This window comes from Delphinus delphis, chromosome 3 (genome assembly GCF_949987515.2).
Source record: "Delphinus delphis chromosome 3, mDelDel1.2, whole genome shotgun sequence".
Taxonomy (NCBI): domain Eukaryota; kingdom Metazoa; phylum Chordata; class Mammalia; order Artiodactyla; family Delphinidae; genus Delphinus; species Delphinus delphis.
In genome coordinates this window covers 118,725,445-118,869,623 of record NC_082685.1, presented here as the reverse complement: position 1 = coordinate 118,869,623, position 144,179 = coordinate 118,725,445, and the positions used below count along the sequence as shown (strand labels likewise).

The 144,179-nt window shown below is 41.9% G+C and overlaps 1 protein-coding gene across 4 annotated transcripts; it reads left to right on the top strand.

The window, feature by feature from the left end:
• The first annotated feature begins 32,267 nt into the window (after positions 1–32,267).
• Positions 32,268–118,288, top strand: PIK3R1 (phosphoinositide-3-kinase regulatory subunit 1). 4 transcript variants are annotated; one of them, XM_060009387.1, is made up of 16 exons: positions 32,268–32,456; positions 43,453–44,172; positions 90,293–90,385; positions 90,823–90,897; positions 96,980–97,111; positions 97,892–98,093; positions 98,298–98,377; positions 109,851–109,953; positions 110,505–110,603; positions 110,722–110,902; positions 111,153–111,278; positions 111,996–112,138; positions 112,346–112,522; positions 112,621–112,689; positions 113,385–113,555; positions 114,669–118,288. In XM_060009387.1, the coding sequence occupies exons 2-16, from the start codon at positions 43,839–43,841 to the stop codon at positions 114,856–114,858; spliced, it is 2,175 nt and encodes a 724-aa protein (XP_059865370.1). In that variant the 5' UTR covers positions 32,268–32,456; positions 43,453–43,838; the 3' UTR covers positions 114,859–118,288. The 4 variants fall into 4 exon arrangements, with proteins under 4 accessions (XP_059865370.1, XP_059865372.1, XP_059865374.1 ...); XM_060009389.2 differs by lacking the exon at positions 32,268–32,456 and adding an exon at positions 32,567–33,403; XM_060009391.1 differs by lacking the exons at positions 32,268–32,456; positions 43,453–44,172; positions 90,293–90,385; ... (2 more) ...; positions 97,892–98,093; positions 98,298–98,377 and adding an exon at positions 106,024–106,368.
• The last annotated feature ends 25,891 nt before the right edge of the window (positions 118,289–144,179 follow it).

Sequence of the window (144,179 nt, the reverse complement as noted above, 5' to 3'; positions counted from 1 at the left end):
TCACCTGCAGATCAGGATATAGAGGCAACCCCCTTGCTGGGGAAGGGTCTGTGTATCCATGAGTCCCAAATCCCTGAGGAGGACACACAGAACCTTAGAAGGGGCCCATGAAAGCACGCAGCCATGAAGCTTAAAGTTCATTAGTTTTACTGAGAATCTAACTCTGTAGCTCTGTGGTATACAGTGGGCGTTCATGTAACTGAAAATAACACTGAATTCCCTGGCCAAAGTGACCCCTAACTTAATATACTTAAAATTGTAGGGTCCACAGGCAGGTTCACAGCTGTATCCTTATCATTTAGAACAGTACCTAGCACATAGTTGGAGCTCAGTAAATATTTGCAAAATGAATGAGAAGTCTTTTTTTCTGAATATTTTTCCGTTTACAGAGAGGACCAAAATTAGTTACAAATGCCTTTTATTTTCCTGGGTTAAAACAGGCCAGCCAACTGGAAGCCACTGGGTATTGCTCACTTTTAATGTCTTCATCCACCCTTGAGATACTCTTTCTTACATCACCCAAGCTCCTCCCACCAAATGGGTGGCAGGGGGGAACTTTAATGCATAGTTTAAGCAACATGTCATTTTCTTCTCATTTTGAGTACGTGCTCTGTTGCTGCCCAGATAGTCAAATGTCAAGCCTTTTCGACTGGGATTCTTCCAGTTATGCTATAATGCCCTGAACTTTTTCAGAGTGAAAAAGCTGTTTACTCTTTTAAAAAAAAAAAAATTTAGTTAAAATATCGAGAGATTTTTTAAAAATATGAACATGTTTTCGTCTTGTTTCTTGAGGATTCTGGGGTGCTCCTTTTGACCTGTGGGGAGAAAATAACAGAGTCATCATGTTTAACGTGGGGATTTTTGTGACCTTCTCATTTCTGAAGCCTGCAAGTCACAATGTAGCCATATCATTATCCAGATAGTGAGTAGTGACAAAAAGAACGCATGAAGCTCGTAGAAGACATAGAGCCTCATGGTGACGAGTGACCTCATGTATTCTACCTCTTTATTAGTGAAGAAACTGCTGCTCAGAAATGTTAAATGAATTGCCCAAAGTTATAGTCATGACTGGCATTAATCAGAAGTTCTATAATGGCAGCATAATAAAGCTATTCCTCAATATAAGTTTTGGAACTTTTCTTATCTTTTATATTCATTTCCCTGTAAGCTCTTATCTCTAATACCATAACCCCAGTTAACTGTCTCTGCATCAGTAATGTTTGAAAACTCCATGTTTTATAAGGCGCACTGGGAAACCAAGTGCATCAGAGATGCTGCCTTGGAGGAAATTGACATTGGCATGGTGCCGAGCACCTAGTGGGAATTTGAAAAAAACTTACTGAAATAAGTTGAATACACTGAATTCTTGTTTCTAATTGCCTATACGATACTGTGAAAATGTATTCAGCAAACACCTGTTAGACCACTACTCTAAGTCATGCACTTTGCTCATGGGCCTGTGTTGATAATTAAGACATGAACCCTGCCTTCCAGGAGATCACTGTTCAGTGAAGAGAGTTGCATCATGTATTAGTTTCTATGGCTATGTAAGAAATTACAAATTTAGCAGCTTAAAACAACACCCATTTATTAGCTCACAGTTCTATAGGTCAGAAATCTGGGTAGAGCACAAGTGGGTTCCCTGCTCAGGGTCTCACAGGGCTAAAATCAAGGTGTCAGGTAGGCTACATTCTCATCTGGAGCTGGGATCCTACTCCAGGCTCATGTGCTTGTGACAGAAGTCAGTTTCTTGAGGTTGTAGGATTGAAGTTCTTTGCTGGCTATCAGCCAGGGGCTGTCCTCAGATCCTAGAGGCTGCCTGCATTCCTTGCCCTGTGGCCCCCTCCATTTCCAAGCAATACTGGATTATCTCCCTGGTATCAAATCCCTCTCACATTTTAAGTCTCTTTTGAACAGCCTCATCTCTTTTCAAAGCTGACCTGATCAGGTAGATCAGTCCCACAAAGGGTAATCTTACTATCTTAAGGTCAACCGATTTGGCACATCGATAAAATCCCTTTTGCCATATAGTGTTACATAATCATGGGAGTAACACCTCACATTCACAGGTCCTCCTCACATGCAATGGGAGGGAATTATACAGGGAGCTCATTGGGGGATCATCTTAGAATTCTGCCTACTGAACATAACAAAAGGTTACAATCCACCAAGGTGAATGATATGTTGAAACTAGCTACAAAGAGCTATGAGAACCCAGAGGAGTGAACAAATAGCTCTGCCTAGTGAAATGGATAGAGTTAAGGTAAGAGAAAAGGTAAAGTTTAAGCTGATCATGGAGAATGAATAGGAGTGCAACAGATAGATAAAGGGCAGTCTCGTGTGTGTGTGTATGTGTGTGTGTGTGTGTGTTTTATTTCTTCCTTGAGTTCACAGAGCATGCCACCTCTGGGGACTCCCTCCCCTCACCCTCAACATACCAAGTCTGCTCATGGATTCATAAATAAGGTTTAAGAAATATTTTGATTGATAGACTATCAAATTTATGAGCATTGTATAATCTGGAACCTCTCACCTACCTTTTTCTTACCCATCAGAGATTTTAAAAATATAAAATTTAAAGTTATTTATTAAACAGTTGGGGAAATCGGAATGCTGATGTGATATTAAATGATATTAAAGAATTATTTTTAAGTGTCATAATGGTATCATGGATTTTTAAAAAGAATCTTTATATCAGAAATACATATGGACACATTTATAAATAAAATGATACAATGTCTTAAAAAAATAAAAATAGTAGTAAACTTTTATTTTGCAAAAGGTTTTAAGATTTTTGGAGATAGGCATGTGTGCATACACACACAGGCACACACAGAGGAATATACACCTGATTCTTGGTGACTGACTTCTATTAACTTCTCCCATATTTTTCTCTTTTGCTTATCCTACCGTTTTATACTAGGAATGTTCAGGCACTTATTAATTAAAGAGATTTGGGGTTTAAGCAACAGAATCTGACTCTACTTAATTCAAGGGAATTAAAAGGGGAAATTACTAGAAGAAGACTGGTTGTCCAATTGCAGTAGCTAGTCTCTAAAGATGGCCCACAATGAACCACACTTCCCAGAGTTTGTGACCTTACATAGGTCCACACTGAATCTGGGCTGGTGCTGTCACTCTTTTTGTTGTTGTTGTTTGTTTGTATTGTTTTGTCTAGTTTTATTAAGATATAATTGACATTTAATATTGTATAAGTTTAAGGTATAAAAAATAATGATGTATGTGTAGATTGTAAAATGATTACTACAATAAGAGTAGTTAAACGCCATCACCTTATGTAGTTACAATTTTTCCTTGTGATGAAAACTTTTAAGATCTACTCTTTTAACAACTTTCAAATACACAATACAATATTATTAAATATACTCACCATGCTATACATTACACCCCCAGAACTTATTTATCCTATAACTGGAAGTTTGTACATTTTGACCACTTTCAACTAAAGTCCCTGAACCCCCAACCCTGCCTCTGGCAACCAGCAATCTGTTCTCTGTTTCTATGAGTTTGGTTTTTGTTAGAATCCACATATAAGTGAGATCATACAGTATTTATCTTTCTCTGTCAAACTTGTTTCACTTAGCATAATGCCCTCGAGTTTCATCCATGGCGTCAAAAATGGCAGGTTGTCCTTTTTATGGCTGAATAGTATTCCATTGTGTATACATACCACAATTTCTATTTTTCCTTTTTAAAAAAATTGAGATATAATTGACATTTAACATTATATTGGTTTAGGGTGTACAATATAAAGATTTGATGTATGTATGTTATTGTAATATGATCACGAAAATAACTCTAGTTAACATCCATCAATACACACAGTTACAAACTATTTTCTTATGATGAAAACTTTTAAGATTTGCTCTCATAGCAACTTTCAAATATGCAATACAGTGCTATTAACTATAGTCACCATACATTACATCCCCAGGATTTATTTCTTTTATGATTGGAAGCTTGTATCTTTTGACCACCTTTATCCATTCTGCCTGCCCCAGTCACCCATCTCTGGCAACCACCAATCTATTCTCTGTATCTATGATTTTGGGGTTTTTTTGCTTGTTTTTAGATTCCACACATAAGTGGGTCAAACATATGGCATTTGTTTCTCTCTGTCTGACTTATTTCACTTAGCATAATGCCCTCAGTGTCTACCCATGTTGTCACAAATGAGAGGATTTCCTTTTTTATAGCTGAAATACATACCATATATATATATATATATATATATATATATATATATATATATCCTGTTTTCGTTATCCATTCATTCTTCAATGGACACAAATTGTTTCTACATCTTGGCTATTGTAAATAATGCTTCAATGAACATGGGGATGCATATACTTTTTGAGTTAGTATTTTCATTTTCTTTGGCTATAATTATTCCCAGAAGTGAAATTGCGGTATTAAATGGTAGTTTTATTTTTAATTTTTTGAGAACCCTCCATAATGTTTTCCATAGTAGCTACACCAAGTTACATTCCCACCAACAGTGCACATGTGTTCCCTTTGCTCCACATTCTTACCAACTCTTGTTATTTCTTGTCTTTTGTATAATAGCCACTCTAATAGGTGTGAGATGTTATCTCATTGTGGTTTTGATTTACGTTTCCCTGATGATTAGTGATGTTGAGCATCTTTTCATGTACCTGTTGGCCATCTGTATGTCTTCTTTAGAGAAATGTCTATTTAGATTCTCTGCCCTTTTTTTTTTAAATCAGATTGCTTGTTTTTGTTTTTTCTCTATTGAGTTGTGTGCATTTCTTATATATTTTGGATATTAACCTCTTATCAGATATATGATTTGCAACTATTTTTTCCCATTCTGTTTTCATTTTGTTGGTGGTTTCCTTTGCTGTGCAGAAGCTGTTTAGTTTGGTGTAGTCATATTTGTTTACTTTTGCTTTTATTGCCTTTGCTTTTAGTGTCAAATCCAAAAAAAAAAAAAAAAAACATTGCCAAGACCAATGTCATGGAACCTATGTTTTCTTCTAGGAATTTTATGATTTCAGGTCTTATGTTCAAATCTTAAATCCATTTTGAGTTGTTTTTTTTTTTTTTGGCAGTACGTGGGCCTCTCACTGTGTGGCCTCTCCCGTTGTGGAGCACAGGCTCTGGACGCACAGGCCCAGTGGCCATGGCTCATGGGCCCAGCCGCTCCACAGCATGTGGGATCTTCCCAGACTGGGGCACGAACCCGTGTCCCCTGCATCGGCAGGCGGACTCTCAACCACTGCGCCACCAGGGAGGCCCTTGAGTTGAATTTTAAATATGGTGTTGAATGGCTGTCAACACCATATTGACATCTACCATGTGGGTGTCATCCACCATGTGGACCATGGTGGTCCACTTTTATTCTTTTGCATGTGGCTGTCCAGTTTTCCCAACACCATTTGTTGAAGAGACTGTCCTTTCCCAATTATGTATTCTTGGTTCCTTCATTGTAAATTAATAGACTATATATGTGGGGGTTTATTTCTGGGCTCTCCAGTCTGTTCCATTCATCTATGTGTCTGTTTTTATGTCAGTACTATACTGTTTTGACTACTGTAGCTTTTAAACATAGTTTGAAATCAGGAAGTGTGATGCCTCCAGCTTTGTTCTTTTTTCTCAAGATTGCTTTGGCTATTCAGGGTCTTGTCTGGTTCTATACAAATTTTAGGATTGTTTATTCTAGTTCTGTGAAAATGCCGTGTGAATTTGAATAAGGATTGTACTGACTCTGTAGATCGCTTAGGGTAGTATGGACATTTTAAAAATATTAATTCTTCCAACCCATGAGCATGGAAGATCTTTTCATTTATTTGTGCCTTCTTCGATTTCTTTCATCAGTGTCTTAAAGGTTTCAATGTACAGGTCTTTTACCTCCTTGGTTAAATTTATACCTAAGTATTTTATTCTTTTTGATGCAATTGTAAATGGGATTGTTTTCTTAATTTCTCTTTCTCATAGTTCGTTATTAGTATATAGAAATGCAACTGATTTTGTATATTGATTTTGTATCTTGGAACTTAATTGAATTTGTTTATTAGTTCCAACAGTTTTTTGGTGGAGTCTTTAGGGCTTTCAATATATGGTAGGATGTCATCTGCAAATAGTGACAGTTTTACTTCTTTGTGCTTTAGGCTTAGTTTGTTTTTTCTTTTTCTATTTCCTGAGGTGTAAAGTTAGGTTGTTTATTTGAGAACTTTCTTGTTTCTTAGTGTGTTTACCATTATGAACTTTCCTCTTAGACTGTTCTTTCTACAATCCATAAGTTTTGGTATGTTGTATTTCCATCTTCATTTGTTTCAAGATATTTTCTGATTTTTCTTTTGATTTCTTTGCTGACCCATTGGTCATTTAGAAGCATGTTGTTTATCTCCACATATTTGTGAATTTTCCAGTTTTCTTCTTTGAATTGATATCTAGTTTCATATCATTGTGGTTAGAAAAGATGTGTGATATGATTTCAAACTCATTAAATTTATTAAGATTTGTTTTGTGGCCTAACATATGACCTATCCTGGAGTATGTTTTGTGTGAGCTTGAGAAGAATGTATATTCTATTGTTTTGGATTGAATGTTCTATATATGTCTGTTAAGTCCATCTGATCTAATGTTATTTAAGGCCAGTGTTTCCTTATAGAATTTCTGTCTGGATGCTGTATCCATTGACCAAAGTGGGCTATTAAAGTCCTCTAGTATTACTGTATTGTTATGTATTTCTCCCTTTAGGTCTTTCCATATTTGCTTTAAATATTTTGGTGCTCCTAGTTGGGTGCACAAATATTTACAAATATTATATACTCTTGTTGGATTGACCCCTTTTATAATGACTTCTGTATCTCTTATTATAGTTTTTGTTTTAAAGCCTATTTTGTCTGATACAAGTATAGCTACCCTACTTTTCTTTTGGTTCCCATTTGTGTGAAGTATCTTTTTCATTCCTTTACTTTCAGTCTGTGTGTATTCTTACAGATGAAGTGCATCTCTTTTAGGCAGCATATAGATGGGTCGTGTTTTTTATTTAATCCATTCAGCAACTCTGTGTCTTTTGATTGAAGAATTTGGTCCTTTTACATTTAAAGTAATTACTGATAGGTATGGACTTACTGCCATTTTGTTCATTGTTTTCTGGCAGTTTTGTAATGCCTTTGTTCCTTCTTTTTCTCTTGTTCTCTTCCTTTGTGATTCAATGATTTTCTGTAGACTCTTTTTTCTGTGACTGTTTTCAATTAACAGAATGCAACAGACAGGATATTGTAATAGTTTGGGCCCGAAACCTTAAGAAGGTATTTTTATATGGGGAGCCCTGACCACCATGCACTCAGTACTATCACTCAGCTGTTGGAGTAAACCTCACCTGAAGCTTACATCCTATTGAACCAGATGGACTTAACAGACATATACAGATAGTAAATTTCTTTTATTACTTAAACCTTTATAAGTTGTGTTTTCTGTTAGTTATGTCTGAAATGATCTTTGTATCAGGGCCATTACCAAACAAGAGAGAATTTCTATGAGCTAGGCAAATACCTCAAGAGGTATCTACAAAAAGGAATGTGACTCCCTTTCACTTAGATCAAGAGCTATCTCATAAGCATAGAAATTTGGGACAATAGAGGAGGATATGAGGTCACATGGTATCTCTATTTCCATCACAACTCTGGCTTCTGCGTGTCACCTGTTAGGAAGGGAGAATGATAGAAAAAGTAATTAAAACTAAAACTTACTGAGCCCCTACTATGTGCCAGACACTTGCCTTGGTTCTTTACATATCTTACTGAATCTTCACAAAAACCTTTTGAGTAGCTACTCTTAACACTGCAGATGTAGAAGGGGCAGCTCAGAGAAGGTAACTAACTTGGCAAACATCGTGCTCACATCGCTAAGTATCAGGCAGGTCTTCCATCTGGCTCCAAAGCTCTTTCTCTTCCCCTCTCCTTTGATCAATCCCAGAGTCACCCTTTCATATCAGTTCTGTTATCACCACCATTATGCATAATTATCAGTGAGGATAAGGAAAGGAAGGCATAAAAGCAACTCTGGGCACATAAAGCCCTGAGGGTGGGATTGGGGGCATAAGACTTGCCCTCAGCTTCACTCCGTTGGTTGTACAGGCTGTCAAGTCTCATGGCCATATGCGTTCAGTGCAGAATCACTGAATGTTGGAGCAGTAAGAGAAACTTGTGTCATCTACTCTGATCTTTTCCTTTTACAGTTGATGAAGCTGAATCCAGGGAGATGAAATGACCCGCCCTAAAGTCACACAGCTAGAGACAGTGCTTGAACTAGAAACGGAGTGTGCTTTTAGCTCCACCTCTCTGGTCCATAGCATAGTGTTATTTCAGATTTCCAATATTGGAGCCATACTGCCTGGATTCAGTGCTTGGCCCTGCCACTTACTGAGTGGGTTGGGCAAGTTATTCCCTCACCTGTTAAATGGGGCAAAATAACAGCACCTCTCTCTTGGATATAAATAACATAAAACAGTGTCAAGAACATAGTGAGTGCTCTGTGTTTCTTATCATTGACCAGCTCACAGCACACGGTCTCAGTGGCACTGATTCTTTTTGCATCCTGGCCTCATCTTGAGCACCTCTCAGGAGCCTTGTTATACTCTGGTTACCTTCACTGTGAACTGACTTACAGTCTTTCAGTCATCTGCCTATATCTGCTTTAGAAAAGAACTTTTGATCACTGCATTATGAGGCAAGGGGGACAGTAGGACAAGACCCGTAATTTTGGTCTTAATCCATCTAACCTTTAGTTTTCCCTTTTCCTGAATGTTGGTGGAAATAGAAAGAGGAAGGCTCGGTGTTCTCCTCTTCCCACCCTCTCACTTTTGAAATCTGCCACAAGGAAAGGATCTGATAAGCTTATTCTTTAGTAACATGCTGATAAGGCTTAACCAGTAACCTCTGCTTTTAGGGACATTTTGCAGTTTTACAACAGGTTAAAGCCTAAACCAAAGGATCTCTAATGTTAGGGTTTTGGTATCAGTCAGGAGTGGGACAGGTTTACACTTTGGTTTTGTGTTGCCGGTATGGGATTGGGGAGAAACAAAGGGGGGAAACCCATGTCTTTCCCATAAATCTGGGTTCCACCCTCCAGACTGGGAGTGAGCTAACCAGGTGGGCAGATGGGGAAGAAGTATTGCATTTTTTCTAGGACTTTCTGAGGTAGCCCAGCTAGGGTAGAAAATCAGAATTGCCTTCAGGGGAACCAAAGAGTGGTGGTGGAGGGTGGCTTCACCAAGAAACAGGGCCTTTACTGAGAACAAAAAGCATGCATCATATCTAAGAAGCCAGAATAGGACAGAGTGACCCACAAATAACCTCAGAAATGAGTCTGAGCCCAGAGGTCACACCCTTTTTTAATCTGAGTTGGCTCTGTGTCTTGGGGCAGGAACAGATTCAAGACCCCAAGACACAGACACTCATTGCTGCCCACTCTTGCTGCTCTCAGGGTTGGTACACTGTCCAAAGAGTTGTGGATGAAGGAAGCCATTGACCAATGTGACCAAGAGTTACTTGGTCTCTGGAAAAGCACCAGAATTCCAGCCAGGTCAATCTATCAGCCCATGTGGCGTTCCCTTCTGCACTTCCTTCTCACAAAGTTCTCTGGAGATGAGAGGAGGAAGTGGATCCATAGAAACTGGAAGTCCAGGTGGACCTGTTCATCTACTAGAAGAGAAGAACTAGGTCAGGTACCTAGTGATGGGCATGGGAGTGGGCGGGGTGGGGGGCTGGGGGGGTGGGGTGGGGAACAGCAGAAGTGCATGCTTTCCTGATTAGGGGTCCCAGGGGTTATTACAAGGCCTTATGCAGCAAGCACTAACTACAGACTTAGCAGATAACATGTTTTCACATATGTTTGCCATTGGTTTTTCAAATGCATATGGAAGCTATAGTGTGGTAATGTGATTAATATCATCCCTAATTTATAATTATTTACTTTGCAATGAATAGATAGTAAAATACAACTACTCTCCTATGGGGGCCCATGAAATTATTTTGACTTTCAAAAGAGATTCTTGTTCTTGAAAAGATTGGAAACACTGGGTTACATCATTGCCTTTTCATTGCCACTGCCGTGTGCTTCAATCATAGGTTTATGAATATGATACCTTTGCCCACCACCTTTACCACCAGAGAGTGTGTATTTGGTGTCCTCTTCTGAATACTGTATAAAGTGAATCAAACCAATATGTCTGTTAAAAACTTCCTTTAAAATATCACTCAGTGTCTTTTCATCGAGGATTGTCATTTCTGTTCTTTTTTAGGGTGAATTTGCTTAATCCATCCTGCCTACAAGCTCCTTATATAGATTTGGGGGCAGATTCTTCTAGAGAAAATTGAACTCTGCTTTCTGAATCTTCCTGCTCACACACACACACACACACACACACACACAAATGTAGGCAAATGTGACCTACAGGCAAGATATACCAAAGTAATCTGGGGCCTTGATAACATGTTAAAAAGCTTGCTACTAAGATTACTAGTCAAATGACAGTTCAAGGTGAAAGGCATCCCCGCTAACTTTGTTCAGTTTCCTTTCTACTAAAGTAAGTTGACTTTCAGACAATTTTTAGTTATATTTCTAACATAAAGTTTAACTGTTTCAAAGTTGTTTAATTTACAAAAATATACTGTAAAACATTTAAACAAGACAGAAGTATACAAAGAAAGAGTGTTCTCATTAGTCCAGACAGAGGTGATTAAAATTTGAAATGCTTAGGAAGATAATGATTGTGCTTACATCTGAGGTTATTTTATGGTTGTTTATATTTTCTTTTCTTTTATATATACTGTTGACATCCAAACAAATGCTTGTGTATATAACATTGAAGAAGTGATGTTTCCTCCATCTCAAACTTCTATCCTCCTTCATCACCTTTGTCCTCCTCAGCAGCATCAAAGAATCAGCTGCCCTTTGTGTTTTGTTGGGAAATCCATGTTTAGAGTAGCTATCTGTTCCTACGTGCAGCGAGCAGACTTTGTTTCCTTGAGTTGAAACATCACCCTGAGACCCGGTAAAATGTGCTTCACCTCACTAACTCCTCTGTGAAAGATGGGGGCGGGGGGCTGTGGCGCTTAGGACATTGATCCTGAAAACACTCTGCCATATTTATGTTATTCAAAATAAAAACAACATTGGTCCCTAAAATAAATGTCAGGACACCCAACAAATTTCTGAATATCCCATGATGACTAGCTTCCTTGCTTTCAGGAAATATTAAATCTGAAATTCTTTCAAGATGTGTATGTACTTCTGCTTCCTCTGGCTATCTGATAACTCAATCACAAAAGAGCTAGTGCACTTTATTATACTCTCTGAGCTCTGAAAGTCTATGATTTGATAGTTAAAATTTGGAGAGTGGGAGCAGAGGTGAAGAGATTAATTAACATAAATGGTAACAAATCAGGCTAAACAAGAAGAAATCACTTTGAGCAATGGGGGAAAATGAATAAGACTGTTTTAAAAGTCAACGAGCACCCCACTTAGGTGTGGGCTGTGCATAGTGACTTTGAAGGAACACACTATGGAAGGGGGGAAAAGAGGTAACTTTCCAGTGAGGAAATCTGACAAGCACTACCTCAGCCAGGTGATCAAGGTCAGCATCAACAGTCATAGGTCATGTTGTTAGTATATACCCTTGATATGGTGTGATGAAAATGGTACCTTACATCTGAGCTCCTCTACCCCAAAACCCATTAAATTAGTCTAATCATAAGAAAAACATCAGACCTATCCCCAAAGAGGGGCATTCTCTTACCTCTTATTGGTACACCTCAAAACTGGCAAGGTCATCAAAACCAACAAAAGCCTGAGAAACTCTCACAGCCAAGAGGCGCTTTAGGAGACATGACAACTAAATGTGATATGGTGTCCTGGATGGATCCTGACATTGGAAGAGGACGTTAGGTAAAAACCAAGGAAATCTGAATAAACTATGGACTTCAGTTAATAATGTTTCGATATTAGCTCATTGATTATAACAAAGGTGCATTAATTATTAGATGTTAATAATAGTGAAAACTGGGTGCAGAGTATAGGGGAACTCTCTCTGTACTATCTTCTCAATTTCTTCTGCAAATCTTAAATTGTTCTAAAAACTGGTATCTATTTTTTTATTAAAAAATTCAGGAGCAATTATTTAAAATAAGGCCAATGACATTACATTTTTTCTTTACTGGCTCACCAAGCCCATAGTGGGGTGGGGGGAGGAGGGGAGGGTCTTATTCTTTCAGTATTGAGAAGGGATCCTTCTGCCATTCTGCCTAATGATTTCTACCTCATCTGAATTTTCCTGAAATTCTCTGTGATGAAAAGAGTATATAAATTATTGACTTACCCTGTATTCCCATGGCCAACTTGCCTTTCCTAGGTCACAGCCACCTGGCACCTTGAATTTAAAATTTACAAGGCAGAAGCTATATATTTCCCCCAGAAAGAGTAAAAGTTACTTTATAGTCATACCAAGTTTGGATTCCTGGCCGTACCATTTATAAGCTGTGTAAGAATATTGAACAAATCACTTAACCTTTCTGAAACTCAGTTTTCTCCTTTGTTAAAAAAAAAAACCAGCAAGACCTTGCAGGATTATGGCGAGCAAAACAACATGCAGTACTTAATTCAGTACCCAGCACATAGAAGTTCTCAGTAAACGACAGTTAATAATAAACAGGGTCATCAGTCCACATCAAGAGGCGAGCATCGCCTTTGGTTGTACGGAACTATAACGCAGAGGTTTTCCCTTCCAATCCTCCTTCACACCCCAGCAGGTCGCTCTGCATTGAGCATCTAGAAGGCTCTCTGGCAGCAGCTGCAAGTGGTTTGTTATCTAAGTGAGTCTTGGTCACTTAGCAAAGTCAGGGCCTTTGTTATTGTTTTCATCACCGCTACCGAGCAGAGAAAGACCAAGCCACAGGGTACATCTCTGCCTGCCAAGGTCCTGTGTTCCCGAAACAAAAACGCAATAAAAATGGCAGCTAGTGGCAGACACTGAGCCCAGACTTGGGAGCCGGTGAGGAGGGGCCCCTCCTTCTCCTCTTCCTCAGCACCTGTCAGTGAGACAGGGTGGCCCAGCCCCGGCGGCAGCTCCAGCCCCTCGGCTCCCAGCAACGCCGCCCAGCTCACTCAGCGACTAGAAAGCACCCATTGAGGGCTTGCAGCTGCCGGTGCCGGTTGCCCAAATACTACATAAAGCCTCAACTTCAGCTCCGGCGAAGAAGTCACTACTGTGTTCTTCCTGAGCCCCAGTCACGGCTATCAAACATTCAAAGCAAACTGGCGATGGTTAAACACGGCATGTGTTTACACCCCGAATCTTGAATCACAATGGGACGGCTTGAGCTGCCAAGGCCCGGCGAGGCCCGGCTTTATCCTGGACACTGGAGTCTGCTCTCTGACCCACCCGACAGCAGTAGAGTTGAGTAAATACCAGATCGCTTTGCTTTTCATAGATGTTTGCTCTCAAGGACTTCAATGGGATTCGTCTCCAGGCGGGGTTGAAGGGCACATACTTGCGGAATCAAGATGCTGTCTCACGTGAGTGGGCGTTCAGAAGCTTTGAGGCTTTGGAAACCATCCCCAAAGAGAAGACCCAAGCTATATAAAATAAAATATATCCAAACAAATGAAAGGATAACTGGGATCCTTTGAAAGACTGCTTTGAAAAAAAAGTGGGGAGGGGAAATGAGAGGAAAGAAGGATGGCAGTGTGGTTAATGGGGTGAGCTGCAGGATGGAAGTTTAGGACCTCATAACACTGTTCTCTGCTCTCGAGAAGTTAGACATTTTATTCATTAAAAAAATGCTACGATAAAAAAAACCCTTTGCCTCTCTCCTTTATCCAGGCTACAATACAAAACATAGATTTTCTTTTAAATGTCCCAGTTTATTCTGTGTTTTTAACTTTTTCAGGTTTTTTTTTTCTTTAAATAACATGTCAGGATTTTGTTTTTTTCTGGCTATAAAAAAGTACATTATCATTGTGGTAAATTGAGAAATGCAGAAAAGAAGTATAAAGAAGAAAATATAAGCCCCATATCTTTGAATTAGAACTTGTTAGTATTTCCTTTCAATCTTTATACACGCAGAGAGAGAGAGAAAGAGAGAAAGAGAAAAAGGTAATTAACACACTTTAATGGAATCCAATTCTATTTAGCTTTATACTGTGCCTTTTTTTTTTAATGACCGTTCTCCATACCATTAGTTATTTTTAAAAGAATGACTCGTAATTACTTTGGAATGTTTTCACCCTATGTTTCTCAATGCCAGAAAATGTTCAAAACAGAGTTTTATTTATACCATGCCATACTTTAAAAAAATAGAACAGGATTTTTATAGCTAGAGGTTATAAGGAAATTTATTTTGCACTAGATATATACCACTTTCTCCAGAATAATTTAAGAATAGCAGCTGGATTCAGCATAGTATTTGGCAAGTACAAATATAATAGTAAGATGAAGTTTTCTCACCTTCAGATGTGCTCCAAAAGGGAAATGAGAAAAAGGAATGGAAATAGAGCACAAGAGCGGGTTGTGGATGTGAGAAGTGAAGCCAGAAATGGGAGACGGTGACTCAGCTCACACACACACACACACACACACACACACACACACACACGCACACGACTTCTGCAGACCGTGCACCAGCTGATGAGACGTCTGTCTCTTATGAACTTTGGAATCAAAACTCAAAAGGATCCAGTGAAAATAACAAAGATTAAGAGAAAAAGACATATTACTTATTAGAAATGCAGAGTAAATGAAGTGATGGCAGGCAGATCCAGGGACTGGCTTTCCAGCATTGTCTGAGCACCTGCTACACATAGAGCCATACATTGGATACGAATATGAAAGAATAAGCCACAGTCTTTGGCCCCATGGAGCTCCCACCCTAATGGGGAAGACAGGATATAAGCAAGTCATTTCAGCTCCACGTGAGAATTGCATGGACGGAAAATTAAGGCAGCCCAGGGGGAGCCCAGGAGCAGACGGATGAGGATGCACGTGCGATCAGAAGGTCTCAGAGAAGATGCAACCTTGGAGCCAAGCTGAGAAGAATGAGACCTTACAAACCTAGGAGGAAAGGAAAAATCATAGGGGAACAGTCGAGTTAGCAAAGAAAAAAACTCTATTTTAAAATGTCTTTTTGTCACAGGCTTGGGACCCAGTGTTATTTGATAAAGACTTGCCCTTTTTTTCTGTAACATATGTACAGAATAAATAAATGATAAATATTCTGAAGTATTCCTGAAAAGTTTTGCACAGGACAAGCTTTTAAGCATATTCCAAATAAACAAAGGGACAGCCATTTAAAGAAACCCTACTAAATTTGTTTATCTAGATAACCCCTTATTCGTCTGGGTTTTTTTTAATATGGGGTCTTACATACCACCTGCAGTTAGTACAATCGTGAAGATAGATGTCTCCCCACTTGTTTCATTCATTAGTTCCAAACCCAAAAGGACCTTGAATGAATTTTATGTTTATTTTCTGACGCCCCTTCTCCCACATATACATACCCATTTTCTTACTTAACTTATATAGTGCATATTAAAATTCAGATGACAAGAGGCAGGTAACAGCACAGGCAAACGTGGCCAGGGTGAATGCAAGTTTTAAAGATGAACCTCTTCTGAAAAAACAAATTGAGTTGATTTTGAAAACTACCGCATTTGCAAAGCTGATGTGGTATTTTTAATTCTCAGGCTTTTTTTTTTTTTTTTTCAGTCAGTTTGCCACCTCCCCCAACCTACGCAGTGACAGTTAAGGTAGGTCAGGACTAGAATTACAATGTGGCAAGTAGAGAAACCAAAATGAAGAGGCCAGGTTAGCTGTTAGCTGCTCTCCCAGGTAGGCCTTTAGATTGTCACCCGTTAGATAGAGGTATTTTCTGCAGTGACGGGAGGATGCATCCTCAGATAAGCTCTAGGTCCGCTGAGTTATGACGCAGTCATTTTTAGGAGATGGATCATGCCCTGTACGTTAATCATAGCCCTCAAATCTTGATGGTACTGAAAATAGCTATGAGTTTCTGGTGGGATGGTCAGTTGCCCCACGAACTAGCTGAAGCGAGAGGAGATAGGAGTCTGTTCCTGTCTGCGTGTGTTTTTCCTCTGACCCCCAGGCCAGAGTGTGTTTCACTGCAGTTAGAGTAAATAAAGACTCAGGAGGTGACTTTTTTTTTTCCCACACACACAAAAAATTATTTCTCCTGAAGAAGAGCCCTGATAATATAAAAGAGAACAACTGTGGTTGTTATTTAAGGTATCATCTGTCTCATTTTTCTTAAATTGAATTTTTGTTGTTCACAATATAATGTTCCATGGATACGTTTCTAGTTTGAGGAAACAAACTACTTTTCAAGGCTATACTTTAAAAAAATAAGGCATTGTAGAACATTGCATGATTGTTTTATGTGGGTTTTAGGTCACTTGTACCACGCTTATCTTTCTCTCCTTGAGTATGCACTATATACTTATTGGAAAAATTCTTAGAATATAAATGTTTCTATGTTAACTGATTCTGGAGGAATTAAGAATAATTTTGGTGATGATGTTGTTGTGGTTGTTATTGCTGCATTAACACATTACCCTAAAACCAGTAGCTTAAAACCACCATTTTATTTTGGTCACAGTTTTGTGAGTTGGGAATTCAGAAAGAGCTCAGCCTAGGCACGTCTTGCTGTGGATTTTTCATTCTGTTGCAGTCAGGTGTTGGCTGGGGCTCCTACCATCAAAGGCTCCACTGTGCTCTCTCCTGAGTCCGTGGTTGCAGCATCCCCCTGGGAGCTCAGCATGGTTAGTTAACAGAGCACCTACACCAGCATGGCAATCCTGGGGTACTCAGACCTCCTAGATGGTGCACAACTTTCCCCACAGCCAGCGTCCCAAGAGAATCAGGCAGTAGCCTTTGCCAACCTAACCTCCGACATCACACAGCATCACTGTCACAAGACTCAGCTGGTTACAAGAGAGACACTAAGCTTGGGCCCCTCCTGTTGGGAGGAATATCAAAGACACCTTCTTAAACCGCCAGATGTGTGTTTCTGTGTTTTTCTTTAAAAATAACAACTTAGAGTGTATTATCTTAAACTAGCAACCTGTATCCTCCTGAAGACCCCACAAGTCTGTGAGTTCATTTTGTACTTCTGGATCCTAGCTCAGGCACTGTGTTGTAGTGAAGGCTCCAAAGTACATGTCAAACTAAACATAAGGCTGACAAGCTAAAGACCCTCCAATCCAAACCAAGGACTTCATGGCTGCCGAATTTTTACCTTTGGTAAGCTGCAAGGCTTATCATGCTGATAAAACCACTCTATATGGAGATAACAGAAAAGCTGGGGGGTTTAAAGGTAAAGGAGTCTCAGAGATCCTGTGGTCCCATCCTCCTCCCTCCCACCCCTCCTAACCCCACCCCAGTTTTTTCCAGCTGAAGCCCAGAGAAGTTAAGTGACGTAACTGAGAGAGATTGAGTCTCTAGCCATAAATTCTAGTCATTGCTTCTTTTCCATTGTAATACTTTTTGTCAGTCACTGTTGGGGGTTATGACTTTATCAGACTGTAGGGTCCCTGAGGTTTAGATCTTTTTTGCATATGAAGGTGAATGAGACTGAGACTCTGCGCACCTGTTGACCTCAGCCTGAGTCCCTTTCCTTCTGAACCTTTCTATCCATTCCATCGGGCAGATAAAGAAAAGTCCCAGAAAGATTTCACCGGGAGGCCCCAGGACTCCAAGTGGCTCTCTTCAGACGTAGGCCAGAAAACCTAACTTCCTGACACTTTCCTCCTGTCTTGCAATAAAATCTTGTAGTTTCTATATCTGGGGAAGTGCTGAGTCTGGAAGGCTTCCTACAATTTACAAAAAGCTGTGAGGTAACTGAGATGTCCCCGAGACTGCCTAAAGCCTGTCACAGGGACTGGCTGTATTTCTAGGTAGTGACCACACAGCGTACTGTGATCGTGTGCGACACCATCCTAGCTGTTTGGGGTCTTTGGAGGTAAAAAGTCAAGCCACTTATTTTGCATCACAAAGATGCAGTTTTGTCAGGAAGAACAGTATTTTTAGAATGACCACCCAGTTAATTCACACAAGTAAGGAAATCACATCTTCTCCTTTGAAGCGTCTACAGCTCCCCTTAGCAGGAGAAGGCTCCTGCCTTAGCCTCTGTCAGGGCCATGTTCGAGGCTTGTTCAATTTAATAAATTCCATAGTTATAGGGAAAGGCAAGCAATACAACTGGTGTCTCAGACTTGTTCCTAAACTAATTTCATGGGTCAGTCAATATTCCTTTAATTCATTACATTGATCTTTGTGAAAGAGACTGACTCATAGCAAGCACTCAGTACATGTTAACTCCCCTTTTCCACCCCCTCAGGACTGAACAGTGACTGACTCATGTTCACAGTGTTTCTCTAAAATCTTCTGAATCTTTGTTAGCAATGAAATGTCAATAATATTTGGCCTTCTGACCTTACTAAGGCAGAAAAATCTTCTGAGTTCCTTGTATTCGGGTTCCCCAGAGAACCAATAGAAAAAAAAAAAAAAAAAATATATATATATATATATATATATATATATATGTACATAGGGAAAGAATTGGTGATTATGGAGGCTGACAAGTCCCAAGATCTGCAGTCAACAAGCTGGAGACCCAGGAAAGCCGATGGTTTAGTTCCAATCTGAATCCAAAAGCCTAAGAGCAGGAGAACCAATAGGGTAGCTCCAGTCTAAAGGCCAGCGAGCTTTCGACTCAGGAAGAGCTAATGTTTTAGTCTGAGTCCCAAGGGAGGAGAAAAAGTCCCAGCTCAAGGAGGAAATACCCTCTCATCTGTGGGTGGGTCAGCCTTTTTATTCTATTCAGGTCCTCAGATGATTGTATGAGGTTCACCCACATTAAGGAGGGCAATCTGCTTTACTCAGTCTACCTACACACATGTTAATCTCATCTAGAAACACCCTCACTGACACATCCAAAATAATGTTTGACCAAATGTCTGGGTACCCCATGGCCCAGTCCAGTTGACACATGAAATGAACCATTACATTCCTCTTCCAAGGAGTGCTGGCCAAACTGAACTTAGAGATGAAATTTGTATGGTTGTAACACAAATGACTTTCCAGTTAAAATGGATGTGTTGCCAAGGATGTGTATTGTATCCAATTCTCTGTGCCGTCAGGTGTTACTGTGTGCTCAGAACATTTCATTCTAGGGCATGTGAATAAATGGGATGCCCCCCATCCCTGTCCCTGCGAACATATTTACAGGGATGATGCAAGGCCAGATGGAGGAGGATGTCCTATGCAAAGGGTCGCCTCTATCACTATCCCAGGAAGGGATGCCGATGCAAGCTCTCCATCTTCCCTTCAGAAGGTGAGAGACTTGCCTTTACAGGTGTTACAGGACATGGAGATTATAGCACACTTCACGGACATTTGTGGACAGAAATGACATTTTAGTGCACGTAGTTGGAAGGCAAATCATCTGCACAATTATGAGTGATCTAAGATTCAGACGTTGTAAATGTGCTTCACTTTGGTCTTATTCAGAAACCAGAAGGCTTTTCTCATTGGATAGCAGAAAGTTTGCACTGTAGCATCTGGGGGTGTGGGTTGCAGTGGTTCAGAGCATGCAACTACCGGGACACCTACTGCAGATCCACCAACACAGAAGCAAAAATGGGGAACCTTGCAGAGTTTTAGAGTAGGAATAAAATTATAAAAACAATAGCTGAAGAAGGCTTGTGTTAGCTAGAATTTGTGCTCGTGTTAGCTAGAATCTGTTGTCTTTGTAATGAATCTCTACAGAGATTATATCTATATAATGTTATATACCCGTTGTGAGGGACACACTCTCATCCTTCCCATGGTACAGTCTGAAAACAGAAACGTAGAGAACATAAGTAACTTGTCCTAAGGTCCCATAGCAAGTAAGTAGCAGAGCTCCCTGTAGGGGTTTGAAAAGAAAGAGTCTGGCTCCAAGTCTAATCACCAAACTAGATGTCCTGTGGTTGGATGGGTCCTCTCCTTGTAAGTCAAACAAACCCACAGTCTGCCCTAGTGACCCCACATGGTTGCTGCCTTGTCCTGCCAAGCCCACAGGGATTATTGGGCACACGTTCTCCTTTTTTGCTTTCAGGCCATGCCACTTAAGCCACAGGCAGAAGTTTATGGGGATGAAATGGAAGACCAGACCCGGTGGGGTCAGAGACCTTTCCTCCAGACCCTTCACCTGTCCTGAGTCTTTTACACCCCACTCCCTCCATCTGCCATCAACCACATGCCCCTTAAAGTTTTGTACTGCCCATTCCACTCAAGACTTGGGTTTCCCTCTGAAGTTTTTGTTAGTTTTGTAACAAAAATCTTGGTGCTGAATTTTAACTTCTGTAGCAGTAGGGCTGCCCTCAGGAAATATCACCCTCTCCTCTCTTGGTCCTCATAACAAAGAAGGAGGGAGTTCTATTCCACAGGTAGACTGGGGACTGGAGATGCAGTGGTGAGCAAAGCAAACATGGCCCCTGCTCACAGAGTTTATAGCCTAATGGGGAACACAAACATGATTCAAACAATTACACATAAAGGTAAAGCCTACTGTGACGAGTGCCGTCAAGGAAGGGTTCAGAGTTCGATGGGCCCAGAATGGGAAGTTGACCTACTTGGGGAGGTCAAGCAAGTCTTCCCTAAGAAGGTGATACAAAGTGCAGATCTGGAGAAAAAGGAGAGTGTGTCACAGGTAGAAGCTGCTCAGAGGCCCTAGACCCAGGCAGGAAGGAGTGTGGGGACTTTGAGGAACCAAGAAAAGACCAGCATGGCCGGAGAACTGAGGATGGGGATGTGGCAGGTGATGAGGGCAGAGAAGGAAACAGAGACAAGAGCATGGCCGGCCCATGTGAAGGATTTTGGCTTATATACCTTGACCAGCTCTGGCTTTTCATTAGACTCACCTGGGGAGCATTTTAGAAATGCTGATTCGGATCCCACTCCAGAACAATTAAATCCGGATTTCTGGAAGTGAGATCCAGGCATAAGTTTGTTCGTTTGTTTGTATGTTGGTTTGTTGTAAAGCTTCCAGGTGATTTTACTGTGAAGCCAGGAAGGAGAATCATTGCCTAACAGCAATGAGGAAATCATAAAATGTTTAAAAGAGGATATGTGTATTGTGCGTGTTTGGGGGGAGATGGATGTCATCATCAAATTCACATTTCAAAAAGCATCCTTTGTCTAGAACTGTGGAGTTAGGGATGCTAGGAGTTAAGAGGTTTCAGAAAGGAGACCAATTAAGTGACAACTAAATGATGCAACTTTGGATTAGGGTAGGAGCAATGGAAATGAAATGGATAAAGATGAGAGATTTCTACTTGGTTAAACCACTGGGACTGGTGGAATGGTGAAATGATGGACTTGGTACAGGAGAAAAGAGAGAGGGTGATTACCTGGGTTTGGCTTATACAACAGACTGGATAATCGGCTATTTGTTGAGACAAAGTTAGAGTGAGGGTGGGGCTTCAATTTTAGCCTGTGGAGTATGCTTTCCTTCATCGCATGCTTTATTTCTCTTTTCTCCACGTCAGCAATATGTCACTCACTAGTCCTTCCTCTTTATTATTCATTAAAACAAACAGCAGAAACAACAACAACAAAACTGTTGAGCGCTAACAAAGTTCAAGTCATTGGTCTGATTAATCTGCTTTCAAGTGTAACTCGAAGAAGCTTACTAATGAGTAAATAAGCTTTCCTAGTAAATACACATATTTTCCTAGCAAAATTCGATTTCATCTTCTTAAAAATTTTTAATGCTGTGTATTTCTTGAGATGTTTAGTGCCTGCCAAGTGACAGAAGCCCCACTCCAATAAGCTTAAGCAGAAAGAACATCTCATTATAAGGATATAAAGGTATCTCATGGATACAAAGGTGAATGTGCAGGAAAAGCTGAAATCAGGAACTCAGGACTTCATGGTAGCTCTCCTCAGTTCCTCTCTCTGCACATCTGCTTTGTTCTTCTTTCTCTCTCCTCATGACCTTTCTTGTCAATATAAAAGGAAACATGGCACTGACAGCTTCTGAAGTTTAAGTGTTAGAGCTCAGACTAACTCTTTCAACAGAAAAATACAAAATCCTGAGGAAGGAACTCATTGGCTCAGCTGAGCCACATGTCCTCCTTTGGACCAATCATCCATGGCCAGAAAGTAAGACTTGAGGAAAAAGGGATGGTCATCCCACATTGATTCATATACCCCACTGAACTGTGGCCGAAATGGATGCTTCTGTGATAACCCTTGGGAATTGCGTTGGGACCGGGTTGCAAATCCTGGAGAAGCAGGGACTAGGCAAATAGTGCAAGTTTACCAATACATCCCAATGAGTAAATTAACATGTGTGAGCCATCAGCTCTAACTGAAAACAGTCCCAAGAAGGTTGATAATTTTACAAAAGATTTCCTCTCTCTGGCCTGGTGTTACTATGGCATCTGAAGTTTCCAGAATTTCTAGAATTTCATATTAGATAGTGATGTACGCCAATAAATTTGCATTTGTATATGATTTGGACTATGAAGTTTTGAACGGATTCAACAAAGCAACACACTAGTCGTGAAATTATGCTGATTTTAAATGTCATTTGCATTTCTGTAGATAGAAAATTATATAACGATTTCTAGCTCTTTTGATTCTCATTAGTATTTGATTAACACTGACTCCCCAAAGCCCTAAAAGAAGGAGCAGGGGTTGTGATTTCAATTGCTTTTGGGAAAATATGTACTTTGTTCCCTTGGAAATGAAGGAGAACATGTTAAGTGACAAGTCATGAAGAAGCTGGTTTTGACAGTATTCTTTTGAAGCTCTAAGATAAAATGAGGGCTTTGCAAATGACTGGTGATGAAAATGAACAGAAATAGAGATCTCAGCTGAGCTTTCTTATGGGTGGGCCTTGAAAAATACTAGGAAATAATCAGGTCGATATTTCCATTCTGACTTCTCAGGGTGGGGCCCCCTTTGCAGACTCTATACCTCACGTATTCATGACCTTTGGAATTTCCCTCATGCCATTTACAATCCAGTTAGGACTAAATGAATACATGGTTAATAATGTTTATAAAATCATCTATTTTTGAGTGTCCGGTAGACAGTCTACACTAGTTTAGAGAGAAGTCAAGGGCTGGGAGCCCAGGCAGGCTTGAGTGGCCCTGCCCTGGCTGGCCCTCAACAGAATTGTGAAGAAGTAGCTTCCTGTGTACACCTTTATCGGCACAGACTGGGTTTTCTCCCTGTTGGCCTCTCTGTACTTACCTTTAACTTCCTTCTGCATCTGCTGGATGGTCCCTCTGATTTGTTCCAGTCTTGTTCTCAACTCATCTTCAACTAATTCCTGCTAAGGCGCTAACTGAAAATTGAGGGGCAGGACAGTGGGTTGGGGATTTATGTTCTGGACCTGCATCTGCTGTTATCAGTGTCATCTAGGGATCATTTTTCTCATGTCCCCAGACCTCAGTTCCCTCTCCTTGAAGACAAACGAGAAAGAATTTGATAGATGCTAAACTATCTCCCAGATATTAAATTGTTAGTGTACATAACCACAGCCTTCAGGTGTGTTTGTACTTCTAAAAGGTGAGAGAGGGACGATCTCGCTCCTTCCCCAGTATAGTTCAGAGCAAGGGTCAGCAAACTCTTTCTGTAAAGAGCCAGTAAGTATTTTAGGCTCTGTGGGCCATGCTGTCCCTGTTGCAACTACTAACTCTGCCAAGCGAGTGTGAAAGCCACACAGATAATGGGAGTTATTTATGAAAATAGGTAATGGGCTGGAGTTGGCCTCTAAGATAGAGTTTGTAAGCCCCTGGTTTAGGAGATGCTGTCTGGGACCAGGTTGCTTCAGTTCAAAGCTCAGCTCTACCAGCTACCTAGCCTTTTGGTGCCAGTTTCCTTATCTGTAAAGTGGGAGGAATGGCACTATGGAGACTAAATGAATTCATATATGTGCAGCACTTGGACCAGTGCTTGATTATGTAATTAGTGTGGTTAACTATCATTCTTCTCCCTCTTTTCAACTTCATGTTGTGTTTCTGCACGCTTTTTTTCTGTTCACGAGTACGGCACAACAACTTTTTCTGCAGGGAGATGGTACTAAGGCAAGAGGCACTCGCCTGCCGGGTGAGGACCTGTCCCCGTAGAGAAACTTCTGTCTTCTGAACTTTCTACTGGTGAACAGTCATCAGTCTCTCCAAAGCTTCTTTTACTAGAGCAAAAGCATAGGAACTTGGCCTGCCTCAAACTAATGGCTCTTGTGCTCCTTTGTCGGATGCTACTTTGACTCTAAAACAAATGGTCTTGTAGCCTCCTGCGGGGTAGCTCTTGGTAAGCCAAGAAGTTTCTGAACCCCCTTCCAAGAAAGGATGAATAAGGAAAAGCTTGGCAAAGCCACCTCTGTCAAAGTACTGAGCCTCATGATGGGTAGAATACTAGGTTTTTAGTATCACACAGGGATTGGTGAGGGAACGTTCCCCACGTGAGGGGACTATCAGGGCATGCTTTTAATGCGGTCCCACATGGCTTGCAGAAAGGAGGTGGTGTTGGTGGTGGTAGGGCGGGGTTGTGTGCCGACATTCATGGCCAGGTAAATGGTTTGGGAAACAGGTACATATTCTTTTTTCCCCTCGAATTCAGTGACTGAGGAAATAGCAGGAATTGCCATCTCTTTGCCATGGAACTGGGTGTTAAGAGTCTTTTATAGCATTTCAGGTGTAAAGAGGTTTTGTCCTTAGAGCGCATCATCAGCCTGCATGGTTCCTCCCGTTTTTCATGCGGCACAGTGCCTAAGTTACGTACAAGATTATTAATCTTTTACAAGGCCGTTGTTGACAGACCCATAATCATGTATACACGTCATGAATCTTGTCTTCCATAAGTCAGCAGTACCTGTTATATTTGGCAAGGGCTCACCGGGCACTAGCTAAACCAGAATCGTACTGTGATGCCACGGGCTAGCCCAGTGAGGCCTACGGCCAGAGTTAGGAGACATAGGTTCTTTTCATGATTCTGTCACTAACTGGCTGTGTGACTTAGAGCATCACCTAACTCTGTGTCATAGAGACAGTTATCTAACTTCTCTGAGACTCCGTTTCCTTCTCTGAAAAAGAGAGAGTTAAGCTAGATGAGGCAGGCCCTTGCCAACTCTGTGATTTAGGGTTACCCAAGTGGGGAGAGGAGGTGGTCTCACAGGTCTGAAGTTCTCTGTTGATCAGCCTAGATCCTTTTGGGCCCTTTCGCAGTTTCTCCTGGATTGGCAGTGATGCTAGATTAGCTGATAATTGCAATAGTTAGACGGAAAGTTGCCTAGAAGTGGCTGATCACGGATTCAGGGTAAGGAGCGCATCAACCGGAAGGGAGGTGTCACTGAACAATGAGGCAGCACATGCTGCAGTCCTAGAGTCGGAAAGCCCCAGCAGAGATGTTATTCCACTGCTCTCAGTCTATGAAACCCGGGTCAAATCACATAGTCTTCCCGAGTCTGTTGCTTCATCTGTAAAATGGAAATCAGGATGCAGGCTCTGCCTATGACCCAGGGATGATGCATCAGATAAAAGAATTCATGTTCAAGTCCTCTTGAAGCATTAAAATCTGATACAAAAGCCATCATCATAAGCACGGCTCCCTTCTCACAACAGAAAACCTAAGATGTATTTTTCAGACATATTCATGGTTAAAGAAACTCATGCCCTACAAAATATCGTAAGTGAGGAGTAGTCATTCCTTCACAATGCATTTTGTTCATAACTGAAGAAAGGAAATCCTTGTTAACATTGTGATACAGTCACCCAACAAAAGATTCTAAGAATCTTAGAAAATTGGTACTGTCAGAAGATAACCTTACCTGATCTAAAGCGTTTTCTTTGCATACACAGCTTGGCAAGCCCCAGAGAAAAGGCAGTGTGGTAGGGGCTAGTCTGGAGAGGTTGATGGTAATGGGTTTCCTTTATTCTGCGAGGCTGTCTGAATACTCGGGGCTCAGTTCTGTCAGAAACACTGACAGTTCTGGATCCCCTCCAGTGGAGGGAACAAAGGCTGGGGTTTCTTTTGAAAAATTCTTTCTGAGCAGTGAGATTGTCCAACACAGTTTCCTTGATAAAGGGCTCATTATCTATCGGTGTGACTTTGCCCTTAATTTTTATGTTGGCAGTGCCAACATGAGCATATTTAAGCCAATCCTTTTACCCAGACAGCTGTAACAGCACCCTAACAATTTGTGCCAGTGCTCAAAGCTGGGGTGTAGAATATAATCAACTACGGGCGAAATTTCCAATTAGTTGAATCACCAAGAAATATAATTTATCAGCTTGCTTTTCATCATATTTACACTTTTTGTCATTTTTTAAATGCGAGCCCATTTTAAATTTAAAAAAAAGTAGTAGAATGTTTCAGAATTGCTTCCTTAGCTTAACGGATACATGCTTATGGATCTAAGTGGGTTGATTTTGTTGGAGAAAGGTGGCTCCAGAACTCTGGGAAAAGGTGACCCTCTGAAAGAGAAATCCACATTAACAATGAACATGTGATAAACCAGTCTGAGAGGGAGAGTCTGTCAATGGTGATGGAGAAAATCTTGTATCACCCAAGTCTAAATGAGGTGATTAAATTTTAGCCTCTAAAACTGGAAGGACTGGAATATGATGTTAGCTCAGGAAGCTGAGAGCTAACTAAGCGTATACTATAAGCTTTGTAAAAGATTTTTAATCAAAATGAGGAAGCTTCACGGAGCCTACACAAAGGGGAGTCAGAGAGTAAGAGTGAAATAGAGCCAGGCGCAACGTTTGTGATGTGGGACTTGTAAACACTGTGCTCACTAGGGAGGGGCACATTCCAGCGGGTGCCTGGGACACTTCAGTAAGGTTTTCCAAAGCCAGGATGAAACATCCCTCAAGCCTCCCCACCACCATGTACTCTGGATGTTTCTGAGGTTAGAACTCCATGTGTCAGAACTCCATTCCTTTTTAAGGCCAAATAATATTCCATTGCATGTCGGTACCACATTTTGTTCATCCATTCATCTGTTCATGAATACTTGTGTAGTTTCCTCCTTTTGGCTATTGTGAACAATGCTGTTCTGAACATTGCATACAAGTATCTATTTGAATTCCTTCTTATTGCGGTTTTAATTTGCATTTCCCTAATAACTAAAGTTGTTGAGCTTCTTCTATACATGAGCTTATTTGCCATCCGTTTATTTTCTTGGGTAAAGTGTTCAAATCTTTTGTCTATTTTTAAAAACTGTTTTTGCTTTTTAAGAAAATATTGTGTTGCGAGGGTTCCTGACGTATTCTAAATACAAGTCCTTTGTTGGATATATATTTTGCAAATATTCTCTCTAAGATGTGGCTTTTTATTTTCATAACAGTGGCTTTTAAGGAGCAAACATTTCTGATTTTGATGAAATTCAATTTACTGGTTTTCTTCCTTTTATAGTTCATGTTTTTGTGTCCTAATATCTAAGAAATCTTTTCTAAACCTATATTCTCTTTTAGAAGTTTTATAGTTTCAGCTTTTAAATGTAGGTCTATGATCCATTTCCAGGCAAATTTTTTATATGGTAGGATACCAGGATCAAGGTTCATTTTTCCTTGCACATAGCTTTCCAGTTGCTCCCAGCCTGGTGATGTTTTAGCAGCACTCGTAGACTGGCAGCATTTGTGACCCTGTTGCTCCGTCCTCAAGTCTGGCTCTGACTTAGGCCCTCAGAGGTTCTATCTGAACAACACTTGCATTCTATTCCTTTAACAGTTGCACATATAAGAATTTCATGTTGAGTTTCCTTTAAACCTCCAGACCATTCTCCTTTACTGAGTGCCCACTGTGTACCAGGAAGTCTATTATTTGCCGGAGTTATACAAAAATAAAGGTGGCCCTGGCATTCAGGAAAATAACTGCACAAAATTTTGTTTGTGTGTCTCATAGTTTATCAACTGAGATTACTGTGTTGTAATTTTTTTTTTAATCCAGCTTCTTATTACAGGGGATTTTGAGAGCAGATACAGAGTAGAATTAACTGAAACTATCACTAAGTTGGTTCATTTACTTCCATTGCTTGCTGGTTGATTTATTTAGTTTTATTCCCAAAGTATAGAGGACTGAAGAGCTGAAAGAGACAAGAATGCCCAGACCACAGATTATGACCAGGGAACTCTGAGTACAGGTGATTATGATCTTACGTGTTCTCTGGGGGTACAGTCAGGAAGTTGCCTCTCCTTCTAATACCTCAACGTGGTTAACAGCAGGTACAAGCTCAGAAATAACAGAATGAGAATTCTAAAACTGTTGGCCTTCTGAATTCTCCCTCTGCTAGGAAGCACTATTCCAGCCAATAATTTTTTTTCATGCTTCTCTTAATATGTGTTTAACCTGGTTAGCTCACAAAGAGGGGAACATTTTCAGCTAAGTAATACAAAGATTGATTTTTCTCCCATTTCAGTTATCAGGGCAGGAGATAGGGAAAATAAAAATACTGGACAAAATTCCAGAGTGTTTTGCCCCAGGGCTGCTAGCACTGGTATCTCACCCATTACCAGTTCTCAGCCATTGAAGGCCTGCAATGTTTGGTGTTGTAGAGAACAGAAGACTCAAAATACATGATCCTTGAGAGCAACAGTTTGACCTTCCAACAAGCCCGTTCTCTTCTTGGGTGTGCTTCCTTTTTTTTTTTTTTTTTTGGCCCACTTAATTTTATGATGTACAGCGTCCTAAAACTATAAACTACTGGTTGTCATAACGCTTATGTGGCCTAACCCAGGTTTCAAAAATTGTTGAGTGAATTGCCATCATTTAATAATTGGGAAACTGCCCAGTAAAAATCTGGATTTCCAGCTTCTCTCTGAGAATTGGGAGGCCTGGCAAATCTGGGCTCACATTCCTGCGTGGCCACAGTCAGCTAAACTCTAGTACCAGCTGCTCCCTTTAAGACCAGCCATTTGGGCTCCAGTCTCTCCCCGGCTGGCTTTCCTGATGGTAGCTTTCCTACCTGGATTCTTCAAGATGGTGGTTCTTGAACCTGGCTTCAAACTGTCAGGAATCACGTGAGGAACTTTAAAAGCTACTGATGCCTGTGTTGCAACCCCCAAAGATTTTGATATAATCCATCTGTTGTGTAATCCAGGCACTGGGATTTTTATAAGCTCCCCAGGCAATTCCAAAATTGAGGGCCCCTGTGTAAGAGCATCTCGAAGTTTAGCTTGCATATGAATCACCTGGGGACCTTATTAAACTGCAGATTGTGATTCAGCATGCATGTCTGGGATTCTGCATATCTAGCAAGCTCCTAGATGGTGTCAGTGCTGCTGGTCTATGAGAAGTAAGGCTCGAAGGCATTTGTCTTTGTGGTTTTGTTTTGTTTTGTTTGCGGTACGCGGGCCTCTCACTGTTGTGGCCTCTCCCGTTGCGGAGCACAGGCTCCGGACACGCAGTCTCAGCTGCGATGGCACACGGGCCCAGCCGCTCCGAGGCATGCGGGATCTTCCCGGACCGGGGCACGAACCGGTGTCCCCTGCATCGGCAGGCGGACTCTCAACCACTGCGCCACCCGGAAAGCCCTTTGTTTTATTTTGATTTTGAACCCTAAACTACAGACTTGGGTTTCAAGTCTAATGGAAGCTTATTCTAGCACTCACATTATTGAAGTAGCTGGAGTGATGGTGGCAAATGAGAATGTACTACTGGTCCTCTTTGGGAGGGTACATCTCAGCTTGCTGTGGCCACTGAAAACCTTTTGGTGTTAGGGGTCCTTAACTCCCATAGGTCTGCCTTCCAAACCACCTTTGCTGTCACCAATGATGCATGACAGCCCTCTCTCCCTCTGGCAAACTGTACCTCCTTTGACATTTTGAGCTCTTTGATGGTGGGACCGCTCTCATCCACCAGTTCCGCCGTTACTGATTGCATGGTAGTGTTTGTGCGTTTATTTGAGCATTTTATTGCAGTGGTTTCAGTTTGTGTTCCCAGATGCCTTAGGCCTGGAGCAATGGTTCTCAAACCCTAGCGTGCCACTTGGAAGGTGTATTAAAACAGACCCATAGGCTCCGTCCCCAGTATGTCTGATTCACTGAGGAGAGAATTTGCATTTCCAGCAAATTCCCAAGAGGTAATGCCATAGCTGGTCCAAAGACTTAGAGGCGCCCTTGGTCTCACCACATGGCTTCTCATAACAGTTACATTTTTGGAGTCCAGATAAGATTTGATTAAAGGAAAAGGTTATTTTTAAAAATTTTGAATACTGCTGTTTTGGTGACTTTTGCTTTAATTATTTCATAGAAATTAATAGAAAATAAAAATAGATAAAAATTTGAATATTAGTGATATGGCGGGGAGGTATCAATTTAATAAAGATGAAACAAAGACTAAACTTATTCAATTATGGAAAGAGAGCCATACTGTCCTATCATGGAACACTCTTTGGACTTACACTATGTGTTCAAATATGACAGAAACACATTAAAGAAAAAAACAACATATACTGGAAATAAGTTGTTGAAGTCTATCTAGAAAAGGAAGCTTGATTAAGGATTTCATGCTATTTTTAGGTTTGGGGGGAATAGAACCCCATTATAGCAGTATATAAATGTCTTTCCAGGAATTCATCGTGTATAAAAGGAGACAGCTGGTGAGGTTTCTTCAGACGCAAGCCTAAAGGAAATACAGCAAACGTCACAGCAGTTACATCTCAGCTTATTGGACCGGATCAAAGTAACTCTCTCACAGGGTGAGACACCTCATTTCATTTATAAAGCTCAGGCAAACAATATATGAGGTCCTTCATTTCACAGGATGGGTGGGAACCATGTAGCTTAGTAAACTTCATATTTACTTTTAGATGAAGTGGATTCTTAAACAAGACAAGTATCTGTCTGCTTTTGTATCTCCACTTCAAGAAATATGCTGTAATAACAAAAATGCAAGGGCCTGAAGACCCTAAAGTAGAACTAACTTGTCCGTTAGAATGTGAGTCACCTTTAAGAATGATTATATTTCCTTAGGACAGTCAATAAATTTCAGGATATTCTTTACTTCCAACGCCCAGAGGAATAAAGCACCAAATTCAAAGTTTGACAAAAGTCTAAGTGCTTGGTTTAAAAAAAAAAAAAAAGTAATATTCTTGCAAGGAAATTGGGAAAAGGGCTCTAGGGCAAGTAGGCTGGGCGGGTGCAGGTCTCAAAATCACAGAAGAGGAATCTGGGAAGAGCTTTTTAAAAAGCGGACTCAACATGTTTTCACGGGCGAAAGAGGAACAGAGGGTGCTGGCATCCCATCCTACTGTCAGAGGAAGGTTCGAATCAACGTCAGATTTTTCTTGAGCAACTAAAATAATGACGACTAGCTGAAGAGTGTGCATTTGAAAATTAACAAATTTAAGGAACCGTACAAGTCACATGAGTTTCCTCCACCGACCCCATGAGCAACCAAGGGGCCACGGTCTGCCTGAGCGACCTACATTTGCTCTGTCATCTCAGGACTGCGAGGGATCAGCCAGCGTGCGCCCTCCTCATAAAACTCTGCCCTGCTGGCGGGCCGGGCCGGCTCCCGGTGGCGGCAGTGCCAGCCAGGCTCCTGGAGTTCTAGGCAGGCTGCGGGCGCTCGTCCCTCCGCTTCACCCTTTCACCCCTCCTTCACCCCCAGGCGCTACGCGGGGTGGCGAGGATTTTCCGCCCACTCCCGCGGCCGCGCTGGCGAGGCCATGAATTGCAGGGCCTCCCGGCTTTGGCGAGCCTGGAATCCGAGTCCTCCCCGTCCCGGCCACTCCGCTGGGGCGCTGGGGGCTCGAAAGAGGCTGGGGTTTGTTTCAAGACACTGCGTTTAGAGACGCAGCTTCTAAGTCTGAATTTGTCCTCGATCTTCCCCAGACACGCCGCCTCTGGTCTCGAAGACGCCCGGCAGCCGGCTCGGCCGCAGGCAGGCAGTAGCCTGGCCGGCCCGGAGGGCGCAAAGCCAGAGCGCTCGGCCCGGCAGCCCAGGGCATCCCCGCGGCTGGGGGCGGAAGGCGAGCCCGGCAGCAGGAAAGGTTCGCAGGGCCGGAGCTCCACCCGGCTGGCCGCCGGGCTCGGGGGCCCGCAAAGTGAACGGCGGCGGCGGAGGGCGCGGGGCCAGCGGAGAGGGGCGGAGACGCGGGCGCCGGTTGGCGCGGGCTCGGGGGCGGGGCGGGAGGGGCGGGGCCGGAGGCGGGGCCGGCCGCCGGGCGCTGGAGCTGCCGGCGCACGGAAAGGAGTCGCGAGCAGCTGGAGCGGAGTTGGAGGAAGCGGCGGCCGCGGCCGGGGCGGCGGGGAGCGGGTCGGGAGACGGCGAGCTTGGGTCGGGAACGGCTGGCGGGTCGGAGCCTGGTCAGGGGCGCATCGGAGCCGTGCGCGCAAGAGGCTGCCGCTGCAGCCTGGGCCCCGCAGAGGAAGGAAGCCGGCCGGCGGGGGAGGTAGGCGGCCGCAGCGAGTCCGGGTGTGTGCTCGGGAGGGGGAGGCGGTGCGTGCGCGCGCGGCTACCGCCGCTCTCTTCCTGTCACCAGCAGCCGCTTCTACTTCTGCAGAGCCGAGCCGGGGGAAGCGAGCCGGCCGCCGTCCTCCCTGCCGCCGGCATCTCCCGCCCGCCGTGCAACCGCGGGCCCTACTCGCGGCCAGCGTCCTGCGTGCTCCCGGCCACCTCGCGGCTCCCGTTTCCCTAGTCCTCTTCCGAGCGGGTTGTGCGTGCCGCCGGGCGCATTCGTCCCTGGAGTTGCAGGCGAAGTCGGGCTTCCGCCACCCCTCCGTCACCTCACGCTTCTGTGGGTCCCCACTGTCGCCTTGCTGCAGTTTTCCGGCGCCTTTCAGCAGAGGAGAGCGCCCTGACCGCTGCCTTTGCGTTAGCGGGAAGGAGCTATGCCTTCCCCCGCGCCCTCCGGCTGCACCCGCGTTGCTGCCCGGGCCCTTCCCCGGGGCGAGCGGGGCGGCGGGGGTCCCCGGAGCTAGCCCCCAGCCCCCGCCCTCCGAAGTTCGCCTCCCTCCTCTTCCGGGGTGGGGGAAGTGCGCCTCGGGGCGGCCGGTCGCTGGGACCCTAACTCGGCGTGTGGTGCCGACCGGGCCTGGGCAGGTTGTTGGAGGCAGACTTAATGGGGTCTTGGAACAGCCCGGAAATCCAGGTTTTTTGTAACGCGGGGCGAGGCTGGAGGGACCGGCCCAGCAATATGGAGCCGGCTAGAGAGAGCGAGAGAGCGTGCAAACCCGAGCTGAAAGATCGTGGGGAATTGTCTGGAATCCACAGTTCTCACACTCACTTCCCAAGGACAGAAACTGCCCCGCAGATCACAAGACAAAGAGAACAGGAAAGCTCAGGCCAACCGCTCCAGTGCAGAAATGTACTTTGGTAACCAGAATTCGATCATGAAATGTAAGGGTGTGAGCGGAATGGCTGTTACATGTTGAATGCAGAATGTGTGTGGACTGGATTTGGGGAAATTCTTCTGCTTCTCTGGGCGCAATTAAGATCAGAAAGGTCTCACTTACACCGTTAATCCCTGGTTGGAGCTGCAGCACTGTTGGTATCTGAGTATGAGTTACTCTGTTTGGGGGTTTTGTGACTTTAGAAGTGATAGGGGTTTGGGGGGCTTTTTTTTTTTTTTTTTTTCAGTTCTTTTCCTCTTTGTCAGTGCGAAGTACGAATGGATAAAGCAGTTCCGGGTTTTGAATGCAGCATAAGATTGTCATTTCAGTGTGATGGGGCTGGAGTTTTAGTTGTTAGGCGGGACATTCACAAAGTAAGTGACCCAGGGGTTGTGTGGAATGGTTTTTGTTTGTTTGTTTTTTAATATTTCATTATCTTGTCTTGCGTTTGGCAGCTTTAAAGATGGTTAGGTATTAGCTAGAAAAGGTCAGAGTAGGAAGACAAGTTTATTTCTGAGACAGGCTATCAGTAATGGGGCAGATCATCAGGAATTTGATGACTTCTGCACAGAAGGCCACAAACATCTTTTATCGTTGGAAGAGAAAAAAAGCACCCTCATAGCCATAATTTTTTGATAGATTACACTGCCTTGAAATAAACAGCTTTCAAAAAGCATAGATGATAGTCTTCTTAGAAACAAAAGTTCTTAAACTTTGGGAATGTTTTGGTCATGACAAAGAAAATACCCTGAGTGATTTTGGGGGGGATCCCTCTTCAGTTTGGGAAGGTGTGTTTGGTTCAGAATCAGGCTTAAACTGGAAAGGCTGGTGGAGGAGGCTCCCTGCCTTGCAGAAGTGTTGGGTTATGTCACTGCTGGCCTCTTGAGCTTTTATATGACAATTGCAACTAGAGAGTTGTACTTTTTCCATAGAAGCGTATAGATTGTTGTGGTTGGAAGAAAGTTTTATATATCTGATACTGGCTTTCAAAGTGTGATGTGCATTTGCTTTATAACTTTCATCTTGATTTGGGACCTGTTCTTGTCAGTTGCATAGCAGATAATTTGCATTGTACACACTACTATCTGCTGTTTTATCTGTTTCTGTAAAATGACGGTATCACTGTGTCTTTTCACCTCTGTGATGCTGATAGCCAGTGTGAAAAAGCATTTCACGTCTCATTGATTAATTATATTGTCTTTCCATAGCTGTTTCTTTAAATTTCACTTCATTAAGAACAGTAAATCCCCGCAACATTAAGTTGGTTTTGGGAAACAGAAGTGGTACAATAAGTCATAGGTGATACGTATCTTGGTTACTGACAGTGATGATGGTAGTACGCATTTATTTGCTGGAAATGTTAAGTGCGTCTAAGCTGGTTTTTGAAGGGTTTTGGTATCTTCAGTGCAAGCCTGCTCCACTTACTCAAATTTTGTGTTATGAAGAGTGTTGCCCATATATTTAATTAAAATTTTCCATGAATGCCCCATAATTCTTAGGCTAATATGTTCGTCAGAATCTCCTTTTTTTTTCTTAGGTAGTTCAAGGGAGTATTCTAAAAAGGCATCCACTCTGAAAGGTTGTCCACACACTCATTAAAACAGAAACAATTCTAGTTCAGCTCTCATTGTGTTTGCATTTTGTCATATGCAAAATGAGTTTTAGTGAATAAAGAGATGGTCAGTGAGCACATTGAAAATAAAATGATTTCATGGTCAGGTAGAATATAGAAAGCTGAGATCATGTTTGCATTTGGTGTTTTGCTTTTAATTCTCCCACAACTGGGGTATACACAATGCAGAAGAAAAAGGGAAGTGCCTTTTTCAGTATATTATACATTTAGGTGGGCTCCCCACAGCTCTTCTGTCTTTTGGAGGATACAGGGATTTGCCAGTGAAGGCAAGAGAATGGAGCATCTTACTGAAGCCCTCAGAAAACAAGAAGTTACTTATCAATGGAAGGAAGAGATTATCACTTCGTTTTTACCTTAGAAGGCATAATATCAATTATATAACAGCTTTTAATAAAAAACTTATGTTGTAATTGATTTTAAAAATATTCATCCTATTTATTGTTTTTTTCCCCCCCGTCTCCTCCACCTACACCCTAATGTGATTACCTGCCATGGTTCTGCCAACCCTCTTATTGGAATTACTTGCTTAAGAGAGTGGCAATTAAAGGCCATTTCATGTACGTTATGCCAAAGCAGCTGAAAATAGACTATGTAATTACTCCTAAACTTGTCTGTTTGGGTGATATTAGGGGTTTTGTCTGTTTATTTATTTGAAAGGATAGAATGAGTGTAGTGTACCTTTTGCTTTAAAAAAAAAAAATCTACTATAAAAACATCTTTGGAGATTGTATCCTCCCAACATTGTTTTCCTTAAAATGAATCCAATAGGTACCCCCAGGCACCTGTAATCAAAATAGTTTTCATGTTAAGGATCACCCAGAGAGTACTGCGAGTGCCGCGATCACAGGAGTCTAGCAAAAGTGAGGAGACTCCAGCAGTGGGTGGAGAGAGTGAAGAAAGCAAGGTGCCTGGGCCGGGCTGGACTGCCTTGCCCCTCTCCTTTTTGGCTGGACCCCCAGTGGTCTAGCCCCGGCGCTCAGCCCCAGGATCCAGGGCTGTAACAGGAGGACGCTGCTGCCTTCAGTCCCTGGAGAACCGCACGAGTGCTGTCACCTTTCCTCTTTGAGGGCAGCTAGGGAGCAGCCACCAAACCCTGCTGGAGAGGAGTGTTGTCCCCTAACTCCACCCCCTGCCTCATACCACCCTCTCACACAGCCCTGGCCCCTCCCAGGTCTCCTTTGCCCTGACCTCTATAGAGCCACCCTCTGCCTCAGGACTAGATGGGCAAAGTCCACAAGCAGCCCTTATCTGTCTATCTATTTACTCTGAAAAGAAGTTAAAGAAACAGTGGAGAGGTTGATTTTGGCTAGCTTGAGGATTCTTTCAGTAGACTCTGCAGCGTTTAGAGGCAGGGCCAAAGAAAATTCTTGGCAAATGTTCCGGTTTTAAAATGAATTGTATAAGTGGTAGGAAGTGGCAATCAATATTAATAGTAATGACAGTAGTAACAATACTAGTACTATAGCTGTGGTTTACTAGCCATGTGACTTAAAGCAAATTATTTTACTTCTCTGTGCTTACTTTCCCATCTGTAAAATGGAGATGGTAATCATACCCACGGTGGTTGTAATTAAATGAATTGACATATGCAAAACCGGAAGAAGCGTGCCTGGCCCCTAAGAAGCACTGTGTTGGTGTTAAGCAAGCTCTAATTATCAAGCATGGAGTGCAGTCTTTGTATAAATAATTTCCTTTACTCTTCATAATAAATAGGGGCACGGAGAGGTTTAAGTAACTTGCCCAAGTTTAAAAATTTAGGCACCAATGGGGACAAGCATCTTTGAGGGTGAAACCCGGTGCTTGTACTCGCCTTCTTGCTCAGGATTTTACACAGTAGCATTGTATTTTCACAAGAGGGGGGACCCTAGATTGTCTGCTGTAGTCCTCCCATTCCATGGCCATCTCCTCAGGGCTTCTTCCCCGGGATGACGCAGAGAGCTAGAGTGGTCCATCGCATGGCCTTTTCTGGGTGATGGGATATGTTTCTCAGGCTCTGGAAGCCACAGCCTCCCTGTGGTGACCACTGAGCCTGAGAACTGCCTCCAGCTGGACCTGTGTCTCTGTCGCTCGGCAGTGCTCCGCTATCCCATCACTTTGCTTTCTGCAGAGCCCTGTGTCCTTGTTGTTTGACCGGGGCTTGTCCTGTCCCCCCACCCCCATACCCCCAACCCCCAGAGGGCTGGCGGGCAGGAGTTGTGCCCTAGGTGCCTTGCTTCCCCCCACAGTGCAGACCCAGCCCTGAGCGCGGCAGCCTGGGACACATTCTGGTTGGTTTGAAAAATGAATGGAGATACTTGAGGACTGTGGCTTGGGGCTTCCTCCGAGCCCATCATTTTATTTTGTTTTAATTGAGGTAAAATTTACATGCCATAAAATGTTGCCCTGAGCCCATCATTTTAGCTTGAAATTCATTTTGTTAGTAGGAAATTTTAACTGTTCAGTTTGATTTTCATGATTTCCAGGACACTCTTTGAAAGGTAAAAAGAGTTTTAAATAATGAATTGTGCCTTTTGTTTTTTAAAAAGGCTGTGTGGATTTAGTTAGGGAGCTTGCCCTACTCAGAGCTACCACACTGAAGATGGAGAGGTGAATGATAGGTCTGGGGCCCCAGGAACCTCTCTGTAGTTTTGCAGCTGGATTGAAAGTCCATTCTGTGCTGGGACCCAGGGCCGAAGTGCTGATTTCAGGGCAGGATAGAATCACACGATCAGGCTATATTCTTGATTTATTTAAAGTGATTTGAAAATATCCTTTATTCCTGCCTCCCCACCAAGTTTGCTAAATCCCCGTCCTTTGTGAAAGGGGAATGAGTAAGTCAACAAAGTCAGAGGACTTTTCAAAGAATTTTGTTTGGTTCTTTGCCCAAATGCCTGCGGGTTAGAGGGTTTAAATTGAAAATTTACTTTCAAGCAGTTGTACATTAAAAAGTCATGGATTGCTCCTTGTCGGGCATCAGAAACAACTTTATTCTGAGGAACAGAATGGGAATTGGTTGGTGTTTTAGCAGAGAGAGAAAAATCTGTCTTCCGAGTAATGGTATTGCAGGCAGTCTGTAAAAGGCTTGAAAAACAGGAGCAACATTTTTCCCGTGAAGGACCTTTTGAACTGCTGCATATGATGTTCTGTATGAGTAAGTTAATTTGTTATTTGTTCCTAGGACTCCTTTATACCTTTTGTTACAGTAACTTAGGTTATGCACTGTCTTGGAGCACGTGTCATAAAACTGCCTTGGTTATTTGAAAACATTAGATGATCCACATATAAAAATCTTAACTGGGGAAATAATTCTGTTGAAGCTGGCTGGAAACATTTCAATGAACAGGTGTATGTAGCCAAAGAGGTTGGAGGGGTAAGCTTGTGGATCTGGGCACCATATAGTTTCAGCTCCACACTGATCACAGGACAGTGATCTAGGCACTACCAGTGCCCCAGTCTGCTGAGTCTTCTGCTCTGTGGGTGAGAGAGAAATTTGAGGGTGAGAGAAAAGAGAACTTGCCAGTCCTCTAAATGTGATAGCCCTGGTGACTGTGGACGATGCGTCACATACCCCCCCAAGGAGGAGCTGAGCTGTTAGAAATTGTGCAGTGAGGGGCCTGGGGTAGCAGCGGGGGGCATAGATGCCAAGAAGCATGTAGGTGACAGAAGCTGAAGCTTGTAGAGCAGAAATGGGCAGGATTCCAGAAGAGGGCAGCCTTCCAGAAGTGATGTGCCCAGTATTCTTTGATTCACTAGTTCATGGACTTCTTTGGCAAGGATGCATCTTAATGAAGTCTCTTTGGAAGAAAATCTGTGTGGTCCAAGTTGCTGAGTCTCAGACTGAGGGCACTCCTGCTGAGTTATAATGCTTCTTTTTGTGCAGGTGTTTTTGTGAAAGAGTCACAAACACTATCGGTAAGGCCACCGTCACAGAGAGCAACAAGCAGACCTTCAAGATAAACCTGAGAGGTCAGAGCGTGCAAGCGAGGAATCCGCACCATTGACCCCATGTATATATCTGGGCCGTCCTGGGGCATCCGAGCAAGCTAGCTGAGTTTGGGCAGTAGGTTTTTGTTGTTGTTTTTTTTGCGGTACGCGGGCCTCTCACTGCTGTGGCCTCTCCCATTGCGGAGCACAGGCTCCGGACGCGCAGGCTCAGCGGCCGTGGCTCACGGGCCCAGCCGCTCTGCGGCATGTGGGATCCTCCTGGACCGGGGCACGAACCCGCGTCCCCTGCAACGGCAGGCAGACTCCCAACCACTACGCCACCAGGGAAGCCCTGGGCAGTAGGTTTTAAGGTGTTAAAAGTGGTGGCTCTGGAGCCAGCCTGCCTGGATTTGAACTCTAGTTACACCTCGCCCTTGGTGAGTGTTATCATGGCCAAGATATCACAGCCAAGACACTAAACTCTCCGCACCTCGGTTTCCTCCTGTATAAAGTGAGAATGTTGATAGTACCCATCTCATGGTTACCTTGAGTATTGAACATGTTAATACACCTATAGCTCCCACTGAATATTCGATGGTGATGATTGAATGGGTTAATACACCTATAGCTTCCAGTATTTAGTGACGACGACAGTGGCAGCCATTAAAATGGGCATGGCCGTCAGGAGAAAGTGTACACTGTGTAGCAGGGGAGGGCCGCCCCCCTCTAGCCAAGGCCTCTCTGCACCTCCCCATGGCATGCGCTCCACTCACCACCCCATGGCTAGTCAGTGCTCCCTCTTTTTTTTTTTTTTTTTTTTTGCGGTACACGGGCCTCTCACTGCTGTGGCCTCTCCCGTTGCGGAGCACAGCCTCCGGACGCGCAGGCTCAGCGGCCATGGCTCACGGGCCCAGCCGCTCCACGGCATGTGGGATCCTCCCGGACCGGGGCACGAACCCGTGTCCCCTGCATCGGCAGGTGGACTCTCAACCACTGCGCCACCAGGGAAGCCCAGCGCTCCCTCTTAATTGGCACTGCATCATGGATGACCTTGGACTGTTTGGATTGGTCTTCCTGGCCTTGACGGTGGAGTCCCTGAAGATGAGTGGTGTGTGCTGCCTATGGTCCAAGAGTCATAGAAGATCTGGGCTTCTCTTGGTCAGTTGAGGGCCCAGAGTTCTGCATAGGATTCTTCTGCACAGAAAGTAAGGCGGTTCTTACAAACGGTGGGGGAGGGGGACTTTGTAGAGACAGGTAGATCTCTGGCATCTATGGCGGGAATTGTTACTCTAAAGTCTGGTCTTACTGAAGTCTTTGGGTTCCTCAGGGTTCTTTATCTCCTTGCAGGGATTTAGCCTCAGGCCAATGTAAACACAGTTTTTAGGTTTGTAAAACCTTGAGCAGACCTGGATCTTTTCTTACTGCAGTGTCCCCTGGTGAGGGACATGCATAGCTACCTGCATAGGTGCGCCGTGAGCAGGGCTTGGCGATTGCTGAGAGCCGTGTAGCGGGGAGAGGAGGAATTGAGGTAGACAGAGTAGGAGGGAGAGAGGGGAATTATTATACTCCCCATTCTGTTAAGAATCTCACCAAACTGGCCTCCTGGGCTGTTGAAATAGAGGAAGACATAGGCAGCAGCTGGCGGAAAGATCTACCCAGCCTACTAGTTGAGGATTTTTTTTTTTTTTTTTTCAAAAAAACATACATTGCCAGGAAAAGCTAACAAAAATTTCAAGGCAGATTTGGAGGAATTAAATTATTCTCAGGCATATTGCCTGGTTTCCAGGCATTTAGGGATATGTAAATTTTCATGTTCTGTGTCTCATTTGTAACAGAGTACATTAGTACTAAAAATGGGATTTGCTAGTTCTACATTTTCTTGTGAATTTATGCAGCGAATATTTAATTTGATTCTGGATCTAGCAAAAGGAGAGGCTGTCTTCAAACATAACATAGTTTATTTTTCTCATATGCTCTGCTGGCTGCTTTAATTTTTTTTCTCTGCCAACTGAAATACGAAGTAGAATACTACTGCAAATTAATATTCTTGCTACACAAAGATCTCCAGTGTTTGTTTTTCCTTCTTTTAATATGTAACTCTCCTAAGAGCGTTATTGTATTACAGCTAAGAGGCTTTAGCCATGTAAAGTTGAATACTTTACACTTCTGAATGCCAGCATAACAATTAATCTGTGATTAGATTTGCTTCTTAAGATGCCTACACCGCAGAGTGCCTATAATAATAAACTTCTAAAGGGCTCCATTCTTGAAAACTTATAAAAGCTCTCTTTGACACAGCGTACCGAAATTGTGAGGCTATTGTTTTTATTGCTTTATTGTTCAGCCAGCTTAACTGAAAGCTGGCTGAGTTTGCTTTTCCTCTTTCTAACAAAGATAACGTGGAGAAATGAACGGAGCACGTAGTGTGTCCGTGTGCACATTGTTCTCTACTGTTCTAGCAGCTATCCAAGCTGCCTTACTGCCTCTCTAACTTAAAGAGCCTCTGACTCTCTAAGCCCTCTGCCTCTACTAGTTTAAGAAAAAAAAAAACTTGCATTTCCGTTTCCCCCTCCACTGAGCTTATCTTCATAGTGTGATCTGCAGCCATCTCTACTTTCTTTTTATTCCTTAACTCCTTAAACTCTGGTTACTCTTCTCAATACTATTAGACTAGAGTGGGCTTTCTCAAGTCCGTGATGATTCCACTATGGACAAAAGCCCCAGATGACCTAGCCCTGCCTGTTTCCCACTTCCAGAGGCCCCTGCAGGATTTAGTCTTAGAGATCACCTTTTCCTACCTGAACCCTCTTACCCCTTGTTTCCAGGACATTGCATTGTCTTCAGACCTTGACTTTCCCTCCTCAATGGCATTCATTGAACCTTGATGTTGGGTCCTTGGATCTTTTTTTTTTTTTTTTACTTTTAATATTTTCCCTCTGAGTTCCTTCATTCCATTGAGCTTGGCCTTGCCTTATATGCGGCTGATTACCAAGCCTCAGGTGTGTTTCCTCTCCTGAATCACAGACCAGGTTTTCCACGATCCACGCTTGCATTTGGGTGCCCAGCATCACCGTTAGCCCATCAGGCCTCCTGGCTTCCCTTTGCCTGATATTGGTAGCTCCATTCTTCTTGTGAACTCAGGATCAGGCACCTTTTGCTTCTTTCTTTTTCTTCTTCTTTTTTAAAAAAATATATATCATTTTCATTGCTTTTTAAGAAAGGAATCAACGTAAAATTAAAACAGTAATCAATGTTGGGATAAAAGAGAAAGTGCGAGAGAGAGAAGTTTTTCCTTTTTATTTTGTTTTTCCTTTTTATTTTGTGCTTGTATTTTCTGTACAATTTATACTTTCTATTTTACTTTTTTGCTAGGAAGGTACCAACAAAATGACCTATGCTCTGCTATTATGTACTAAGTTTTGTGTCTTTATTTCTTTGGCTTAAAAATACTAATATGTTGCTAAACAGACATACAGGTCAGTGTATCTCTCTGATAATCTCATGTCATGCAGAAATGAACTCTAAAATAGCTGGCAGAGTGGATCCTCTTTAAGGTCCAGCAGTCAGCTAGTACCTTGAACCTTGGCTCAGCCCTCCAGCCTGGGAAGAGCCCCTTCCTCTTGGCTTCTCTGCCATCCTGTTTCTCATATGCTGCAGTCTGTCCGTTTCCCCAACCAGGATCCAGTACCCAGTACCGTGTGCTTCTCTCTTTCTTGATCCATTTTTCAGCATTGCCACGTACCACACATGCTTCTTTCTCCCTTACTTCAGTCCTCCCCTTTCCGTACCTTCTGCTGCCACTTTGGTTCATGCCTTCATGGCCACTTGCCCAGATGGCTGCAAAACACCTTTCATGGCTCTCCTCTTCTGTCCCTACGCCAGTCCCTTCCACGCACCAGGATTAGACTGAGGTTCTTCAAGTGCCGCTCTGGTCTTGTTGTTCCCCTCTCTCCAAGCCTTTTTCCAGCTCCCCAGTGTAGATTGCATCACTCATAAACTCGACACGGGTGTGTGTGATGTTTGTTATACAACCCCTGCTTATCTTTCTAACCCGGACGTGATGTTCCCTCTTCGGCTTCACACATACCGGTCTGCCTGTTCTAGCTCTTCCCAGAATATGACAAGTGCTTCATCACGTCTGTACCTAAGATCATGCCACACGTTCTCTTCTGTCTTCAGATGCCTGCAGTGAGATGTGGTCTCTCCCTTGTTTGAACTCCCTAGCATTCAGTCTCTGCTCTCTTATGACATTTACCTAGTGTTATAGATCCTTGTGTCCTGTCTTATCTCTGAGATGTTGCCACATTCCAGCATCCCTCCCACGCTGCCGAGTGTTCTTAGAAGGCTGGGACTGCCTGCCTCACTAATCTTTGTTGTGTATACCATGTCAAGCAAAAGCATACTGGCCTGTGTACGTCTGCCAGGTTGATTAAGTACTTGTTGAATGGAAGTCGAAATTCAGATTCACACAGATGGCCAAGTGTGCCGTTGATTCATAAGTCTTGTTTTCCCTTTGCTAGGTGCAGCTCGCATGTGGTGTGCGCCACAGTCAAATCAGATGACAGATGGACAGTGTGACAAGAGTGTCAGAAAGGATCGGGCCTCGAAGGGAGAGTCAGCCCTGAGTCAATGTGTTGACGAGTTGCTGAAAAGGAAGCCGGTGGGAAGACTGCGGCCACAGAGGAAGTGAGCCCTGACTTCAGTCACACCCTTGATGGAGGACAGATGGACGGCCGGATGGCCAATCACCTCTCCTCTTAAACCTTTGGAGAGTTATCCTTTATCCCCTGCTGGACGTGTATTAGGAATCTTAACACACTCTCTGAATTCACTTTCCATAGAAACGTCAGGTTAGACTGCAGTGTGCAGCCAGCCTCAGCTGTCGCATGGTCGCAGGTCGGCAGCCATGAGCGCCGAGGGGTACCAGTACAGGGCGCTGTACGACTATAAAAAGGAGCGGGAAGAAGACATTGACTTGCACTTGGGGGACGTACTGACTGTGAATAAAGGGTCCTTAGTAGCTCTTGGATTCAGTGATGGACAAGAAGCCAGGCCTGAAGAAATCGGCTGGTTAAATGGCTATAACGAGACCACTGGGGAGAGGGGGGACTTTCCGGGAACTTACGTAGAATACATTGGAAGGAAAAAGATCTCACCGCCCACACCAAAGCCCCGGCCACCTCGACCCCTTCCTGTTGCACCAGGTTCTTCAAAAACTGAAGCAGACAGTGAGCAGCAAGGTCAGTATTGATGAGTGATTGCTTCATGACTGCTTTTTTTTTTTTTTTTTTTTTTTAAAGGAAAAGTCTCACGTTGGTTGAGCTGGGCTGAAACGGTCTGGGCAGAAGTTGTTTTGGCAACTTTACCTGAATTTATGTATGGTGCATAAAAGTTTGGTCAATCATTACATGGCTAGAAATTTGTGTTTGTGGGGTGGAGGGTTGTTATAAAACTAGGGTGGTGATATCTGAGGACCTTTTTCAGTTAGTGTCTCAAAACACTATTATTAGAGTTGCCATGGAATTAAACACCTTTTGCATTCTTATTCTTGTAACTGGTATTATATACCTAAATAATCATTTTGGGAAAGTAGAGGGTAAGTCTAATGTACGTATATTTAACATTAATTTGATCTGCATGGAAAATGGAGAGAGTAATAAAATGACCACAGAACTCAACAGAGAAGAAACCATTGCTTTTGTAACCTGGTGTCTACCTCTTGGTTTCCTCTCCAGGAATGCTTGCTGAAGCTGAAACTCTATCCTGTAGTTAGTGTAGGCGCACAGGGAGTCCTCTTCCTGCCTGGGTAGTGTCATCCGTAGCATTAATGCCAATAGTGTGCTTGGCCTTCATGAGAAAAAAAAAAAAAAATCACTGAATATTTTTCTCAAGTGGAACACACCTTGATCCAAAGCCCACTCATTGTTCATTGGAGATGGTCCCCACTTCAGCTCTGAGCACAGCTGTTCCTTAAGGTATTTCTTCTGTTCAGTTTCACACAGAGACGAGCCTTTTACTCCGCTTTGCTGTTAACAGCCTTGTCAAATCATTCATTTCTTCACTGGTAAATCTCAAGCATTGTTCCCCCTGTCTAATCTTTTTCCCAGAGAATGAGAAAGGCGTGGAAAGATGTGTTTCAGATGGGTGGACTCAACTGCGGTGGTTATGTGTCAAGTAAAACTGACTGTGGGCATCACGGTGTATTTCTGGAAGAGATCCTGTTCCTATTGTGTCTTCTTTAATGTTGGCTTATTTTAGCACAAATGAATGAGGTACCGGGAGTGAAGAAGCAGAATGCAAGGGTAAATGGAATTGGGAATATTTCATAAATGTCGAAGAACTCACTAAGGACACTTGAAGGGAAGAGCTTTCCTCTTCCCATCCCAACCCAAAAGGGATACTTGTTTTATAAACATTATACTGTACTTTAGAAATAATATTCAAATGATACGTTTTACTTGACAGTTCAAAAGCAAAAGTTAGGTTTTTTTCTAGATGAATCAAAAAAACTTGACTCTGAAAGTTTTTTGTATATATGTAATATATATACGATTTTGTCATTTTATATATATATATATATATATAATTATATATAATTTTGTCAACCATTGTGTTTCTTGCATAGTTTCACTTAGCTGAGGGGAGGTATATACATAATTGTTTTTTCCTACCAAACTACATATTTTTAATTTGACTTTTGATTTTTTTACGTTACGTTTACACTTCCTAATATGTAGTCTAATTCAAAAGGAAAAATGATATAATTTCTCCTGGCATACAAAAGATTACAGACTTATAAAAATATCTGAGTCAGGTCAGAAAAGATCATTTAAAAGGGGTACCTTGTCAAGATTAGGGACCAAAAGATTTTGTAAAAATAGCTTCTAAACAAAAATTGCATTTGATATTTTCATTTGGATATAGTATACGGAAAAGCAAGTCTTTCCTTAAAAATGATTTTCTCTTTGTAGGATCTAAACTATTTTATAACGCTTTCGTTCTCACGTAATGTGGTAACAACTGAGATTTTTAACAGCTTTTTCTTTTTTTTTTTTTTTTAATACATAGAAAGAGTAACATGAAATATTTTAGCGGAGTTTAAGAAAGAGACCCACGGTAATGGGCATTAAAGTATTAGAGCAGGCCTGAATATAAATGAGAAATTAGGAGCAATTGAAAGGTTGAAAAGACAGTATGGGGAGTTGGGTGGGGAGTTGAGGTACTAAATATTAGATTTTCTACAAATGTTACTCTTGCATTCTCATTTAAGTATGATTCCTATGAAATGAGGATTCCACAGCTCCTGCTAGTTGCATGTCAAATTGATATGGAAAGTAGTTGTAAGGACAGACTTATTTGTTGGAACCTGTGGGGCTTTAATTTCTTTTGCCTGAGGGTGTGTTTATTTGAAAAGTGTTTGCAGGGACAAATTATATGAAGGTGAGAAAGGATAGTACTTTTCTCTTCTTACTGTAATTGAATTCTTTCGCCTTTTTTTTCCTTTTTACTCCCTCACCTTACTTAGCCTGTTTTTCATGTTTGACTGTATTTTATTGAGAAGGTGACATGCAGGTCTCTTTTGCGGAGGGAGTGTTATGGGGACAGTGGGCACGCCCCCGAGATGAGCGTGGGATAAACCTACCTTTATGCCCCTCTCACCAGCTTCCCTCTTTGTATTTAAAAGAACGTTGTCTTTAAATTCTGCCCACAAGTAGCATCTGTGTGAGGAGTTCCCCCTGATGACAGAACCCACTTTTTGCTTTTCTTGCATGTTCCTGGAAAGAAGGCTGTGATGTCTCACGTTTTGGGGAAAAGAGAGTCAAAAACCCATTTGAAGATCTGATCCCCAGCTCCTGTCAGGAGAATGTACCTTCCACCCATCCAGTTTGCATACAGTTTTCTTATGAAGCCCTGGCCTAGTTTGGATTGAATTTGTATATTGGATAATCTTGTATTTCTTGGAGTTTAAATCATTCAGTAAATAGAACTGAGCCCCTATCTTGTGCTAGAAAGCAGGGATGAGAGATGAAGTCGGACCCGAGAGAGACGGCGTGCCCTCTGATGCCCTTTCCGGTTCTTCTCCCACCTCCTCGGGCCTCTGCTTGGACAGCTCTTCCTCAGCCGTCCTCTTAGCTGACCCACTCTCCACTCTTTGCGTAAAGCTTTCTTCTCAAGGAGGCTGGCTCTGCTCATCTCGTTTCACATACAATCTGCCCTTCTGCTTTTGCAAAGCATTTATCATCTAACCTACTCTAGAATTTACTTACCACATTGTTCGTTTATTATCTGTTCACTCTGGTAGATTGTTAAGCCCTGTGAGGGCAGGGGTCTTGGATGTCTCTCCATTATCCCAGTTACCTAGAACAGCATCGTAGGTGATTAGCAAGTGGACAGATGCTTGCTGTGGAAGCGCATCATCCAGCTGTTTCACATCCCACGTGACTCTGGAAGTGAGCCACGTGCTTGGTATGTCTCGTGCAGGCACACGGCTGAAACAGCCCATTCTGTTTTTAAACATCACGGTTTATTATTAGTCACATCATTCACATCTGAGGAATCTTGACCTGGCCTTGACCATTGCATGCTGTGTCTCCAAAGCTGTTATTTTTTACCCCATTTCCTAGGACGGGTAGTTCTGCGGGTGGGAAAGCATGTTGAGCTGAGAGTGTACTCTGTCAGCCACTTAAGCAAAGTTAATAGAGCACATGTCAAGATCAGCAAGTGTCCTCGGGCACAGATTTTATGCTGTCCCTCCCCCTCTTTTATCTCCTCTTTGCATGGAAGCTAAAATCACAGATATCAGCATCACATTTCATTTTCCCACAGCCCAGTAAAGCCCTGTTTTACCTTCTTTGGAGAGAACCTCTTCCCCGTCTGGTGCAGGTGAACGGTGTGATGGGGGTGCACAATGGGTGGTACATGCTCCTTAGGGGAGCTCTTGAAAGACCATCTTCCTGCTCTTTCTGCATTCAGCGGTGCTTCCATATTTCCCCTGACACAAGGAAATGAGTTGATGGAAGTGGGGATTTAGGAATAAGAGAATCAAACTGTATTCCTTTCATAAGTAAGCTGTCCAGTGGGACTATTTCTTGAGACAGTATTTTGAGAGCCTTTGATTAAAGTCACACTAATCCAGAATATTTAGACTAGTGAGATTCCATGACCACATCAGTTTGTATAGGATGTTGAAATCTGCTAGCTTGAGAGATCACTTAGGAATCTGAGTTCATCCCCACTTCCATCCCCCATCTGCACACCCCTCCCCCAGCTCCCACTCTGGACTCTGACAGTGGGTCCCAGCTGGTCCTACATATAAAACATAAAGCACACATTTGGTGTGGGCTGTTTTAAACTTTGATCAAAATTCCTTCTAAACAGAAGAAGAGAAAAGCCTGCAGCTTGTGTTTGCTTTCATGGTCTCCCCAGCCACGTGATTTTTCCATTTTTCACACTCAGCATTTGAGTGTCCCTCCACGGTTGTCGCCCCCTGTCTAGAAAGCAAGGCTGTAATACATCACATAGATTGACTACACTGTACAGAGGTCGCAGAGGATGGTGACCCGATCCCAAATTATACACCTTTGCTGAGCCCCCTGGTCGGAACGTACTGCTGTTACTCACAGAAATAGTCCCTGTGAAAGTAGTTTGCTTTGCTTCACGAATTCCTGCCTTTATGAATTCTGTTTTAGTTCAGAAGCTGCCTTGTCATAACTTTCCTCACCTTTTCTCCTGCTTAAGTGAGACTTTGCTGTGAAGCGGGAGGACTGTGGTTAACCGCCCCCAGTGATGGGGTGAGACCTCTGGCTTTGGTGCTGACTCCCTGTTTTTCATTGGATCACTGTGTTTTGGGAAGCAAGCAGGCCTGGTTGCAGGATATTTGAAGATCAGGGCCTTGGAGTCCTGTCTTTAATTTCTGACCCACCAGAAAAATTAATCAGAACAGTAGAGATTTTTACCCAGATGTAAACATATACCTGTTTTTTGTTTGTTTGTTTGGGGATTTGTTTGTTTGTTTGTTTTTCTTTTTGGCCACACAGCAAGGCTTTCAGGGTCTTAGTTCCCCGACCAGGGATTGAACCCGGGCCCCGGCAGTGAAAGAGCTGAGTCCTAACCACTGGACCGCCAGGAAATTCCCGACATGTAAGTGTTTGCCCTTCGTGTTTTAGTAGGAAGTGACATCTGAAAGATGTCATCAATATAATTGATTAAAGAGCAGGCCTGAAAAAAACAAATGTGGTGATCATTTTTGATAAAATCAGATGAGCCTAACCAGTTCTCTTATGACAGACTGTATCACTCAGGCATTTAGTTACATATGATAACAGTTCTCCCTCTCAGGAGCACCAGCGTTTCTATTCTTCTTACTAAATTCTTGATTTTTAAGACGTTTTCCCTGTTAATTTTAAATTTAATTCTTTTGTTTCCCCAGAAATGTGAAGGAGAAAGTAACCCTAATAAACAATTTCCATATCCACAGTTATTTGAAAAGGAAATTGAGAAGAAGAGAAAGTGTTCTCGCCTTTGCTGCTTTTTAGCAGAAAGGTTCTGCCCCGAGCTGGCCCAGCCATGTTAGAAATTAACAGGGCTCCCAGAGGTGGGATGGGCAGGAAGGTCCCCTTGTCTCCCAGAGAGGAGAGGACTCCTCCCTCCCTCCTCCTCTCTGTCATTAGACAGGAAGGATTTGATTCTCGCTTTCCTGGAGCTGCGGTGACAGCTAAGTTCAGGGTTACAGATAAGACATTATTTGAGGAAAAGCTTTTCTGCCAGGCTACCATGGCATGTGTCATTTAGAATCACAGCTGTAGTATGCAAATTATATATATTTTTTTACTTAAGTGAGATATATGTTCAGAGGCTTTCATCAAGGCTGCTGGCTCTAGAGATTTCACTCTGTGTTCTTCTTTCCAAAATGGGTAAAGGGTCCAATGTCCATGTCTGTATAACCAAATAAAGCCCTCACACTTCTGATTCGAGCAGGAGCTGTGTAAGTGGAGTGATCCTATTTTGTTTACTAGCCACCAAGGTAATGTTGATGTTCTAATACAGTTTTCTTTGTCATGAAAGTAGAATTCTGTATGTTAAAAGTGTTTCTATTTTTAAATTTTTAGCTTAGTTGTCAATAGATCCTTTGGTAACTTTGAAGTCGGTCTTCCCTTGTTTGTAGGTGAATGCATCTTTGTCTAAAACAGGCAAAATTCTGATTAACAAACACTTCTCCACTAAGTCAGAGTTTGAGAAAATAAATGTTCAAAATTCTGAAATCCAACAACAAATGGCACCTTATATGCTAAGTAGCTTCCAAAAAGGGGAGAATCTGGTACCTCTGGCAAATAAGAATACCAAGTATTAGATGCCATTTACATATCCATGTTTTTCTCAGTAAAAGAAAGCAGATGTTAGCAGTACAGCTGGCTGTTGCATATTTGTGTCTTTGTTGCTAACAAATTTCCATGAGGAAGGACGTAAAATTGGTTTGAAGGCTAAAATAGGAGAAAATAACTTGGTATTTTAACTAGAAATGAGAAGGATAATTGCATGATGGATTATATCTTAATTTTTGAGGTCTTGATTGAGTTTATAGCATTCAGTATCAAAACAGTGTTTTCAGTTTCAATAAAATAATCTAAATAGAGAAGGTCAAAGCGAATTAGAAATTGACTGTATTTTAATTACTTGGGTACAGTTTCCCTAAAATATCAAGTTTAATGAAATGTTGTCAGAATACTTTATAAACGCATCATTCCTACTTACTAGTTGATGTAAAAGACCGTGATATTTTGCTTCGGCTACAATAATTCCATACACTGTACATTTAAAAAATGTTCTGATGAAATATAACTTTGCAATTAAAAACAAAACAAACAAGCAGCAGATCTTTCTGTTTAATTTTGCATGGAGAACTTTGTCCTAGTGGCTTTATGCCACCTAAAGTATGGCTGTCATTTTCAGGAATACCTTCTCTGTTCTGTTTCTTGCTTGGGGGTGTTTGTATTCATCTATTTATCTCTTCTCAGTTGGTAGCTTGTTTTGTGCAATGCTTATAGATTCTCCTGTCCTATCACAATTTGATGCGTATTGACGTTCCCACTGTGAGTTTATACACTGTATTGTAGAAGACTATTTGTAATTTGATGATCAAATCTGATATCCAAGATGGTAAAGATGTAGCCATAAGTGAAATATAAATCCCTGTGGTATATTATTTGAATCAGAAATTCCACTCTGCTTTGCTTTCTGTAAATTCCATAACCCTTCTAATCCCAGTGTTCTCTACTTTTAAAACAAGAAGTAGACGCTATGTCTTCTGAATTCTGGCTGTATTTTTATTTTAACCTCTTACTGACACTTGATCAGTAAAAGTTTCTCCATTCCTACTCATAAGAATTGTTGGAGAAACAAAACGCAGGTGTAAGTTCTCACTAGTACTGTTTCCCCAGTAGTGCAGCCCAGAAGCTAGAAGGGAAAATAATGAAGGAACTCAGAGAAATAAGCAAAGATGGTTGGGCAGATGCGCTCACATGACCTCACTGTAAGATCTGATTGGAGGTTGGTCCTTGGGATGATATAGGATTGTTGCTAATGAAAGCACCAAATTGGTACCAAGTTTTTGCAAATCTACATACTGTATGATTTTAAGATCTGTTTCACCAAGTGTGAGAATTTATGCTCTAACTCTGTTGGTGGGCACTCAGCAGTTGCTGACATCAAAATTGATTTGAGATTCTTCCCGTTTTACACATTGTAGTTTATCAGCGAATTCAAAGACATTGATGGAATGCCTCCCTTGGACTGTGTCTGTGTGGCATAGCTACACTTGTTGACATGATATGTGCTCAGAGTTCCTAGGGATTTTTCTAGTGGGTTTTTCGTTAAATTTTCCAAGGCAGATAGAAGGTGATGTTTTTAACATTTGCCTATTCAGGTTATAAAGATTTGTTTATTCAGACCTCTTCAAATTTATGTGATAGCAGTGTTAAAATATGTACGCAAGAGAGAACACATTAGCATAGGCATTATGTGAGTCTTCATTGTAAAGCCAGAGGGACTGTTGGGTGGTCAGTGTTATATTCCAAATTTTACCATAAGGAGCAAAACTGCCATAGTGCCTTCATACTGCACGAGGTACCACCGTCACAGCGAGAGACAGTCAGCGTTGGTTCCAACTTGCTACTGGGTTTTGGAAAATGCAATTTTCAAAATGACTTGAGGTTGTTCATAAGATAATCTATTGTGAATCCGCATTAAACACTGCTGGCTTTATTTTTTATCCTGTTTAAAAATTTTCTAATGTTTAAGAATGTTGCTCCTTTATCAGTAAATAGTTCACTTGAAATATCTTTCTATTCCTGTTCTTAACTATAGAAACGTAGTTGAATATTTATATCATTATTAATTTATAATTTCCGAGTATTTTACAACATTGCTTACTTAGGTCTTACCATGTTTTTTCAGGGAGCAAAAAGTAAATTTTCCATTTTCAAAGGAGACAGGTGCAAAGAAATTTGAGCAAGATGTGACTTTATTGCTAAATAATCGTGATTATCGACAAAGTACCAAGGAACGAGATGTAATGAATTTGGTTAGAACATATCAAAGTATATATTAGAGTCATTGTCCCATGTTTCCCCATGGGTCTATTTAAATATTGAAAATGGCTTTTTCCAAATAGTCCCTAAAAATTTGCTGACTTACTATTTGCCAAGCATTCTGCTCAGCATTTTAAAGACATTTTTCATTTGATCCCTACAGCCACCCTGCAAATATGGCGTTAGAACCACTTTCCAGATTAAGGAACTAAAGCTCAAATGATTGTGTAAATATTTAAAAAGGAGGGGGCTCCCTAGGAGGAGCATTCAGAGGGTTCAGGAACACTCCAGAAGGCAGTCGTGTGGGTCTTGTTCAGCAGTCCTTTGTGAAGTTATCAGTAACTGAAGGAACCGGCTCTTTTCTGCTTTTTGGGTGGTCTGTAATTATGTCTGTTTTATCTGTTAAGTTTCATTGGCTGTTACATGCGTACCATCACACAAATTATCTTGTTTTACCTACAACTTATAGCATTTTCTTACGTCTGCTAAATATATGAAAGAGTTGAGTTACAAAGAGACTGATAAGGCCATGAACCTGAGACAAAGTTTGGGGTTGTATGTGTGTATGTGCAGTTTTTCTCAAATACACCTTGATCAGATACTCAAAAGTTGTGTACCGTTGATAAGTGATTCTCCTTCCATTTCTGTTATTTTTGAAGAAGTTAAATGTCTGCTTCACATGTTTCCCTGAGCTTCACATTTTCTTACTTCTGATTCATAATTAAATCATTTTGGTTAAAATTGAGCAGGTTATTACTTGCTCCTTAAAAGCCAAAAGCGGAGGATATCCAGCATAAAAATTATGTGTTTTGGCATGTGGACAGCAGCTGCTTAAAGTCCCTAAGTATAAGAAATCTGAAGTGGACTCACATGAATCTGAAGTCTTGTACCTGAGTTCTGTCAAAATTAGCAGTAAACGCCATTTTTAAAGTTTGGCTAAATGACTAAATTCCTTTGAATGTCAAACTTTATTTCTCAGGAAAGTTAGTCACTGCCAAGTTTATAACATAAACATCATGTTTCTGTTACCTGAATTCCAAGGACAAGAGGGTAGATGAGGGCAAGTGAAAGGCACAGGTGAATTTAATCCTAGGTGTTTAACTTAAAAGGACACTGTGACATTGCACAGAGAGAGTCTCTCCAAGGACACGAGCGCCCGTAAAAATTCTTGGATGCTTTTATTGTTTTATTTTTTCCCCCCCAGTTAAAAAAGAAACTTATTTAAAAGTTTCCTGATTTAAAAAGGTCTTTGCCTGGTAGCTCTGACACACTTCTCACTAGAGTCTCTAAGAAGGTAGAGAAACGTCCTTATATTCTAAACAGTTATAAAAACTAGAACTAGCAGGAGAAGTGTCTACTGTAAACCAAATGGAACTGGGTTTAAAAACACAGGCAGAATAAGTTTTGACCACCTAAAAATAGGTAGGCAGAGACATGTCCTCCCCAACTCTGCCTGTAATTCAGAAAGAGCCTAGCAGCTGTCCCCAGAATGCTCTTCCTTTCCTCTTTCTAATCTCCCCAACAGTGCCTTTTTATTCAGTGGAAGGTCATAACTCAGAAAATAACCAGGCAGAGCTGGGAGGGTGGGGTAGGGGCATTGTTAATACTGTTACCTCTTGAGAATCTTACTCCACAAAAGTAAAGTGTTGGAGGTGGGGTAGAGTTAGACCCGTGTTTCCTGAGGCTTTCAATATTGTTAGAGTCCTCCATCCTTCAGAGCCTCAGAAAGCCTGGCAGTAAAGGTAGGAGAAGGTTTGCTTTCAGCAAAACTGTATTGAAATGAAAATCACATTGGAAATTGGCCTGGGAACTGTTCATCTCAACCTGCCTAACTCTTGGTCTGAAGCCAGCACCCACGTGGATCAAGAGTAGCTCAGAGCAGGGCTTCCCTGGTGGCACAGTGGTTGAGAGTCCGCCTGCCGATGCAGACGACGCGGGTTCGTGCCCCGGTCCGGGAGGATCCCACATGCCGCGGAGCGGCTGGGCCCGTGAGCCATGGCCGCTGAGCCTGCACGTCCGGAGCCTGTGCTCCGCAATGGGAGAGGCCATAACAGTGAGAGGCCCGCGTACAGCAAAAAAAAAAAAAAAAAAGAGTAGCTCAGAGCAAACACCAGGTCCAGGCAGATATCTCCCTGTATGGTGATCAATAAACAGGTGGAAAAAAAAATAGCTGAGCCTACTGAAAAACATTGCTCTGTAAAGGAAAGGAGAGATTGTATCAAAGATTTGAAGGAAGAATAGACCTCCAGCAATGGCCCAAATGAAAGAGGGGCAGAAAGTAGATGATTATGAGCTGAAAAGAACTGGATGGGATGAAATGGGAGTGAAACCGTTTAAAAAAAAAAAATTGTAAAGAAATTAAGAATGCAGTATAGCACATTAAAATCCATAGGAGAGGCAATAGAGAGTAGAATTAACACAGGTGAAAATAAAATTAATGTTGTAGAGAAGAAACTCAGAGCTCTTCCAGAATCGAAAGAGAAAAGAGATGAAAATGAAAGAGAAGATTGTAGATGCATAGTAAGAAGGTATAACATGGGGATTTTCAGTGTTGATGAATGAGTAATAAGTCATATCAAATGAAAAAGAACAAACATTATAAAAATAAGCATGCATGCATTTCGTGCAGATTTGGAAGCGTGGTCCACATTGTTTAGATGAAATCAATGACAGGCCACCTCTAGATATGTTTTGGCAATTTTTTTTTTAATTATAAGAATGCTGTTAAACGTCTTTCCAAAATATCTGGTTAACTATCAAGGAGCAGAATTCAGGCTTCCTTGTCTTTTGTAGCAGTAAATGCCAAAAGATGGTGGATGCAGAGTTTTGAGGAAGAAAGAAGGTGACTCAAGACCTTAATGTGTTGCTTCCTTATATATCATGTGGAAGGAATTGAGAGGCGTTCTCTGATAAGCAAGAGCTCAGTGAGATATATTCAACTTCTCATGTCACAAGGGCGAACTTCAAAATTGCCATTTCATTGTTAAGCTTTATAATTAGAAAGGCATAGTTTAAAAATGAATTCATTTTGATTAACTTAAAGAATAATTGCCAGAAGAATAAAACTGTAAGTTATATATTTTCCAAATACCTAGAAATACAAGGCGTATTCCAAAAAACAGACAACAAAGCATAAAATTATTATTGACGTGGGGAATGTCAGTACTATTGCTATGTATGAAAATTTACAGAAATACATGTATTAACATATATCTACATACATAAATATAAAGTTGAATTTATACCTACCTATATTTGTGCGTTCAACAAATACTAGTTTTGTGTCAGATGCTATGCTAACATTTTGCTACATTAACTTGTTACTTTTCATTAGAACTGTATGACATTGGCCTTACTATTATTATACCTGTTGTAAAGATAAAGAGATTAAAGCTTAATTAGATGATGGCCCATGGTCACACAGCTCAGGCAGGAGTTGGGGTTTGACCTCCAACCATGTGACTTTTGACCCAGAATTCTTAAGCAGCAGTGTGATACAGTGGAAGGGCCCTTGGGTGGTCATGTTCGTGCTGTGCGACACTACTGTATTTCTGGCCACAGTCTGTTAGCCAGGAGGGCAAGTCATCCCCTGGCTTGCCAGTGACCTGTGAAGCAGACTGATAATGCAAAAAAATGAGTTAAACAACCAGATTTTCTCACTCTCAGGCAATAGACCCAAGAAAATCTAAAGAGAATGAACAGATGCATGAGTTACTCTTGCTTCCAGCAAAAGAACCTCATCAGAACAGGCTGGGAAGAGGTGATTAGTTTTAAGGGACAGTTCCTTCCCTCAGCAGGTTGGAAGCTATGGGGCTTATTAAGTGGTTAAAATATTAACCTTCGAGTTAGCCCTCACTTGGCTAGTGCTTTCATATATATATGCAAACATGACTTTATAACATGGTAAGACATTAATATAAAATCATTTATATAAGTTATATAAATGATTATATATTAAATATATTATATACATGTAATATATACATTAAAATATATATTAAATACATTATTATATAAAGTTATATAATTTATATAAATATGTTTATGTATAATAACATTTATATAGATAATGTTTATGTAAACATCTATCTGCTAGTACAGTATATAAGGCAATATAGAAAAGTCATCATTGAGTAATGGTGGAAAATGTAATTGATTTGCTACTTCACTAAAGGAGGCTTGAAAGGATTGAAAGCTAGCTCTAACTTGCTCCTTTACTAGCCATCATTGTTTGTAGTTACATGCACAGTTACATGGTAACTGTCATTTGTGGTCTGATCTTCCCCTGAAGGGAAACTTGAGAAACCTGGTTGGCTTTAACATTTAGAGGAAGTTTAAACATATTGGAACATAAAATTTATAGTTGTTTAGGTTAAAACTCTGTTTCTTGTCAGACCACATCTATCCAGCTCTTCTGTGATTAGAATCATCTAACTTTGGCCTGAATTAAGGAAGAGTTTCACAAGATGCACAAAATATTTACTCGTGTTTTCTTTACCAGCTTCCTGAGCCTGTGCAGCGGACTGAGACCTCTTCTTATCTAAAGGCAGTGTGGTCACATAAGCCAATTGTCACCAGTTAACTATTTTCATCCCCTGAACTGCTTTTGGTGAATTCCAACCTAGTTATTACGTCCCTTTAATATTTTCAGTAATTTATATTCTTTAACTATAAGAGTAAAAATATTTGTGAGTTTATTTTGCAGGGGGTGGGGGGTGATTAGTTATAGTCTAGCTGTGAGGCTAGTTGCCTTTCATATACTCTAGAAGAGAAGGATGGGGTCAGTTTCACAATGATCTTTTTCCAAAATACAAGACCACTGTCACTCCCACCTCTCAGGCAACCCCTGCTCCATCTATTTTCTAGAACAATTTAAAATATAGCCAACGCTTTTGCTTCGGCGTCTCTTGATTCACTGGATCTCTAAGGGACCAAGTTTTGCCAGTGTCAGATGCTGTGTTTATTTCGCATTTTGAAATATTCTAAATTTTATATCCTAGCAAATATAGTAGTCTTCAGATTATGTTGTCTCACATTCATGTAAAATTTCCTAAGAAAAGGAAATGGACAGGGTGGGGGTTAATAGTTAGGGTAATTAAACCTTTTTAAAATGAAGGGGAAAAAAATCTTTTGTTTATAGGAGGTGAAGAGACCATTACTGATTGATGTTAGCCTTTTCCCAGAAATCCGTCTCACGGAGTTGATATTGAGTGTTTTAGGCAAAGGTGATGTAGGCTCTGATGAACTTTGTTACCTTATTCTGGACCTTTTATTTATGGGCATGTAACTGAATGATTACATGAATTTTTGATTGCTATGAAAAGGTTGTATTTGCAGTTTTTAAAATATAACTGTTTTTAGTTCATTGCATCTGAACGCTGCCTTTTTCTTTTCTTAAATACGTGTCAGATGAAATGTTTTACCTCTGAGATGAAAATTTTGAAGTTTATTCTTTATTGATATGTTTGCTGGCACGCATGAGCATTTGCTCTGTGCTTTACCTCCATTATCTTATTTAGTGCTATTTATAGGTTGAGGCTTAGAAAAAGCAACCTGCCCAGGGGCAAATACTAGTAGATGGTGGACAGCTGAGACTTGCATGCAGACTCTCTGACTTGAGGACGTGTGCTTGCCAACACCACACTGTACCACCCTCAAAGTGAAATGGGGGAGGACGGAACCTCTAGTTAGGATTAACTTCTCCAGAGGTCATGTCATATTAAAGCTACCACAGGTTCTGAAAGCAATCAAATAAATATTAGGAAATAGTGGCCTATAAATTGTAGGCTTTTTAAATACAGTCTCACGTCTTTGTAATTTTTGCCCCATAATTCAGTTACCCTCGAACTAATTGAAAAATCTTAGAGATATTAAAAATGCTTGATTGACCAATATTTTGTTTCTGTTAAGATCACGTGCTTGAACCATATGTCAAACCAGAGACTTATGTTAGACAATTTGTATGAAATCATCAACCTCTCTAACAGTTTTCTTGCAATAAAGAGGGAAGAATATGTCATGTATGAGTTAAAACAGTGACCTCATACCATTCATGCAAAAGTATTGTGCTAGCAGAGCAGTATCAGCGTTTGAACCTGGAGTTGGACTCCTCGACAGCAGGGCCAGTCCAGAAGAATGTGTGTGTTTTAATGGATCATTTAAATGCAAGTTTAATCTTTACTCAGAGAAGAGAGCAGCTCTGACTGAGAGCATCTGAAGCTAGAACATGGATCAGGGGGTGAACGTTTCCATTTGGCCTCTGGTTGAGCCTTGCTCAGGGAACACAGCAGTCAAACTTCAGTTCGTGTCAGTCACGGTGTAGGAAGCCAAAGGAAAAGTCCTCGGTTCTAGTGGTTTTCTCAAGTCATCAGGATGGATTTAATGATTTTATTTGAATAATTACTTCCAGTGAACCACAGCTGGGGACTCAGAAAGAGAGGTCTTCCAATGGTAGACAGGCCCTCAGATGCTTTCCCAGTGTCCACTACTGCAATATGGCTTAGCCCTAAGGCAGAAAAATCCTCCCCTCTTAGAAGTGAGGGTATGCTCTGTAGCTGTGATGGGGGAAAATTCACTCCCATGAAATGGGAGGTATGCTGGGTTGACCAGATAGCCCAAAGCTGAGCCATAGCTAAGGATTTCTCAAATTCGCAAGGCCTCTTTCTTGAGCTTGTCTTCTTTCAGACTTAACCCTCAGTTTCTGGGTAAGTTGCAATACATCTGTAGGGAAAGCCCCTGGTTTGGGTTTAGTCAAGCTTGCCAGAGAAAACTGGATCTAAGTGGGAATAAAATTTACTGACCCCTGTTCTCAGAGGTTAACATTTTCATTTATGTTTTACATGACTCATTTTAAATTACAGTGCTCTACAGATATAGAAAGAAGCCTTCCTCTTCCCACCCTCCTCCAGACACCACATAATGGAAAAAGCAAGAATTTTCTGCATGAGCAAGGCTTTTTTTTTTTTTTTTAAACAAAAACCCAGTCTCTGATGGGACTTTTTTTCCTGCCAGAATTCCCACTGGTCCACTGTCGCAATATTTACAAAAGGCCACGATGAAAGAGGAAGGCCCATTTGAGCCCTTTGCCTCTGTGTTATGTGAAACGTAACTTTTATTTCTGTTCTTGGTATCAGAAGAATTGTTATTTTTGAACTTCTCTGATAGGCTTGTAAACCTACTAGGTCCTTTTAACTCATAAAGTATAATTTTGATTAAGAAAAGATTTGTCCCTCTGCTCTAACTAGACACATAAAACTTTGAAAGGTTTTGATGTTCTGTTTCCTGTTTTTTTTTTAAAAAATGTATCCTCTCTTATGAACTGCAACTAGATGAGAGGATTTTCCTTAGAGAAAATTCAGCTCTGGGAACACCATCCACGAAGGTCGTAACCTAGAACATTTTTGAAGGGAAGTTTCAGTGAATTAAAAGAGGGCGGGGTTAGGAAGCAGAAAGTTCTGTTCTACCATAGCTGTAGCTAAATAAATCATTTCACTCTGGAGCCTGGGCAGTTCTGTAATTTATAGCTAATTGTCAACAGAGGTCACTGATTACAGTTCATCGTGGAGGAGAGAGGTGGTCTGGGGCCCCACTAGGAATTCATATTAATAGTTGTACCTTTCCTTCTTCCCCAGAATGTTCACTGGAGAACATTCTGTTAACCACTGATCCTCAGTGATCTTTTATTTCTACATAAAAACCTTTTAAAATGGAAATAGGTCGACTTGATTTTTTCTTTTAGTCAGGTAGAAGATAAATGAATCAGCTCAAAGCACAATTAAAAAGTGTGTATTTGCTTGGGTGCAGGACTGAGGGATGGAAAATTCTGTTCTTTTATTCAGTGGGACTCTACAACCAACTGTGGTAAACACATGTATCCCATTGTGCAGCCTTTCTTTTGCTTTAGGGGCAGTTTGATCTACTGACCAAAAAGAAGCGACATTAAGACTAGCTCCCAGCCCAGGGCTTTAGCAAGTGCTCAATTAATTTCGGTGACTCAGGGAGAGAAGCAAGTTAGTTTGGGGATCCAGATTCTAAACAGTCTGCCATTGAACCACCTCACAGACCGGTGACAAGAGACTGTTTAATTGAAGCTTCGTAAAATGGTTCCTTAAACTTCATGGACAATTGAGTAACTTCAGTTTCCTCTCTTTACTCTTGTTTACTTCCTGCTCTTCTAGAAGGTATTCTGATCTCTTACAATGAGAAGATTAAACAGCTGTAGCTTAACTTCAAGCATTGATTTGGAGTGTTCTGTGGCTGCATTCATTATATCTTTACTAAGATTGCATTCCTGTGGGTTGGGCAGAAGCGTATAAGCAGCGGTGTGGCTTATCCAGGGCAAACCCAGATCCTGTTAACCACTGAGCCTTGATGGTCTTTTATTTCTACATAAAAACCTGTAACACTGCAATAATTCGCCTAGATTTTTTTCCCTTCTAGTTAGGTAGAAAAACAAAAGAATCGGCACGGAACACAGTTGTGAGGAGTGTTTGTATGGGTGCGGGACTGAGAGAGGAAAATTCTGTTCTTCAGGCAATGGGACTCAGCAGGAAGCATGTGTTGAAAGTTTCTCACCTAAACGGGTCATAATTACAGACTTTAGGATTTATTTTTTTGAATTAGAACGTGAAGCTCACTCAGCGGTCCTTATGAAAACTTTCCTTCTAACTGCATATTTTATGTCAAATCATAAGTTAAATTTCTGTGGTACAAAGAAGAGTTTTTTGCTGTAACCGTATTGTAGCCCACGCTGAATATATCAATGCTACTTTTCACTGAGTAGTTGAGTGGTCGGATCCATTGTTAATTTTAAGTTTTCTTTCTTGTTTTCTAAGAATAGTCTTAAGACTGTATGTTTTAGAAAAATGCGCTTGTTCAGAACTTCTCAGATCTAACCTGGCAATCAGTGGGACTAGAGGTAAGAAATAATAGCTTTAACTGAACATCATCTAAAATGCTGTAATATTCCATTGCATGACACATCCCATGTGTCTTACAATTTCTAAGAATTCCAAGTAGTGTGCAGTTTTATTAACCACCCTGCATCCCTGTAGCACAAGGAATTATTTTTGTTATTGAGCGGACAAAACAGGGGTGAAGTGACTCACAGTTAATTGCCGGATTAAATCAGGCATCCAAGTCACTCTGCTTCGGGTAGATTCTCAGAGACTCAGCTGCTGTCTTCAAAAGGAAGAAATATATCGCAGTATGCGGAAAGAACATAGCGTGCAATATGTGACGGGTCTTGTTAACTATCTCGTTTTCTGATCAAAGTAGCCTCTGGGTTGGAGGAAAATGTTGTAGTGCAAATCCTTATTATATTTCATCATTATTTATTGCGTTGTAAATGAATGTATTTAACAGTGCTAGTTTAGGAATTTTTGGTAAGTTTGGGAATTCTAATCATTTTTCTTTTTTTTTTAATTTTAAGATGGTTGAATTTTGCATATGCTCAGTGTTGGCCTTTGTGGGTGTGTGTAAGATGCACAGGAGAATGAGTTAGTGATGTTACAGGAGCACCAAAGCGACCATCACACTTTCGTTCAGTGTCCTTTTTCATTGTTCTTGCTTACGTGGAGCCCTTGTGCACAGGCTGGGCATCTCGGGGCTTTGAACAATGCCCTTGGCCAACCGTTAGTCCTAATTGCTGTGACTAATTTGCTGTGTGACCTAAAGACAGTAACATACTTAACTTTGGTTTTATCATCTGTAAAACAGAATTAATGACACTCTACCAAGCCAAGGCTTTCAGTGAGGCATCATCATCACAAGCAAGCCCCTAAAATACTAATTAGAGTATTAAAAAGGAAATCTTCTCGGTGAAAACCAAATACTCACTGATGCCAGTCAAAAACCTAAAAAACACATTTGCCACACACACATACAAAATTGTTTCTTAGACTTAAGTGATATGTTTAGACCTGAAGGAAATGAAAGGAATTGAGATTGTTTAGCTGCGGGAAATAAAGACCTGGGGCCGATTTAAACAGTTGAAAATTATTTGAAGAAGTGTTTTTGTCTCCATAGTAATGAACTTTTTTTAGCTTCTCTGAGGCTATTCAAAGAAGAAATGAGGTTCAATTACAGCAGAGTTACATAAGTTAGATAGCAACAGTAGTGCTACCAATTCTTTGTAAGACATAAACTTGAACTCACTTCAGTTTCAATGAAAAGGGCAGTGAATTTGCCAAAGAGCTGTGTACGTGTTGCCTCAAAAAGCAAAAAAAAAAAAAAAACCCACAAAAACACTGGAATAGTGCTTTGAAGATGTTTTCTAGTTAACTCCTGCATTCTTTCTACATTTGTGTGTCTTCATTACCTGTACCATTTGGTTGAGAGCTGTTTCAGAGTCTCTAATATGCCATCTGGGTATACTGTGTACTTTCTCTTTGCTGTACTTGGAGGTAATAATACTGCCAAAACCATGCTGGGTCAAAAAAAAAAAAAAGGAAAAAGTCGTGTTTTTGGTGTATTTCTTTGTGAGGAGGTTTTCAGGTCGTCTTTTTCTCTTACGAGGCCAAAATTACAGTACCTTAGTAAATTACAACTCTTTCACTTTTATAATTGCTCATCATTTAACAAATAGCTCATTAGTTAAAAAAAAAAACAAAAAAAATTCTGAGCCTTGACAGAAGGAAGGGAAAACAATCTTCCTCAGCTGAATCTTGCCTAAGTAGTCTTAGCAATAAAGATTGCCACCTATTGGTTAAAGAAAAGAACTAAAACTAAAAAACGGTTTGCCACTCTTACAGGTAATGAGTGTGATCAAAACAGAATTATTTCGATGGTGCTCTGGGTTGAGGTACTTGAAAATGTGTGATTTGATGAGAATCTTTATTCTGTGCTTTGAACTTCGCATCACCAATAGCATTAAATTATAGCAGGTATTTCAGGAGAGGAGGTATGCTGCTCTCAGGATCCCTTTTGAAAGCATATTTTTTGAGACTGTCAGAATTCCATTGTAATAGAATATTAAGTGGATAAGTGCATTTTTATTTTTTTTTATTTTTTTAAGTGCATTTTTAATTGGACAAATGTTGGAAGCTTGATTTTGAAAACATTTTTCTAACTCTATTGTTAGTTTGGACTTCCCTTCAGTCCAGGCTTTGAAATCCAGCATTTCCTGTCCAACCAAAATGGGATGGGCTTGGTGACATGGGCCTTTCGTGCCTCTTGGTGCCAGGATCTGTTTTTCCCAGATGATGAGCGCTATATAGACGATGCTCTCTCCAGTGTCATCAAACATCCTTTTAAGGTACATTTGATAATAATAAAAAAAAAGTTCATATTTTGATGTTGAAAAGTCTCAAGTGGTTGTACACTGGGAAAATGTTCGTTTTAATAATTTTTCCCCAATATTATGTGTATATAAATTCAAGTTTTAGGAATACTTGTATTTAATTATAAAACAGCAGTGCAGCAATTTTTTATTGTTAATAGTATTATGCCATCTTAAATCCACCTTCCCTCTGTGTGTCCTCAATATCTACAGATCCTTCACATCTTGAGATTACTAAAATTTACATAGGTAAGTGTTTCATCAGTGCTTGTGTGTGTACACATATGTATATGTAGGTATATATCCTAACAAATTCAGGATTAAGGCCATCACTGCTCCTGTGTTCTCTCTTTATTTTTTGCTCATGTGTCTGTTTGTATTTGAAATTTTAAGCATTTTTATCTTAGGTACTTCCCAAATAATCATTCGATGCCCTTTGTTGGCATTGTATATTTGGTTAATTAATTTGACAAAGCCTGTTTACCACCAACACCGCCCTCCCGCCTCCCCCCAACACGCCTGGGAACTAAGTACTCTAACAGCTAAAGAAGAGGTGGTACAAGGAAAATTGGAAGAACCATATGTTATTTGCTTTAATTTGTACATAGTACACCTATGTATGTGTGAAATATATATATATAAACTGTTATAAAGCAACATATTGATGAATTTAAATGAGTTACGCACAATAAAAAGAAAAAGCAAACAGAAGAGTGGTTCGAGTGAGGCCATAATAAAATCAAGGAATGTTTTTTGAAGGAGGTAAAACCTATTTATATTTTCCAGCTGATTCCTGTGGACATCAATAGTAGGCTTATACCTGGTGTATAATTTGAAAAGCTGAGATAGAGGAGAAAAAGGTAGCTTTGTGAACATTGTCAAAGAATTTAAGACCTGAGTGTTTTTATGTAGGAAAGTTGAAATGCATTGTTACAGTCAGTTTGTGTAATTTCCTTCTGTAAAGACCTGCCCATTTACCAGTAATGATACCTTCTTTCTCTTCTATTTTTGTCCCTTCCTTTAGGAAAAGGAATATATGCTTACTCATTATTTAAAATTCAGAGTCATTTTCCTGTTCCAGTTGGTGGGGTTCCTACCATTAAAGAAGAGTGGAATTAGGCACACGTGAAACTCTTCCCTCCTTCACTTGTGCTCTTTCCAACTATCCAACTTTTATCCCTTTTAAAATTCTACTCTTTCAACCATCAATTCTGTATAGTGGTTACCTCTCCTTGGTCTTTTTTGTAGTTTATTCCCATGAAAGCAGATGTACTGGGCTTTTTCAATGCTGCCCAAATGATCTGCCTTGGCAGTAAGAGGTCCTGTCACAGAATCCAGTACTTAAGCGCACACAATCAAACTAATTAAATTCAAATTCATTTATAAAGAATATTGTATTAGGCAGTTGGACTTCATGACTAAAGTTTATTTCTCCAAAGGACATGTTAGTCCAACAGGCCATTCTAGGAATTCTGCTTCCCCTATAGCTCCTGTTACTGCACTACTATGATAATGATTTAACCTCCCATAAAGCTGCATTTTAATAGGTGTTTATAGGCATCACTTACCAAGCGTTTCAAGTATTCTTTGAATAGAAACTGCTGGGGAAAAAAAGTTAACACAGATACTTTCTCAATCAGGCCACCATTTGAACATTCTGCATAGAAGGCAGTTGGTAGATTGATCTGGTGAGTAAATGAATATAGTCATTTATATTCAGATGGTATTTGTTTACCAATTAATAATATTTATTATTCAGATGGGTAAATGAATACCCAGCTCAGGCCAGTGACTTTCAGTTGTTCCCTCAGAGAACTGGAGGGGATTCCCTGGGTGCCTCTGTTCACAGTCATTTATTATGCGCTTATTTTTATGCCGAGTACTGGGCTGAATGCTGTGGTCGCCATAATGAATAAAGCAACCTCACCGCCTGCAGTGAAGCTCCAAAACCTAGTAGAGGGAAGCAAAGAGCATGAGCTTAGTGCCACCCCCGCTGTGTGAACAGTGAACCTCAGAAATGGAAGGAAGTGCCTTCCCTCACCTCTGCCACAAGCTCCTCTCCTGCATCGCTGCCCTTCTCTCTGGGATATAGGTTGCTTGGGCTGCAGTGCCCTCTCCTCAGATTGTACAAGCAAGAGAAGTGAGTGGGTAGCCTCTCACAGAGTCTTGGGTCTCAGTGACAGTCCCCACTTGTTCCTTCCTGGCATTGCCAGGTCTCCTCTGACCCTTGCTTTCCACCCGTTGTAATTCCCGCAGCTCCGTCGCCGCCTGCGCCTCTAACAACATTGACAAAGAGGGGAGGACTGGATTATTCCTATTGCTCTTGAAATACTTAGATACAGAAATTATTATAAGTGGGTTAGGTTTCCATGTCTATTTACTAAAATTTCAGTTACCCATGATGCCACTGAACTATGCTCATTTGTAGTTATCACCAATGTAGCTATTGAAAATAACTTGTGAAGTAGACTTTGGTGGTCTAATCTGGGGACCTAACCACCTTTTATAACATTTCTGGGGGAAAATGTGTTCCAAGTTTTGCACAACCAACTTACAAACGAGCTTGGGAAACTCAATCCATATGTAAGTCGGAGACTTCCTGTATTGACATTCAGCTGCGCTGGGAGAGTTTGGTTTTGCTAGCGCTTGTGTGTCCCCAGCCTTCTGTTCCTAAAAGCAGTGCTGCTGGGGATTTTGAATTGACTCTCTGGGCTTCTTGAGGTTACACAATTCAAAACCTGCTTACCAGCGCCACCGAGCTAAAGGAAACTAATTCATATCCGAAAAGGTCCTTTAAATCAGAAGTGTGTGTGTTTGCCTTTTATGTATATACCTGCCGCTCCATCCGCTTGTTGCCCTGTGACTCTCCAAGGGACTAGGGAAGCAAGGGGAATGATTAATTTCCTGACACAGTAATCACCTCTTGGGTATTAAAGATTTATCTTCAGAACCTCTCGGCATACAATGGGCTACTACTATTGCTTTCAGATAAGGATCCCATTTAAACTATCCTAGGGTTTGTATTGTTTGTTTGGTTAGGTTTTCTGCCAGGGAGGTTCTTTAAGGTAGGTGATTCTTTAAGGTAGGTTAAAATTCCTGGATTCTAGATTTGATTTTAAAATAGCTATTTCATAATGTATGGTGGAAAAGTATTCTTGCTAAAACCTTTTTGGTAGCCCTGCTGTGCATGAGATGACCCAGAGGTTCTTGGTTCAGCAGATGAAAGGCATAAACAGTGTTTCTGAGTTGATTTTTCAATGTCCCCTGCTATGTTTAAAAAAACTTTTTTTATAATGAGTATGTCTTTCTGAGCCCTACTGGTCCTCAAGGTTTTTACTTATTTGACTGAACTTAGCGGGCTGGATATTTGTGAGCCGTTGACTGACACTCACAGGAAGTGCATCAGAGTCAGTCTGTAGGTTGAGATTGGGGTGTGTGGAAAGGCAAGTTCCAGGAGCCCTGGATTCATCCGTTCGCCGATTTTGGATGGGAGAACCAGCTGCCAAAAGTAGGAGGCCTTTCTTATGGGCTAGAACAATTTTCTTTCAAATCTTCCAGCCTTTTCATTCGTCCATTTTTCAGACTTTGCAAGTTTGAAAATCAAGTCTTTTCTATCCAGAGAAAGGCACGAAGTTGACAGCGTTGATAGAGAGAGGAGGAAAACTCGGTGTCCTCCAACGAGAGCCTGAGACCCGGAGGTCTGCAGGGGCCCACCCTGCTGGGGGTTTGGTGGAGCCTTGGCTGTGTGCAGAAGGAATGGCTGACCATGGAGATGTTCCGGTTGGATCATGCATTTGGGCTTGGAAAGCCCTGCCTCAAGTTCACCGGCAGGAATGAGGCAGAATTCACAATGTGGTGTCTTAAGACCTTAAAGTTTGCCAAGTGTTTGAGCAATGCCTCACATCTCCCGTGGATGGGAAGAGCTGTGCCTTGTCCCACAGTAAATCCAGCAGAGATGAAAAAGGTCAGCCTCTTGCATCTCTCATGTGTTGTTTAGACTAAGACCTAGACCTTGTTAGACCCCTCTTGGCACACTGTCCTGAACCTGAGGATCCTCAGAATTACAGGCCCAATTTCAGGCCGACTTGAGGAGTTGGTGTCTGATGACAGGCAAGTACCTACATGTGTCTTTCATTATTCCGTTGCCTTAGGAGATGGTGTTTAAGTTGGCAGATAGACTTACTGAAAGCAAAGCTTGTCGCTGGTGAGATTACTGACTTCACCAAAAAAAAAAAAAAAGGATCAAATGCCAAGGGAGAGGGAGGGGAGTGTGTAGTATTTAAAAGTGTGGTGAAGCCATCAAGTTAACAAGAAAAAGTAGAATAAAATGTGGTTTCAATTTGTTGTACTGGGCTTGGGATGATAATGTTTCAATAGTAAACTGTAGGGGGAGAGAGAGAGAGAGAGTGTTTTCTGAATTTCAGAATCCTAGAAGTTATTTCGAAGGCTTAATTTGTTTCAGTCCCCAATTCTATACTATAGTAAATCAGTATTTTTTGCAGGACTTGCTGATGACGAGAACAAAGGTTAGCAGTTCCTAGGACGGAGGTCCCCAGCCTTTTTGTGGAGAGGAGCTACTTTTTATTTCCTGAAGCCTTGGGTTATGGGGCAGAGCGTCTTAGGAGTGTTGAATGACCCATCCTAACTCTTAGCAGTTCTTACCTATGTGACATCCCGCTGCCATCCAGTGGCAGCTGCCAGACAGCATGGTAGCTGTAAAGTCTACCTCGTTTTGCTCTCCCTTCCTGAGCGTCCATCTTTCTGCTGCTTCTGGTTTGGGGTCTTTCCCCCAGATAGTACCCGACACAGTATTTGATGGGAAAACTTGACTATATGTCTCGCTTCAGTAATTCAGGGTTAATGTGCATTTACTTACCTTGTCCCTTCTTCCTAGCAATACTAATTATTTGTCTGCATTGCTGTTTTTCCTCCCCAAATTACTGATAATGTGCCTACTTTTTTTTTCTGTTTAAATTTTTTTAATTCCATCAAAGCAGTATAACATATACTTCCCATAAAACACTTTTTTAAAGAAGATCAACAAGGATTCTCTTACTGTTGAGAATTTATCTTCAATATACTCTTCCTTTAGAGGCACAAAATTGTGATCAATCGTGAATTTTCTTTCTGAAATGCAATCTAGCAAATACATTTTGAGACATGGTAGAAATGCTGATAGATCCACTCAGTTCTAACACTGTGTGCATACTTTTTCCTTGAATGTTTTTGTTTCCTTGGCTAAAGAATTATGGCTGGTGGTATTTCTGCTATAACTGTTATAGTTTTAATTCAAAGTGGGTCTTCACTTATATCTTTGTGTTTATGCTTTGAGCTGTGGTGTCCCAGTTCCCAAGTATGTTTCATGACACTTATCCTACATTTCAGACAAAGTTTTATGTGTCCCATAGGATTCGAGCTGGACTCGGAGAAAGAGCCAACTAGCAAATGGAATTATTCTGTCTTGTGAAAGGTTCCAGCCCTTTTAAAACGCGACTCAGAGAGAGAGAAAACAAATATTCTTGGGAAGAAACTGGGTTTGTTAGTACTTGGAGAGAAATTTTCGGAAAGGAAAGAACATTTCCCCTGGCCTCAGGAGCACATTCAATGTGAAAGATTACTGTTTTTAAAAGAGTTAAATTTATCTTTGGGTCATTTATCTGACTTGAAAATAAATGGATCTAGTCCTTACTAAAAAAAAAAAAAAAAAAGATACAGAATCCTGTCTTAAATAAAATGATAGTTCAGTAAATTAGGTGAGATGTTCTCAACATCAGCTCTTCACTGAAAACAGCTGGGACTTACGGAGGTGTTTTCAGAGATCTTCAGGAGTTGGGGAGTGGACGAAACGTGGCAGAAGTTAGTTCCGACTGCACGCATTTGCCTTGTCCGAGCTCTTTATGGTGAATGAAGCGCGTGCTTCCTACTTCCTTGTAGTCAGATTCTGTCAGCAGTTGACTAAGCAGGTGGAAGGTTTATTTAGTCAGAGGAATGACTGAAAACAATGAAGTATAAACCCATCGATAGCCATTCCAAGAAAGAGCTATTAATGTCTTCTTTTTATTTTCCCACAAATCCCTTTTTTGGTTTGTTTTCGTAACCTTTCTAGAACCTTGAGTGATTTTGAAACGTTTGCCATTTGGTCATAAATGTGGCGAGTGAATGGGAGCCTGTACACTTGGACGTGATATAAAGCAGTTGACCCACCAGTGTTGGGGCGAATTTCTGAGGATGGTTCTATGAATGCCCGCCCTTCTGGCACCGTCAGCAAGTAGGAAGTGGACCAGGAGAGATTTGCTCTCGACAAAAGAATGATCTGCGTCCTAACTCTAAACGTACACTGTTTAGATGTTGCAGTGTTTGGTATGGTCAGTTCCCTTCTCTTGTCCCCTCCCCTTTTAATTAGGGTGGAAAATGGAAAGTTTACTCAACAGAATTTTGAGTGGAATTTTAGATTTGAAAAGGACTATAGGGATCATCTAGTCCAAATTGGAAAAAAAAAAAAGAAAATCCAAAGAGGATGAAAGATGTCGTGTTGGGATACTGGAATCTCTTCATAAAGTAGGAATCATCGTAAGGTATTTTCATCTTAGACCTGTATCCAAAAGGGTATCTTTACAAAGACTTTGCTTTAGTGAAGTCTTCAGTTAAAAAAATGGCCCTGGGTCAGGAATTCTAAGGACAGGGTTATGGGTATGTTTCCTGAACATGAGTTTAATATTTAAGTCATTCTTACCTTGGTGCTGGTCTGAATAGACTGATAATTGTTTGAGTTAGTCGCCAACTTACTGTAACTTACTTTGTACAATTTTAATGTGATTTAAGGGAAGACACCCTTGGAAGTACTTAGCTATGGTTCATACCTATAATCAATCATGTTTCTTTTTTGGTCTTAAAACTTCATGTAATACAGAAAAGTAGATTGCATAAGTGCAGTCTTTGTTTTTCAACGAGGCAAATGAAGCAGTATCTTAAATTAAATCAGGGTTTCCTGAGGTTCCGGAATCTTACTCCTAAATTTTCCACTGGGTAACCTCCAAATCCTTCTCTTGCCTCTGTCCCTAGTTGACATGAGTCAGGCCACGATTTGTACCACGAATGAATACGATGCTGCTCTGAGGCTGTGCTTGCTGGGGAGAGAAATCCTTCAAGGGAAATAAACCTAGAATGGAATGTTAGTCTCTGGGTGGCTCCAGAAGCATTTTAGAGCTTAACTTCTGAGCTTCTAAAGGGGGTTGAAATTTAACAGCATCTAATTTTCTAAAATTACCAAAGGAGAATGGTATCGGCCTGTGATTTGCAAAGTACTCACTTTACAGTACTCTCAAAATTTTTGTCGGCTAAAAGCTTTTTCCGTGCCACAGATGTGGAAGGAATAGCCCACTCTTGCTGATAAAGGGAAGCTAGTGTTGAACGGGAACAAACAGTGAATTCAGGGCTTTTCCAGAGTCTTTGGAGGTATTCATTCTTGACCCAGCTATGTGCGAATAGCATCTTTATCCGGGTCAGCCTCTGATTCAGCCTCATCATCTACTTCAGCAATAGAGTAAACAAATGTCACTTGTTAGCTACTTCTTCCTGACCCTGACGGATCAAGCATTAATCTGAAGCCATGCTCCATGAAACAGTCCTTGGGGGAAATGGGTTAGTGATTTTATAAATGATAGTAGGGTTTGGGGAAAACACCTAAGCTTGCTTATAATGATTGTATGTATCTCCATTTTGATTCTCAGCCTCACTACTTTCATAGTATTCTTTTAGGATCCCAGCCTGACTTGTCCACACCGCGCTGCTTCTTATAACTTGGAAACTGAGGGCAAGAGAGAAACATGCCGGCTGTCGGTGTGAAGCAGCTACTCCCCTTCTAGCATTGGTGTCTGTGGTCTTTAATCACTCTTATAATGGAGAGATTATAACACACATGTTCATCAGAGTTCTTATGTCGACTGGAACATTATTTATGCTTTGCACAATTCCCAAGAGTGGTGCTTGGGACTTTGGTCTACAAGACATTTCACATTAAAATGCAGATAACATCTTCAAAAACCACAAAGACATGGGCTTTGCAGGCTTGGTAACTGAGTGCCTTTGTGGTGTGGTTTTATTCTTTTTTCTGAAGTACCTGGTTGCAAGTAGTGGGACACTGAACTCATAGGGACGTATTCACTAAATCTTTAAAACCAAGTAGCTGTTTATTCCATACAGCACATCATTCAAAACAACTTCGATGACCCCAGCTGGATGTTTTTCTGGTCTCAAATGATAACACCCTGAACTTATTTATTAACCCGGTCTTTCTCTGCCTCCCTTGACCATCCCCCTCTGCTTTTCTCTTTATCTAGTTTCTCTCTCGAGAATCAAAAAAGAAAAAACGTGTAAGATCATTTTGTAATCTTTTAAGGGGTCTAGAAATTGAAGGCATTATCGTCACCTTTCTTTTACTGTTGTGGTGTGAAGTGGATTGTTGTTGAAGCGCTAACAGCCAGCATGGTTGGGCGTCTTAAATGATCATCTGGTCTCAGCTTTGCAAAATCCACCGTGAACTGGAGCATTTTAATGATCTTAATTAGACCCATTCTCATGATCCACTTCAGAGCAGAGTACTAAAGGACCATATATGTGGGTGTATGTTTTCAGAGAAGATTATGCCTGGAATTCTATAGAAGAATTCTGCAAGCAGACCTTACTAAAATCAGCCGTGTCCCTCTGATGTGATACACGAAGCTTTGTCTGTCATTTCCATTTCAGTGTGATTGTTTATCAGACCCTTCCCTTATAAGAGACTGGTTTTTGAGCGAGGATGGGAGGGGCGGGGGGGGAGTGGGGGAGTGAAGCGGGGTTGAAGTGGGTGGACGACAAGAGAGACCACGGGGCACTGAGTGGTCTCATGGCTTGGGGAGGAGGCTTAACGAGAGTGGGATAATGGAGGAAGGAAAATATTGCCAAGTTGGGAAGAAGGTTTAGGAAGGGAAGATGGAGGCATTCAGGACAAGCCTCCTGGTTTTCAACTGTGTCGAGGGCTTGCCCTGTTGAAGAAGGTCAGTGCATCCACCAGGCCACTTGTAGCTTGATGCCCGCCAGGTTGGGGTTGCACTTGTCCTGTGGTAGAGAGCGGCCTCCTCAGGGCGTGGCTGCACCAGGGAGAAGCAGATGTGGTACGTAGGCCACTGCATAGTTCACAGTCTGAGCTGGGAGCCCCAGAAAGAGATGAGGGCTGCAGGGCCCAGCCAAGCCCGGCTCACCTCCACATCCTGTCTCATCTTTCTCCTCTTCGGTATTTTGAATTATAAGAGCAAGTAAAGGGGTTCATAACTCAAGGAAATGTGATAGATGACAGTAGAAGCTGTCCCCAAAGTTCCGTCTACCTGCACATTTCACCCCCTCTCATCTACCATGCAGCCATTACCATGACGGAGTAACCCAATAATACAGGCCTGACCTTTAGTAATTTAATGTTGGTCCTTTCATGCCTTTGGCTTACTGTCTGTGAAAGACCCTAAAAGGGAGCAATGTAGTCTTGACAGTTGGGTAGGACGGGGAAGGGGGCTTTCACTGCTCTGTGAAGTTATGACACTTTTACTTGCATCCTGCAAAACAGTTTTCTCCTTCCTTTGTTAGACTGTTTTTGCAGAACAGGTTAATTGACATTTGCAAACATTCACTGTATATGGTGTTACTTAGGGTTTTGCTTGTTTGTTTGGTTTGTTTTTTATTTTTTCTAACACCATAACATCTTTTTATTGTTCATCAGTAATCTCTGAGTTATTTATACACCGTCTTCAGGTGCTGGGTAAGGAAAGATCTATTACTTATGGTTGCTAAAATCGTGGTGATACGTTACTTTAGGGTTTATATTCAGTATTGTTAACAGAAATAGATAACACAGTTGCTCAATTATTTTCAAACAGCAAGTTCGGTTCATAACATTGTTCAGAGAGCACTTGAAAAGATCTTAGAAATGATCTTAGAAAAGATCTTAAGCCACTCCGTATAGTTTATGTCTAAGAGAACTGAGGTCCAGAAAGAGTCAACTTAGAAGAGTCCAACATTCATTCATCAAAAGGTTTTTTGTGTCAGGCACTTGACAAATCACAGGGTCCAGTGATTGACATCCTTGCTCTAGATCCCTGCCTAGAGACACCACCCAGTGGAAAAGAGGCAGAGGTGTCATTTGAACCTGAGTCAAGCTAATTCTAAAGTGATGCTCTTTCATGACATTAAGTAAACTGCCTCTTAATTAAGCACCTCAAATGGATCGTAATCTGTCCTAAGTTTCGTCTTCCAGTTGTCCTCTTAGAACAAAAATTCTTGAACATTTGGGGTGAAATGGACCTCTTTATAAATGCACTCAGTCAGTTGATCACATCCTCTGTGTCCTGGTACAGTGAGTTTGGGGCACATTCCAGGAGTGACCTCGCAAAGCCTATTCTCTTGGTGATCTTTAGCCACTTCCTTGAAATATGGGTTTACATCTGAAGTGAAGCTCCCCTGGCTGTATGGACCCAGTTTTACAAACCGCACACTTCCTCCTGAGAGCCAGTTTCCTAGGTATCACCATAAAGTAGCACATTCTACCAGAGTTTCACCTGCAGAGTCAAACCCTAAAACCATTCACACTGACACCTCAAAAGCCATGCTACCCTGATAAACTCTCTGTGTCAACTGCCTTACAAAGGGCAAACTCTTGTGAACCTCTGCTTAGAAGTTCAGGCATCGTGCCCCTCACTGCCTTCAGGCCTGGAGGCCTTATCCCAGAAGGAGCCCAGAGGTCTCAGCAGGACGCCCACTGCAAATTTCTGTTCTTTTCTCGTCCCCTTTCCTGAATCAGAAGTTTTGATTCAGTGCCTTTTAGCTCTTTCTGATGTTATCACGTCATCTGAGGTAGAAGCTGCTTGCCACTTCCAGCCTCTGCCACCCATAAAACATTTCACATTTGGAGAAAACAATAGCAGCTTGAGTTTTTAAAGGAAACAGCTTCTCTTCTGGGATCAAACTGAAAGCAGATATCTGAACTGTGAAACTTTTTTTTGTTGTTTTTAAGAAGTATCTGGAGCTGGATTGAAGCGTTGTGTTCCATATACTTGGACAAAGTCAAGTTTTAGGACTAGAAGCAGGCAGCATGGGCACCTGCTTCAGGAGAGACAGCCTTTGACAGCACAGGCTTCCTCTTACGTTTCTCCACCCTTGTCCACAGCCCTGTGTTTTAGCAGAAGTTTGGAGTCCAGAACACACTTACTGTTAAAGCCCACACAGTCGACATAGTCTCCAAGGTTTCATAAGAATGGATACATTAAATTATATGTTCTGGAAAGAGTGGTTGTATTAGAAACTTTGAACATAAAGATGCTGGGCTGTAAAAAATACCCACATTGGACCATCTTATCAGAAAGAACACTCCCTAAGGTGCCTGCCTGTGCCTGTGAGAGTAGGTAGACATTTTGACCTCCGCCCTTTCATTCTGACTTCTGTTCATTTATCCTGTAGCAAATATCAGGCATGTTAACGATCCCAAATTTTATAAATAAAATTATTGCAGCTCACGCTGTCAGGATGTGAACCTAAGCAGACCTCATATTTTCTGACTTAATAGCCAGACTGTAGCAGCCTTCCCTTGATAATGGAAGCTTCTGTCAGCTGCAGTCAGCAGCCTGTCTCTAACAGGAGGTACCCAGACACATTGAATGCAAATTTCAAGGGTAACTAGTAACAGATGGAGAGCCACCAGGTGAAGCAGTTTTACTAATCATGGCATTTCTGAAGAACCAACTTACAGGTCTGCCTAATGTCCTGACCCTAGGCCAGGCACTGTGACGGACACCAGGCCTCTGCTGCCTAGCCTTCCAGAAGGTTCTTAATGTATAATGAACCCTGCAGGTACCCCAGCTCCCAGTCAGCCTGGACTCAGTGCCTTCACAGTATGGTTAAAGCTGGTTGTACTCATTACACACTGAAAGTAAAGAACTCAGAACTCTTAATTGATCTTTTGGGATATAAGGAATATGGTTCTTTTTTGTATATCTTTTTAGTATTGATCCCAAAGCTAGCATCTTCTGCAGATAACCAAATTCACACTGAGACAAACTGAAGGCTGTCCTTCTAGGGCTGTGCTGCCCAGTACAGGGTCCACCAGCCACATGTCACAGTCACATGTGGGAAATGCGGTTAGTCTAAATTGAGATGTGCTGTGAGTGTAAAAAAAGAAATGAAAAATGTCAAATAGCTCATTAATAACTTTTATACTGATCATATTTTGAAGTGATAGTACTTTGGATATATATTATTAAATAAAAGATTAAACTTTCCTCTGTTTCTTTTTGCTGGTAACGTGGCTGTTAGAAAATTTTAATGTATATGGCTTACATTTGGACCCCACCATCAAAGGTACTGAAAGCCATCTTTCTCTGAATTTCTGGTATAAACTCAACTATTTTGCATATTCTGTTGGATTTCTTTTCATGTATATCTGTGTCTTTTCTTCCAAAATGAACTGTTACCTGGTCAAAGACAGGACCTTGGAAATGGTCCATCTCATACTGTGATTTTCAGCGATGGAGAGGGTGAGTGTTCGCCGTGCCTGGGGAGTTCTCTCCTTTGTGGGACAGAGCACATATGCTCAACATCCTGTAGAATATCATAGAATTCAAACAATGTGGTTAATAGGGACATGGGCCAGTCAGGGAGTGCTGTTCTCTCTCTCTCTCTTTTTTTAATATTTATTTAATATTTATTTATTTAAAAATATTTTTTAATATTTATTTAATATTATTAATATTTATGCTGGGTCTTCGTTGTGGCATGCGGGATCTAATTCTCTCACTAGGAATTGAACCTGGGTCCCCTGCATTGGGAGTGCAGAGTCTTAACCACTGGACCGCCAGGAAAGTCCTTAGGGAGTGCTGTTCTCTCTCTCTCTTTTTTTAATATTTATTTAATATTTATTTTAAAATATTTTTTAATATTTATTTAATATCAATTATTAATATTTATGCTGGGTCTTCGTTGTGGCATGCGGGATCTAATTCTCTCACTAGGGATTGAACCTGGGTCCCCTGCATGGGGAGCACAGAGTCTTAACCACTGGACCACCAGGAAAGTCCTTAGGGAGTGCTGTTGAACTCTCTGCCTTCCAGGTCTGTCCTTTGACTGGAGAACTCTCGTCAGCTTTGTTTTTTTCCTAACTCTGTGGTCTGGCTCTTGGCCATCCCAGTTTCCAGAGTAGTGCACTGGGCTGCACCAAGGAAAGGTGCAGTCTTTAAAGAAAACATGTGCCCTATGGCACTCAGAGGGAATGACACACAATTAGTACAGAAGGATCCCTTGCAAGGAAGGTGCCGTCTTGTTCTCTAAACCCCTCTCAGTTAAGTCCTGGCTCTGACTGGAGCAGCTGTGTGAGCCTGGACAAAGCACTTAACCTCTCTGAGCCTCAGTTTTCTCCTGTGTAAAATGGGGATGCTGATAGAACCTTCCTCATAATCTAATAATTTCAGTAAAGCAATTTAGCACAGTACCTGACACATCACAAATGTTACCCGTTTTTATTATTACTATGGTGGTAATGAGAGCCTCAGCTACTAAGGGCAGTCTTGAATGTTTTATTCCTGGTCTTGTGTGATTTGGGATTATTCCTACTGCCACATTTTTGAGAATGAATTATTTTTCAAATGACTGAATGGCCAGTCCCAAGTCCAGAGGTTGTACTGGACTTGGGACTGCTCTGTTCCCCAAACCCAAAGATCTAGGGTTTGGGGAACAGAGCAGTTTCCTCTGAGTATCTAATTCACCCCTTTACCTCTTTTATCACTGATATTTGTACTCACTGACTGCATAGCATAGATCACCAGCTCGTTTTGCATGGACCCGCCCATCTCTTAGAACCCAGCCGGTCACTGGGCGGAAATCTCAAGATGTTGAAAGGAACTGCATTGACAAGCAACTTGATTCAGAAACTCAGAAGACGGTGAACAGGAGAAAACTCCCTGTAGGAGAAATCACAGGTGAAGTAGAAAGAGCAGGGCCCTTGGATTCAGACAGATGTGGGTCGTGGTATGTGCCCTGGCAAACACTAGTCAAGCGATCTTGCCGTAGCCATCTAACCTCTCCCGAGTCTTCCCCACGTACCCAGTGAGACCGATGGACTTTGCAAGGCTGTTACCATGACTCAAGGAAATGGCCTAAGGGACTAGAGCAGTATCTAGGCCAGTGACTGCTCAGCCCTCCCGCCTTCCTCACTTGGCCTGACCCTCACCCTCCATTTCCTGATCTGCCCTCCCCCCACCCCCCTAAACCATGGTATATAGAAGCCAGTTAGTGTTACATTCCCTGACTTGTAGCAGCCATGGCTTTGGAGTACATTTAAGAACATGTGGTTACTTGTCTTCCATTAGATCCATGTCCAGAAATGTGAGAAAGGTTTTAGTTCTTTTGAATTTACTGTTCATTCTGGCAAAGTGAAAGTTTATATCTCACTTAAAAACACTTTCAAAAATGTTTCCCCTTCCCTGTTAGAAATTGTAAACTATCTTAATGAAATATAACTAAATTTTGCCGTTTTCCCACTTAATTTATTGAATTTATCCCCCCCCCATATTTGAAGTAAGTTGTTGCTTGATGCCAACACCAGCCATCCCCAGGTGCCTGTGATTTTTGCCAGCTTTGCAACAATATGATGGCTAAAGGGAATATAGAATTATTTTTAGAGTAATTTATGATTAAATGCAATTTAGTATTTTATATTGGCCATGTGATCTCCTTGACGTTAATCTTCAAATCATGGAATTTTAAGAACTAGAAATTATTTTAGAACTTCTTATCTAAACTTTACCACTTCAAGACCCAGAGATATTAAATGTTTTCCCCAAAGTTCCCCAATCTGATAGAATAATAATCCTGCATAGGTATGGCATTTAATAGAGCTTTTTTTTTTTTTTTTTTTTTTTGCGGTATGCGGGCCTCTCACTGTTGTGGCCTCTCCCGTTGCGAAGCACAGGCTCCGGACGCGCAGGCTCAGCGGCCATGGCTCACGGGCCCAGCCGCTCCGCGGCATGTGGGATCCTCCCGGACCGGGGCAGGAACCCGTGTCCCCTGCATCGGCAGGCGGACTCTCAAACTGCGCCACCAGGGAAGCCCAGTGCTTTTTTTTTTTAAACAGAAGTCACAGAAAGGATGCAATGTGTTAAAAGACCCTGATTTTTAGTTTCTCCAATAGATTACGTTCAAGTAATAGCCAAAAAGTATTTTACAGACTAAAATTAAAGTCTTTAGTCTTTAAAAGGCTAATGCAAAAAGTGACCAATGGGGGGAAGCTAATACAGCCTTTTGGATTAATTAGCTTAACTTCGCCTAGCCCCTTTTAAAGAATTACCCAAGCTCCTGTTGAAGCCAGCAAAAAACATCTGTTGACTTATTTATAGCCACAATTTCTAAGAAGCATATTCTATAGCAGATGAAAAAGTAGTTGACAGCTCGTAATTCATAAAGTTACTGAGGCCTAATCTAACAGAACAAAATGTACAAAACTCGCTCCCGTGGTTCAGGCCCTATCACTTCCCTTTTAACTGAAGACAGAAGTGGTGCAACAAAGTGAACCATAGGTTGCTCTGGTGGTTAAGAAAGAGGTGACTGGGTCCTTTTTTTCATTAACAACATCACAGGTATTGCAATATCTCCATTGTAGGAAACCAGCATTTTTCTGACCATTCCCACTTTTCACTGGAAGTTTGAACAGGGTGCGACCTACAGATTGTTACCAACGTATTTTCTATCAAGAATCTGAAGGGTTGATGAAAATGACTGATTGAATACTTCTGTATCTGGGGCAAGCTTAACTTTTTTCTTCATTCCTTTTCTTTGACCACTTGTTATATTTGACATAGCCACTATGATATAGTCAGCCCTGCTGAATTTTAAGCAATTATAAAAATACACCCACTCCTCAGATGTCACCTATCTATATTTTTTAGCTCACTTCTGATCATCTTTTTGGGAACATAGTCAGCTATCTTTCTAAAATCAATATGTTTTATATTTTGCTTCTGGTCTGGACAGGAAATCCTGTCTATCACAGTTTTTTTTTTAAAAAAGGTAGATTAGTCTGGTACAAATAAGTCTTATAGCATAGTAGTATTTATTACCCTGTGTTTTTTTTGAGAATGTAATGATATGATCCAACTGCTGCCCAAATTGACCCATCTAAAATTGTTACCTTTAGAAAGAAAATCATATCCAGAACAAGTCCATGGATTTCTTTAGCTGAGAGGTGAATAGCCTCTTGTTCATTTCACTGTTGATTTTTGTACATTGTGAGATGAGAGAATTTATTAGCCCACAAGAATTACTCACATTTGTCTGAGGTAGTTGAAAGTATTGCTCTGTTTTTTAAAAACTCTGATCCCTCACACGATTGTTAATGGTTGTGTTTACCTTGGTCTCACAATTGCTACCCTTTATTGTATATGTGTTTAAAAAACATTTAATCAAAAAGTAGGATTAAATACTATCTTCCCTTCTTAGTTTTCTGTGCTAGCTGATAGGGAATTTTCTATTCAGTTATTTTCAGGCCCCTTGTCTTTCTCGCCTTTATTTTCTTTTTCTTTCCAATCCTATAGACACGTCATCTTTTTCCTTTTCTCTGCCTCTTTGATCATGAGCATTTTAACTCCCTTCATATACTTATTAAGCATATTGTATTAATATCTCATTTTGGAGTCTTTGAAATATAAGTTACTATATATATATATATATATAATTTTTTTTGGTAAATTTTTTGCTGGGCCCTTTCTGCATCTGATGATTAACGAAAATAAGTCCATTTGTACCTTGCTGAAAGTGATGTTAGCCAGCTATATTTAGCTTAACAAAACCCATTACATCCTTGGGGAAGAATGTGCTTAGTTTAGCCTTATGAGAAAATATTTAATAAATGCTGTCCTGAAAATATTTAGCCTGGCTGAGTGGGCTGGCAAGAGTTTAATCCTGATAAAGCCGAGGTGATGGCGAGAAGCCGGCCCTCCAGTCCAAGCTCAGATTGAACAAACGCACCTCTTGTCACTAAGGGTTGTAGCTGTGGGTGTCTCCTGTTGCCAGGTGCTTCACCATCAGTATCCTGCAAAGATTTTCCACCCCCTTCTCATGGCTTCAGAATGGCATCATGCAGCAGGTCCGCCTAAGGAGGAAATGAGGTTCACGGAGCGGTTTTATGGCCAGCTTGGAAGTTGATCTGTTCTTTAAAATCCTAGCTTTACCACGGACTGCTGGCATGTCTTTGACCAACTTGCTGAACTTAGCCTCAGTTTCCTCCTCTGTAAAATGGGGACAATTACAATACCACACAAGGTTCTGCACACGAAATGAGATAAAGCACACAAAGCATTGAGCAGTTTTCAACACTTATTGTTCAATACTATCAGTAGTATTGGGAACTAATACTGCTAGTAGATGGGAACTATCAGTAGTAGTAGTACTAGTAATAATGTGTTAGGTCAGTCTTTCTAATACATCCTTGCCTTCCCGCCACCATCCGCCTACCCACTAAATTTAAAGAGCTGAGTTTTCTTGAACGTGGCAAGGTAGGAAAAGCTCTGATGTGGACATCAGAACTGAGTTCTAGCCCTTGGCCTGAACTTCTGTGGGACCTTGGGCAAGTTGTGACCCACGCAATCTCACCCCACACCGTGGTCCACAGATGCACAGAGCAGTAGTAATAAGGTCACACTACTTGGCCTGCGTTTTGCTGGTGATCTTTAACTGAAGCCTTCCATCAGCCAGAACCTTGGAAGAGAAGAAAAATGCTAATCTCTCTCTTTTGGTATCTAATTGGGTATAATAGCAGATCTAATTAGGGTTGATAGCCAGACCCTCTGAGTTAGGCAGCCTCACTTGCCTGACACATGTTTAGATGTTGGGCCACGGGATCTGGTATAAGATCAGCCCATGAAGCCAGGACATTTAGACAGCAAGTTATCAGTGTGGAGGTTAATCGTTGGGAGTCTGTCTCCCACAGAGATCTGGATTTCCTCTCTCTGATTGGTGGATTCACTCTTAATCCTTGCTACTCAAAGTGTGGTCTGAGGACCAGCAGCCTGGGCATCACCTGGGAGCTTGCTGCAAATGCAAAATCCTGAACCTCACCCTGATCTACTGAATCAGGTTATTAATCCACATTAAAGTTTAGGAAGCACTGCCCTAAACATCTGCTCTTGGGAGTATTCTGTCTGGCACAGAGGATGTTTACTAAATACTGGTAGAATTTGTATTTGGCATTAATTTTTTTCTAGATTTACAGCTTCTTTCCTCTCTTTGGGTATAACATGTTGATGTGTTAGGTAACTCGGATTGCCGTGACAAAATACCATATCCTGGGTGGCTTAAACAACAAAAATTGGTTTCTCAGTTCCGTTCATGTGGCGGAAGGTCTGAGATCCAGGTGCCAGCATGGTTGAGTTCTGGTGGGGGCCCTTACCTGGCTTGCAGACAGTGCCTCATTTTGTGTTCTCATGTGGCAGAGAGAAAAAGAGGAAGCTCTCTGGTGTCTCTTCTTATAAGGGCACTAATCCCATCGTGATGGCCCCCACCCTCATGATGTCTACTTAATTACCTCCCAAAGGTCGCATCTCCAAATACACTCACATTGGGAGTTAAGGCTTCAACATGTGAATTTGGAGGGATGCAGTTCAGTCCACGGCACCTGATTTCTACACCTTACTTTGAGATGCATCCAAAAAAGTAAGATGGGCTGATGGAAAAATATGTAATAAATATAGTAAATATTTAAAGATAGTAAATGTTAATTATAGAGTCTAGGATGAGGATGTATGGACATTCACTGTACAGTTCTTTCTGGTATGTTCACAATTGTCAGAGAAAAAGCCCTGCTCTTTCTTTAGTTACTAGAACAGAATCTGGTGGTTCTTTTCTCTGATTTCCATCCGGGCTTTCTTAAAACTGCCTCACTGGACAGCTTTGCCTCTTCGGCAGTGCCCCCCTCTGCCCGCTCTCCTTGGTCTGCCAATGTCCTGCTTCTTCGCTGTTAGTTAGTGAGGTTCCAGCCTCCACTGAAATGCTTCTTTCTGGTCTCTGGTTTCCCCAGTAGTGTCCTTCTGTCCAGTTTCTCTCTTACCTCCGCCCTCTCCTGATCAGAGGATCCTTCAAGTTAACTTTGGAAGAGCCTGCTGTATTGTTTTTAAGCATTTCTACCGTCTTCTGCCTTTGACGGTGAAATCTGCTGTCAGATAAAAGTGGGAGAGAAGTGAGTGCCATGCTCTGCCCCTAGGGAGAGAGCATGGCTCACCTGGGGCCCCAACCTCCCTCTTGTTGCTCATGGGGCTCCCATTGTTTTCTCTTTATGACCTTAATTATCTGCAGTTCAAGATGTTTTCTAGTGACGGGTGATGTACTGACTTGTACATTTGGGGGGAAGCTCAAAAGCTCGTGTCATTAGGGTCATTTTACTTGAACACACCAGAAAGTACTATGGCTGCCCACTTGTAAAATGGGGCATCCAGTATCTGTGTGTCATGTGACACCCTTGCCACAGTTACCCTTAGATTAGCCTTGGTGTGAAATTCGGGGAAGCTTATCACAGGTTTCTCTCCTTGACTGGGACTTGTAGACTCTGGTGGAGAGAAACAGGTCCAAGCTGAACTCAGGGACACTATTCATGAGCTTTGTGACCAAATGACTTAATTTCTCTCTGTCTCCCCACCTTTAAATTGAGGGTGATAAGGAACTGCTATGAAAAATAAGTGAAAGCATGTCTGTGAAATACTGAGTGTGGAGGTGTGAGTCCTCATTGATGTTCAGTAATAGTCATGCACCCAAGAAACTCAGGGCCCATTGGGTATGTGTCACATGATTTTCCCTTCTTTCCTTCCTTTTTGGGGCCTCTCAGTCACACTTCATACAAAATCTTTCTAAGTCAACAGACCAAAGGATCAACTTCCCTTATAAACCATTAGCCTCCGAAATCCCGGGGACTCAACTATAAATTATTTTCCTGGTGGGGAGAGGTGGGTGTTCCCTTCTCTTCCCCATTTATCTCCTGCCCAGAATCTTAATTTGCTGTATGCTGTAAATTGTAATCTTTAAATCAGACTCCAATTTAGGTGATAAGCATCACAATTAGGCTAGCCTGTCAAAAGATTAAGTGTAATCTTGCATTTCAATCTCCAGCAGAGGCTTTAGCGAGGCCATCAGAAGCGAAGCTGTAATGTCTGCTTATGTTTAATAAAGTCTTTGCCTGCTGTTTGTTTCCTGTATAGTCTCTTGTCTAGAAATAAATTAAATGGGCAGAGGATCTCAGGTCCCTTTCATTTGTTTTTAAGCTGTGAAGCAGAAGAGATAAACGGGAGAAGATAAACTTAAAGATATTAAAGACTAATTAGTTTAGGGTGTCTGAAAAGATCTGCAAACTTCTTGTTTAAATCTGTTGACAACTCTTATTAATTCCCTCTGACTAGTTATCCCTGAAAATAGTGTAGTTATGGCTGAAGATTTACTTTCACATCTACTCTTTCTACTCCCATTTTCAGTTGCCCCTATTTTTTTTCCTTCCTTCTCCTGCAAAAGAAAAATCCTTGTTTCCACCAAGTTCAATATCCTTCCAACTTCATCTTTCCTTTACATTCAGAAAACTGGAGTATAATAACTCAAATAGATAGTCCTTATAGGAGAAAGTGCAATGTATTGAAAATCATGTGATAATTTAGATATGAGTTCTGAAAAGATATTGAGTGTTTTTATATGTAGAAAGGCAAAATGCAGATGTCTACCCTAATTAAATGTTTCCTGTTTGCCACCTTAAAAAAGTATTGAGAATTCTTTCTGTCTTATAATAACTTCTGGTGTTAAAATTTGCCATTGCAATTGGGTATTTTAAAAATCTGTAAATAATAATGAAAAAGAGTACATGAATAAGTCTCAATTAATAATAGCTACCCATTAGTTTGTGCTTGCTACATTCTAGGCACTGTGCTTACCCATGTTTGTTGATACACTATTCATTTAATCCTTGTTACACTTAAAATTATTCCCATTTTACAGATGAAGAAACTGGGATTCAAGTTAATTAGCATACCCAAGATTACACTCAGTAAGTGGCAAAACTAAGATTAAAACCCAGGTCTCTTTGGCTTTAAACCTGTGTTTTTAATAATTTCTCTACTGCTGATTAAACAGGTGTGTTCCAAAATTAAGGAACTCATAATTGGTGGTGGGGGGGTGTTTTTTTGGGAGGGGCTTTGTTTCAGTTTTTAAGTGCATTATCTTAGCCAGCATTGGTTATGGCTTTGCCCATAGAACTTAAGAAGTTTAAACCTTCAGAGTATTAACCGTTATAAGCATAAAGTATGAACATGCTTATAAGGTTTATTTAAGAAAAGTACAGGGATTTGCTAGATTTTTGCCCACCAGAATGTCCATTTTTCATTTGAAAGAATGAGAGAGACTGTGTTAGGCAGGACTGAAGTTTTGATTCAGCTACAATTTAACAGACAAGCATCTTGATTTAATATTGATCCACACTTTGCACATACTTTCTTTTCTGTGTATTTGTATTACATTTTAAAAGGTAAGTGGCAGCTTTTCATGTACGTCCAAGCTGCTTCCATCAGTAATGGAATACTTGGCTTGGGCAGTCTCTGGAGTCCCAGAATTTCAGCTTAAACTTTCCATTCGTCCCTTCCAGGCACTAACTCTAAAATATCCTTTTTTATGGAGAAGGCCTCCAAAAGGTGTAGCTGTGTGCTGGTTTCATCTTGCACTTTGTAGCGCGTTGGCACCATTTAACGTGAGGCATGCCACCGTCTCCCACACACCACTGGTGCCCAGGGACTGTTCAGGCCTGTCCATGTTAGTGATTTGGGAAGGGCCTAAGTCGGGAGAGAAGGCTCTCTTCTGTGTGACTCGTTGTCACCAGGGCAAAGGGGGGAAATAGAACTAGTGGAAAATGCAGCACTTAGGATGTGTCATCAAAAATTCTTTCTACAACCTGGGACACCTACTTCATTGGTGTTCCTGTTAAAGGCTGATTCCTCTCTTTTTTTGAAACAATACATGTCTTGGCTTCACCACTGCTTTTAGACCCTTTTGCTGTTCTTTCTTATCTTCTTTCTCCTTAAGTAATACTGATTTCTTTTGCTGAAAAGTGATTCAGCTAAGTGAAAAACTGGTGTTGGCTTGTCGTAGAGGAATCTAAAATTCACCCAGTTTTAAGAGTGGACTTGGCTCTCCAGACGTGTACACTGGCTACAGCAGGATTCAAAACCCAAAAAACATTCCTCATTCAGATATAAAAATCTGTCTGAAAGGTGAAATCAAATGAGAATTTACATGTAAACTTGATGAGGATCATGCTCTGCTAATTTGTGTTTTGTTTAATAGCCACCATGTACGATCTCTACATTTTGTGTGTGTGTGTGTGTCCCTCTCTCTCTCTCTCTCTCTCTATATATATATATATATATTTAGTTCCATTATGTTTTAGTTTATTGAACTGTATGATGTGGTACTTTATCATGGACTTTTCAAAGAACAACTTGCCAAATTTGGTGCTTCCTAGCAATTGTCATTTCCTGTTGGAATTTTTTAACATGGGATCTAACGGAAGCGTAAATATTGACCTTGTGTATTTAATAACAGTAAAGGAATCGTTGATTTTAGGATTATTGAAATAATTAACATTTTGCTTTAGAATGCTTTTTAGACTTTCACTGTTAATGGATCCTATTGCCCGAAATAGAAAATGTGAACTTTAAAAGCTTACTGGGTGAAGCTTCCACATCCCATATGTTTAAATATTTTAAAGGGGAAATGGATTGAATCATAGATATTGTACTAGAGAATAGGAAATCCTTGAATTGTTATTTTAAAAAACCTTGTCTCTTTGTAAAATTTACCTTTTAAAACTCCCATTGAAAAACTGTGATCAGTTATGATGCTTTATACATTGGGGTAATAGGCTTTTTTCAATATTAACAAAATTCAGTGGTGAATTCACTCGATGTGTTACAAAGGAGTACCTGTACTTCCTAATGTATATGTCTAGTTTTTATCTTTTTAAAGTATTCTGGGGTGTACTTTGAGAAGAATGTCGTTATAGATACCTGATAGCCATCACAATGCTTTTTAGAAACTTCATGTAGTACTTGTATGAGTGAAAGAAATGATATTTTGCAGCTCAGGATATGCTGCATGGAAAGTAAACTACCATGTTTTGCCAAAGAAACATTGAAAGGACTAAGGAAAGGCTTTTTTTCCCCCTCCTTCTTCAAGCTGAAGTGAAGAAATAAGAGTGGCAGAAACAATTTTATATGTAGTATTTGCCAACCCAGTAATATAACAACTCTTGGGTGCATATTTCAGTCACAATTAGGTGAAATCTTTAATTATCACTTAATTTAACTTTCATATTTGCCTGCAGAAATGACTGTGTTGATAAGATTCTGAAAGGAGATAAACCTTTATTAAGTAATTCCATTTTTAGTTGCCAACTTTAAGGGGTTCGTTTTCATTTTTTAATTCAAAAAAATGCCTGTGTCATTTATGAGGGAAGGAAAAGAAGAACGAGGCATGTTAGTTGGATGTGTGTCGTGTGCATATGTGGGTTCATGCAGTTACTGTTTAATCTTTAGCTTTTTGCATTTGGCTGTGCTGAGATCTGTAAGTTTGAGAGGGCTAAGAAGAGAAGCTACAGTGAGTCCCAATTAATAATATTTCTCTACAATATATCTCTACCTTTATGTTTTCCTTCTGTTACATGTGCTGATAGGATGCTATTTCATTTTGCTCAGTGTAGAAGGCGTCTATGAGGGAGGCTATTTTTGTGAGCTGATAATCTAAGGCAAAGGGAAGTAGTTTATAACGTATCAGAGGAATGAGATGCTATGCTCTTTCATTTTATAGTATTCCTTTTTTTATTTTACAGTGCTTTTAACTAAAAAACACTATGAAACTTTCAAGATATTTTTTATTAAAGTATAGTTGATTTACAATATTGTGTTTCAGGTATACAGCACAGCGATTCAGTTTCATATATATATTCTTCAGATTCTCTTCCCTTATAGGTTATTACAAAATATTGAGTCTAGCTCCCTGTGCTGTGCAGTAGGTCCTTGTTGGTTATCTATTTTATATATAGTAGTGTGTATATGTTAATCCCAACCTCCTAATTTATCCCTCCCCCCACCCCAAGATATTTGTATTTTTAAGTGCTTTTTGGGTATACTCATATTTTAACAGATTTGGGCGACGTCATTGCTGGATTTTTTCAGGCAGGGGGTGGGGGTCACCCGCATGGATTTGCTTATCATATACAGTATGTCCTAAAACTTACTACTAACCCAAAACAGATGAGTAGCTCCATTCCTGGATATTCTGATTCTGGGGGTTTGTAGTCATACCCAGCATTCTGTCTTCCTGGCAAGTTCTCCAGATGACCCGTAGGCATAGGCCAGTGGGGAAAGCACCAGTGAGATGAAGTGTCCATTCAGCCCTCTGCATCGTGACTGTCTGGCAAGTCAGTGGCATATCTGTCCTGCTTTCATGAAGTGCGAAATGTGTTCAAGTGCTGTTGCAGTAGGACAAAGTGGCCCAGGAAACTCAGTGATAAGTTTTGTGTGCCCTGCGTTCAGATGTTGATAAGCCCCGTGTCCAGAAGCCATGTCCTCCGGGACAGCTTTTAGTGGGGTCTTTGCAGCACGAAGTCAACTCAGGAATCTTTCATCTGTTGCTGACAAAACTTGCCCTTGCTCAGGCTATAGGACTGCGCTCTTCGCTAGTGTGGTCACTAGCTACATACAGCTATCTCATTTTAAATGATGACAATTAAAAATTCACTTCCTCCATTGCAATAGCTACATTTCAAGGGCTCAGGAGCACTTGCTGGGTAGCACAGCTAATAGAACATTTCCATCATCACAGAAAGTGCTTCTGGAGAGTGCTGCTGTAGGATTTTCTTCCATAACTTAGCTCTTCTCCTTTTATCCTGGGTACTTGGAATGGCTAATAGCGTTAGGTGGCAAGATCACGTTACTGTCTATCTCGGGAAATAGTGCCACCTAAAAGGGTCTTCTGCTACAGGGTCTGGGTTTCCGAAATGACGTAAATCATACTTAATTCTCTAAGGTCCAGATTTAACACAATCTTACTTGACTATTGTCTTGTGAATCTGTTGTTCTTCTGTTCTGACTCACTGTTAGAAAGATGGGCTTCGTTAGAAATGTGCTTATTTAACATGATATATGGCTTATAATAAAAATCACACCACTAAAATCTCATTGAAACAAAATTGTCAGTATTTAGTCTTTCTTATTAGATGATATTAACTATTCCTAGGTGAGAGTATATACACAGCATTTGTATACACACGGTATACACAAATTATTTATTGATGGCTGATAAACAGACTGCACATGTAGGTATTTTCATGAAGGCTGTCATTCTACCTATATTTTGCACTTTGAGATGAGTATATTTAGCTCCCTCTTCTGGTATATTATGAGAAAAATATTTGTACTTTCGTATATTTTTGGAGTGAAAATACAGTTATCAGTGTTATGTTGAAGGGCATTATTTGTGTCATCCAATTAGACTTTTGTTTTCCTTTGTATCATTTGGTAAAACATGTGAATAAAAGCATGGAAACAAGTTCATGAAGGCATCACATTTCTGAAGATATTAACTGACCAAAACATATGTAAGCAAATAAAGGCTTTTCAGGAGCAGGTCCATGGGGATTTAATTTGAGTCTCACGTGGCCAGGGAGCATTTGTACTGGCTTCGGATCTCATATTAAGCCCACCCCGCCATTTGTGGGGCGTGGGGCAAAAAGACAAAAGGAAGGCCAAGCCTGTATCTACATATTTTAAAGTTATAAATCGTATATTGATTGTTACCAGACTGTTCAGTAAGATACGTTCCATTCTCGTACCTGGGAAGTTACTTCTGCACAGTGACCAGCAAGCTGGACTTGTATTTAGAGTTCTTGGGTTCTCAGTTCTGCCTGAGAGTGTGGTGATATGGGGAGCGCTGGTTCCCAGCCCACCCCTGGCTTGGCCCTGCGCTGCCAGGACCTTTGCATGTCCAGACTCCGTTCCATCCTGACCCCCACTCCCCACAGCCCTCGCCCACTCCCCAGGTCCAAAGGGGCACGCCTGCAGGGAGGTCTGCCCTGGGGAGGATGGACCTGGGGAAGAGGCCCGCGAGGCCACTGGGGCAAGGGATTCCAAGCTTCTCGAAGTGTTCTGAGTGTGTCCTAGGAGAGAAGCAGTGGGCGTGTCCCCTTGGCCCCCCAAACTCATCACACTGTGGGAAGAGGCACAGCTGGGGGGCGGCCGGCAAGGAGCCTCCTCAACACAGGGCCCAGCACGGGCTCCCTCTCATTCCGGCCTGAGGTTGCTGCCATCCCAGTAGGACTACGTGACTTTGTGTTCTAGTCATCTTCACTGATGTTTACTGCGTTGGATTACCCCCGATTAAACGTAACCGCACAATTGTGTTTATTTGCAGCTTCGACTCTTCCAGACCTTGCAGAGCAGTTCGCCCCTCCTGACGTTGCTCCACCGCTTCTTATCAAGCTAGTGGAAGCCATTGAAAAGAAAGGTAATCCAGCTGGTAGAGGGAGGCGGTTAACGGGCTATGGCCTGATTTCGTGGGTGTTATCACTTGTATTTGTCTCATGGACGTTCATTAAATACACTCCTTGCCACCTGTGCTGGACCCACAAGCTGTTCGTTGCAGTGACCTGGGGAGATAATCTTGGTCTGACTTCTGACTCTCCACTAACATGTAGTTATTGCATGGAAACTGTTAACTTCTCCCTATTTTAGTAAAAAGAATTAACTTGCTCCTCAGTGGCCAGGTGATGTTGCCAAAATTATTGACATGCCATAAGATGAACAGTAGGAGTTGACTTCCAGGAATATTTGGTACACATCTAGAATAGACACTGGATGGAAACTGGAATGTCTCTCTGGCCGCAGGCTCACACATTCTCCAGAGAGCTGTGTTTTGCATACTCAGTCTGTTTTGTGTCCTAGGTCTGGAATGTTCAACTCTATACAGAACACAGAGCTCCAGCAACCCAGCAGAATTACGACAGCTTCTTGATTGTGGTGAGTGTCACAGAGCTAGAAATACACATGGGAAAGGCGATTCTTACCTTCCTGTTTCAGGTAAAGCACAAAACATGTGAGCTTAACGGTGCAACATTCTCAGTTTGAAGGGAGCTCAGAAATATGCACACTTCCCTCTGCCCTGTTATGGTAAGAGGGCAGACCTCTGATGTTCGTCTCCTGAGTTGGGGTGTGTGTGCCTGCCTGCCTGCAGGTACTTGGCTGTCATCACAGCCATGAGCCCCTGGGTGCTGTAGAAACTGCAGAGGAGAGAAGCATCTTGGGATTTCTCTGCCTCTGCTTATCTGCCATCTTTCTCTGACCCTGCCATTGGCTACATCTAATTCATCTGGACCAGTTAAAAAATTATTTATAAGTCTATGTCATTTAACAAAGGTCTCTTCTGACCTTTCCCCTTTTCCCTTTCTCTCTCTTTTTCCTTTTCTTTTCCCTTTCTTTCTGTCTTCCTTCCTTGCTTGCTTGCCTTTTCATGCCATATTTACATCAAGTAACATCATGATATTGTTATCTACTGTAATGTGCTGGTAAACCAACTCTCTGGGGGGGGAAAAAAAGCCCTGGTTTGTAGCATTTACCTACTTCTGTGGTGTAAATCTTCTCACCGTGGCTAATTTCAAGCTACCAATGTGTCATCACTGAACTCTTGGGAAGAATTGTGAGCCAGTACAAGTCGGCTGAAGCACACCATTGGTTAAATGACGTCAGTTAATTTAACCAAGTGGTGGCTTTATTATTTGTCCCTGCCCTCCTTTGCCATACAGAATAAAACTGTACAAATGTAAATTTACTGGCCATCATTCTAGCAAGTCATCTTCTACATCAACTTCTAGAATCTCTCAGACCCTTCATTCCCTCCCGGTACTTTTCTTTTTATTAATAATTTTTTGCCTCACACTATTTTAACTAAATTTGGGTGTTTGAAACAAAAGGAGTGAAACCCAGTTTTGGAAGAAGCACCTTCAGGCGTGCAGTTATGCAAAGAATGCCCACATGACATTTAATAAACGAAAACGTTTGAAGTGTGAGGCAGCTTCAAAACGAGGCAGCTTATGAAAATTTCTAGAAAAGATGTTTCTGGGAAAAAAGAAGGAGATTAGATCTTTATCTGTCGATAGTTTTACTTGAAATGCACCGCCCAAATGTTTGAAGCTTAAAAAAAAAACTTTTTTTTAACTTTCATTTTTCCTTTGTACATGGAAGTCAGTCTTACACACACACAGGGTACATCCTCCTACATACATCCAGAGTAGGTCATTAGAAGTTGACTGGCAGAAGAATCAAGGTGAAAAGACTTGTTTTTCTTTATCTCTAACAGCTTTACCAGGGTGTTAAGGAAACACCAAGTTTTGTCCTAGCCAATTGAAATAGACGTACATGTTTTGGTCAGAAAATTGGTCAAATCGAACATGTTAAAAGTCACAGGAAGTGTTTAGACTTCAGAGACTGATGAAATGGAAGTTATTTGTGAAAGAGCGGTTACGTTTTTTAATGTGACCAAAAACAAAATGATGCAGTTTGGCTTTAAAAAAATCTTCACACCACCTGTAAGATGGAATAAATAACCCAAATTCACTTCAACAAGATATTTTGACAGACAGCTTTCTTTGCGCATTTGAGTTCAAAACACACATAGAAAACTGGTTTCCCTTGGATTCTGTGCTATAAAAGTGAATTTTGTGGCAAAACAAAAAGAGTAAACATTATCTCAATTTAGGAGTGAGGATCCTCCAGGACTGTTTCCAGCTTGAGGAGTTTTCAGTCTATAAAAAAATCGTAATATCCTAGAGGAAGCTCAAAGATAAGTCACTTACACTAAAAGCAAAAAGTATGGCTTTTACCCAAACCCATGAATTACCAATGTCTGAAAAGGACAGACGTGGGTGGAGGACAACAGCCTACATTTATTAGCACCTACTGAGTTATTTTATTTCATCCACACATCAGTCTTGTGATATAAATATTAGTAACTGCTGATGGTAACGCCATGACTTGCATCCAAATGGTTCTGACTCTCAAAGCCCTTATTCTCGTTTTTCCCCCACTATATTGCCCTAAAATAAAATGTTTCTTTCTTGGTTTTTTTTCATTTTAATGGTGTGAATTATTTTCTTTCTCTCTTTCTCTCTCTCTTTTGGTTTCTCTTAACCTGAATTAGGCTTTTCCTTTAAAAGTTCTCATTACCAGAAAAACCTATGTGTGTGACACCGTGTGGTGATGGATATTAACTAGACTTACTGTGATGATGGTTTAACAATGGTATATACAAATATCAAATCATTATGTGGTACACCTGAAACTGATATAATGCTATATGTCAAGATACCTCAATTTTAATTAATTTATTTATTTTTTTAAAGAAACGGTAGAGATTTTTTTTTTTTTTTGGCTGTGCCACACGGCATGTGGGATCTTAGTTTCCCGACCAGGGATCGATCCCACACCCCTCTGCACCGGAAGCACAGAGTCTTAACCACTGGACCTCCAGGGAAGTCCCAAGATACCTCAATTTTAAAAATCAGCCTTCTGCAGCCTCAGCACTGTGGGCATTTTAGGATGGATAATTCTTTGTCGTGAGGGGGCTGTTGTGTGCGTAGGGTTTCAGCAGCACTCCTGGCCTCCACCCACTAGATGCCAGTGGGATTTTCCCCTGGTTGTGACAATTGGAGATGTCTCCAGGTGTTGAGAGATGTCTCCTAAGGGTGGAGGTGGGGCAGCAAAATTGAGGACCCCAGTTGAGAACCCTTTACTTAGATAGAGATCAGTCGGGGAGGGGACTCCATTCCAGTGGGAGAAGGAGTGAAGTGTTGGAGAGTCTGCTCGTTGCCCGTCAGGAGTAGACTCAGAAAAGCAGGGTAGAAGAGGGTGTAAACGCCCCAACCCAGACCTAAAGATTGGGTGGCTCTCTCTGAACTGACTTCCACTGTCATCACATGACAGATGTGTCTAGCCCTTGGAAGAGCACATTAGCATAGCTTTAATGCAGAAAAGGAGACTGCTAGCATAGAAATCAGAAACCCCAAGGAGCTTTAGAAGTTGTCTATAAATAAATAGAACATACTACATCGGCTCTAGTGGAATTTGACATAAGGTGAGCTGATCCAAAGACTTGAAATAAGGTTATTTCATTCAAAGGTTATAAAGGCTCTTTGGAATACACCTCATGTGTTGGAGAAGGGCTTCAGTGAATGAACATCACTCTCAGGACTTTGTGTAGCTCAGCTCACAAACATTCAACAAGCACATTCTCTGCTGAGCACTGAGGGATATGAGAAGAGCAGGTGAGAGCCACAGTCCGTGCCTTGGAGGGACTGTCAGTCTAGGAGAGAGACTCGCAATTACCATAGTGGGAAGTGTCAGGTGTCATAGAGAGATGACTCCTGCCGGGGGGACGTGTGGAACCTTTCGCATCTTAATGTTTATACCTCATCGCCAAATGGTGTTTTAGGATGAGCAGATTAAGTAATAAGAATTGGCTGGGCAAAGTGATATTAAATGAAGTATACAGGGGGCAGATTTGGGGGGAGGGGCAGCCGCTTGCTGTGGAGTGGGTGGCTATGGAATGCTCCAACAGAGATGCACACACAGTTTTGTGTGACAGTCACACTAGTAGTTGCATTACTTTCCACATGGACCCTTTATGCAGAGACCCAGTCTTGCCCTTCCCCACACTTACTAGAGATGTCATATGCCTCTGGTTTGTTCTTTGTGGGACACTTAAGTGATTTAAGCCCTTGCTTCTCCACCTTTTCATTCTTTTCCTCAAACTAACCTATCCACATTTGCTACCAGCTCAGGACTTTTCTGAGCTCTATGGTATTGTACGATTATCTTTCATAAGTTCTGCTTAGTTAGTGGGACAGGTTTGGCTGATGATGATGCGTCCAAGAAGCTTTGTTAACTCAGCCTAAGTGCTTTATAATATCACACCTGGTTCATGGGCATCCAGGATGCCACTTCTCCTTCTCATGCTGAATACCTGCGAGTAAACTTTGATTCTCTCTCATCCTCTCCTAGGCCACAACCCAGTCCTGTCAATCTCCTAGTTAGGTTACTTTTTTTTTTTTTTTTTAACCGGATATTCATTTTTAATTATTATTTATTCATTTATTTATGCTGTGTTGGGTCTTCGTTGCTGCGCGCGGGCTTTCTCCAGTTGCAGCAAGCGGGGACCACTCTTCATCACGGTGCGCGGGCCTCTCACTATCGCAGCCTCTCTTGTGGCGGAGCACAGGCTCCAGACGTGCAGGCTCAGTAGTTGTGGTTCCCGGGCCTAGTTGCTCTGCGGCATGTGGGATCTTCCCAGACCAGGGCTCGAACCTGTGTCCCCTTCATCGGCAGGCGGACTCTCAACCACTGCGCCACCAGGGAAGCCCTAGGTTACTTCTTGATAATGTCTCACACGTTTCTAACGGTCCTGAAATCCAGATTACCCCGAGTGGTATCAGCACTTCCAGCAGCGCTCCTTTCCGACTTATTTTGAATGCCACGATTAATAAAGCTGTTTAGAAATGTAGCATTCTGCTCGTCAGGGCCCCTGTTCTCCACTGAGTACATGCACAAGTCCCCAGATAATTTCCCTCAAGTCATCTTTCCTGTCAGTAGTGTGCATCCTTCTGTGGTCCTTCCTGCCCGCAGCACCCCTTCCTTCCACCAGGCAGTGTGCCTCATTCTACCCCAAGTACTCAAGAGAGCGGCTGTGATTCATACTACCCCAGTGTTGAATTGCCTGACCTGTTTTCCAGATGAAAGATTTACTGGACAGACTTCATGTCTTATCTTTCTTCTGAGATAGTTCAGTGCCCACCAGTTATATTAGTGATACCTTAATCAGAAATACCCTGTCAGAACTAGGGAGAAACATGCTAAAGATGTTCACATCATTTTTATGGCCGTTCTTGAGACTGACTGCTAAAATTCTGTAATAGCTTACTGTTTAATCAATCAGTCTGTACTTTATTGGATTAAATTTCTATTAGTTCTGATATGCAGTATTGAGCAATTCAAATTTTAGGAAATCTATGGATTTGCACGTCATGTTTTCTTGTTGCAATTTTAGGAAGTATTTACTGTGTGATTCACCATCCCTAGGACAGAACCCTTCTCAATCAGGGCAGAACCACCGTCCAGAACGTACTTGCAAACATTGTGGGGGGCTGCATTTGTTTGCTGTGGCTGCCATAACAACATTCCACAGACTGGGTGGCTTAAAAAACAGAAATCTGGGCTTCCCTGGTGGTGCAGTGGTTGAGAGTCCACCTGCCGATGCAGGGGACATGGGTTCGTGCCCCGGTCTGGGAAGATCCCACATGCCGCGGAGTGGCTGGGCCCGTGAGCCATGGCCGCTGAGCCTGCGCGTCCGGAGCCTGTGCTCCGCAACGGGAGAGGCCACAACAGTGAGAGGCCCGCGTACCGCAAAAAACAAAAAAAAACAGAAATCTATTTTCTCACAGTTCTGGAGGCTAGAAGTCCCAGATCAAGGCAGGTTTTGTTTCTTCTGAGGCCTCTCTCCTTGGCTTACAGATGGCCGCTTCCTTGCTGTGTCCTCATATGGCCTGTCCTCTGTACGTGTACCCTCGGTGTCTCTTTGTCCAAATTTCCTCCTCTTATAATACCAGTCAAATTGATTAGGGTCCACTCTAATGGGCCCATTTTAATTTAAACACCGCTTTAAAGGCCCTGTCTCCAAATATATTCATATTCCGAGGTGCTGGGAGTTGGGGCTTCAGCATATGAATTGTAGGGGAAACATTTCAGCCCACAGCAGGAGCCCTGTTTTTTGTTGCCCCCGAAGTCTGGGAATGTGTTCCTGGCATTGTGGGCAGGGGCCTTCATGCTAAATGCTTACAGGGTGGGGGACAGACCTACACAAGGGAAAAATGTTCTATTCGAAATGCCAGGAGCAACCCCTGCAAGAAACACTGCTCATAAATACACAAGCATCTTACATATGTCCTCATACTGCTTCCTTTCATGTGTCACACTGAAGTCGCACATTCAGAAAATCGGCCCAACCAGTGCATAAAATGTCTGAAAAAATTTTTTTTGCATATTTCTACCATAGATGCTGCCTCCGTGGACTTGGAAATGATCGATGTGCACGTTTTAGCAGACGCTTTCAAACGCTATCTCCTGGACTTACCAAATCCTGTCATTCCAGTTGCCATTTACAATGAAATGGTTTCTTTAGCCCCAGGTGTGTTGTGTCTTCTGAGAACCTCCCTGAACGTGTATTGAGATGTGGATGTACTTGTCAACTCAAGGGCTGCAGATAAAGAGAGATTTCTTAGAAAATGTTAGGAGGGGTCTGCCCCCACCCCCATCAGCACAAATTCCCTCCCTTACCAGGGCATCCGATAGAAGAACCAGATTCTAGTTTGCTTAGGAAGGCCGTCCACATGTTGAAATGGCTAATTGTTAACCTTTTATCAGTATTTTAAGGTTCACTACGTCAGCGAATGCCTCAGCGTGCCAAGTGCCATCCCTGGATTCAGGGAACCGGACTAGGACCCAGGGACTGGGGATGTTCCCATCAGCTTCCTCCAGTGGCCATTAGAAAATGAGTTGAGGGAAGAGGACTCTCCGTTTTAGGAGCTAATGCTCAGTTAAAGTGCTTTGGGGACAGGAAACTGGTTCGTAACCTTCAAAGTTAAAACCTGTGATACTTATCTGATGCTCCTCCGAATTAGCCAATCACACTCAAAGCCGCTCCGTGGACGGCAGCACACCGAGAACTTCTTGTGGTTTTGTACACCAAGAGTTTCTTGCATTTCCATTTGACTTGAGATTTTGACTTTCTCGTAATGCCTTTTCTAATGAGAAGAGCAAATGTATTGTCTGCTGTTTCTGATGCCTTGGTTTTAAATGATCCCTCGGTAGCTAGAACAGAAATTTTCTAGGTGTTTATTCACTAACAGCTAGAAACAGTCTCTTATTCCTTTTGCTTTCTTTCTTTCTTTCTTTTTCTAACCTGTAGAAGTGCAAAGCTCTGAAGAATACATCCAGCTGTTGAAGAAGCTCATTAGGTCGCCCAGCATACCTCATCAGTACTGGCTCACGCTGCAGTATTTGCTAAAACATTTCTTCAAGCTCTCTCAAACGTCCAGCAAAAATCTTTTGAATGCAAGAGTACTCTCTGAACTCTTCAGCCCCCTGCTTTTCAGATTCCCAGCAGCCAGGTAAGTGATAGAAGAGCAACCTGGATTTTGGGGTGATGAGGGTGGTCCTAAGTTTATGGGTCATTAAGCTCCTTCTGAAGATACCAGTTCACAAATGCTTGTACATAGTTCCATCAGACACATTCATTTGAATATGCAGAAATGAAAATAAGTTTGTTGTTTGGGGAAAAAGGTATCTAATGGATCTTTTTTTTTTTTTTGTAGTTCTGAGAATCCTGAACACCTCATAAAAGTTATAGAAATTTTAATCTCCACCGAATGGAATGAACGCCAGCCTGCACCAGGTAATGCCTTCGGAACGTTTAAAATTCCCTCACTGTTCGTTTTTTAGAGCCTGAAAAATGGTGGTTTTTAGTCTCCTCTGAAGTGCTGTAAGTTTCTCGTGGAATTGAGATCCATAATAACATGTTACCTCATGACTTAAGGGGAAAATAGCTGGGCAGCAGCGCTATGGGTCAGTATTATCCAGCTTTTGATATTTGTGGCTTTTACATGGTCTTGGTTTCAGGTGAGGGTTGCTGGGAGAGCTCCCCGACCCCCTTAACTTGATGCTTCTGGTTGTTGCATAAATTATGGCGTTGATTTTCGTTGCTGACATTTTTGTTTTTCTTTCTCATACTTACAAAGTAGGGGATTTATAATTACTATATAATTTAAAGTATTTTGGAATGTGTTTTTTGGAAGCAGGTAGGCTGAGAAATGTCTTGTCAAAATAAACATTTATAATAATGCAAGTAGTATGAAACTAGGGGTCTACTGCAACAAGTTCGAGCAAGCCAGACACTTCTGTGAAAGCAGGCTGGCATTCAATTAGCCGTTTAACAAAGCGGGAAATGTAGACCGAGTTAGCAGTGGATTTCATTTACACTGATGTATTTTTCCTCTACTGTGGAAAGTCTAAACAACCCTACTTTGCTGTATACTGGTTAAAAGTGAGCTGGTCATTTAGAAAGTGATGAGGGCACTAGAAGTGAAGTGGAGTTTCAGGACCAGTAGAAGGTGTTGCTTGTAGTCTGAATTTATGTCTGGAATTTAATTAAAACATCATGAATTTATTATTTATTATGAGTAACTCATGCAATTACCAAACTTATCTCTGTATGAGCAAACGTGGGGACCCAGATATCAGTCATGCAATGGCGGACCATGTTGTGCTTTTTATTAAGGTGTTCCATAGCTAGGCTCAGTTGTTTGCATCTGGAAGGGGCAGACAGAGAGGTGAGGGCCTAGACTTAAAACCCACCTGTAGGGATGGGATAAAGGATGGGATGGGTAACCACTCATGAAACAGGTATTGGGAAGGGCTTCTGTCGACAGATCCAAAATACGGGATCCACAGGTAAGAGTGGCAGCATAAATACTACGTAAGGCAAGCCTGGTCCATTCCAAGTGTTCCAAATCCCAGCAAGCAGGATATGTAACAGGGATACCCTGGATTGTAAACCGCATCAGAGAAATCTGTCAACAGGTACGGCCCAGGACTGGAGTTCCAGAGGGTGACCAAAAGGTGTCGTATCGTGTGACTGCTTGGGTCACTCGATAATGGATTTGGGAGCTCTGTGTTGGTGTTCAAAGGCTGCCTTTGGGCTCAGTAGGAAACGATGCAGTGATAGATTAGAAGTACCCTGTGGGGAGGGGACAGGGGCAGGTGTGAACGTGGCACTGGAGCCGTTTATTGACTACCCACTCCTAGACTGATCACATGGGTGGGAAGAAAGAGGACCAGCAAGAACAGAACAGGACCCCCGGCCAAAGGATCGAGCTACGATCTTTCACTTCCTCCTGACCCGTGTGGAGGTCCACCTCAGAGAGAGGGAGAGCTGGGCCCTGCTTGCAGGGAAGGCGGGGGAGGTGCCCAGTCTTCTCAGTGGCCAGCTCTCTGGAGAGGGGGGAGACATGGAAGCTAAAAGCCAGACAGGGCTTGACACATACCCACAAGCGAATTTATCGCATGGAGTTTTCGAGAATTTCTGCTACACGGGGTGTAGTAGAATCAGTGGTGGAGTTTAATGCTTCTGCTTCTGGTGTAAACTGGTTAAACGTCTTTCTCAGTTTCAGCCTAATTCCACCCAAGAAAAACTTCATCTGCATCTGTTTTGATAATGCACACTTAAGACTGCTTGCTATGTCATAGACCCTACCTACATCCTTCTACTAAGAAATTGGTGTATCAGTTTCAAAGGCAGATGGATTAGTTCCATCAGCTCTGTTCAAGAACGATCCATAAAGCCTTGAACGTTGCTAGACTATCCCAGAACACATGCAGCCTCTTCCAAAAAATTGCATCCAAGTAATTTTTAAGTCCTAGTTGGAGGCATTTCCCCCTTTGTGTGATCTCTGTCAACTATTCTGCAAATCGTATGGGACTTAGGGAATTAAAAGGTTGCTTCAGCGTCTCTCACTGGTGAAAACAGACTACCCACCCCAGGACAGCGTCCTCATTAACACCTTTGTATTCAGGAATGGCTCCAGTGCAGATGATTGGCAGGGCACCCTGGGTTAGAGAAATGACTTCTTTGGCCTGGTAGGAATGGGATGTTTTCATGGAGTCTTTCATCATTACCCCTGCATGTGCTCATCCCAGTGGGCTGGGAAGCACCGGCGCATCTCCAGGGAACACTCGTAAGTCATCCATTTGCAGTAACTTTGTCATGAATAGAAATGAGTGCTTGAATGATATTTGGGGGGTGGAGGACAAGCAAGACTATTATGGGGCAAATAGACACCTTTTCTAGTTGTTATCAGTTAGAACTTGAGATGATAGGCAGGGCTAATGATGTGTGAGGCAGCATGTCAGTTGCAATAAGACCCATTAGCACACAGCGTCTCATTAAATTCTGGGCAGGAGGGTGTGTACTGTAAGTATAAAAAGAATTTGAGAGATGTGGTTGGTGACTTTTTTAGTAGACAGGAAAAGCTCATAGGAAAAAAAAGAACTTGAAATGGGCTTCGAAGAATAGGTACAATTTGAAAAGGGGAAGGAGAAACAGCATCTCAGTTCAAGGAGTTTCAAAGATTTCTTCAAAATAGATTGGAAAGGACAAAAATAACAGCTTGATATTTTTACCGGATTTGAAAAAGCAGTAAATATTTTAGGTGACAACGTCATAAAAAGCATCACTTGAGAGCTGAATGCATTGTCCAGCTCTCCGTTTGCACGTGAAGAAACTGAAGACCACAGAGCTTGACGGTTTCACCTGGTGCCACCCCAACCAGTGTGAGCCAGAATGGGTCTGCCGGGGGTGGGGCACCCGGCCCAGACACCAGGCTGCTGCTTTGTCTGCTACCCGGGCTTTTGGAACCTTCGTGGGCAGCGGGACTGCCCGTAGTGTCCAGTCAAAAAGTCCTCCGAAGTTTCCAGCAAGCGATAGACCAAGAGTAGGTGATATTTGTACCTATAGGTCACATACAGTGAAGAGCCCCAGTGCGACTGTTGGTAGCTTTGGGGATCAGGCTCAAAGTCGCTCCGTCGTGTGTCACGCAGTGGAAAGAACAGTGCAAGTCACGTCTGGGTTTGAATCCCAACTCTTGTTGCTTACTTACCGAGTTCATCACCGGGCCGTTCAGCCTTTCCAGACGGTGTTCCAGTCTGTGAAATGGGAATAACGCCTCTCTCCTGGGATGGTTATGAGCGTTAAATGAGGTGAGGAGTACTGAAGCTTAGGACCCTGTAGTATGTCCTTGGTGTCGTTGTGTCAGCTCTGGCGTTTAAGGCCCTGCCGGAGCTGGCCTCGTTCAGGGCTCCATGTCCTCAAGCCGCCTTCCTGGTTAGTGCCGTCTGAATCCTACCAGGCCGTTCTCCCCACTGGTCCCACATTCCCATGTTCCCGACCAGCGGAGCCTGGCCTCAGGATGCCTGGAGGGGACTTAAACGCAGATCTGAAAAGGACACTCAGTGGGCAGTTGCTGCCCCGTGGGCGCATTGCTTGGAGGGAGGAGGATGCCTTCCTCTGACGCCCTTTGCTCCGTGTGCGACTCAGGGAGTGGAGGCGCCTGGATCTCAGCACTAGCCCCAGCGCCGCCGCCCCCCCCCCCCACCGCACCTTGCCCAGTTGCCTTTACGCAGTGCACACAGTGCACAGCCGTCCCCAGTGGCCCCGAATAGTGCCATCCTCTTCATCTGCACCCAGGGAGCTCCTCCCCTGCTTGATGTGCAGGGTTTTGACTCATTCACTACATTTATGTCCTTAAGCCCCTTGTCCTCTTATACTGTAACTGTTCTGTAGTTGTTCTGGTAGTTTCATCGGCTTAGCTACATTTCTCAAGGACAAAGGCTTCTCCTTTTCAGCTCTTCTTAGCGTAGAACTGGACACAGCGTAATAATCATCCAAATTAAATCTCAAAGAACTCTAACACACCAGCTCATTTAATGCATCCAGCATACCTGTGAAGGAAGGCTTCTCCCCCCGTAGGGAGGGAAACTAAGGTTTGAAAGGCTAAGCACAGAGTAAGTTCTCCGAACTTGGTTGACAGTTTGCTGTTCTCTGTTACTAAAAGTCTTAAAAAGGGTTAAAGCTGAACAGCGGGTTTTCTTGAATCACTTCGTGTTACGTTTACCCTACTGATCCTTAGGTCGCTAAAGTAGATTTCTATAGGGCAACTAAGGTAAAAACGGACCATTTAACACTGAGTGCCTTTGAATGAAACCCATTATAAGTGTATTTACATATTTCAGATTTCATGGATATATTCAGAAATATTAATGTAGCATAATTGAAGTTTAATATTGCACCCTCAAGCCCAGAGGGAAAATAAATGACTCTTTCTCCCCCCTGCCCTTCTACACCTGTCAGAGTTAATTTTTAACCGCTGGTGCATTTGCAAAACATTCATCCTGAAGAGCCCGATTCATGAATCTTGTTTTAAATGCTCTGGGCTTGGTTTGCAACCAAGACTAAAGCAAGCACTAAGGTAGAAGGAAATGACTTTCAAAGAGTTTTACTTTTCTCTGATTTATTTTTTATTGGGTTTAAAATGTGGTCTGACATTAGAAGGTTGTTTCAAAGGTGAGAAGTGAAAGTTTGAAAAAGCTGCACGTGTTTAGAGGGGCAGGAGTAAGCAGGCAAGGCGTGTACTAGGTTTTGTCAAAAAATAGGAAGTTTTATTCGTGCTCTGAACAGGAGATGTATTGGAGGGTATAGTTCAGTTTTACTTTTGTTTTCACGGTGCAGCCTTCTCTTTCTCTCAAGGGACATCTGAGAGGGCAATTGTGGAGAAGGGGTCCTTTTTTCTACTAAGCAATGGGCGCACCTTTTCAGATACTTTGTAGAATGTATCACTTGTATGCATCTGTAAACCTGAGTTTATTTATAAATTCAAATGGACATTTTTCTTAGTGCAGGGTCGTTCAGAGCCCTGGATGTGGACTAAAGAATTGACATCATCCTGAAGGGCCCTTCTGGCCTAAGTTGTCTTAAGTTAAAATTATGAAAGGAGGCATTCATTTAACCCCTAAAAGAAGATTTTGGCTCATTTATTTTTTTCTCAAACGGGTTTTTTTCCAAATGGGCTTTTGTTCATAAATCGTGGCCCTTGACAAAAAACCATTTAAGAAGCTGTGCAGGATGAAAGCTGCTCGTGGAGCATTTGCTGCTTGATGGTGATTGGCACGTATGAGATCGTGTTCAGTCTGTAACTTTCGCACTGTTTTAATGATTAAGGGACATTTTCCTGACTAGATCACACCTGCTGAGAAGTGACACATGGCCTCATTTTGCTTCTGAAATGAGTTTTGCAAAACTTTGAGAGAGAGGAAAGTAGTAAGACTTAGTGTTTTGAAGAATCTAGAAGGTAAAGATAGTTTTTCAATTATGTAAGGTTTCCAGTGTGGTAGACTAGGCTTTGGGTTTCAGAAATTACAAGTTTTCTTACAAGAGCTTATTAGCAGGCATGTGAAAAATATTTCCAAGGTTATGACATCTGTGCATTTGATTTATTAGTGATTTCTTAGTGAATCATATAGATTTAAGTGACAGTTGGGCAATTATATTTATTTTGTGTGAACTTCTGGACATAGTGGGAGATGAATGAAATACACAGAAAGTTGACCGTTTTCTCTGGAGCAGAAGTTACTGATTCTGTTCTACCAGCAGAGGGCTCCCTTTTTAAGCTAATGAAGAGCATGTTTTTTGCAGATCACTAAATTGACTAAAATTGGGAAAAGACTCAGCTCACACTTTGAGTAATATAATAGAACTTCTAGGGTAAATGATTGTACATATTGTGAGAAATTTGAAGCAAAGTTTTCAAATCTATTTTAAGACTTTCTCTAAGTAGAGAGTGTGCCACTTCCCAGTAGATAATTTTCTTCTGAAACGGGAAATAGACTGTCAGACTAGAGAACACTTTAATCTTAGAAGGTTTTGACATGACATATCCTGTGAATCCAGACAGGTATGCTTATGTGACTGATGTTTCCAAGGTTCCCAGCTTCAGAAAGACTATTTTTTAAAGTAGGGCAAGATTATGCAGCTCAGGAGGCAAGGGTATTCTGTGAACTAACCCTATGTCTGTGATCAGCTGGCAGGAACTGTGTCTACTCACTTACAGACTAATTTTTTCCCAATTGGAAAAGTAGGTGTTTCGTATGACCTCAATTGCACCAAAGGAGAGCTTGTAAAATCACTTTCATTGTGAGTGTAGCAGCACTTCCCAGATATTGCGAGTAATTCTGAAGCTGGTTCCTGCCTGTCTGGACTCTTGTGTCAGCCCCTAGATCTTCCTTTGTCACTGCATGTGACCTTTGGGTCACCTTGTCATACAGAGTCTGAGGGTATTATAGACAGAACCCGTGTTTCTTCAAAGATAATTAGAAAGCAGCTTTTTTTTTTTTTAATTAAACTAAAAATAGAAAACAAAAGTTTTGTTGTAGGTGTGAAAGTTTTTGCATGGGGCTTAAAAGAAATTAACTTCAGTTTCACTTGTTAATTTTTACTTTCTCTGGCAGAGGGAAGTAAAGAGCAGGGCAAGTGAGTGGAGAAAAAGGAGTTTAGGACCAAACATCGGAAGTTCTGGGTTCTGGTCCTAGTGCTATAATGTTATTGCAAACCACTTCATTCTGGGTGAGAAGCGTACACGTGTGTGTGTGTGTGTGTAGCATGAGGGAATTGAAGTGATCTCTAAATTTTTTTTCTGGTTTTAAAGCTAGTGATTTTGGGATTTTACATTGGGTTAAGGTTCTTGGGATAACAGTAAAGCCGTCTATGCTGATGTGAGTGGAAATTTTCTTTGGCCAAATTTTAGTTCTTTAAGTAGTAGCCAACAGTCCTAAGTTTGGTTCCTTACAACTTTTTCGAATAAAGGGAAGAAAAAAAAATCCTCTAGAAAGGTGTGCCATTCTCCTTGCCCTCCCGTCCTTTGCTCCGTGTAGCATCTGCACCAACCTCATGCAGGCAGACCTTTTATGGCCATTTTAACAGGAGTTGAGATTGACTTCATACAAACAGCTGCAGAGTAGAGTTTTTATCTTGGAGTGTATTTTTAATACAACGGAGCTTAGTGTACCCATGCCGAGGCGCAATACTCTTCCCAAGGAGCCTCCTCCTGGGAAACGTTTGGAAACCTGTTCCCTGCAGGGTGGCTCCGCCGGGCTCTCCTGTGACACCTGCGGGGCTGTCTGTGCTGGTATGTGGGAGGAGGTGGACGCGAGCAAGGCACGGTGTTCTGGGCAGCTCTGAGAGGTTCAGGCCTTTACAAGCAAGGCTTTGATTCTATTTTTTGCTGAACTAGCTCAGCCACTTCCTGTGTTTGGCAGCGCCTAGTGCCTCGCTGTACTGTGGCCACTTGAGCCCCGCGAGCCTGCGAGCCGCGCGCCGCCGCAGCCGGTTCGAGAGCCTATTTTAGGTCCCCTGACAATGGCCTTCTCACTTCCTCGGCGAGGAGGAGGAGGAGGACCTGGGCTGGCACTGGCCACTTGTTAACGATGATGACAACTTCGACTTGGACTTGGGCTCCCCTCCCCCACCCGAAATCCCTAGCTCAGCAAATATTTGAACCTGCCCAAGTTAATCATGAAGCCGCGATCGTTATCTGAGAGGGACGTGCGAGCGCCCGGGCTCCTTCCCTCCCCGGCGCAGCCTCGGCCCCGGCGCGCAGCCGGCTTCGGCTTCTGCACGGGCGGCGGGCACTGAGCTGCGCTGCTGCCGGCGGCGCGTGCGAGCCTCGGGGTCCTGCGCCGCACAGGCTGGAGGAATCGCTTTTCGGATTTTTTTTTTTTTTTTCCGTTGTCGGATACAGGCATTTCTAAGGGAAACCGTTGAAATGCATAACCTGCAAAGTAAGTTGCCTTTCGTTTGGGTACAGCTCTGCCCCTTGGCTGTTTCACTGTTTCGGGGGACTTCTCTGAAAGGTTCATTTCTGCAGTTTGTCTTCGTGTGTGTGTGTGTGTGTGTGTGTGTGTGTGTGTGTGTGTGAGAGAGAGAGAGAGAGAGAGAGAGAGAGAGAGAGAGAGAGGGAGAGAGAGAGAGAGAGAGAGGGAGAGGGAGAGCGGGAGAGATAGTAAGCGCTGCCTGGGGAGGGCAGATGAGAGATTAGGGGAGACACTCCCCCATTTCCTCGAGGGGCACAATGTGAGAGAGAGATGGGGCTTCGGTTGGAAATGGGGAAGGAGGAAATTACCAAGTGCTGGTCTGGAAGTTGGGGCCTGGCCAGGCCTGGGAGAGACGTGGAAAGTCACCTGTCTCCCTGCCCTCCTCCCGGGGTCTACCACATGGGTTCCAGCAGCAGGACCGGTTTGCACCAAGTGCTCCCAAAGGCATGGGGGACAGGTCCCCTCCGGGCTGTCGCGCTGCCCTCCACAGCTGCTGGGAGGACTTGGGTCAACATTTTTATTAAATTAAGATTTTTTTTTCTGAGGACATATCCCCACCACCACCACTTTTCTTTGCATTTAGGGTTACTTCAACCTTTAGGCAAAGAGAGCCTGTGAGTGGGAGACGGTGGGAGGGTATAGGTTGAATCTGCCTGCCTCCTTAGTGGGAAACTGAATTAAACTGGAGGAGAGACACGTGAACAGTGCTCAGAGGCTGTCTTGCCTTTGCTCTATTTCTATATATTTTATGATTCCAAATTTGACAGAACGTCTAAGAATAAATTTCCAGGGCTTCTGTGTTCTTTAAATTGTCACAGAAATATGTGACATGCACATGTACGTAGATCACACAGCCCACTCTAGTTTTTTAAATTAACTACATTTATATGGGTGGGGGGAACCTTTTCTCCCTTCCTCCCCTCTCACGGTAGGAGAACTAACATTAATTTAGATTTATAGGGGAATTGGTTTCCTCACATTAAATACTGCTAAGAAGGAATAATAACATTTCTTCCCAAAGTGAGGCATTTGAGATGGAGGGGACAAAAGCCCCCCCACTCCGCACACACACACAAGTGATTACATCACCCACCCCCCCCTCAAGCAGTATTTAGCCCAGTAAATCTGAAGATGGGCTCATCAGTGAGAAATACTTAGCAAAGATAGCTCTGCCTGTACTCTACATTCTGATATGTGGCCCCTCTTTTTTTTGGATTTTCATTCCATATTCTATAGTTTTAACTGCAGTGTTTAATAGAGATTTTTGCCTCTACCTTTTTTTCATTGTGCTGCCTGTAATGTAGCCCGTTTGTGACAGTGTATAAGTTGAGTTTGCAGTGAATTACGGAGGACTGAAATTAAATATCCAGAGTTCTTGATCCTTCCTGCTTTTAATATATATCAGAGGCATTTTAGGACTTTAAAATATATCTTGAGTATACTATTTGGATGCCTTTGTAAGATTTTTAAACCAAGAAATGACCGGGCTATCTATAAACCCAGATGCACTGGGGGTGCGGCGGGGGCGGGGGGGGGAAGCTACGTGCCGCAGCGTATCAGCTTTTGTCAACCTGCCAAGAGCGGAGCGTACCATGCTGCACGGAGCAATAAAAAAGGAATTAGAAAACTCACGGCTAGAGAAGAACAGTCAGATTAAACACCTTTTTGAAACGAAGAGCGTGTATACATTGCAGTTCTGTTAAATGTAGGATCTTCGTGAGATTTGGGGCTGTGTTAAGGCTGGTGGAGAAGAGAAATGATGAAGCAGGAGTGGTCTGGTGACATTTTTCTGACTTGATTGGCTGGGGTGTGTGATGTCATAGGTTACAGTGCAGCCCCTTATAGGTTTTGAAATGAATTCCAAGACACCATTACAAAGAAAGCCGGACTCTTTTCTTATAACTGAGCTCAGCCCAGGAAACTCTCGCACAAATGTACAACACTGTTTGGAATATGGAAGACCTGGATTTAGAATATGCTAAGCCAGATATAAATTGTGGCACAGACTTGATGTTTTATATAGAAATGGATCCACCAGGTAATACTGCAGTATTCTTGTAGAAAGCTGGTTAATGTTGTGGCATTTAATCTTTCTGACAACTACGGTTAACAGCTCCTCTTTGGATGTCTGTTTTTATTCATTTGTTCTAATTTAATGAGTTTGCTCATAGCTTGAAAATGAAACAAATGGTTTGACTGCCTGTGGGAGCAAGTCAGGCTGTGTGGGGTAAATGCTTATTCTTAGTTGAATGGCTATAAATTGGATTCCAGTTTTTCACTGGTGTCTTTTGTTGCTGTTTGGGTTATATTGTTGTATGTCGTTCCTTTAATTAAAAGGATGCAACCTCGGTGCCGCTTTCTCTGTTGACAGTGGATGAGGACAGTGTGGCCCTTGGCAGTGATAACACTCGGTACTTTAGAAAGCATGTACCAGTGCTGCTATCAAATGTAGCAGTGATTGCAACTCAGTTCTAGGTGCCCTGAAACTATTCTGAATCAAATGTTGAGACTTTGTCTGCTCTCTCTTCTGTTGAGATACTGCAGTGAGAGAAGTTGGCTTCTTCCCATTACTGAGTCTCGGTCTTTATAAAATATACCTGCTAGACTCCTGACATTTTTTGCTTAAAATAATAACAGTGCTTTAAAACTTATGACTTAGAATTTAGCTAGACATCCTAGACTTATTTTGCTTTCTCAATTATTTATTTTCGCCTTCCTCCCAATTCAGAAACACTGCAGTCTTTCTTTATTTGTCACCAGTTGGTACATGAATACTGATTTGACATTGAGGAAGAGGGATATGGTTTTTAATCACTCTTGGCATAATATAGAGCACAGTTATCCAATAGAATATTATCATGAATACTAAAGAGATTGAGGTCACAGAGGAGTTTCTTAAAGTGGCTTTTGGCAGAACAGTGCCTGAAATACTAAGATTAGAGAAACCCAATTCCGCCTCTTAAAACATATTCCTGTAGATGAGCTTTTTTATTACCACAGCAGCATTTGTGGAGGACAGAAACCAAATTTGTCTCTTATAATTAAATAAGAGGAGGAAATTAAAACCAAGCCATGTGATTCCTTCTGCTGTTCTCTTTGTGGTCTCTTACTTTAGATAGATTTGACCAGATATGAAACTTTAATTCAACTCAAACCTGAAAGTAGAAAATGTCGTGACTGAGTCTGGGTTTACTTTGAAATTCATTCACACGGCCAGCCCATTTTATTTGTTGGTCTCTAAGCTCTTCTCTTTTTTTCCATTATGGTCTATAGTCAAGAAGATTTCTGATTTTTTTTTTTTTTTTTTTTTTTAAGAAAAGGTTCATGGACTCGTGCATTATTGCTGTGTTTCACAGTTGAAAATGTTACTTAAAGGAACTTGGGTCGACTTTTAAACGTTTATTTGTAGCTGGGACTGCAAAAACTTTTTCTTTCTCCTTCATCTACAGCACTGCCTCCTAAACCACCAAAACCCACTACTGTAGCGAACAACGGTATGAATAACAATATGTCCTTACAAGATGCTGAATGGTACTGGGGAGATATTTCGAGGTAAGGCTACAGAGACTCTTTGAGTTTCTCACCAGAGCTAGGGAGTTTTAGATGAAGAGAAAGAAAAGCAAAACGCACCAGCTTGCTAAGTTCCATTTTTAGGCTATCATCCAACATAAGCATGAAGCTGGTTCCCTTCCAAAGACGACCACAGAAGTCACTGAGCTCTGGGGAATTGTGGGTGCTGGATGCCACAGGAAATTAAATACCCGAGAAGTTTCATTGCTGACAGACAGAGCTGTCAGGGGGGCAGCAGGGTGAAGTGGCACTGCCTCAAGGCAGAGTGTAAAGTCACTCTCTTTATTAGACCAAAACTCTAAGAATTAATGTTATCAGCTTCAAGTGGCATTTCTCGTCTCAGCTTTTTTTTTTTTTTTTGAGGGGAATGAAGAGTTGGGAGGAAACCTTTTGGGGATCACGACTTTCTGTGCTGATTTGTCAGAATGACTTGTGTGTTAATTCTTAAGCTCTGAAAATACAGTTAAGAACATGTAACACGAGAATCACCAAATCCACTAGGTGAGCATTGTCTCATGTTCTTTTCACTTCAGGGAAGAAGTGAACGAAAAACTTCGAGATACAGCTGATGGGACCTTTTTGGTACGAGACGCATCTACTAAAATGCACGGTGATTATACTCTTACACTAAGGTGAGTTAGGGCATGTGGCTAAAATTCTAAAATTGGCGTGTTAAAGGGGATGGGAGAACACGCTTTTTTTTTTTTTAAAGAGAATTCTAATGCCGTTATTTATATATTGCATTTGCAGGAAAGGAGGAAATAACAAATTAATCAAAATATTTCACCGAGATGGGAAATATGGCTTCTCTGACCCATTAACCTTCAACTCTGTGGTTGAACTGATAAACCACTACCGGAATGAATCTCTAGCTCAGTATAATCCCAAACTGGATGTGAAATTACTTTATCCAGTGTCCAAATACCAACAGGTAATCACATACTCATGTTAATATTTTAAAAAGCTACTTTTAATGTTTAGAAACTATTTTGAAGCAGATGAATTGCATGTAATCAAGCTTGAAAAACGTTCAGACTGTAATTTTGTGATCACAAGTGTCTAGTGGCTCAATAAAATACTTTCACAAAATAAATGACCATTGTTTGAGGATTTTTCCCATGTCAGATAAGTACCTTATCAACTGAATTTATATTTTGTCCATTTTCTTCTAATCCTTCCAGGATCAGGTTGTCAAAGAAGATAATATTGAAGCTGTAGGGAAAAAATTACATGAATATAACACACAATTTCAAGAAAAAAGTCGGGAATATGATAGATTATATGAAGATTACACCCGTACTTCCCAGGTGAGTTTTCTGTGAAAATCACATTAAAATTGTAGAGCTCTTAGTTACTAGAAGCTAATGCATGTTATATTCAGCTTCAGAAAAAGAATTTAAAAGGTTGCGTTTTTGCCAGTAAGAAAGTGGGGAGATCATTTATTTGTGAATCGTTGATTATTCTAATAATTACTTACTATAAACCTTTTAAATCAAGCCTGTAAGTATCAGAATAATAAATTAAGTTGGATTGGCATAACGGCAGATTGAAGAATTCTCTTTAGAGTGAAAGCTAATAATACTGGAAGTGCCACAGACTTGTCTAACCTCTGAAATGGGGATTTAACCCTGCGATGCCCTTACTGTGAAAGGGTTGAGGCTACATGTACTGCCTTGTTTTCCTAGAGGCTTTAATCTCCTCTAGACCATCACGTATCTGGGACCGCCAGAGGGAGCAAAAGGATGGCATAAGCTGCTGATAAAGTGGAATGGTTTTTAAAGAAGATGAAAACTGTAGAAAACTGTCAAGCAGTCATCTTCCAGAGACTGGGAAAGGTCTCCAAAGGAAATGTGTGCTTCTGTGATACTATTTTAAGGGCTTTTATGACTTTGAGTCCCACCTTGCTAACAAAATACTTGCGTGCCACATAGTAGCGCCGGTCAAATGTCCTGGTAGTGTCTTGCCGTAAGAAATTGTCTTTTCTGTGAAAGGAATGACCTTGTCTTATTAAAATTGGGTTGCAGGAAATCCAAATGAAAAGAACAGCTATTGAAGCATTTAATGAAACCATAAAAATATTTGAAGAACAGTGCCAAACCCAGGAGCGGTACAGCAAAGAATACATAGAAAAGTTTAAGCGCGAAGGCAATGAGAAAGAAATCCAAAGGTTGGTGACCCAGGAGGGTTTCCACTGCCCATGTGCTAGAGCACCACAACTCTCTTAAACTGTTTAAAGGTGACCTCGCTTTCTGTGAAACGACAGGGAGAGAAAGCATTCTTTACCTGAGGAAAACTGCTGGGAATCAATACTGCAACCTTGGGGGAACTTTCCTGATGCTCCAGGTAATTACGGATGCATTGCTCTTGCCTACAGGATTATGCATAACTATGAAAAGTTAAAGTCTCGCATCAGTGAAATTGTCGACAGCAGAAGGAGATTGGAGGAGGACTTGAAGAAGCAGGCTGCCGAGTATCGTGAGATTGACAAACGGATGAACAGCATTAAACCAGACCTCATTCAGCTGAGAAAGACAAGAGACCAATACTTGATGTATGTACTGGAAATGGAACCCTGCACGTGCATGACTGGTCATTGCAAAAATCAAGGATCGGTTCTTAATGCATTTTCCTTTTAAACCTCTTTTCCAGGTGGTTGACTCAGAAAGGTGTGCGGCAGAAGAAGCTGAACGAGTGGCTGGGCAATGAAAACACCGAAGAGTAAGTAGTTAGCACAAAATGGGAGGTAGCAAGGGTGTTTTTTCATTTAAGGAAAATGCACAACTTGCTTCGTTTGCAGAGAAAGTGAGGAATGGAACGTCTCGTAGGAGAAAATATTATCAGGCTCATTACCCAGAATTTTAAAAAAGGAAAGTTTAGCAAAGGAGAATGCAGATTTCCTTTTCCCCCATGGGGCTTTGAAGTGACATTGTGTCCGTGATGATGTCCTGGAACCGTCTAGAAAATCCGAACATATTTTGGGACCAATGTGGGTGGGGGTGGGGGTGGTGTTGGGGGGAGACAACCCTGTTTAGCATATTTTTAAAGCTTAAGTATATGTTTTGTTTCAATTATTTGAAAACTGGTGTTCCTCCTAGTCAATCAATTTCCTGATCTAAACTGGACAAACGGGATGGTTTAATACCTTGCTGTCTGCCGCAGGTAGCTACTGACTGACTTGAAAACAGGAAGAGTATCACTTAGTGCTACTAAAACTCTTTGTTCGGGGGTGGGGGTGGGGGTTGAAGGCTAAACTCAATGAGGAAACTCAGGCCAGAGAGGCTGGTCGAGTCAGACCCGCAATCGCTGGCCTGACTTGCTTGAAGGAGGGGCAGGAACTAGATCGAAGCGAGGAGAGGGGCAGGCTGCTGGCTGCCATGTACTTCATTTAGAAACCTTCTCTTCTACCTTTGTAGCCAATATTCGCTGGTGGAAGATGACGAGGATTTGCCCCACCACGACGAGAAGACGTGGAATGTTGGCAGCAGCAACCGAAACAAAGCCGAAAACCTGTTGCGAGGGAAACGAGATGGCACTTTTCTGGTCCGGGAGAGCAGTAAACAGGGCTGCTACGCGTGCTCCGTAGTGTACGTACCCCCAGCCAATTATTTGTCTCGTCAGACAGCTCAAGGAGGTGTTTCATTCATTCAGCCAGCCAACCACGCGGGCAAGGATTTGGAAAAGTTCTAACCTTTAAGAGTGTTACGGTAGTACAACGGTGGAGAAGAGGAAATGAGACCTACTGTTTTCAAGTCTAGGCAGGAATGGCTGTCGAGTAGAAAGAAACCTGCTGTTTAGGTGGGAGACTAGGGCTTGGGAGAAGTCCTGTTTTCCTTTTTCGTCTTTCAAGTGGAAATAGCCACACTTGCTGCTTTTTGGGGGGGGGGCTTCCGTATAGTTAGAATCTGAGGCGATCCACATGGAAGCACCACCCACAGGTAAAGTCCCCATCAGCGACAGGTTAAAACAGTAAGAGAAAGGACCCTGCTCACTGTCCCTGAGATGAGTACACCCAAGAGAAGACATTTCCGTCCTATGGCCTATTTTCCTTTGTTTATGTAATAGTTCGGGGGTACTTTGAAGAGTGAGGTTGGTTCACTGACATTATTTCAGAGACATGAATGTCCTCTAGGAGAGAAAGGGTCTCTGCGTATTTTATAGCCCATCACCTCCCTCCGTTTAAGCAGAGAAATATTGCTATAGGAAAGAAATGAGACCTTTGAGTGAGGACAAGGGAATAGGAGACTAGATGGAGAGGTATGTGGACAATTCCAGGCCTGCCTGAAAGGAGGAATCCTGTTAATAATTGTAATGGTACCACTCTGGTTGGGCGGCAGCGCTCATAGGAACGGCTAAAGTCACCACCCGTTGCCTGCTCACCGCGCTCTAGGCATCCAGCAAGCCCCTTCCGTACACCGCCTCATTTCTCAAAGCTCCCCTCTTACAGACAGATGACTACTGTCTCCCTCTTAGTCCATGCTAAAGATGACAATCCAGTGGCTCAGTGAAGCTGGGTTACCTCCCGAAGTTACTCACTCAGCCAGTAAGTGACAAGGGACAACTCCACGAGTCTAGGGCTCCCCCAGGACTGGTCCCCAGGTGGAGGCTGCCTGCATCGGGGCTTTTCACGATGCTTTTACCCAAAACGCCTCATCCTGGCCCAGCTCACCCAGGCCCTTGTGCTCTCTCTCCATGTGCAGGGTGGACGGTGAGGTCAAGCACTGCGTCATCAACAAGACGGCCACGGGCTACGGCTTCGCCGAGCCCTACAACCTGTACAGCTCCCTGAAGGAACTGGTGCTCCACTACCAACACACGTCCCTCGTGCAGCACAACGACTCCCTCAACGTCACGCTAGCCTACCCGGTGTACGCGCAGCAGCGGCGATGAAGGGCCGCCCTCCCGCCTGCTTCTCACCTTCAGCTCCCCGAGGCCTCCAGCAAGCACAGGGCTCCCCTGCAGCCCGACCTGGGAACTGAGCTGAGGACACCCAGCCGCCCGTCTTCAGAGGTGACTCGAGCTTTCGATCACACGGCAGTAGGGGAAGACACATAACGCGGCGGGCTCGCACTGGGCGACGACCACCGTTCCTCGTCTGGAGTGCTTAATTAGCCTTCCTTCCTTTCCTCTTCCTTTCTTTTTGGTTTTGTTTTTTGGATTAATTTAAAGTCACAACCACACACGACACCAAGAGAAGAAATGCAAAAATCTCTGCGTGCAGGGACAAAGAGGCCTTTAACCATGGTGCTTGTTCGTGCTTTCAGAAGCTTTACCAGCTCACGAGTTGGGACCTTGGAGACCGGAGCGGGGACGGGCTGACGAGCCCTGGCCTGGGGTCGCTCAGTCCAGCCTGGGTGTTGCCGTGCACGGTGGCCCCAGACACATCGCACTGTGGATTATTTCATTTTCTAACGAAATGAACCGATATGTAGCAGAAAGGCACTTCCGCTCACAGGGGACACTTTGGGGAACGTCCGCTCACGTACGTTCAGAGGAAATTCTGTTGTAGCAAAGTGCCAGAAAGTGTTTCATTAAAACTCTACAAACCAAGAAAACCCACCAACAGAAAAATGGAGCTTGGAAAATAGGACTTCAAAATGACATTTAGTATATAAAATATGTACATAATATTGAATGACTAACTATCAAATAGATGGATTTGTATCAATACCAAATAGCTTCTGTTTTGTTGCGCTGAAGGCTAAATTCACAGTGCTATGCAATTCTTAATTTTCATCGTTGTTTGTTACCTGTTTTAAACGTACCTTCAGAATAAGCTTCCCCTGCCCCAGTTTTTGTTGCTTGAAAACACTGTCCCTGATTTTTTTTGTTTGTTTGTTAATATTCATTTTGTTACTCGTTACCTTTTTTTTAAAAAAGAAGAAATGTACAGGATGCCAGTTTAAAAAAAAAATGGCTTCAGATTTAAAACTATGAAATATTTTACAGTTTTTCTTGTACAGAGTACTTGGCTGTTGTTAGCCCAAGGTTAAAAAGTTCATAACAGATTTTTTTGGACTAAATGTTTTGTTGGGCAGTGCCTGATAAGCTTCAAAGCTGCTTTATTCAATAAAAAAAGAGAAAGATATATGAATATGACAAAGTATGGCTGAGTTCAACAATGTTGTTTCAAGACTTACTTAAGATACGGTACCTGGCAATGTTTGTTTCATAAAGAATTGTGAACTTCTTGAATCTAGGGAGGGGAATGTAGCAAAGGGATGTACAGGTGGGGGGGAGGGTGGCAGGATGGCATGCACTTTCTCTTTCTTGTGATTACAGAGAAGTGGATCACTGCAAAGTGAAGTCTTTTCCCACTTTGATCTGCTACTTACTATACCCTCATGACAAATACAAACCTATGGGAATGCTAGGTCTTAGGAAGGCAGGCAGGCAGGGTCCTGGGGCAGTGTTCACCCTTGTTGCAAACACCCATTTTAAAGTATCATTGCTGCATTTAGAAAACCTGTCTCTCTTTCACATTAGACTACCCGTTAACAACCAGCCAACATCCACTGTAGAAAAAGCATGATCTGAAAAGATATTTTTATCTGGATATCTGCTATTTTCCTAGCTTTCCACTCAACTTAGATCAGAAAGCAAACAGACGTGGTCATAATCGTTCCTGCCCCGATTGTGGGGAGCTTGTTCAAGTCATGGCCATTGTAGGAATCATAGTAACAGTCCTCATTCACCCAAATAATTGTATGTGTTACACTTCACCGTGGGGAAAAGGAAGGGCTTGTTAGAGTATTCTTGCCAACTGAAGGCGACAGCAAGAGATCTCTCTCCCCAATTTACATATGCAAAAGCCTTTGGGTTCAGTGGGAACTGTACCTGTGTTGGGAGGAATAATGGGGAGATTAAAATGGAATCTTAACAACTTCAGTTTTCCTTTCCTATTTAGATTCACCACAGCTTTATTTCTCTTTCCTTCAACTACTGGGGGGAAGGGGGTTTTGTTTTGTTCTCTAATGTTGTTCCTTTTAAAATTCTTTTGAAAGAATCAGTCTAGTGGCTGACTCAGTCAACTGTAGAATGTATTTTTTTTTTTCCTTTTTACATGAAGCTACTCATATCAATAGCAATAGTCAGTCTTACAGCCAGACTGTCAGCCCTCAAACTTGACTGTACTGACCTGACCATCTCTCTCACATCTCCAGACAATTGACGATTCCCCTGGTTTTATCCTCTGAGTGTCTCCTTTACAACTATCCTTCCACGTCATACAGAAGCCCAACCATTAGTTAACAGTAGTTTATCAACTAGGCTTGGTGGTTTTTTTAGTCGCACATCTGTGTATGCTATTAAGGAACTTTAATTTCTAAAATATAAGATCCGAGATGGAATATTGTGTTAAAAAGCTACCATTCTGTCCACGTTTTTGCTTCACCACTTCACAAGATGGCATGGTATTTAGGCACTTGCCTTATTTCTGCCTCTCACGAGCAGAAATACAACAGGTTTTTCTTTGACCAGCAAAGGCAGGATTCATCGTTTCCTGTCACCGTGAGTCACAACTTAACCTATGATGCTACGCCTGTGCCCAGTACCCTTCTGACAGCGTGTGGCATGCCATCACGTCTGTCCTTGTAGATGTTTGACCAGCAGGGCTCTGAGTCCAATCATTCATCTCCTAACCACACGGAAGAGCTTATAATTAGGGATGGAGACAGCAGAGGCCCTCCTGATACATGCTTACATCCACGCATTGATTTTCCCCACCCAGCGCAGCATCCTGAAGATACGAACCAGAAGCTAAGCTGAAGAGAGAGGCTGTGATGGGGCTTTAGAATTGGGAGCATTGGGATCTGATATAATACATGAGGGAAAAATCATAACCACGTTGAAAAGGCAAAAAGCCTGCGTCTGCAACACCGGACGACTTCACGGCCCTCGATATATGTATATATGTATATGTGCATGGACTGTGTTTCCAGTACACCTTTCAGCCAAAACAGATCCACAGTCGTTGAGTTCAAGTACATAACAAGCCAGTGTCTAGTACAATTCTTGTATGTGTGTATGGGGTTTTTTTTTTCCTTTGAAGTTGCTTTGTTTTGTCTTACAAAGGTGAAAAGTGTTTGCAAGTGAAGTGAGAAGAAGTTCATAATTCTTTGGCTTGTTTCTGTTGTTTAAAAGTTACTCCTCTCGGGTAGCTGGTCTACGTGACTCGCTGAACTCGGAAATCCTCGTTTTCGGTGTGTCAAGCCAAAATGTGTTCATGTGAGCCGTCACTGTGGGGAACCAATTGCTTTGTCATATAGCTGGTTATGAGCTAGTAACGTGTTTGGGAAGTCCTACTGATGTTCCTTTTTGGGAGAAAAATTCTGCTGGTTCTAACAACTGTGCTTTTGCTATGCATGGTATCCAAGTCAGTTGGAGAGCAGACCCTGAAATTGGAGTTCAGGGTCATTTAAGAAAGGGGCAGTTTATAGCATAATGCCTCACATGGGACAAAGTTCTGAAATGCCAAATTCTTATTTTTTAGAAATCTAGGTATATAAGTTACTAGTATAAATTACTAGTATTATGAACAAAATTGGGTTCATTGGAAACACTAACCGACCTCACCTGGAACTTGTCACCGTGAGATAGCGTGAGCTGCCCAGGGTGCTGCTATTTAAAAACAGAAGAAAAAAAGGCAAAACAAACAAAAAAATCTCATTTATATGTGTGTATTTTTTAAAGCTACGATCTCTTCGATGTTTTTACAAATCTGTTTCTATGACATTGTTAAAGTAAAGTTGGTCTTTTGACGAGAGGGAGGATGTCATGGTCAGTTGTAATTTTGCCTTTACAAGGCACCTGGGGCGGGGGGCGGGGGGACTGTGCCTCCTTGACATTTGTTCAAGCTATAGATTCAATGGAGCTATGTCTTGTTGTTTTAAGTTGCTTTAATGCATTGTATTAGGTCTTCAAACAGAATAAAGTTTGTTTTGAAACTTAGGTTATGGTTTGAGATTTCAGTGATCACCGAAGACATATGTTCTCTTGCTCTTTCGGTTAATAATGTTGCTTCTCCCGGAGTCTCCCACCCACCCCCTTTCAGTGTCATTACATTATCTCATTTTTGTCAAGCGAGAAGAACACATGAATGATGGCTCAGTGTCATTTACATCGGTTCACTATATCCTTAATGATGAAAAGAAGTAGCTCTAGGTGATGTCATTGCAAGGCATGTTCTTGGTCCAAAAAAAATGTGATCTCTACTGTCCCTCAATCCCTCCCCTTCACCATCCAACCCCAAACCTTCAGAATGGTTCTCTACAAACTATCGTTAGTGAAGGTATCTGGCTTTGTCTCTCTGTTCTACAGGCTGCGTCCTTGAAACAGGCACAGTGCAGGGACACTGAGGCACTGTGCAGCAGGCAGAGGTGTGACATGGGGTTCTAGACAGGGAACAAAGATTCACTACAGATGCTGGTTTCACACTCTAGTATCTAGTCAATATATGCAAACCATTCTTAATCTAAAATAACGTTCCCCACTTGTTTTGATTGCTGAATGAATTTATAATGAGGCCACTTTGCACGTACACGGCACTCAACACCTAAGCACAGTGAGGGTCCTAGACATGGAGGCATGGTCTAGTGATGGCGATGAGAGGGGCACATAAGTAATTACAGTCATGGCAACAATGACTAATATACTGTGTAGAGGAGTAACTCTTGAGATTCATTTCCTGCTTTTCCCCTGCTCTGTTCTGTATCCCAGAGAACTATATACTCAGGGTCTCTTGCCCTCTGGCTCCTAGGCAGTGAATCTCCCCTGTGGCGCCAGTTCCTGCCAGAAAGACTCTTTGGAATCTGAGCAGCCCTACTATGCTCCTCTCTCCCTCTCTGTTCCTCTGGCAACAGTGCCTCCTCCCATTTTTATTCTAAGCCAAGGGGTAGTTGCAGCTTTCTGTTGTTGCTAAACCTCTGGTTTCTCTCACCACCCCCAGTTTGGTTTCTGAGTCCTTCCATCACCTGAGTAACCAATCCTCTTTATTCAGGTCTTTCTTTAAGAGCTAGAGTCATTTCTTTTTTCCTGACTGGTCTCTGATTGCTAGACCAAGTGATTATTGTTCATTTAAACTCTTTGTATGTGTTATCTGATTTAATCCTTCCACAATTATGAGTTAGAAGACAATATCTCCATTCTACAAATGGGGAAACTGAAGCACTGAGGCTAAGCGACTTATCCAAGATCATGCAGCCATTAGAACACAGAAGAGAGCACCTAGGCCGTCTGACTCAAGCCAGAGCTCTCCACCCCTAAGCAAGTGCTGAAAAAGGCACTAGGAAGGTCAGAGAAAAGTTCACTAGTTGCTCTTCCTGCTGGGGGATCTAACCATGTGGCTCTCAATTGGTGGACAGTATACAAGTGGCACATAACAAATAGCAGGAAATGGCATGGGTTTGCTTTAGACCACCTAGGTTCCCGAAGCGTGGTCTCTAGGCTAACAGCATTACCATCAGGACCACTTCGAAACCTGTTATAAAGGCCTACTTGAGGGCCCCATCTACTAACTCAGAGTGAGACCATCTGTTGCAGCAAGTTCTCTGGGCAGTTTTAAATGTATACTAAAATTTGAGAATCACTAGAATCACCAGATTGTTGAAATAGTACTTCCAGTATTTTAATTAAAAGCCACTACTTTTTTTTTTTTTTTTTTTTTGCGGTACGCGGGCCTCTCACTGTTGTGGCCTCTCCCGCTGCGGAGCACAGGCTCCGGACGCGCAGGCTCAGCGGCCATGGCTCACGGGCCCAGCCGCTCCGCGGCATGTGGGATCTTCCCGGACCAGGGCACGAACCCGCGTCCCCTGCATTGGCAGGCGGACTCTCAACCACTGCGCCACCAGGGAAGCCCCCAAAAGCCACTACTATTAATGAGTGATATATATTTTACTCTATGGTATAATTTGTGCTCACAGTATAGATTCTATACAGGAAAGATAATAGACCCATTTACAGCTTAGGAAGGCCTAGCTGGGTCTTAGCTCTTTCTTTAACCAGCGATGGGAATTTGACCAACTCCATTTACCTATCTAGACCTCCAACTCCATACCTGTGAAGTAAGGTTATGAGTCCAGAAAGTCTTCAGGACTCCTAGAGCATATACTGTGGTCTGGTGTACTGAATGAAACAACTCAATCCCCCCAGTTCTCCACTTCTAATTTGACCAAAATGATAACCCACAACCTGACTTGTAACTACAGACCACTGAAGTTGTAGTACCGGCCCTTTATCAGTGACAACGGTCAAGAAGCATTAGCCAAATTAGAGTCCCCTTATCTTGCTGATGTCTTAAAGGTACACTCCAGGCGAATCAAAATGGTAAGCCAAGTTCTCGATAATGTGATGAGGAGTACGTTGGAAATGACACTTTGTCCACCTATCTAAAGCACAAGGCACGGAGTCAGAGAACTTGGCCTTCCAAATCTTCTGGGACATGGTGGGAGTGAGGTAAGTATGGTACATTAAGACTTTAGGGACTTCCCTGGTGGTGCAGTGGTTAAGAATCTTCCTGCCAATGCAGGGGACACGGGTTTCAGCCCTGGTCCAGGAAGATCCCACATGCCACGGAGAAACTAAGCCTGTGCGCCACAACTACTGAGCCTACACTCTAGAGCCTACGAGCCACAGCTACTGAGCCCGTGTGCCACAGCTACTGAAGCCCGCATGCATAGAGCCCGTGCTCCGCAACAAGAGAAACCACCGCAACGAGACATCTACACACCGCAACAAAGAGTAGCCCCGCTCGCTGCAACTAGAGAAAGCCCGTGTGCAGGAACAAAGACCCAACGCAGCCAAAAATAAATTAATTAATTTAAAAAAGACGTGATACTTCTTGATACTGTGTCAACTCAAAAATTTTTTTCTGAACTTGTCCCTTAAAAAAATATATCTAAAAATAAGAATCCTGTAAAGACTTAAATGTAAGAACTGAAACCATGAAACTCCTAGAAGAAAACATAGGGAAAAAGCTCCTTATATAGGTCTTGGCTATGATTTTTTGGATATGACACCTGAAGCACAAGCAACAAAATCAAAAATAAACAGGAGGGACCGAATCAAACTAAACAGCTTCTGCACAGCAAAAGAAACAATCTACAAAATGAAAATACAATGAACAGAATGGGAAAAAAATATTTGTAAACCACATATTTGATAAGGAGTTAATATCCAAAATATATAAAACACTAATGAAACTCAATAGCAAAAAACACACAAATAATCCAAAATGAGCAAAGGACCTGAATAGGCTTTCTTTTTAAAGATACTGAAAAGGCCAACAGGTACATGAAAAAGATGCTCAACATCACTAATTATCAGGGAAATGCAAAATGAGCTAACACTCACTCCCCCTCACAAGGGAAACAGTTAACAGCAATTCATGGACAAGACACAACTAAGAGAATCCTAGAACAAGGGAGTGAGGCGAAAGCACCCCCCCGTGCTTCAGTAGTAGTCCCAACCAGCGGCTTTGCTCATCTGTAGAACCAAGTCGATGGCCCAGTCTGACTAGGGTACTTGGCAGGGTACAGGTCTATCTGATTCAAGTCCCCAGTGGAGGAGTTTTGCAGGCCCTGGAGCCTGGTCTGACCACTCCCAGGCAGAAAAGCTGAGTCACAGCCCTACCAGCTGCAGAACATGGCTCCCATCCCCATCTGACAGGAAGGGCTGGTTAGAACATCTGGAAGCTGTGTAACCCAGCAACACTTGAGCTGAGAGGCAGGTGGACAGAGCTGATCGCACCCAGAGTAAAGCGAGTGGCCCTGTTCAGCCAGGGAACTTGGGGCATGGGTCTACTTGAGTCAGGATCACAAACAAAGAGCCTTAGTGGTTTTGGAGCTGCTTTTCTCACTGTGCTCAGGCAGGGAAATGAACTCATAGCCCCGCTCATTGCTGAATACAGCCTTCAGCCTGCCTGACCAGGGAACCTAACCAGAGCACACAGGAAGCTGCACAGCCCATCCAACAGTCCTTCCTACATTGGAACTTCAACAGAGCATAGCCCATGCTTTCCCTGTCTGCAGAGCAAACCTGGTGGCCTCACCTGACCAGAATATTCAGTGCACACTGTTGCCTGATTCAGGTCCCCAAACAATGAGTTGTGCAGGCTCTGGGTTCCATCCTGCTGTCCTAACAGGGCAGGGAAGCTAATTCATAGCCCCACCTACTCTTGAGTATATTACCCAGTCCCTGCCATCTAGTAAGCCTGACCAGAGAATCAAGGCAACTGTGGAGCCCATCCTATAGCCTCACATGGGCAAGGAAACAAGCCAGCAGTCCTTTCCAGCTGTTCTCAGCTAGTGGCATACACCCCCACCCCTGACCTCAGCTTGAACAGCTGCCTCACCCCAAAATAAACCCTAATAGCAGGCTCAACCTGCCCAAGGACATTACTAGGAGACATGTCCAGAAACCCAAACTGAACTAACTGGTGAAGAACTGTCTCTGCCAAAGTAAACATGCAAAGTCTGGAAGAGGAGACCACATACTCAAATGCACAGATACCAATTTAAGGAATCAAGGATCACAAAAACATCAGGTAAATATCATACCACCAAAGGAAACTAATAAAGGGCTAATAGCTAACCCTAAAGAAATGGAAATCTATGAACTGTCAAAAATTTCAGAATAATCCTCTTGAAGAAGTTTAGTGAAATACAAGAACACAAAGCCAAACAACTAAATGAAATTAGGACATCTGCATGACCAAAACATGAAGTTCAATAAAGAAACAGAGACTATAAAAAAAAAAAAAAAAGACATCCTAGAGCTGAAAAATAAAATAACTGAACTGAGAGTTCAACAGAGAGCTTCAAAAATAAACTCAACCCCACAGAAGAAAAAATCAGTGACCTAGAAGATAAGATGTTTGAAATTAACCAGTCAGAGCAGCAAAAAGACAAAAAAACAATGACAGAGAAGAAAGCCTACAGGACTTATGGGACACAATAAAAAGAAACAATATTCATATTGTGGGAATTCCAGAAGGAGAAGAGAAAGTGAAAGGGACAAAGTAAAACTAAAGCAATAATGACTGAAAAGTTCCCAAAACAGAAATAGATATCCAGATCCAAAAGGTCCAAAGGACCCCAAATACATTGAACCTGCACAGGACTGCACAGAGACACATTATAATTAAATTATCAAAAGACAAAGAATTTTATGAGCAGCAAGAGGAAAGAGAGGAATTACGTAAAAGGGAATCCCCATAAGACTATCAACAGTGTTATCAACAGAAACTTTTCAGGCCAGGAGAAAATGGGATAACGTATCCAAAACACTGAAAGAAAATAACTGTCAACCAAGAATTCTACACCTGGTGAAGCCATCCTTTAGAAACAAAGGAGGAATAAAGACTTTCCCAAACAGACAAAAGTTAAGGGAGTTCATTACCACCAGACCTGACTTCCAAGAAATGATAAAGGGAGTTCTTTGAGTGGATAGAAGAATGCTAATTAACATCATAAAAACAGGATTGGGAGACAACATGGCAGAGTACAAAGATGTGAGCTCACTTCCTTGCATGAAAACACCAAAATCACAACTAACTGCTGAACAAACATTGACCAAAAAACACTGGAACCTACTAAAAAAGATATCCTACATCCAAAGACAAAGAGGAAGCCACAACAAGATGGTAGGAGGGATGCAATTGCAATAAAATCAAATCCCATACCCACCAGGTAGGCAACCCACAAACTGGAAAATAATTATATCACAGAGGTTCTCCCACAGGAGTGAAAGTTCTGAGCCCCACATCAGGCTCCCCAGCATAGGGGTCTGCCATCAGGAGAAGGAGACCCCAGAGCATGGCTCTGCCCACCAGAGGGACAAGACCCAGCTCCACCCACCAGTGGGCAGAAACTAGTCCCTCCCACCAGGAAGCCTGCACAAGTCCTTAGACCAGCCTCATCCATCAGGGGGTAGACAGAAGAAGCAAGAACTACAACCCAGCTACTTGCGGAATGAAAACCACAATCACAGAAAGTTAGACAAAATGAGATGGCAGAGGAACATGCCTCGGATGAAGGAACAAGATAAAACCACAGAAGAACTACTAAATGGAGTGGAGATAGGCAATCTGCCCAAAAAAGATTTCAGAATAATGAGAATAAAGATGATCCAAGAGCTCAGAAAAAGAATGGAGGCACAGACCAAGAAGAAACAAGAAATATTTAACAAAGAGCTAGAAGGTCTAAAGAACAAACGAACAGAGATGAACAATAAATAACTGAAATGAAAAACAAGCTAGAAGGAATCAATAGCAGACTAACTGAGGCAGAAGAATAGATAAGCGAGTTGGAAGACAGAATGTTAGAAATCACTGCTGAGGAACAGAATAAAGAAAAAAGAATGACAAAGAAATGAGGACAGTCTAAGAGACCCCTGGGACAACATTAAATACACCAACATTCACATTATAGGGGTCCCAGAAGGAGAAGAGAAAGAGAAAGGACCTGAGAAAATATTTGAAGAGACAATAACTGAAAAATTTCCTAACATGGGAAAGAAAACAGTCACCCAATTCCAGGAAGCACAAAGAGTCCCAGGAAGGACAAACCCAAGGAGGAACACACCTAGACACCCAGTAGTTAAACTGACAAAAATTAAAGACAAAGAGAAGATATTAAAAGCAACAAGGAAGGGACTTCCCTGGTGGTGCAGTGGTTAAGAATCCACCTGCCAAGGCAGGGGACACAGATTTGAGCCCTGGTCCGGGAAGATCCCACATGCCACAGAGCAACTAAGCCCATATGCCACAACTACCTAGAGCCCATGTGCCACAACTACTGAAGCCCTCACGCCTAGAGCCCATGCTCCACAACAAGAGAAGCCACTGCAATAAGAAGCCCATGCACCGTGACGAAGAGCAGCTAGCCCCCACTCACCACAACTAGAGAAAGCCTGCATGCAGCAATGAAGACCCAATGCAGCCATAAAAATTAATTAATTAATTAATTTTAAAAAAGCAACAAGGAAAAAGCAACAAAAACATACAAGGGAGCTCCCATAAGGTTATCACCTGATTTCTCAGCAGAAACTCTGCAAGCCAGAAGGCAGTGGCACAATATATTTAAAGTGATGAAAGGGAAGAAGCTACAACCAACAATACTCTACCCAGCAAGTCTCTCATTCAGATCTGACAGGGAAATCAAAAGCTTTACAGACAAGCAAAAGCTAAGAGAATTCAGCACCACCAGACCAGCTTTGCAAGAAATGCTAAAGGAACTTCTCTAGGGAAAGAAAAGTCCACAACTAGAAACAAGAAAATTACAAATGGAAATGTTCACCAGTAAAGGCAAACATACAATAAACACAGGAAATCATCCACACACAAATATGATATGAAAATGAGAAATTATGAGAAGACAGTACAAATTTGGGATATTGGAAATGCATTTGAAATTTAAAAACCAGCCACTTAAAACAATCTTGTATATATACAGACTGCTATATCAAAACCTCATGGTAACTGCAAACAGAAAATCCACAGTAGATACACACACAAAAAAGAAAAAGGAATTCAAACACCAACATTAAATTTAGTTGTCAAGTCACAAGAGAACAAAAGAGGAAGGGGAGAAAAAAGACGTACAAAAACAAACCTGAAACAATTAACAAAATGGCAATCAGAACATACATATCGATAATTACATTAAATATAACTGGACTAAATGCTCCAACCAAAAGACATAGATGGGCTGAATGGATACAAAAACAAGACCCATATATATGCTGTCTACAAGAGACCCACTTCAGATCTAGAAACACATACAGACTGAAAGTGAGGGGATGGAAAAAGGCATTCCATGCAAATGGAAATCAAAAGAAAGCTGGAGTAGCAATATTTATATCAGACATAATAGACTTTAAAATAGAGACTGTTAGATGCGACAAAGAAGGACACTACATAATGATCAAGGGATCAATCCAAGAAGAAGATATGACAGTTGTAAATATATATGCACCCAACATAGGAGCACCTCAATACATAAGGTAAATACTAACAGCCATAAAAGGAGAAATTAACAGTAACACAATAATAGTGGGGGACTTTAACACCCTACTTTCATCAATAAACAGACCATGCAGACAGAAAATTAATACAAGCAGTTCTAAGAGGGAAGTTTATAGCAATACAATCTTACCTCAGGAAACAAGGAAAATCTCAAATAAACAACCTAACATTACACCTAAAGCAATCAGAGAAAGAACAAACAAAACCCAAAGTGAGCAGAAGGAAAGAAAGCGTAAAGATCAGAGCAGAAATAAATGAAATAGAGATGAAAACAATAAAAAGATCAATAAAACTAAAAGCTGTTTCTTTGAAAAGATAAGCAAAATTGATAAACCTTTGGTCAGACACATCAAGAAAAAAAGGGAGAGGAGCCAAATCAATAAAATGAGAAATGAAAAAGAAAAAGTTACAACTGACACTGTAGAAATACAGAGGATCATAAGAGACTACTACAAGCAACTATATGCCAATAAAATGGACAACCTAGAAGAAATGGACAAATTCTTAGATAGGTACAATCTCCCAAGACTGAACCAGGAAGAAATAGAAAATATGAACAGACCAATCACAAGTACTGAAATTGAAACTGTGATTTAAAAACTCCCAACAAACAAAATCCAGGACCAGATGGCTTCCTAAGCAAATTCTATCAAACATTTAGAGAAGAGTTAACGCCTATCCTTCTGAAACTATTCCAAAACATTGCAGAGAAAGGAACACTCCTACTCATTCTATGAGGCCACCATCACCCTGGTACCAAAACCAGACAAAGATACCGCAAAAAAAGAAAATTACAGGCCAATATCACTGATGAACATAGATGCAAAAATCCTCAACAAAATATTAGCAAGGGATGCAAAGATTTTTCAATATCTGCAAATCTATCAGTGTGATACACCACATTAACAAATTGAAGAATAAAAACCATATGATCACCTCAATAGATGCAGAAAAATCTTTGACAAAATTCAACACCCATTTATGATAAGAACTCTCCAGAAAGTGGGCCTAGAGGGAACATAACTCAACATAATAAACACCATATATGACAAACCTACAGCTAACATCATACTCAATGGTGAAAAGCTGAAAGCATTTCCTCTAAGTTCAGGAACAAGACAAGGATGTCCACTCTCACCACTTTTATTCAATGTAGTTTTGAAAGTCCATAGTTTTGAAGTGACCAACAAGGGACTAATCTCCAAAATATACAAACAGCTCATGCAGCTCAATGTCAGAGACAAACACCCCAAACAAAATATGGGCAAAAGATCTATATAGACATTTCTGCGAGGAAGACATACAGATGGCCAAAAAGCATACGAAAATATGTTCAACATCACTAATTATTAGAGAAATGCAAATCAAATCTACAATGAGGTATCACCTCACACCAGTCAGGACGGCCATCATCAAAAAGTCTACAAACAATAAATGCTGCAGAGGCTGTGGAGAAAAGAGAACCCTCCTACAATGTTGGCGGGAATGTAAATTGGTACAACCATTGTGAAGAACAGTACGGAGGTTCCTTAAAAAGTAAAAATAGAGCTACCATATGATCCAACAATCCCACTCCTGGGCATATATCTGGAGAAAACGAGGGTTCGAAAGGATACACGCACCCCAATGTTCATTGCAGCACTATTTACAATAGCCAAAACATGGAAGCAACCTAGATGTTCATCAACAGAGGAATGGATAAAGAAGATTTGGTACATATACACTATGAAATATTTTCAGCCATTAAAAAGAATGAAATAATGCCATTTGTAGCAACATGGATGGACCTACTGATTACCATACTAAGTGAAGTAAGCCAGACAGGAAAAGAAAATATCATATGATATTGCTTATATGTGGAATCTAAAAAAATTATACAAATGAACTTATCTACAAAACAGAAAACGACCCACAGACATAGAAAAAAAACTTACTGCTACCAAAGAGGAAAGGGGGGGGGGCTAAATTAGGAGTTTGGGATTAACACATACACACTACTATATATAAAATAGATAACCAACAAGGACCTACCATATAGCACAGGGAACTCTACTCAATATTTTTTAATAACTTAAGGGAAAGGAATCTGAAAAAAATGGATATATATGTATGTATAATTGAATCACTTTGCTGTATACCTGAAACTAACACAGCATTGTAAATCAACTATACTTCCACAGGAAATTGAAAAAACACAAATGAGATATCACTTCGTACCTATTAGAACAGCCATCCTCACAAGGAAAAGTGAGAACAAATGCTGTCAAGAACGTGCACTGTTGGTGGGATTATAAACTGGTGCAGCCACTATGGAAAACAGGATGTAGGATCCTCAAAAAATTAAAACTAGAACTACCATATGATCCAGCAATTCCAGTTCTGGGAATATATCCAAACTAAATGAAAACACGAACTCAAAAAGATATCTGCACCCACACGTCATAGCAGCATTATTCACAATAGCCAAGACAGAGAAACCACCTGTGTCCATTGATGGCATTGACGGATGAATGGATAAAGAAGTTGCACACACAGACACACAGACACACACACACACACACACACACACACACACACACACACAATGGAATATTTTCATCCACTAAAAAAAAAAAAGAAAAAGGAAATCCTGGCATTTGTGACAACAGGGGTGGACCTGGAGGGCATTATACTAAGTGAAGCAAGTCAGACAGAGAGAGACAAATCCTGTATGATCTCACTTATATGTGGAATCTAATAGTAAAAAAAGAAAAAAATAAACTCACAGAAAAAGATCAGATTTGTGGTTACCAGAGGTGAAGGGTAGGGGGAGGCAGAATTGGAGGAAGGTGGTCAAAACGTACAAACTTCCAGTAATAGATGAATAAGATGATTAATGTACAACATGATGACTATAGTTAACACTGCTGTAAGATATGAAAGTTAAGAGCATAAATCCCAAGAGTTCTCATCACCTGGGAAAAAATTTTTTTTCATTTCCTTTTTATTTTATCTATATGTGATGATGGATACTAACTAAACTTATTGCAGTAATCATTTCACATTATATGTAAGTCAGGCCATTATGCTGTACACTTTAAACTTATACAGTGAGGTATGTCTGTTACATCTTCATAAAACTGGGGGAAAAAAGAATGGCCATTACTGAGCTTCCCTGGTGGTACAGTGGTTAAGAATCCGCCTGCCAATTCAGGGGACATGGGTTCGAGCCCTGGTCTGGGAAGATCCCACATGCCACGGTGCGCCACAACTACTGAGCCTGCGCTCTAGAGCCCGCAAGCCACAACTACTGAGCCCACGTGCCACAACTACTGAAGCCCGTGCGCCTACAGCCCATGCTCCACAACAAGAGAAGCCACCGGAATGAGAAGCCCACACACCACAATGAGGAGTAGCCCCTGCTCACTGCAACTAGAGAAAGCCCGCACGCAGCAACAAAGACCCAACACAGCCAAAAGTGAAATAAATAAATAAATTTATAGGGAAAAAATTGGCCATTATCAAAAAGGTAAGAAATAACAAAAGCTGGGGAGGATGAGGAGAAAAGGGAAGCCTGGTGCATTGTTGGTGGGAATGAAAACTGGTGCAGCCACTACAGAGAGCAGTATGGAAGTTCCTCAAAAAATTCAAAATAGAACTACCATATGGTCTAGCAGTCGTACTTCTGGGAATACATCCAGAGGAAACAAAAACACTGTGTCAAAGAGATATCTGCAACCCCATCGTCACAGTACACACATACACACACACACTGGAATATTATTCAGCCATAAAAAAAGAAGGAAATCCTGCCATCTGTCATAACATTATGGACTTTGAGGGCATGATGCTAAGTGAAATAAGTCAGAGAGAGATAAACCCTGTATAAGCTCATGTATATACGGAATCTAAACAAACAATAAACAAAAATGAAAGAAAAAGCAAAACTCATAGAACAAGAGATCATATTTGTGGTTACAAGAAACGGGGTGGTGGGGATTAAAGGCGGTCAAAGGTACAAGTTTCCAGTTATAAGGTAAGTAAGGATGAGGGATGTCATGTACAACATGATGGCTATAGCTAACACTGTGTGGTATATCTGAATGCTGTTAACAGAGTAAACCCTAAGCACTGTCATCACAAAAACCATATTTTTCTTTTTCTTTTCGTATCTATATGAGATGATGGATGTTAACTTACTGTGGTAATTATTTTACAATATATATAAGTCAAATTATTATGCTGTAAACTTATACACTGCTGTATATCAATTATATCTCAGTAAAATTAGAAAAAATAGCAAGAATCCTGTTGTGCTATTCTAAATAGATATATAATTGATTGTTAACCACCCAAGCTTCAGATAATCTTCTCAAAAGATAGCAGTTTTTCTACCTCCAGCTTGGTCCTGATGTCGTAAATCAGCTCAACAGAAAACTGCTGAGATGCATTTGGGAGAAAGTAAAAGGGAGGGGCAGGGGATAAACCAGTAACCACCAACATGCTTATCTGCATTTACTTTCCAGAAGGAAATTCAGAAATTCCCTGCTCTGTGTAGCACTCAATCACAGCTGTCTGAAGCATGACCTCAGGTTTAACCTTCTCTTAAATAAAAATTTCTAAAGCTGTACCTGGCTTGACATGTGTAAAGGTTTGGTCTGTCGGACAAGACTAGGACAGTCAACCTCCAACCACCACCATTTATCACATTAAGAGCAAAGTTACAGGATAGGTCCATTCATCACCAAGACTGCACATTAGAATTATGGTTTTGACTGGGAAATACACCATACGTTCTATGACTAACCTACTGGAATCAATTTATTTATGGAGCTCTCATTTCAGAGCTCAATGATTTATAGTCCAAGCCCTCACAAACCAAAATATATGGATAACTTCACCACGATGGAGAAAACGTGCTGGTCACTTTAATTCATCGTTTACTGTCATCTTAAGAGAGGCCCTGTGCCACATGACCTGGGACTTTAAATAGTTTCCTTGACAGAGGTGATGCTCCGTTTCCCCCAGACCAGTGAGGATGAGCTGTCTATAATGGCTTATTGATTCATTCGACGAAGCCTTATTAAGCACCTATTAGGTGCACAATACTACGCGTCCCTCAGGCAGTCCAATGATAAAGAAGACAGGTGGCTGTCTCCAAAGACCTCGGTCTGCTGGGTAAGGCAAACTCTTAAACAACGGCCATCTATCGTGATAAGAGATAGAGCAGAGAGGAATGAACAGTAAGCCTCCGGAGGCCAGAGGGAGAACGAGTTAGGTAAAGCTTCAGAGAGCAGATATCTTAAAATGTTACCTAGTTTAGGAAAACCAACCCTCCTCCTGGCTGCTCCCTGTCTTAGCTTGGACTACCATCACAAAAATACCATTGCTTATAGACAAGAAAAACATTTTCTCACCATTCTAGAGGCTGGGAAGTCGAGGAGCGAGGCGCTGGTAAGGCAGGCTTCACTCTAAGCCGCCTTCTTTTGGCATATAGGCTGCAGCTGTCTGCTCACGTGCCCTCTTGCGTGCGTGCAGCGCATGCGTGCATGGGGGCAGGGCAGGCACTCAGGTGTGTCTTCTTATTCCCATCCTGAGAGTCCCACACTCTTTACTTCATCTAACCTTAATTACCTCCCAAAAGCCTCACCTCCAAATACCATCACACTGGGGGATAGGCCTTCAGCATGTGAATTTGGAGGAAAAGAAAACATTACTCTGATAACTCTTCTCCACAGCCTTCATGAGAGCTACTACTGTCAAGGCTAGGCCACTGCACCGCTTGAATACAATCACTTTTCAGACGTAGTTTGTTTTCGCTTTTTTTTTTTTTTTTTGCGGTACGCGGGCCTCCCACTGTTGTGGCCTCTCCCGTTGCGGAGCACAGGCTCCAGACGCACAGGCTCAGCGGCCATGGCTCACGGGCTTAGCCGCTCCGCGGCATGTGGGATCTTCCCGGAACAGGGCACGAACCTGTGTCCCCTGCATCGGCAGGCGGACTCTCAACCACTGTGCCACCAGGGAAGCCCTGTTTTCACTTTTTTTTTCTTTTTTTTTAAGTACTGTCATAGGCATTACCTCCATTGCAAGTTCTCCAGAACTGAACGTCTGCATCTGTGGTTCCTGTGCTGCAGGTGGTTTCAACAGCTGACATCACACCCTCTGCTCCAGGCAGGCTGCTGTGTCCTCCCCATGCATGACCAGATGCCAGGGTGTCATTTGGCTCTGCCTTGGCATTGGATGTGAACTGCCAGCAGTCACACCTATTCCTTTTATTCTGAATTAGGAATTCTCAGCCCAAGCTGCATGTTAGAATCAGCTGGGTAGCAATTTAATAGGAAACCTGACTCACTGAACTGGTGTCCAGGGGGTGAGGATTAAATAAGATAATATACAGAATGCACCTGTAACATGGCTGCATCTGATAAATGGAAGCAGTAATTATGGTTATTGGAAAGATTTCCCTATCCAATAAGATTAGGTTCTCAAGAAACTATATTTATAACTTTTGATTTTCTGTAGTTTTTAGCATAAGGACTGAACATTTGGTAGACCACTCGAAATGTACTTACTTAACTTCTAAAATATTTATACCTTTACCAACTTCAGAAAATATTTCATCGTTATACTGGATCATCGGTAGACAGCATTGGATTACTCATAACCTAACACACTAAAGTCACTGATCCACATATGGTTGGCTGTTCTATTTAGGTATTTATTCTGATAAAAATATGGTATAACATTTTATTAATTATGAGTATGACAAGAGGAAAATAAAAAAGGACCAGCATAAAATAGATACAAAACAAGTAGTGGGGCTTCCCTGGTGGCGCAGTGGTTGGGAGTCCGCCTGCCGATGCAGGGGACACGGGTTCGTGCCCCGGACCGGGAGGATCCCACGTGCCACGGAGTGGCTGGGCCTGTGGGCCGTGGCCGCTGGGCCTGCGCATCCAGATCTGTGCTCCACAGCAGGAGAGGCCACAGCGGTGAGGCCCACATACCGCAAAAAAAAAAAAAAAAAAAGTAGTGAAGGGCAAGGGGAAGGGTGAAGTTATTGAAAATAAAATTAAGTCTAAGGAAATTTCCAATAATTGAAGGAAAATGGAGCTTCCTATTAGTCAGGCAAAAAAAGGACCACACAATGGTTTCATAAACCTAATTCTCCAATAGGAGGAACTTGTTAGTTCACTGTGAGATAAACATTTCCCTTACCCTGATACTTGAGAGGAATCTGTCAGAGTGGACTTTGTAAATGATAGTGCCTCTTACACAATGTTCTTGATGTTAAAAAACTGTTTCATAGATATTCCCTGTATAGTACTTTCTTATTCACCCTGTGGCAGAAGCTAAATATTGTTCTCGAAAGGGGGTTCTGTGGCTTAGCTCTAAAGCCATGGTGCAACGTGTCCATTTCTTAGCCTTCCATGGGCTGCACTCGCTTCAGCATGCCTGATAAAGCTGATCTGCAAGTTCTTCAGAGGAAAGGCCAACAAAATTGCAGACCACAACTTATATGCTAGACTGTTCCAGGCCAGAAGCTCAGTAGTGCATCTCTCTTGCCACTTAATGTTCATTTTGGCACATGGATAATAAAAGTTAATGCAAGATGAAAGCTAATGCAACTTTTCCAGAAGTCCTTATGACATCTCTGGCAGTGCCAGATCTCAAAGGTGTGGAGAACCAGACGCTACCATCTCTTATCTGCACATCAGCTTGATCTGGTGTGGAGCCCCACTTCATGTGGCACTCCAACCTGTTCATCATTCTCTCACAGGATATACTAATTCAGTTCATTTTTACTGTTCATTTTCTTTTTAACGTCATCTCTCAACGATCAATTTAAATGACACATTTCAGCTAAAATAACACCCACGCATCTTTGCGAGTCCAAGTTTTCTGGACTTTTCCTGAGGGAAGGAGTTTTCGTCAACACATAGAACTTTTGAAAAAGTTCTGCAAACATTTGTGAGCACAGGACAAGATGGAAGGAAGTTCTCATCGGCCTATGATTAAAGGCATTAGAAGGATAGGCATCTCTGGGAAGGAAGGAGCTGTAAATCTTCAGCAGAACTCCACGGCACACCTCCCTCTCCCCTTAGTTCAGAGAAGTTGATGCTAGAGGTAAGGGTGGACCAGCAGGCGTGTGGTAGGACATGGTCAACCATCAGCTCTCCCTCATGTCACTGAATGTGGAGTTGGGACGTGATACAGAGGAGCACACGGATACATAGCATTGCCACCATATGGATGAAAAATGCCCTCAAGATAATAAAATGTTGTAAAACGCTTAGGAAGTGATGAGTTTTGAATATATATTTGATTGTAAGTTTATATCATTTAACTTTTAATGGTACCTGTACTTATCATTTGTATGATTTTCAGATAGTATCATTTACTTTTTAATAATAGCTATATATAACAACCACATGGTAAAATACCAGAAAACATAGCCAGTGGATTTTTGTGTCATCCAGCACACCCCTAGCAGTAGGAAGGGACTGATCTTAAATTGAAGGGCACTTTGGGCGATGCATCAGGTGCCTACATACACCAATTGGCTGTGGACCTCAGGTTCAGCTTCTGCTTGGAAGGATGGTTGCTAAGAAAAGCAGAAGGATCCCCATAGCAGGTTCCTAACAATATCAATTAGGTAGACTGAACTGTGTCCTGGCTAAGTTAGGGCTACAATACAGTACGTTTACAGTAACATGGAAAACAAATTGGAGCAATGACTATTTTTATTCAGGAGTTCTGCCTTATTTCATCACAAAACAATGATCCCCTAGTCTAGAAAAATAGAAATTTTTAGATGATTAAAATTTTAATAATTACTTTTTTAAAATTAAAAGCTTTAAAATGTTCAAAAACATGTAGGTAACTCCCTCTATCCCCCACAATTTCAGGCAGAATCCATATGTGTTCTCAGTGATAAGCCACCCAGTCTTCCTGCTGCAGAAATTTCACAGCCAATCTCTGGGCCCATGAAAAGTTTTAGTAATTAAAACAAAGGGGATATTTCCGGAGGGTTACAGCAAACATCTTCCATGTAAAACAAATTGACTGTAGGAAACAAAACAAAAAAATCAAAGTATTTTCTCAGTGAAATTTGATAAAACATTGCATTATGTGAAAAGGAAATAATTTGAGATCAGGTCTAACTGCTGTCAGATGAAAAACACTATTAGCAAAGTATAAAATGGAGGGCTGACAGTAGAAAACACATTGGATGCAACGGAAACTTATACTAGTGAATTAGAGGAATAATTCAAGGTATCCTCTCAGAATACAGAGAAAGAGAGAAAAGAGATGACCAAGGTAAGTGAAAAGAGAGAAGACCTAGTGAATAGACTGAGGAAATCTAATACATTTACACAGTTGACCCTTGAACAGCATGGGTTTGAACTGTGTGGGTTCACTTATAAGTGGATTTTTTTTTCAATAGTAAATACTACAGTACTACACAGACCATGGTTGGTTGAATTCGAGGATGTGGAATCATGCATACTGGAAGAATCCCCTATATAGAGGGCTGACTATAGGTTATATGAGGATGTTCCACTGCATGGAGGGTTGGCACTCCTAACCCCCACCTTGTTCAAGGGTCAACTGTACTAGGAACTTCAGGAGAGCAGGGCAGGCAGAGAAGTACGAATGAAAGAATTGCTAGAAGGAAATTTCCTTGAGTTGAATAAGGATTGAGCCTACACATATAAAGGACCCACTGAGTAGCATAAAATAATTAAGAGCCTCAAACTGCTGGTAATTCTTTTTAAGACTCAAGAGAAGAAAAAAAAAAATTTTACAAGTAGCCAAACAAAAACAACAGACTATGCTAATAAAATACTTTTGAAAATAAGGTTAATAATGACTTTCCTTCTACCGCTTAATGACAGAAAACAGTGGAAGAATATCTACAGTGTTTGAGGAAAAAGGATTGTGACATAATAGTCATATGACCACCAAATGATTGTTCATGTTTGAAGGCAAGAGAAATTCAAGACAAATAATGCCCAAGAGTGACCACTGTTTACCTTTTCTGAAAAAAAATTACTCAAAAACTCCTCTAGCCAAATGAAAAGAAAATCAAGAGAAAGAACACTACATGGAAAATTGTCTTTAAAAAATGGTAGACAACAGTGACAGCAATAAAAACACCATTATTCAAATTGTTAACACATCTATGAAAAATAATGAAAATGACAAGGTAATTATTGAATAAGGAACATATGTAATGTAAAGGTAAATTAAGATGAAAAAGAACAATATGGATGTAAAAGTTGAAATTGTTCCAATAATCCTGAGAGCTGGGGGAGGGAATGGATAACTGAACAAGTATGTATTTATATATGAGTAAGGATGCTTATTGATGTATTCCTTTTAATGGTAAATATTGTCATTCATCTGAATGAACAATAATTTGTTGAATAAAAGTATAGTATAAATCAGAAGGAAACCATCAGCAATTAAAAAGTTATATAGGGCTTCCCTGTTGGCGCAGTGGTTGAGAGTCTGCCTGCCAATGCATGGGACACGGGTTTGCGCCCCTGTCTGGGAAGATCCCACATGCTGCGGAGCAGCTGGGCCCGTGAGCCATGGCCGCTGAGCCTGCGCGTCCGGAGCCTGTGCTCCGCAGCAGGAGAGGCCACAGCGGTGAGGCCCACGTACCGCAAAAAAAAAAAAAAAAAAAGTTATATAATCTGATATCACTTATATGTGGAATCTACCCAAACTCATATAAATGGAAAGCAGATTGTAAGTTTCCAGGGATGAGCAGTTGGGGGAAATGGGTGAAGGTGGTCAAAGGGTACAAATTCCCAATTATAAGATGAGTAAGTTCTGGGGATATAATGTACAGCATGGTGACTATAGTTAACGATACCATATTGTATAATAAGAAAGTAGATCTTACAAGTTCTTACCACAAGGGGAAAAAATAGGTAAGTGTGTGAGGTAATGGGTATGTTAATTAACCTAATTGTGGTAATGGTTTTGCTATACATACATCAAACTATCACGTTGTACACCTTAAATGTATACAACGTGTCAATTATATCTCAATAAAGCTGGAGAAAAATCTTTAAAACTGAAGTATATCCTTCTGAATTGCTTAATGTTCCATTTAAAATTAAAAATAAGTCAAGAAATAATATATCAGCAGTTTGATTTAGCAGTTACTTCAGGTATCTTTTGTAGATGTTTCAGTTTTATTAAAGTCAATTATTAGTCTCAGCCAGTTTACTCCAGACTATGGCAACTCTGAAACCATCACAGAATCTAAAGGTCACTGTTGAAAGTTTTGATCTTCTTGCCTTACATATTTCTTGTATCTTCTGCTGGGGAAAAAAATCACATGGTGGGGCTTCCCTGATGGTGCAGTGGTTAAGAATCTGCCTGCCAACACAGGAGACACGGGTTCGAGCCCTGGTCCGGGAAGATCCCACATACCGCGGAGCAACTAAGCCCGTGCGCCACAACTACTGAGCCTGCGCTCTAGAGCCCACGAGCCACAACTACTGAGCCCGCGCGCCACAACTACTGAAGCCTGCGTGCCTAGAGCACATGCTCCACAACAAAAGAAGCCACTGCAATGAGAAGCCTGCACACTACAACGAAGAGTAGCCCCCGCTCGCCACATCTAGAGAAAGCCCACGTGCAGCAAGGAAGACCCGACGCAGCCAATACATATATACATAAACAAATAAAAATTTAAAAAAAAATCACACGGTGAATTTTAGCTTAAAAGTCTATTTAAAGGGCTTAAAAATAATAAAATGCAATATGTTATTTATATACTCAAGGCAAATTTGCTTCAAAGAAAAATGATTTCATAAGGACCTTCATTAACGTTTAAAACACCTTTGAGAAATGACGTTCCCATATGATAGATGGAACAATTGGGTTCTAGGGGGTTAAGCAAGCATCCCTATGGTGGCTGGTAGAGATGTACAAAATAATATCTGATCACAATAATGATGATAATAATAACTACCACTCACGTTATTGAGTGTTTACTAGGTACTGAGTACTATCTATGTGCTTTACATACATTATTTGGTTAATTTTTACTGCTCTGAGTGTACAGATGAGGAAGCCGAACAAAGTTATGTAAAGTGCTGAGTCATGCAGCTAATTTGAGGTGGAGCTGGGAATCAAACCCAGGTCTGCCTAATGCCAGAACCCTTGCTTAGACACATACACTGTACTGCCTCCAATGACACAAGATGTCCCTACCCTAGCCTTGTCACATCTTAGGGAACAGGGACCAACAGAATCTTGGCTTTAGAGATACAGATTCAGTGACAACCACAAGTGGAGATTCTTGGTGATCCCCTGTAGAATGCCATTCTTCCTTTCATCTGCTGCATTCCATCTACCCAAGCATGCCCCAGTGACCCTGATTCCTCCAACCAGCCCTCTCTTACCTCCCAGCTCTCACTGAATTCACCTCTCACTAATCTTTCAGTGCATTTACTTTCTAACACTCTCATTTGGACTTCTCTCTTTCACATCACTTAGAAAGAATCTGAAAACAAGAGAAAAGCCACCCACAAGTGGCTTTAATGAATATTACTAGAAGTCTGGAGGTAGGGGGTTGGTGGAAGTTTGGAAAGACAACAGTGCCATCCATGACCAAGTTTCCCTTCATGCTTTACTCTGCATATGGGTTTTCTGGCCTCATGTTTGTTGCTTCATGGTCACAAGATAACTGCCCTACTGTAGTCATCACATTCACATTCAAGGCAAGAAGGAGATGAAGGGGCAGTGCTAATGAGACCTCTCCTCACACCTGTCTCTTTTATAAGGAAAGAAAAATTTCCCAAATGCCTCCAGCAGACCTTATGCCTCTTTGGCCAGAACTGGGCTATGTGGCCACTCCTAGCTTCCAGGAAAGCAAGTACCTCACTCCTCCATCTACTGTGCAAGGGGGGCAAGGAGACGGTACTGAAATGGCTGCTGGGTGAGCCAGTCAATGGTGTCTGCCACTGTGGCTTTGTAGTTTCTTTCAGCTCTTTTTTTTTAATGCTTTGTCACCCCAAAAGGACCATAAGATTCTTGAGGGCAGAGTTTTTAAAATTAGTTCTTTTTTCACTGTGTCCCCTCCCCACTCTCACCATTATCTTGCAAAGTTCTGGGGCACACTGTTGGTATTATATACATACCTGTAAAACTGAATTCATTAAGTATAAAATGCATACCTAGAAATACAAGGAGTATTCTTTTTTAAATTTCATAGAATCTAGATCAAGAAGCAAAAAAGAGAAAGAAAACCTTTGAGCAGTTCTGTGAAGATTTGATTGTATTTCATCGTTGTGAGAAGAAAAAAATGCAACGCTCAGAGCAGAAGGGAGGTAGCTGAACCTAATGCTTTCGTTTTGGCCCCTTTTCTGACCATTTCTGTGCAGGCCAACCCCCTTACAGAGGCTGAGCAGGAAACAGCACAGGAAGTCAAGCTTCTATTTGCTTTTTGTTGGCAGGATGGATGAAAGTTCTGCTGGGGTGGAAATTTGAAACTATTGGTTAAAGTTGACTCTCTTACCCTTCTGTCCTGCAACAGGCACCACGGGAGCCGAGCAAGACAAGGCTCCGTGTTCCTGAAGCTTTTCTGCTCTTTTTATGTATCCATGTCACTTCCTTGCCTTCTCTTTCCGATCATCTGCGCTACCTGCCTACCCAGCCTGCTCTCCCAAATGGTCTTTGGGAAGAAAAAGTGCATTTTGGAGTCTAAAGTTCAGAGAACAGAAGGAGGTGCTGGGCTGAGAGGAAGGCTGAATTTCAGCCAAGGTCATCACTCAAGCTAGAAGTAGTTCCAACTTACAGCAATATTCTCAGATAGAACAATACATCTGATGACATCTGCAGTATCTAGCTTATCAAATGGCTTCTAGGATGGCTTCAGTGAGTCTTGACCCCTGGTATTCGTGTTTCTATGTAGTCCCTTCCACATTGAATAGAGCTGACTTACGTAACCAAGAGAAAGCCTGTGCTGAGGGAAGCCCGCTGGATGTCATGAGAACACTCAAGCAGTCCTACCAAGAGGTCCACGTGGTAAAGAACTAAAGGCCTCCCGCCAAAAGTCACCATCAACTTGCCAGCCATGTGAACGTATCATCTGAGACACAGAGCCTCAAGCCCCCGTCCCACCTTCAGCTGACGCAGTCCTGGCAGCTATGCTGACTGCAACTTCATGGGCGTCCTCAAACCTGAGCCACTCTGCTGAACTGCCCCCAGATTTCTGACCTACTGCAACTGTGCGACATAATAATGTGTATCGTTTTTGGAAGCCACTAATTTTAAGACAAATATATTCATTCTCTCAGTATGTAACTCTCATTTGATTCACGTAACCACCCTATAGAAGAGAAGGAAGAACAGGTATAACAATCTCCATGTCACAGATGAGAGGGCCCAGACTCAGCAAGATGGAGCAGTGTGGCCAGTCTCACGTCGCTAATACACGTTGGGGCCTGGCCAAGGACGCTGATCGTCCGGTTTCTAGTGTGGGATATTTTCTACCTCAGCCCTCTGCTATACCAGTGGGATTTCAGGAAAGTGACAACAGAGTCCTCATTTCATTCCCTGTCCCAGAGGAATGGATCATAGCAGAACTACTAGCCTGAGTTGTAATCAAGCTGACACCAGCTTAGATCTCCAGTCTCTCACTAGGATCAAAAATAGTCACCTTCCTGCCATGGGCTTCCCAAGCTCAGGAGCCTTGCTACCTGTGCTGGGTGAGGTACATGGGGAAATGCACATGGTCTCTCCAAACTTAATTTCTTTTCCTCCTCCCTTTTTAAGCCTCAATCTTCCTCTGGTCCTCTTTGTTTCTCTCAAAAGAGGGTTTTGAAGTTATGATGGGAAGATCTTGGCTCTAGATGCTTGGTCTCAGCTCAGAGTTATATTAGTGGCATGTCATTTTCACAAGAGTCAAGAGCTTCCCAACTATTTGGAGTAAAGTTTTGGGTAGAGAAGTAACCCCCGTGCCTTCCATGACTTCTCCTTCCATATTCTCCCCATCATAGCTTCTTTCCAATACCACCTCCATTTCCAGAAGATCCCTGGTTCCAGGATGCAGGAAATAGCACTTGGCCACTGAGTCAGGCCCACAATTTAGAAATCCCTGGTTAGAGGGCAGCTCTCAAGGCTTCAGAGGTAGAACATGTTAGCCCAACACAGACCACAGCAAAGAGAGAAGGAGCATGGAAATATGAGCTTTAAGCAATCCCTGTCTGCAGGACAATAAAACAGACATGTATTCGGGCATATGTGTGTGAGCAAACCATTTCAGCTAAAATTTTCCTTCCTGAAGTTGAGTTCTCCCATCATGACCGGAAAGGTCCAGCCAAAGCCTCTGGGCTACCCCAGATCACATCCCCTATGGGTCCACTTGTCCAACGGGAAGGCTTGGCTCCGTGTTTACAAACACAGACAGGGAGCAGATGTCTACGGTCATATGGGGCTTCTGTTTTCTAAAACACATTGCTTTTGTATAATTATAGGTTCTCATGGTTGGAAATGTTCTTGGAAGTAATATAGCTCAACCATTGCATTTTATAGGCTAAGAGATGAAGGGCGAAAGGATAATGAGAGGCACCTGGGGTTAACCATGGTCAGGACTGTAGCTCTATGTCTTGCACTCCTTCTTCACACATTGCTCAACCTCACCCATAACCTACTCACCTTGCTAAGAGATAATTCAGAATAGTTCTTCTTTTGCCATCCCTGTACCTGAAGCTCACAGTTTAGGAATTGACTATATCACGGGTTTGGGAGTAACCTACCCTTGGGACCTCCTCAATGGGAATCAGCTCTGGCCTTCACGTAACACATATACGACAAACTTTCACTTAACCTCTCTGTGACTCAGTTTCTTCATCTACAAAATGGGTACAAGAATAATATTTGTTTCGTCGGATGTTGGGAGAATTAAATGAGGGGAAAAACTACGTAAAGAACTTCGCTCAGTGCCTGGCATGCATAAAACTCCCAATAAATGTTAGCCATCAGAAAGAAACAATCGCAGAAACAAGACATCTCTACGGAGTAATAAAGACTCATCATGGAGGAAGCGGGTTCCTTCAGTCAGAAGTGGAGCACTTATCAAAAGTTGTTCTGGTCACACTTACAAAAAGGCCAGATCAGGCCAAGGGGGGAATAGAGGTCACCGTAAGGGGAGGATCTGGGGAAGCAGCCAGCATATGGGAGAATGGATGTAGACACAATGAAAGGGCGGGGGTGGGGGGGAGAAAAGGAGAGCCAGGTCCAGTTATCTCTCCTGTGCAGCTGAGAAAAGCCTTTATCCTCCTAACCATTCTGAGAAGGTGGCGCTAGGTCAGCTCTCCGAGAAACCAGGAAGGGATGAAGGAAACACACAAGAGTGATGGCAGTGAAATCTGGGCTTCCCGCCTCTTACCAGGCTCTTGGTAAAGCAGGCCTAGGGCTGAGTACACCCTCAGGTGCTCAGGCCCTGGGATTCCCCACTCACTTCTCCCTGGGCCTTAGCATTCACCACACCCCCTTCCACAAGGCTGCTGGCTGACCCCCAGGTACATCCAGGCCTGCCCACTTCCACTCACTTCAGTAGCATCTTCTTCCAGGAGGACAGAGGAGCAAGCAAGCCTGAATGTACGGCTTATTTGTTGGAAAGCCCTAGGGGTATTTGTGGGTAGTGACCAGGTCTTAGCACCAACTTGCTAAGAAACTTTGGGTAGGTAACTTAGCCTCAGATGCCACATCCATAAAATGAAGTCAGTTGGAATCTCCCCTGCTGTTATATCCCAGGGAGGGGGCATGGATCAGTGAACTGTTAAAAGAAATGGCCTCGGGATGACAGGTGTCAGCTAACTGCAAGCCATCCTGATTCATTTGATGAATCTCTCTGATGGACAAAACAAGAAAAAGAGAGGAGAAAGAGACAAAGAGGTGGATGGGAGGAGAAAGGGGAGAGAGAAAGAGGGAGAGAGAGAGAGAGACAGAGGGAAATTTTTTAAAGGCTAAGGTAATTCCACATATAAGCAGGCTTCCTTCCCACTCTCCAGCCTCAGGAGAAAGAAGACATTGGCTTTCTCTTCCTAAGAAAGCTTTCCTAACAGTGAGGGGCTCCTGAGGGACTATAGAGGGAAAGGTGATTTGATTCTGCCCAAGGTGAATTCTGCACATTCTTGCTCTCAAGATAATTCCCCTGTCTGGCTTTGCAACTATTTTTAGGGTT

Bases quoted from the DNA above. Each gene is read 5' to 3' on its own strand.
- PIK3R1 (XM_060009387.1), top strand. From the start codon at position 43,839: ATGAGCGCCGAGGGGTACCAGTACAGGGCGCTGTACGACTATAAAAAG. The intron at 97,112-97,891 runs GTGTGTTGTGTC...TCTAACCTGTAG, and splicing joins AATGGTTTCTTTAGCCCCAG to AAGTGCAAAGCTCTGAAGAA. The intron at 112,690-113,384 runs GTAAGTAGTTAG...CTACCTTTGTAG, and splicing joins GGCAATGAAAACACCGAAGA to CCAATATTCGCTGGTGGAAG.